Raw genomic sequence first — 121,083 nt, 5'->3', positions numbered from 1 at the left:
TTCAGACACAGAAATAGAAATAAGGATAATGCAGCTTTCAACATTTTAAACAAGAGCATTGTGTGTAATTTCAACAAATCAAGGAGTTTAGTGATCAACTTTAAACTTTAAAAAAGGAACAGTTCCATTTAACTCAGCAATACAACCAAAATCAAACCGGGAGATCACACATGCACATAATTCATATCTGACAACAAGAAACCAAATTCCAAAGTGTATCATCACTCTCACATTAAATGAGTTCACACAGCAGAAGAGCCGTGTGTCATGATGTTTTAAATATTAAACACCTCTATTAATGGACTGAATAGACAAAGATTCTGTTTCTATTTTGGATGACAGGTGATGAGTTATTTTATCACCACAGTCTGTCAGATCCAAGGTCCAGAGAACTTTCCTTTTAACTTCATGTTGGAGCTATTTCTCTATTTTTTGTTGAATCTTAGAGTTTAGATTATTTAGTTTATTTTATTGATTTCCTTATTTTCTGGTTGATTCATAGTTAGTAATTTTGTTTGGGATATGGGTGATTCATGTATAAATACGTAGGCTTTAGGGAGCTCTGGGTGGTCATGGTTTTTTTTTTTACTATTCACCATCATTCAGTCAGTGGGCGAGAAGGTGAGGTAATCAGGCTGTCAACCAATGCAGGAACCAGGGCAGGAAAAGCAGCAACAAGAGATCCTGTCAACTTCCACCATGCTGTTTGCCTGGAGTCTTGGAATAGACCAACACGGAGCCATCTAAGGACCTCTGAACATGTCACCTAAGATGTTTTACTCTCCTTACATATTTTGAGGAGCAAGGGCTGTTGTCCTAGATACAAAAATGATGGATATTATTCAAGTTTAATGTGACAAGTGCAACAACATATTTTAGAAATTAAAATCTTACTTCTCATTTGCAATGAATTCCTGTTTTAACATCAGAGGGCTCCATTCTCCTGCTCTCATGAATGAGATCATCTCAGTGTCAGTCGAAAGACACACCGTAACAGGACATCGTTCCTGAGAGAAAATATGCAACAACAAAAAAAAAACTGAAAGTACTTTGGGAGCTGATACAATGACCCTTGAATTCTTTACATCCTGTAGAAAGGAGAATCAGCACTTTTAGAACCTTGGTATGCAGGAGAAACACTGAACAATACTTTGTGAAGCAAGGAGATAAGACTCTGACATTAATATAATATAGTAATAAGATATGAGTTAGAAGCAAGATAATGTTAGTAATATTTCCATTTATTTGGATAAACTTTATGTGGTCATTATTATGAAACTGTTATTAAGACTGAGACAGATTATGCCCTGGTGAATACACTGGCCTTGTTGAATATCAGTCCCTTGTTCAATACAGTTGAGCCTTACATTCTTTTTCACAGGTTTGGACATGTAGGACTTAAGAGGAGGGGGCACTGGGATATTTAAAATAACAGTTCTTATGCCCCTGTCTACATTTAAGACATTCTCAACTTCTGTCATTGCTCATTTGACATCTGGACTAAAGGACCAGATCAAAACAGTCTTGGAACTGAACTTTTAATTGGTTGTTCACAACATAGGTGAAGCTAGTGGGCTGTTGCGATGTTTCTGCTGCCAATGGTTAATCATCTTAACCAGACTGTTCCAAAGAACAAGGAAGTAGACAGAATGGTTGATGATTAATTTACGGACACAGAAAAAAACTCAAGAGGTTGAAACTTCCTGGTGAAAACTACTCCCCAGTGCAGCCTTCAGGTACTGCTGTTACAGCCTCTCTGGAGAATTCTTAATCGCAACAATAATAATGAGTAAAGCAATTTGTCTGTTAAGATATTAAAAAAATAATATTTGAAATCTTCTGGTAAGGTTGGCCTGACAGACATAAACATATGTGATTAATTTAAAAGCTAACACACTGAGTAAACATTTTCCACCTTAGTGTTCAGAGATCACTGAGGTTCGACTTCTATTCAATGAATTTTCAAAAACTCTTGATTGTCCAAATAGAAAAAGAGCAAACTGTCGATAATTCTGGTAACAACTAAAAGCTGTAACTTCCGAGGTTAATGAACTCATCATGAGGTAGAAGTTCCTGCTCTGAGCGCGGAGGGGATTTTCCCGCAGCAGAGCAGGAAGTTTAACATCTGCGTCAGTGTTTCGGAAAAAAAGGCTGTTCTTTTCACTTTGTTTTTGATGCTCTGGCTAAAATGGCAGCAGCGAGGCTGACTCTGGGATGGCTGATAAACATGAAGTTGGTTTTAGCGCTGCTGGTCTTACTGGAAGCGATGGGCTCGTCGTCCATCAGCATTATATCTCAGCAAGCGAAGCTGAAATGCTCGCGACAGGTGAGACGCACTGAGACTTTCTTTCTTAATGATTCCAGTGTTTGTCAACACCGGAAATATTTATTTGGTCTTATTTTTCTTATTGAACTAGTGATAAAGCATTTCTTCTCTGTGTCCAAATGTTGTAAATGTAATCACTAGGTTGAATTAAAGGAATTAAAGTGCTTAACGTTTTAAACATGTCAAACAATTAGTCCTGTCAACGTTAATGCGATTAAGCTTAAAATTGTAACGTCTTAATAACACAGACTAATCGAACTACCTGTTTTGACGTGAAAGCCTTCCGAGCGTTAGTTAGTTAGTTAGTTAGTTAGTTAGTTAGTTAGTTAGTTAGTTAGTTAGTTAGTTAGTTAGTTAGTTAGTTAGTTAGTTAGTTAGTTAGTTCACAGTAGCGCGGTATGGGAGAGACACATGGGGAATGAGAGAAAACAGCAGTAAAAGTTGTATATTTTCAACTTTTTGCATTGCTACCCCGCGTGTGTACATCTACATACACGGGCTCAAAATTTCACTTGTACGAAATACGTCGGCCGCTCGGCTGGATGAGGACAAACTGTCGCCTCATCGGACAAGTTTCATAGAGCTGAAATTAAAGGAGAGGGACATTTCTAACCAGACGTTCAAAACAAAATGACTTCCTTTTAATCCTCCTGGAAAACCGAGAATCTTCAGACATGTTTGGTTTGAGACAGTAAATCCTTTTCTTAAACAGGTTTTGAAAATATGCATACAGTCATGTTTTTTGAAAAATAAAGCATTTTACTCTCTTTACTATGCTGTAAGAATTGACCAATGTCTTTTCTCACCAAAAACTTTTAAGTCAGGTGGAGGTCTTTTCTGATGTAGATCTGCAGCTGTGTTTGGATCATGGTTCTGTTAGGAACCATTTTAGCTGTCAGCTACCTCACATGTCACCTTACACGTTGGTGTACAGAGGAGCTCACAAGTTCAAATCATTACCCTCCACCACAGGGCTAAAAATGGTATTTAAGCTGTTTGGGTTTCTCTAAACATGTTTCACTTAGGATGGTTTTGTTCAAACTTTAACTCTTGGAACGATGAGAAACTTTGCCACTTGACACATTCAACATATTTTAATATTTCCTTGAATCCCTTCTCAGATTGATTGTCAGCAACAATTAATTCTCCGACTTCATTATCAATTCTATCTGTTCTTGGCATATTGCTAAGATACACAATACTAACAAATTTATAAAGGTGGTTCTACTATGATCAGGTCATCAAGTTCTGTAATTAGCAGCACCTTGTTATAATTATCACTCAATCCTATGGAAACAAAGGTATGCGCTGAGATTTTCACACAAAGCCTTTCAGCAAAATCTTTATTGTAGAATTATTGTGTTTTCTAGACTTTAGGTTTGATTTAAATTATTTTAGAGACTTGTAAAGACTAGATCATTATCAATTCAAGAAAGCCCTAGAACTGATCAGTGGGTCCCTTCTGTTTTCTGTGACTGTGTAGTTACTCAACCTTTAAATACCAAGTGTACAAAACACCAAGTTTGATAAATTCCAAGATTTCTAATGTTGTCGTCTTTGTTGTTGTAACAGGATCTGGACTGTAAAGCCAGTTACAGTGAGTATTTTGAATTTCCTGTTGCAGACATTTCCTTCTTGCTCTTTTGTTTATAGTGAGTTAGAAATCCAGAAATTACAGATCTATTAAACTTTTCAATAGCATTTTCCACACTTGTGTCTTTGATTTTCATTCCCCCCGCACCCACTCATGTCATGAAAGTTGTTACATATGTATGTATGTATGTATGTATGTATGTATGTATGTATGTATGTATGTATGTATGTATGTATGTATGTATGTATGTATGTATGTATGTATGTATGTATGTATGTATGTATGTAGGTGTGTATGTATGTATGTATGTATGTATGTATGTATGTATGTATGTATTGTAGGTTATCCTGCAATAGTCAGCCCCGCCCTCTCCTCACAACTTCACAGGGCTGTCTACTGACCAGTTCTCCGTCTAACAGGTCCGGAAAATCTCTGAGTCCTGGGTATTACCCTAAAAGTGCTCTATAAGAGATAATCTGTTTAAACTGGTGGCGAAAGTGATTCGTCTAGCTCTAACTACCTCCAATCCAGAAGTTATGACCCTTTACAGTTAAGAAACAATCAGCTGAGTAGCCCTCGCAGCTGCATAATTCCAATAACCACTTCTGTTAACGGTAGCCCACTTTCTAAATCATAACTTGCACTTGGAACCGGCTAGATTATGTTTAGTGACTTAGATGTAAGTCCCAGGGTCATTATTTACTCTCACCAAAGGAAATTATGAAGCCTCCTATTTACTTGAATCATGTACATTAGTTTTACCTTGATTAAAAGAACTGGACAAAGATTAAATGACTCTATTAATTCCAATGTCCACCAACCTCATCAGAATTTTATAGTATAAATTTATTAAGCAAGCTTAAGCAGGGATATGCGACATACAGATCAATAATCAATTGTAAATAGTTCAAAAACAGTGTAATAAAATTTACATGTACAATCATACTACTCTGTCTCCTTTCCCTAAGAGTTAAGTCGCAAGTTCTGAAATAGAATTTCAATGAGCAGATTCAACTCATACCCAGGCGATGGTGGATCTTTTGGCAACAGGAATTTCTTGCGTCCTTGGTTGAGGTCCTTGCCTGGTGTGGAAAAACCCTCCTCAGAAAGGTAGCAAAGCAGAAAGGGTCTGAATCCTTTTGCAAAACCCAGTTCTTTATCCCTGAGGGACCTTTGTCCTTCCTCCAAGTCTTGTTGCAGAGTTTGAAAAGGCTGGGTTGAGACGAGACCAGCGGTCGAATAAAGAACCAGAGATGGGGCGATGGGACCCAGTCCTTTCTTAGCGGTGTGAAGTCCGAGCTTCCCCGTGGTTCTGAAGTGTGGTCCGTAGCTTAATCTGCTCCTCTGTGAGTTGTTTCTCCTTCTGCGCCGCCGGACTGGGAACAGCTGGTTCCTCTTTTCAGCCCCTTTTTATGCCTCTCTCCACCATGTATGTGTATGGGGAGGTTTGGCCTACGTGACTTTCTTCACGGCCGCTGTCTCTCATGAAAAAGTCCCCCCCATTTCTCAACCTGCTTGCTGACCACAGTGGAATTTCCCGTACTTCTCCTTTCTTCCTGTGCTCCTTGGCCATCTGTTCAGAACTGCTTGCGACATTTCCTGTTCTCAGAGCTGTACTGCACATTCGTCTCTTCTATATTCTATACTCACTTTATCTATTAAAACTCAGCAAACACATTCAACCTCTTGTTAAATTGATTTCAGATGATTATAACTTCATATTCATTGACAATACATCACATCTTTTCCTTGTTGGTAATTATTAACATAATCATTACATATTTAAATCATTACAGATCATTAATCAGAGATGCTTTGCAGAAAGTTATTGAGTGATTACTTATATTCATGTTATTCAGACTTATTCAACTTAATTAACTTTTAATCAAACTACAGGATTACTTTATTTCTTCCAAGCCATTATGCATCTTTTTCTGCGTGTGCCTGGAAAGATCTCATACCCTTATGCCAGTTTTCTTGACACCCCCTCCATGAGATCGGACGGTGCTGCGCAGAAAACACAGAGTCCAAAGTCAAAAGAGATCAAGTCCATCACCACAAGTGGCAGTGAGGATGTCCCGCTCATAGCAGGTAACCGGAGACGATGAAGGTGTCCAGGAATCCACAACCTCATACTCCGACAGATTGGATGGCGGAGAAAGCCAGTGTTCTGCACCCAAATCGTTGTCAAGGGTAGTTTCACCTGAGACGGAAAGGGTGGAACGCTCCAGCGGAGGCTGCAGAGGCGAAGGCAAGTCCATGCCAAAGTCTGGCAGCGCGGACGGGTTGTTGCAGTAGCCTTCCAATTCTGCCAGCAGATTCTGGAAATCCATATCACTTGGTGATGGAGATGAAGGGGAAAGGATGTCCTCAGTCTGGCATGCTTGGGGAGATGAACTGAGGTTCTCAGTTTGGGTACCTCTCTCGTTAGTCGCACTGCTGGTTTGGCATCCGACGTCGATAAACAAATCTGGAGACACGGGACGTGTAGGCGGAAGGTAGTCGCCCACCGCCACAATTCGGCCGTCCAACAGATGTAAAGTTGGGAGGCATTGCCGAGTAATTTGGTGTTCCCATAATTTATGAATCACGGGCAGCCGTAGTCCCGTATACAACGGAGATGTGGTGAAGTCGTCGTCGTCTAGGCCAAACGCAGAGGTCCACACGATTTTGTGCACCCGTTCCAGGGATCTAGAGGTGGAATCCGCTATGTAGGGCAAATCCGCCAGCCCTGTGGCGCAGAGGATTGCCGTTACATTGCTAAAATTGGCGCTCACGCATTGGTGACACCAGCGGGAAGACGATGCAACCCAAATGAATCCATAAGATTCTGCAGTGATTCCACACCCCACACAGCAGGTTGATGCCTGAGGAGAAACAGTAACCCAGGTAACTTCATGATCAGTGGTTATTGATTAACTACATGTACTTACAACGACGAAAATGCAAAAGCGAAAGCTGAGAGAGTAGGCTGGTTTAAGCCCGTGTGCCGGCGTATTTTGCGAGCCAAGGTGAATTAATCACAGGAGCCGGAATGTCATGATCCGGAGCGGGTTCACCTCGATCATAGACATGAGCTGAATCATGGAATATTGCCGCGTAGGTCATCAGCCATACAACAATGGCTAGGTCCGAGGTCTCACGGAGCCAGTAGAGGACCACCAGGATCCCCCAAACCGTTGCCCAAAGAGCCAGAATTATCCATTTCTGCATCCAAATTCGCCTTCCCCGACCCTTGATAGACAAGGCCTGGCGCGCTAAATAGATGAGGATAGATACTGCGAATAGCCCTTCTAGAATAGCTGTGAGGATCTTAAATGGGGCGGCTCGGGTAGCTTGTGTGCCCCCAATGACCAATTCCAGTATCAGGGCTATGGTGTCGGTGATGAGCCATAGGCAAACCACAACGCCCCTGCGCCAATTAATGCGGGTACGGCCCATCAAGTAACAAGCAAAAAGGGATGAAGCCAACCCCCATTTGTGGAGAACGACGGGACGGAGGATCAGCTTGGCATATCCTTGTAGCGCGACGAAGATCCTCATAGGGTGTTCCTTAGGCCAAGGACCGGTGTGGCAGAAGACTACCCAGGCCAGGGTAATCCCTAAATGCTCAAGGGTACTCACTTGAATCGGTGCAAAAAGTGAGTTGGGATTTGATGAGTTGGTTGAAGAGTTGGATGAAGAATTGGTTTCCATGATGTCCGATGATGGTTGCTCTGGATCAGGTCTTCTCAGCAGCTGCGGTGAAGGTGGAATGGCTCGCAGGCACACGGCAGCTCTCTCTTATGCAGAAGTAGGCTCCTCCTTCGGGGGGAGGGGCTGGTAGTTCCTCTTTTTACAACGACACAGTGCCTTTAGCCACGCCTCCAGGACGATTTTACCGATGATCAACGCCACAGCGACGCCCAGGAGGCCCAAGAGGTATGGCCACAGCAGACTCAAAGCACTCATCAACCATTGTTCAACAATGTTGAGGCCCTCTTCCACCACATGAGCAACTTCTTCCGCAACCTCAGAAATAGCGGCCACCAATGTTGCCCCCATAGTCTCGTACCAGTAACAATCATGTTGATCAGGGCCTTCGCCACATTTTTGCCAGTTCTCTGTAGTGGTTGAGCAGGTGAGATTGGAATACAAAAGGTTAGGTCCTACCCAGTCAAATCCTGAATCTATGTGGCCATTACACAGACTTTTACGGAAAGCATGTCCTTCTGCGATGGCTATAAGGGAGTCAGGGATGAACGGAACAGGAAGACCAAGTATACTCTTGCGCTTCTGGAGATGATATCCTAGAATTGCATCGGTGCAGGTCCGTCCGCTCACTATCGCCCTTCGCCATGTTCCATTGAACTTTCGCCAAGTAACCTCAGAAGAGTGAGTGTCATACTCGTCTGCATAATGGTCGTTGCAGTAGCTTTCCCAACCTTGGAGCTCTCCGCAGGGTCGTCTGGCCAATCCTATTACACATTCAAGGATATTTCTGGTGTTGTTTTTACAAGTCATGCGCCAAGGTCTTGGGCTAACGTAACTGGCCGGTCTCCAAAAAATCCCAGGCCAAATCATGCGTTCCTTAGAGTAGACCGTAGCGATGTACTGGTACTGTACCCAATAGTTTGTTGATTCTGTAAGGCATGGTGTAACCCAGGCTTCAAACTCATGTTGTTGGAGTCCCCACCACTCGTAGTCCCATTTTCGATAGTAATCCTCGTACCAGGCTCGTAGGGCCCATTTAGCCGTAGGAGCTTTATCAGGATCAGGGCAGTTATACCTCCAGGTAGAGTGCAAAGCGTTGCCGACCTGCCAGAGGTCGCACCGTGGCGATGAGAGGGTTTTCTTCCAGCAGGTGTCATTTAGGCTCTCAAAAATTCTGTTTGCAACACACTTGTCAATTTTTGCAAAGTCCGCTTTAGGAGCGGTGAGAAGGTCATCGGGAGTCGGAAGGCGCTGCGTACGCAAGTTGGCAATGTATAGATCCGTTAATCCAGTGTGAGAACGAACTGTCCCCTCTGGGAAGTCTCCCATAAAGAACGTTTGGTCTTTGGCTATGTATGTCCACGGGAACGTGCTGTTCAGCCAGGGTTCAATTTCTGTACGGTGTGGACGTGTAGAGTGCCAAAAATCAGCCCAGTATTCTTCTATGGCTGATACTATATAGTTCTGTCCTACACATTTCACAAACTTGTTCCAGAGGCAAGGATTTAACCAAAGAAAGTGGTGTTTGTAACAGTGCTGTTGCTCGGCCTGATACATAAACTGTCTAGGTCCTTGTCTGATCAGGAAAGCCGTCATGTTAGTCAAATTGGCCGATGTAGGCGAAATCGTTGCATTAACTGGAAGATTACCTCGGGAGGCATTTCTGTAGGTCCAGTTCCCCGTTGGTGCTGTTGGGATGGTGTCATCCACCCTGCAGTTCAGGTGATAATCTCCCCAAAACTCCTCTCGGGGAAGCCAGGCTCGACAGCCGGAGGACCTGTGTGGGGCTGGGTATACTACTTCGGTATCCCAGTACCCCTGGTTTGGTAACAGTAGCAGTGATCGACAAGCCATGTTGCAATGCCATTCTGGCGTACCTCGATCCGGGTGAATCCAGTTGCATCTGACGGTCCGTCGCTCTTTGTTTTGCAGAACCCGTATCCAGCATAGCACTCCAGTCTCGAGGAGGTCGTAGTTGTAGATCTCCCAGGTACGATTCAGAAGGTCGTCCAGTGTGGAGTCGTTCAATTTGAAAGCTCGGCTTTCCACGTACTTTTTACCGTTGTCTTTGGCGAACAGTCCGGTTCGATTCTGGACAGAAGTTTCGTTGTCCCATGGTACAAAAATAGCCGTGGTGTTTGTGTTCCAACAATTGAAGTTGGCGTACTTGGAATGTCCGTAGGTGACTCTTGTATGCGTAAGATACCACGGTCCAACTCCGATGAAGTAGAAGATAGTAGCAAGAACAGCAGCAGCAAACAGCAGGGCAAGAAGCGTTAGCAGCCCTTTCAGGCATAGGGATTTTCCGGTTATCGTAGTCGTTTTCCGTAGCAAAGGTTCGTTAGAGGTTTCCGAGTCGTCGTCAGTGTCAGTAGAGCTGTCTGATTCCGATGTAACATCCAGCAACTCCGGGTGTGTAGGCTGGCGCTTCATGCCGATAGCATCCATCCTGGCCAGATTAGTGCTTCTCTGGGATCCGATGTGTCAGGCTTTGCACAGACTTTCCTCAAAGCCTTGAGGTGGCCCTGGTTGGCAGGGTTCTTTCCAACCCGTCTGGTGGCCCTTCTCTGCTGCAGGGCTGTAAATATGGGAGAGGGGTAGGGTAAATCAGGCTCCAACCCCCTCCACACCCACTTCCAGTGGAACACCCTCCAGTAGTCCGGCCGAGGAAACGGGCCTTGGGCGGTGCCAGTTTTCAGCGCCTGGTCGTACCAGGATTCGTGTTTGTACCCTATTGGGGCAGGCACTGAAATGTAGGTGTACAATGATTGTCCATGCAGAGTTAGTCTGGTGCGGTACCCCCAGGATGACGGAGTATAAATCCTCTGGTGTGGTGGATTGGGGTAGACCCTGTCAATTTCCAATTTCAATGGAAGCTTGGTGTTATTAAATATATAACAGTCTGGATTCGTTTCCCTCTTTATTATGGTTTTCGCCATGCTTGGTGATGTGGTCCAAATGATCATGTCATTAACTGTAATTTCACAATACAGTCCTTGCAGTGGTTCAAGATAATGGGGACCCCACCTAACCCGCAGCTCGATCCCCCGTACCCTGAAATACACTGTATTAAAAGTCCATGGTAGAGATCTTGGACACATAGGGGAGATTGATGCAAAATTAACCGTGTTTTCAGATCCTCTTCCTTGCCAAGCAGGCGGTGCGGTAGGGATAAATATATGTGGCTTCGTGGGAGGGGGCGTCGTGTATTCTTCACTTTCCTCCACCTGTTTTGTGTTTTGGAAATTGGTGGGTCCGAGATATATGAGATATTTGAGAAAATAGGCCTCGGTAAGCGGATTGGAAACAGTGAAATCTTCTCTTGGCATATCGAGTAGAATGGAGGTGGTAGGGAGTCTTAAAAACGGGCCTCTGTCTGATAGTCCCGATGAGACTCCAACCCCCACTTTGAACAATCTAGTCACAAAACACTGTCTCCCCTTTCGCTTTTTGTTTTTTTGCTGACCTTTAGACTTGACGACTCGTTTTTCTCCTTCCGGTGCGTCCATCAGTTTTGGTTTGTCTTTCTCCATGGAAATGCTAAGGCGAGCTTCTGCCAGGCGTGAGTTTTGGGTTTCTTCTTGGGGGGCTCCGGCTCCGTACTGGACACGGTGGCGTAAGTCTGCTCGTCTGGTACCACTTTGATGGCTGCTCCGACTGAGTAGATCCCTTTATAGGGGACGGTGATCATGCGCACTGACAGCTGGACGTGACAGGAGGTACTAGGATCAGAGGGCGTGCCCGCCCTGTGAGCCACGCCTCCCGGGTGTTGCAAAACTCCATCCCGAAACTGGGATTCCGCTGTCACCCAGTAGAGGCAAGACTTCTCCTTTGGTCTTACCGCATTGCTGCCCCATCCGTCCACTTCAGTGGTGTAGTAATACATATCTGAGCTGCGCACCCCATCTTCCCTTGGTACATCCGGCAGATCTACTATTGGTATTGTGCAGTCATTGATGACCTCCAAAATCAGATGTGCCCAGGTGGTCAGTTCCCAGGGGCCTGTCCACCCACCATTAACGGCTTGCTCTCGGGCGTCATCTGGGAGTGCACTTAGCTCCTCAGCTGATGGTTGGTATGCATGAGGCCGATGTACCCGGAAGACCACAGGAGAGTGGTTGGCATTCAGTGGTGGAAAGGACAGGGAAGCTCTAGCAGCGTCATACGGCCAGGCGGCTTGAACAGAATCCCACAGGACATCATGAGGTCCTTCTTCCCTCCTCCACACCCATGGGTCCAGTTCTTCTGGAGTGTTCGGAGGAGCGGAAGGTCCTGGTAATATTATCGGTATGGGGCTCCCATAGTTCGATTGCACTCGCCCGTAGGTTCTGTAATACCGCAGCGAGCTGTAGAACCTTGCCACTTGCCACCCTTCAGCTTCGCCTGTCAGTGTTACCTCTCCGCTCCTTAGCTGTTCCTCGCACACAGGACAGTGGTGTAGCTCATTTCCATCCCACGTGCAATAACAAGTTCTTGGTTCTTCCTTGAGCCACCCCCATTGGGTTTCCAACTTAAGCCGGGGCAGGTAACCCACTCGGCAGTTCCCACAGATTGTATTGTTCAACACCGTGACCGGGGAGACGCGAAGATGTTGTAGCATCTCTGCGGTAGCCCCCTGGTGCCTTGGCTTCTCACGGCCCGGTCCTTCCCAGATAATGGGGAGATGGTGGTCCGTTAAACAAACCGGACAGCCGCTTTTAGCTTTCCCCCAAACCAGCATCTCTCTCTCCTCCGACAGGACTCCATTTTTAGCCCAATCCAATTTCTTCAGGGCTCGTCCTGCCCAAATCCCTGAAGGTGTTCTTCTAATTACAACCACCCCTTTCACGGTGGCCAGTCCGAGATAGGGTGGAATGGTACATGATTCACTGGCCATTTCACCGGCTTCTGTTTCACTTTAGTCAGGAACCGGCTTGAGCTGCTCAACTCCTTGGATCCCTTTTCTTTCCAGCAATACTGTGTTCCTATCCAGTACTTTCTTGACGATGTCAGTTGTCTCAAACTTGGGTTTTACTGCTGCATGTACAGGTTGCTCTCTTGCTTTGACCCACACGCGCTGTCCCTCTCGGAATGGCACTCTGGGCGTCAGCTTCTCCTTTTTGTCGCTGGAGCCCCGCCCCACTTCCTTCGTGGTGAACGGTCGTTGGTTGAGTTCCATCGCAGGGGCGGGCCTCTCGGCTCTGCTTCTGTCATTCAGGGCCTGCCCTATTTCCACCGCTTGGGTGCTCCAACTGTTGGTGTTAGCATTTTTAGCTATCCAGCTTTTTACTAACCCAATGGCTCGTTCCACCACTCCGTTAGCTTGTGGGGTGTAGGGTGGCGAGTAAACTCGCATTACTCCATACTTCTGACACCACTGGTCAACCTGTGAATTACGGAAATGAGTCCCATTGTCCGTGCGCAGCTCTTTCGGGATTCCCAGGGCACTGCATACTTGTTCCAGCATGCCGACAACACTATTGCCGTTTGCTTTCCTGGCTGCTTTTGTAGTTACAAACCCCGACATAGAATCCACCAGCACTAAGAGGTACTTCTCACCTCTCCTTCCTGTTATTCCCATGGGACCTGCAACATCCATGCAGACTGAGCCCCAGGGGACCGTGCTTTTGATGGACAACCCATCCATCCGCTGCCCTCGGCGACCTGCGTTGTATTGACCACACACTTCACAGTCCCTTAGCACGCGTTGGACTTGTTTCACTGGGATCCAAAGGTCTTGCTCCTCCAGCTCCTTACGTGTAGGTCGCACGCCTGCATGTCCAAGGGCCTCATGCACGCTCCGCACGACCTCGACCACGTATTCTTCTGGGACCTCCCGTCCTCTGGGAGTACTGTCCCACTTCTCGGTACCGACAAAGACGATCTTTCTTTGTTGGACATAACAGTCCACTTCATCATTCCCACGCCAATGAGCTCCCTCATGCGTGTGTGCTCTTTGATGCTCAACATCTATTTCCAACTGTAGTTTTAGCTCAGCAATCTTTTTCCACAAGTCTTTGTGTGCCACTGGCTTGCCCTTTGCTGTCTCGAAACCATTTTCTTCCCAAATGGCCAAGTCCTCTCTAAGGGCCTGAGCACAGTAGTAACTGTCGGTTACTAACCTGGCACTTTTGATTTTCCTTTTCACCAGCTCCAGCAATCCTTCCAGTACTGCCGTCACTTCTCCGGCTTGAGCACTACCGGGGGCCTTTCCTTTCTGACGGCATTTCTCTTTGCCATCCTGCTTCAGAATAAATCCCCAGTATGCCGACTGGTCGGACCCCTTTCTGGATCCATCGGTGTAGATTGTCCATTCCGGTTGTCCTGGCTTCTCAGGTGTTTCTTGTGGTTTTTTCTTACTGGTGGGTTGTGCTGGCCCAATTTCAAGCTCCGGGTCCAGCAGGATGTCCTCCCATCTTCCCCACCGAGTATTGGTTGCTTTAGTACTTTCCACAGTCCCTTTTCTTAGGTACTTGTGAACTTGACTTTGTGTGATGACTTTAACTGGTTGTCCTTGTGCTAAATCTTTCAGCACGCCCCAATATCGAGCTAACACCGCTAGCTCCTTCTCCTCCTGCGGGTATTTCTTTTCAACAGAAGTTAGGGTGTAACTCCACAGGGTAACCAAGCCTCCATTTTCGTTACTCACTTTGATCATGGCATCGTCATTCTCGCAGCTGATTTCTGCCACTAGTCTTTCTGACAAACTCCTTGGTTCCAATCTCACAGCTGCTTGAATGGCCCTTCTCAGTTCCTCTAAGTTCTGTTGATTGGCTGCTGTCCAAACCCAGGGTCTTTTTCCCTCTTTCTCATCGTCCTCACTTTTCCTCAGGCAGTGGTACAAGGGTTTGGCATATTTCTGATAGTTGGGTACATGGTCCCTGACATAGTTGCACAGTCCCAATATTTTCTGCAAGTCATTTTCTGACTGAGGTGGTTGAATGTTCGTCAGCTTTTCTCTGTACCCATCCGAGAGTCCCAAGTCCGACGTGACTTGGAAACCCAGATAGTTCACCTGGAACTGTCCAAATTGACATTTCTTGAGGTTTAGTTTCAAACCTGCCTTAGTGAGGTTTTCAACTACTTTTTGTAGCCTTTCTAGGTGTTCTTCTTCTGTGTCATCAGCAATAAAAACATCATCAATGTACACAGTAGCACCTACGTCCCCCAGTACTTCCATCACTGCTGACTGGAACACATTTGGGGAGTTCTTGTAGCCCTGGGGTAACCTTTGCCACACGTAGCTTTTGCCTTTGTGGGTGAATGCAGTTTTACCTTGCGATTGTCTGGCTAGGCGTAGGGAGAAAAATCCATTAGCTAGGTCGATGCAAGACTTGAACTTCTTGACTCGAAGAGTTTTCAGCGCTCCTTGTGGATTGATTAGACTGGCTCGGTTTGCTATTGTTCTCCGATTCAGGGCCTTGAAGTTGATGACTGGCCTCCAACCCCCTCCAGCCGATTCAGGTTTCTTCACCGCCTGGATGGGGCTGTTGGTGATCGGGTTGAGTTCCTCTCTGATGATCTCTAGGGCACCCAGTTCCTTCACGATCTTGTCCATCTCCTCGACTGCTCCTGGGTTCAACGGGTACTGCCGAACAGGTGGATGAACCCCACCTTCGATGTGATGAACAAACTTTGGGCCCAAATCTCCACAATCGTTCTTGAACCGTGCCACCTGTGCCGTAACGATGATCTCACGCAGCTTCTCTTTCCCAGCCAGGGAGAAGTCACTCTCTTCAAGTTTCTGTTCTGTCACCGTTGGTATGTCGACCGGTTTGTACCAGTCTTGCTTTTCTGATCCTGTTTGGGTCGGGCCGACTTTCACTAATCTTGCTTTCAAGCTTGTCAGCCTTCGCTCCAGTCGGCGATGTGTGCCCTTCTTTTTACTGAGTTCGTCTAAGTCTTTTACTGTGAGGAGATTGTAGGGACCTTTCACCCACACTACTCCTTTCCAGGTCCCATACGGCATTTCTTCTATTTTTCCATTAGCAAACTGAACCTTCAGGTGTCCTGCTGTTTTTAGGTCTTTGCGGGTCATAGACACCTCCGCTCCTGTGTCCACCAGGTAGGGTACTCCCTCCACTTTAGCGTAGATTTCGTCCCCCTCCCAGTAGGCATTTTCTAGAATGACCCGCGACCTGGACGCCATTACTTTGGTGACCCTCCGGCCCCGGCTTTACGGGACTCACGGAGGGCCGTCCTCTCTTCTGGGCTCAATTTCCTATACTCCTCATCTGTCAGGAACTGACCTTTTCCTGGCTGGTTTGATGAAGCCGGAGGGTTGGTCGGTTTCCCTTGTGGTCCTGGTGGTTTCTGCTGGAACGGCCGGTTCCGGAAGTTGGATGGCGGTGCTCCTTGTTGAAACGGTCTGCTCTGGAAGTTGGATGGCGGTGCTCCTTGCTGGAACGGTCTGCTCTGGAAGTTGGATGGCGGTGCTCCTTGCTGGAACGGTCTGCTCTGGAAGTTGGGTGGTTGTCTGATATTAACCCTTCCAGGTGGCTTTGCCGGTTGGCTAGCCTCCTTCTTCCTTTTGTCCTCGTAGTACTGCTGTTCCAGGTCGAACCCTTGCACTGCTACATCCATCTGAGCGACTGTCGTGCTTCTCACTGGCAACTTCACGAACACGATCTCTCCCCTGCGTCCCTTTGTCACTTCACGCAGCACTTTCACATATCTCGCAGGAGAAACGGTCTGCTTAAGTGTGTGCCAAAGCGGTTCCAACCGGCTTCCCCTGTCCAGCCGTCCTCTGGCCCTCTTCACCTGGGACTCTTCATCATCCATGTCCTCCAACACCAGCCTTTCATAGTTGCTCTGTGCTGAATCTGTTCCAACCATCGGGTCCGAGGTCACGCTGGTCAGCCACAACTTTTTGGCTCCCTCGTGGTTGGTGGTGGACAGCACAGTTGGCCAAACATCTTTCAGATATTCCTCATTGTTTTCGTCTGCGTTTTTACTCCTGATCACCAGCCTTAGATTCTTCAGCTCGGCGTAAGCGTCCTGTCCCGTATTAGTGGCAGGTAGCTGAGCTGACACCTCTGGTTGTCTCGCCGGGATCTGCGGTCCTGGCTCCGAAGACGTCGCCTGAGGTTCCTCTTCATCAGCCGACACTTCGTCCAGCTGCTGTTGAGTTTCCCTGGAGTACTTGTAGGCGGCTTTCTTCAGTCGTCGCAGCATCACATCATACATAATTCCAATGTATGCGTTCCTGAAGTTGGTAGTCAGGGAATAGTGTGCTGTCAGGGTGGAGCAGGATGGTGTCATCAGGATGTTAGCCCATTCTCCGATTGTCGCTTCCACCTCGAGCTGCACCCGGTCTCCCAACCTGCTGGCCCATCCCGCTGGGATCTGGTACTCGGTTTGACCGACCTCGGGTACATACGTACGCCGTCCGTCCTTAGCCTGCACTGGACCCCAGGTCACGTCTCTTGCCAGTCTTTCAGACGATTTCTCGATGTCAAAGGTTTCCATTTCTTTCTTCTTACCCCGGTGCTGTCCTGTTCGGAGTGTCTTGTGTTCTGCCGGTGGTTGCTTTGGGTCGGAGAAGACACTGCCGTGATCACTTTCCTCTTCTTCTTCTCCAGGATGTTCGATCTCCGGTTGCTCCTCTTCGTCCTCCGAGTCGCTGATGTCCTCATACTGTTGTTGTCGAAGAGGTTCTCTCCCAGGGGAGTTCAGCGGTCGAATCTTAGCTGGTTCCATCGGTCCTTCTTCTTTCGGGACCGTCGGCTGCTCATTCTTGACTCTTCCCACATTGGGTTTTTTTGGTTCACTGCGGCTCTCTTCAAACGAGAACTCCTTAACGTACTTTGCTGCGGAGAACCCTGGTTCAACAGATGCCTCCTTTATCTTTATCCTGGGTGGCTGCACGGCCTTAGCTTTACCTTTCTGGGTGGTGTTTGAAACCTCACTCTGGGGAATTTTTAAGGGATATTTCTTGATTTCTTGTGATGGATGGCTAATGCGGCATTGCTCCTCCATCTCAGCTGCCAATTTCACCCCTTGTTCAGTGCGGAGTCGATGCAGACGGGGGTCAACCACCACCACCACTTCTTTGAGCACAAAGAAATGACTGTTGGTTCTGGCTATATTCACCACTCCGTTCTCCGCAATTGATCTGGCGGTGTCCCTCGGCAGATCCGGTGATCTTAGTCCCTGCACACTCACTATTACTCTTCTCATGCATTCGTTGCTGGCTGCCGTCAGGCCCCGCTCGAGTCCGTGCCACATCTTCTTCCGATATTCCTCCAGACTCTCTCCTTCTTGGTAAACGTCAATCGGGACTAGGATTACAGCACCATAAGGGAGATTATGGCCTTTCATTATTATTATGTCTCCTCGAGTTGCTGCACTACAGGAAGCTTCCAGCAATTTTGAGTCTGTTTTGTAACACTTTCCTGCCTGGCTCTTAAGGTTGCGTCGGAAGTTTTTATTGTGGATCTTGTATCTGTCGTTGGTAAACACAATTAGTCCATCACCCTCAAGATCCCATATCCCTCCAATAAACTGATAAATCATGAGCCCGGATTGCAGCCTTATGCTACCGGTCCCTGGTGGTATTTCGGCCAGTTCTCGGGCCATCCTCCAGGTGTCCGATTTCTGAGTCTTCTTCTTGGGGCGGCCGGGGCCCCACTGCTCCTCGTCCGATTCCTCTTCGTCCTCGTCGGAACTGCTGGCCGCTGAAGTTTTCGTAGGTGGCTGTGGAGGCCTTCTCTCCGTGCTGTGGACTCGGGGATGAAACCCGAGCTCCGGGTCCCGTTGAGGGGACCATTCCTTGGCTGCATCCTCCCACTGCTCCTCTGTGAGTCTGCCGACGAGCGCTCCCTCGGGGTCGTCCTCATTGGCCGGTGCAGGTGGGATGTCCTCGTTCCGCGATGGACCCGGTGGAGCTGAGGGACCCTCGTCGTTGTTGTTGCTGCCGCTGTCGCTGCTGTCACCGCCGTCGTTGTCGTCGCTGCCGCCCGTCAGGTCTATCAGAACCCTCGAAGGTTGCTCCCGCTGGTGAGTCGGTGTCGTGGCTCTGCTGGGCAATCGGGACGGAGCCTCGGCCACCTCCGACCCTGCCTCTTCGAGGGCCTGCTCCTTTTTCTTAATCTCCTTGTATAACTTAAGTCTCTGCAGGGCTTCGTTATATTCTTGAAACTTGCGCACCCCCTTGGCAAGATGGTCCACTAGAATCCCGTCAATGCCCGCTGCCAATGTAGCGGTTTTTACTACGCTGTCATACTTCTCGGAGGGACTGTAGACAGTCCGCAGCTCACCAGCTTCCCACTCTTCAAGGAGCTTGGCGAACCATTCCAGCCATTCTTTAACCTCCGTCTTCCTAGCAACCTTCACCGGGCATTTGACGACCCCCAGACGGTGACCGTGTTGAAGCTGGGTGCAAAAGTATATCCGAGTTTGCACTAAGTGCTTCATCATTCTCTGGGCCACCTCCTTGTCGAGGGTGTAGTGGGATCCATAGAAAGCTTTCTTGTTTATTTCAGTCCAGGAATCCAATCCATCACCGAGCAATATCAGCTTCGTAGGAATTTGTGATATCGTGGATTGGGAAAGACTAGGTCGATGACTCCCCTCGTCTCGGCTGATGTTGCTCGCCTCTTGTTCCATTGCTGGCTTCTGTAGGGGATTCAGTTCCCCTCTTTCTTCTTCCTCACTCATAGTTGTCTTTGTCTTCGAGTCGCCTATCCCCCAAAGCCTCTCTTTGCGCTTTCGAGTAGGGATGGGTCCAGGCTGTGTTGGCTACTGGCTTCACTGTCTGGATCTGGTCATTCTATCCTCAGTAGAAGCTTTCCCTCACCTGCATGCTATACAGTTACTGCGAGGGTTGTGACTGATGGCCTTATCAGTCACCACTAACTCTCTTCCCTAAGAGTCAGCAACCCAAGTGGGCTATTCAGAGTCTCACATCTGTTTTTACCGACTTGGTGTCTTTGGGGCCCGCCTACTCAGTTGTGCGCCGCCCCACGTTGGGCGCCATGTAGGTTATCCTGCAATAGTCAGCCCCGCCCTCTCCTCACAACTTCACAGGGCTGTCTACTGACCAGTTCTCCGTCTAACAGGTCCGGAAAATCTCTGAGTCCTGGGTATTACCCTAAAAGTGCTCTATAAGAGATAATCTGTTTAAACTGGTGGCGAAAGTGATTCGTCTAGCTCTAACTACCTCCAATCCAGAAGTTATGACCCTTTACAGTTAAGAAACAATCAGCTGAGTAGCCCTCGCAGCTGCATAATTCCAATAACCACTTCTGTTAACGGTAGCCCACTTTCTAAATCATAACTTGCACTTGGAACCGGCTAGATTATGTTTAGTGACTTAGATGTAAGTCCCAGGGTCATTATTTACTCTCACCAAAGGAAATTATGAAGCCTCCTATTTACTTGAATCATGTACATTAGTTTTACCTTGATTAAAAGAACTGGACAAAGATTAAATGACTCTATTAATTCCAATGTCCACCAACCTCATCAGAATTTTATAGTATAAATTTATTAAGCAAGCTTAAGCAGGGATATGCGACATACAGATCAATAATCAATTGTAAATAGTTCAAAAACAGTGTAATAAAATTTACATGTACAATCATACTACTCTGTCTCCTTTCCCTAAGAGTTAAGTCGCAAGTTCTGAAATAGAATTTCAATGAGCAGATTCAACTCATACCCAGGCGATGGTGGATCTTTTGGCAACAGGAATTTCTTGCGTCCTTGGTTGAGGTCCTTGCCTGGTGTGGAAAAACCCTCCTCAGAAAGGTAGCAAAGCAGAAAGGGTCTGAATCCTTTTGCAAAACCCAGTTCTTTATCCCTGAGGGACCTTTGTCCTTCCTCCAAGTCTTGTTGCAGAGTTTGAAAAGGCTGGGTTGAGACGAGACCAGCGGTCGAATAAAGAACCAGAGATGGGGCGATGGGACCCAGTCCTTTCTTAGCGGTGTGAAGTCCGAGCTTCCCCGTGGTTCTGAAGTGTGGTCCGTAGCTTAATCTGCTCCTCTGTGAGTTGTTTCTCCTTCTGCGCCGCCGGACTGGGAACAGCTGGTTCCTCTTTTCAGCCCCTTTTTATGCCTCTCTCCACCATGTATGTGTATGGGGAGGTTTGGCCTACGTGACTTTCTTCACGGCCGCTGTCTCTCATGAAAAAGTCCCCCCCATTTCTCAACCTGCTTGCTGACCACAGTGGAATTTCCCGTACTTCTCCTTTCTTCCTGTGCTCCTTGGCCATCTGTTCAGAACTGCTTGCGACATTTCCTGTTCTCAGAGCTGTACTGCACATTCGTCTCTTCTATATTCTATACTCACTTTATCTATTAAAACTCAGCAAACACATTCAACCTCTTGTTAAATTGATTTCAGATGATTATAACTTCATATTCATTGACAATACATCACATCTTTTCCTTGTTGGTAATTATTAACATAATCATTACATATTTAAATCATTACAGATCATTAATCAGAGATGCTTTGCAGAAAGTTATTGAGTGATTACTTATATTCATGTTATTCAGACTTATTCAACTTAATTAACTTTTAATCAAACTACAGGATTACTTTATTTCTTCCAAGCCATTATGCATCTTTTTCTGCGTGTGCCTGGAAAGATCTCATACCCTTATGCCAGTTTTCTTGACAGTATGTATGTATGTATGTATGTATGTATGTATGTATGTATGTATGTATGTATGTATGTATGTATGTAGGTGTGTATGTATGTATGTATGTATGTATGTATGTATGTATGTATGTATGTATGTATGTATGTATGTATGTATGTATGTATGTATGTATGTATGTATGTATGTATACATATGTATGCGTATTTATGTATTAGAAAAACTGCCATTTTTTTATTGTATATATTTAAATTAGGACCACATATAATATATAAAATACTAAGTATTTTTAGGATAAATAAAAAAATAGCATAGTGAATGGATACTGACAGGCCTGTCACAATAAGCAATAAATGAATTAATCACATGATAAATTAAAAGAATAGTTTTTGAATAATTTTCATTTGCTTGATTTATCTTTTTCCCCCCTTTTTTTCTCTCTCTCTCTTTTATTTTTAACCAAAAACTGACTGATAGAAGTCTTCGGTCTGGTGATTTGCTCCTCAATTATCTTTTTTTTTTTAACATAATTTTATTTATAGAGGCATCCTAATCTATTTAATTGGTTGTCTTTGTTGTTTTCTATATTTATTTTGGATATTCAAAATATCTTCCAGTTCCAGTGTTTAAATGTTCATTAGAATTGAAAGTTTATTGATCTTTGAGAATGTGTTCTTGCATTTTTATGCCATTATTGCTATTATATTACTTGAAAATGTTCTCAAAACAACAATGTTATCGTTTTTCTAAATAAGTTCTGAGACAATTTATCGTCCCAGAACTTATTGTTATCATGGCAGCCCTAGATACTGAGGCATTTCAGTGTGAGTTTGTCTCTTTATGCAGATAACTGTATGGACTCTGGGTGGCTGATCAGTCACCAGTACACCCCCAGCGGTCCAGACGACCTGCAAGTTGCTATAGAAACCAGGATAGACAAAACAGGGAAACTGCAGCCTGTCCTTCAGGCTAACTGGACTTTAAAGGATGATGGTGAGTCAGCGTTAGTGTTGCAACACTAACACTGTATATTGTTTGATTATATTAAAAGTATTGTTAAAATTCAGTGTTTATATGGATTGCAAATATGTCTAACATTGTCAGTGTCTCTCTGCAAAGTTTAGGATTTAAGTTTAATATTCTCCAGTCAGCTGATTCTCACTGGAGTTTGTTCTTTTTATTTTTTCATTTTCTAACATAGACAAAGACAACATTAACATCAGCTGTGTTAATCAACAGGTAGCATACATTTCCTGAATGCCACTGAGCTTCATGTTCTTCGGATGTCCACTAATGAGCAGCGGTGTATTCGATATTCCTTCAAAAAACGTCTCGACATGAGAAGCCCATCAGAAGAGAAAGTGAGTGACTCATGTTTCATATTTTAGATCAGTTCTTGCCAAGTTTGGAAACAAAAATGAAACCATATGTTTCTTCTATTTTTTTGTCATTTTAATATAGTTGTCATACATGGCAAATCACAGTTGTCTTTGTAATATTTATGTGTGATCTAGTACAATAACAAAGTATTGCATGGATGCTATACATATTTGGTAGGTTGCATGATATTTCAGGTATATTTTGTACAAAATATTTTTGTACATAGATTTCCTTTGCAAACCATGTATAATCCTGAAGCAAACAGAATGAATCTATTTATTAGGCTAATTATCTACTAATATTCATACTTAACCAAGATGATGAAGCTGGTCAGGTTTGCATTGCTCTCACTGATTTCTTATTCAGTCTAAGTGTTCCAAACAGAAGCAGGAAACCAGAAGCATTTTACTTGTTGAGTCCAGAATTCTTTCTTTGGACTGACTTATTTGTGTGTTTTCAGTGGCTGTTCTCCTCTGATGTTCTGGTGCTGAATCCTGGTGAGAAGTATTATGTGTCTGTCTATAACATCCCCAGACCAGAGCAAGGCCACAGCAACTTTGACATCAGCAGACAAATTCAGGTCCCAGGTGAGTAAAACCAGGATGCAGTTGTTTTTGGTTTGTGATTCACAAACCTGTCAGGAAATCTTCCATTTGATTTTCTCTTGAGTTAATATGTCCTCTTAATCTGTGTTTTTTTTAAGGATGTGACCACGCCAACATGAAGAAGACCCAGGTTTGCATAGAGAGAGGTGAGTCATACTCCTGTTTCCCCAGGTCAATGTCCTTAAAACTGCTAACAGGCTGTGTAATCTCTGTAGGAAGTCTGTGGAAACCTAACATCAGCCTGGTTCATGAGCCAGTCAATGGCTCCCTGGCTGTCAGCTTCATCCCCAGCACTCTGTGTAAGGAATACCTTGTTCTAATGAGATGTGGCTCCATCACAGACAGCACCCCTGTGCTCATGGTGAGGCTCAGCCTCATGGCTGTTACATACCTTAGTCGACTTTGACAGTAATCTGTTTCCAGGGTTGTACATGAACTCATTAGAATGAGTATGTTTATGTGGTGTTTACTTTTTGGAGAACACTAAACATGTAGAAAAACACTAAAGCCTCATAAATGGTGGAACATTAGCTGAAGCTGTTGACGCATAGTAGTTTCTGCATTGTAAGTTTTATCAGACTCAGTATTCTCAAATATATCAAACATCATTCTAAAAGGTAGTTATTTTAACCAGAGAGCCCCAATTTCATACTTCATGTAAATGAATGAGACATTTTTCAAAAAATAGATCAAAGTCATAATATAACATTTCCATTGAAATGGTTTGATTATCTCAGAACTTGTAGGACTAATATATATTTAGTAACCTTAGTAATATACTGTATTTAATGATTATTTAGGTAAATAAAATGGACTGAAGAAATCTACTAATCTACATTAAATATGTTAATCTATCACTGTCTCTCTGAAATGTAAACTAGGTTTTTGTGCACATTATGGAGTTCTAAATGTCGCACTCAAAACAAAAAGAAAGCTTTCAAATAGAGGAAAGATTCAGATGGAGGAAGTCCTGAGCCAAGCTTTTGGGCCAGAAAACCACTTGCTGTTTACTTTCTTTGAGCCATTTTTTGTTTCAGTTGATAGTACTTACATTGCAGACTTTACTGCAGTTTGTCATATTGAGCATGCACATAGCAACAGCGAAGAGGAAAAATCTCCAGCAGAACCAGAACCTTTCTCAGTGTGAACAACCAGTGGGGGTTTGAGAGGATAAACCAGACACACAGAAAAGAAACAAAAGCGCTGATTCAGGAATACTTTCAATGTTAAAGAAATAAATGTAAAGTGTGATTCCTTAAGTGGTTTAGGACAACTAAGCAGATAATTTTAACTATGTAAATTTGGATAAGCAAGCCTTTAATTCTAAATATGAAAGACAGAACATTCAGTTAATTACAGCAAAACCTCAGTCAATAAATTTGTTTAGGAAAGATAAAGAGTTAAAAAACTCTTTGGCTGTTGCTGTGGGTTTATGTGCTAGTGTGCATGCCTCTCAGGGTACAGCACACAATAATTTGTCTCCACTATTGATCATGCATACCGTTCCCTGTTATTTAACAGGGAACGGTATGCATAAGTTGCTGCTTAATGAATGCAGTTTTTCTCTCACCATCCACAACAACATTATGATACAGCTGGAACAAAGCAAGCAAAGAAAATCACATAGACAGATCAATATGCTCATTGATGCTTGATGTTGTGATCTATGCATTCTAAAATACTTGACTTCATTAAAATGTTGATATGTGAACTAGCCTTTCAAAACAAAAAAGGCTAGTTCATGTCTGGAGCTGTGAATGTACGTAGTTCAGATGCTAAAATATATTCATGCAATGAGTTTTAGTGTTGCAAAGTGATCCTCCAACATGAGGGTGAACAGATGCAACTCCGATGTTATCTTGAGGAAGATACAGGCATTTTCCGTTTTGTGTAGGTTGACACTGATCAAAACATTCTGCAGTCTGAAGCCACTTTACTTATCTGTGACCATATTTTTTTTCCGTACACAAAAATGTTAGTCGCACTATCTTTGTGGGGACTTTACATTGACTTTCATTCATTTCTACAGCCTAACCCTAACCGTACCAAAGCTCAATTCACATCTTAGGTCTAAGATATGAATCTTAGACCTAACCAAAAAACAGCATTTCCCATGGAGCAGTGGGTCCCCACAAAGTAATATGTGTCAGGAAAATAGTTCCCACAATGCATCAAATACATGGCACATATAAGTATACATGTGGGAGAGTTTGTGTGTGTGCGTGCGTGCAGGCGTGGGCGGGTGTGTGTGTGTGTGTGTATTTGTGTGGATGTATATGTTTCCCCTGCAATACTAACTTCTCCGTAAACCTCTCCCCAGGAGAATCAGGAGACAGTGAATGTACAGTTCAGTCTTCACAAATGGCCAAGATTCTGCTGCCAGTTTGATGCTGAGGTATATGTTTTCATTTTTTCTGCTGACTTCCATTACGTCAGCCATGCTTGTGTTTATTAGCAATACATCTGCATCATCTAAGCTAAATATGAACATTCATTTGATTCTTCTTTTCCTGCAGATTAAACCTTTTTTCCCACAATGTGGCAACGACTGTACACGTCAAAGAAAAACTCATAACATTTGTTCAGGTACAGAATCTTGTTTTATGGCAAAGATGGATGGCAGCTAAAATCTTTAGCCATTAAAACTTTACCTTCCATTATATTCCAACTGGGACAAGTGATTTCTGTCTACTTTGTCTCATTAAAGAAAGGTATTTTACAAGGACTGGATGGAAACAGATGATCAGCTACTAAAATAACTCTAGCGATACAATTCAGCATTAGAATTTTAACAAGTAGATAAAAGCGTTCTTTTGCAAAAGTTATTAATTTTTTTCAAGTTCTGCACACACACGCACTCTAGCAAAACATCAGTGGACGTAATATATTCAGAGCACTCGATTATTGCAAATAAGCATATAGGCTTCATCTAAAGGGTATCTGAGGGAAACCTGCCTCAACGGCATCTACACAAACGTTAGTGCCAGGTCAGAGTGGTCAGACCTTTACTTGGTCATAGTTAGTAAATGTAATAATGATCCCATCATGTGTCATATTTGCAGCATTACTATTCAACACTAATAAGTTAGAGATATTTGGATTTCATGTGAACTTTCAGGATGAGTCTAAAATGCACTCTAACCTTTACAAGTGAACTTAATTGTTGAATTGTTTGAATTCACAAATTGTTCAATATTTCAGAACTCTTTGTGCAACTTTCTGCTCTATTAAGTCAGCTCAAAACAAAAGTCATCCTGGGATACTTTTAAAGAAACTGCTTATACTCATATCTGACTGCAGTCACTAGTATTCAGAGACATTTTGACATTCTGAAAGTGCAAGGTTGGATTTTATCAGACTACATTTTGGAAGGAAAACTTTCTCTGGGAATGTGGCCCACTCATTCAGATACTGTGGTCAGTTTTTTTTTGTTGTTTTAATCCAGAATTACAGAAGCTTTATTTGGTATTAGTTTGCTCTACATTTTACTTAATAAAGCCCAGGATGTCTGTCCTGACTTATTTCAGAGCAAGTCTTCTTGAAAGGCTTCTCAGCATATTGTGTCTAAAACATTTGTAGGTTTCAGATGTTGGGAATAAAGCAAAAAAAAAAAAAAAGCCTGGCTGCTAAATGAGAAGGACAAGGAGACAAGAATCCTCTAAAACTTTCCAATCGCTTGTCTTTTCTTTCTTACAGAGAAAACACCTCAGACAGATCCGCTTCCCCCTGGGTACTTGTTTGTTCCCATTGCAGTGGTTTCCATCTGTATCATAGTGGCAGCAGTGATGTGTGTCATTTGCAGAAAGCGCGGTATGGAATACTTTTTTCAAATTCTTACTTTTGAACTTAATGAATGTAGGAAGTGTAGTTTCGTACCACTCATAGATCGCTTCATCCACCTTTAGGTAAACATTACGTTGCTACTCCACCAAAGGACGGTGAAACACAGCAGACGCCACTTAAACCACAACCCAAAGTGCTGGTCATCTACTCCCAGGACCACCACCTTTACAGGGAAGTAGTGCTTAAGCTGTGTGCCTTTCTTCAGGCCAAATGTGGCACCAGGGTGCTGGTAGACCTGCTGGACTCCTCCTCAGTGAGCATGGTTGGCCGTCTCCGCTGGCTGGAGTGGCAACGGCAGCAATTAAACAACCCATCCGACAAGATCCTGGTACTGTGCTCACCTGGAGTTCAGGCAAAGTGGAGAGCGATGTGTGGTCAAGGCCAGGTGAAACTGAAGGAAGATGTACTTTGCCCCACAGATGACATCCTCATTCCGTTTCTAAATCTCTTCCTGCCTGACATGCATCAGGCAGGCATGTTGGGCAAGTATATGGTGGCTTACTTTGGGGACATCAGCAGTGAGAGGGATGTGCCTTCAGTTTTTGACATTGGAATCAAATACAACCTGATGAAGCACTTTGAGGAACTCTACTTCCGTATCTTAGACATTGAGAAATATCAGCCAGGTCAGGTCAGCCACATCGAGGGAATCGGTGTGGATGAATATTCCAGCTGTGCTTCTGGTAAAGCCCTTAGAGATGCTATTGAAACCTTCCAAGCCTATCAGACAGAAAATCCGGACTGGTTTGAAAAGGAGTGTGTTCTCAGTGAAGAGGAAGTCATTTGTGAAGCCAACCAGCTCATTGAGCCACTGCAGACCCTTCCTGTCTTTGAGTACATCCCTCCTATCAGAGATGGCCTTCCAGTCTACATTCACAATGTTGACATTGATGAAAGCTGCAGCACTGTTCACATCCTTACACCTGAGTTAAACCCAGGGCAGCAGATGTCTTCAGTGACAGAGCTTTTACCAGCGATGAATTCTGACTGCAGACGTCTGTATGCACCAAGCCAGGTGGAAGTGTTGACAGAAGTCCCACTGTACCACCACAGCCCCGGGCCAGAGTCTGCGTATGTAGCTGAACCTGTTTTCAGGAGCCAGTCTTCTGTCCAACAGAACTGGGTGTCCCTCAGGGAACCATCATCTGTTCCAAAGTCTGCTGAGGATGATGAAGCTTCTTTGCAGCATATGAACAAAAGGCTGTATGTCTATTCAGACCAAGTACGTTTGGCTCAACAGAACTTTTCTGACACAAGTTCTCTTGGATGCCCCAGTTCTGTTGTGCAGAGTGAGAATATTCCCTTACCTGAACTGAGCCTGGCTGAGCCTGTGGAGATGGAGGAGGATATTGAGCCAGGTGCAAAACGTTCCAGCAGTGGATCTGACCAGGGCTACAGCTCCAAAGGATCATCCCAACATGAAACCCCTTTAGAAGAGGATCCAATGAAGGCTTTAGCCAGACTGCAGGAGGAGCTGTTTCAGATTTCTGACAGCTGATCACAGTGCCGGCCCTTCATCTCCTGCTCTAACAGACTGTGGTGACTGTCTAGGTGAAGCTTTTTTACCCAATGCCAAGTTCTTCAGACCCTCAGAGACATTACACTTAATGCTCAAATGTGACTTTTCAGAACAAGCTGACATACCTGGACCTGTAAAGCAAAACAGACATTTAATTGCATTTCTTCATAGACAGAGTAAAGAGAGTGTTACATCTTTCACTTTAGGTTTCATTCTCATTAACTCTGCCCTGTGCCAAAGTCCCAGTTCCTGCTCGTGACACTGTTTGCTTGTGGTATTCTGATCCTGTGTATGCATACTGATGAGACAATCTGAATGATTAAAATGTCTTAATGTGATATAAGAAAGAAGAAACCTATTTTAGGTTCTGAGAAACTCAGAACAAGAAATTCAACAAACAGCTGAGCTGAGAGCAACATGGTTCTGTTCTGTTAATGTATGTAGTATGTTTGGACTGCATACGGTTGAAAACAGACGTTTACATCCACTGAACAAAAAGATACAAACACAGACAACTGGTAGGTTTTCTTTTTATTTCAGTCTTCAACAACATAAAACTCCATCTTAAGCTACATTGATTAGATCAATACAGATACAGTATACAGCACATCTGGGTTGGAGATGGTATTGTTATAGTAGCTGTACTATAACAATACTATACTATGTATATATTACATAATTGATTTAGAACAATTCTAAAAATCAATACTGTACTTAGTACTGATTTTTATTATTGTTTACTGTTTTTATGTTGTTTGTGATGTATGTAACATATTTCTCTTGTAAATGAGACCATGAGTCTTAAGAGATTTTTTTTTCCTGTATAAAGAAAGGATGGTGTAAGAAAAGGAAATGAACGCTCTGACTCCAGGACTCGTGTGGATCTGTTCTCTCTGTGACAGGCTCCTTCAAACATCCAGAAATGGTTTTGATCCCGTCAGAACTTTTTGCTACATGCAGGTCACAGCTTCACTGCACTCTGGCTGGATGCTTTTGGTATTAGTCTGGGGTAAAGGTTTTGTGCTGCTGGATTAAGGGAATTCAAACTGAATTTGCTTTTACATGCAACATAAAATCTAAGTAATACATTGCATACAAACGTGACAGATGGGCAGATGACAGAATCATTTCTCCACAGGAATTTTGTCCAACTTTCCTCCAGTTTGAAATGTTTCACTGAAGGTGAAGACATACAGTATGTGCAAATATTGAGTTGAAACATTAAAAAATTCTTTCAGCCCTGCCAGACCATTAATATTCCTGTATTAATAATTAATAATACATTCAAAGAACTTCTAGAGCAAAAGTTTTACCATAAATCAACAGAAATCTGAAGATAGTGATTTTTATGGTTCTTTGATGAAGGAATCTGAACTGGAACATAACATCATGTAGATACTGAAACGGAAACCAACCAGTGTTCGCTCTGGAGTGGCTTCCTGATGGCTGAACTATGACCTTATGTCTTCATTCAATTCATTTGAGTTTATTTATTTCAGGTCAATTGACAACAATTAAGAAGACAGCAGAGGTCAGACTGCACAGCAGAATGATGTTATTTATATTAATATGGTCAGTAAATGAATTAAATGATTTGCTCTGTGGGATAACAAGGGCCAGCTGGAGGAGCACCACTCTGCAGTCATATTCAATAAATGAGAATATGGTTTCTGATGAGGCTCATTTGTCAGATTAAATGTATCTTGAAAATAACCTTAATACAAGATAAGTATTAAATGTACTTCTCATTAATCCCACATTTTTGTATTATAAAATGTTTTTTTTACTGGTATGATGTAATATTCTAATTTTAAATGTCATGTTTTGATTAACTGTAAATGGGAAATTATCATTATTATCATAAATAAGAGGTGGAAAACACCAGCCTGTGTGTAATTAATATAGACATGTACTGTATATGTATATGTGATAACGCTCCTGAAATAAACCAAGTTGTAATAATATCCTAACTTTCTGAAGGGATCTGTGCTTCCTGCTCCATGAGTGCAGGGTGTGTTGAACTCAAGCAGCATGTTCCAGTTACTTCAGAGCAGAGCGAAGTTCAGGTTTGAGTCTAAGCTGAACGCTGTTCTGCGGAAAACATCATAAAGTGCCTTTAATGCAGCAATGATTCAGAAATAATTATTGTTGTCACCAGCATATAAAGCCATTCATCTCAATTATCATGAAATGTGTGCTTCAGGCTTTGACCTTGACAGATCTGTCATTTAATGACCTCAGTTAATGGATGGATAAATGGATTCCAGAAGTGGCTTTAACTGGACTCCACATGTGTTCACACAGTGTGTGTAAATGGATGACGATGGTTTCAGCTGGACAGCAGAACAAGGCCAGCAGAGTTTCACGCGGATGAGTAAATAAAACTAGATTTGGGAAATTCATAAAATTGCTTGTCATGACGATAAACCAGCATCTCAAACCCAGAAAATAAACCCAGAATGTTTCATCTGCTTCTACTGATCTAGAAGGAGGAAGAACTAAAAAATCAAAATAAAAAGGTAGACATGAACGGTACACACTCAGGTTACTCTACTGTGACACTTTAAGGTGCAGCGAGCCACTCAGGCAGGACAAAGATCTGATTTCTGTAACAGAACAGAACTAAAGTTAAAGCTGTGGGTCCTTATGGAGGAATGTTTCTCCTCACTGGTCCTTCATGGATCCACACAAGGCACCAACTATCCACAAGTTCATTTTCAGCAAAAGGCATTAAATGTATTTTTATTTGTGAAATATTGCACAAACTGCCACATCAAGCAGGATAAGGCATGACATTCCAACTTAAAATAAGACACTAAGCAACATCTCACATGTAGAGCACACATTATCAACAGTATATGTTCTATTTAGGTCATTGCAGTGATAAGTGCCTGAACAGAAGGCAGGTGGATGTCTGCTTCACTCCTGAAGACAGCGAATGTCTTTTTGTACTGATGGAGAATCTCAGGTATTTAATCCCTTTTGTGGGCATCAGAGACCAACAATATTATTTGTTTCTTTTGACAAATTATCATTCAAAATCACATTATTTTCTAAAGCTGGTGTCAAAGCCCACCTGTGCAGATTAACTGCCTTCTATTTAAGCTCTTTATATCACTATTCCACCCTGATCTTTCACTAAATGACAGAGCAAATGTACAAGAGTGGGATGTAGTGTTGGGGTAAGACAACTTGTTGATTATGGCTGAATCAGAAACCTGCTCTCTCAATTAGGTTATGGAGCAAAACCCAAGACTCCACTGTGCAAATAAAAGCTCTATGATTGGGCATCCTGATATCCATCCACTGTCTGTGGGTCACCCTGGGGCAGCTCCAGCAGTCACTAGGCGAGACAGCAGTCTGTCATCAACCCAGAGATACACACACTAGGGCTGTTGTAAAAGAATATTCTAGTAATCGAGTACTCTATCCATTATTGTTATGATTAATCGAGTAATCAGAAAAAAACTGCGATCTCCCTTTCACCCCTTCTTTCTCCCTTTTTCTCTCTCGATAAAACCCAGAAAACTGGACGTTATGCTGCCAGCACTGAGCAATAACTCACAGGCGGAAATAAGAGCGCTGCCCGGAACTCGGCATGCTAAATAATAAAGCATAATTTATCGAAGCTTCAAGGCCAATACATTTTTCTCGAGGAATTTTAATAATCGAGGTACTCGAATCATTTGAGGGATTGTTACAGCCCTAACACACACACGCACACACACTTGTGCCAAATGGCAGTAGAGAGACCAATTAACAGTCAAGTGTTTGAACTGAAGATGGAGTAAAAGGAGAGAACACACACATGCGTAAGCAGAACATTCAAACTTCCATGCAGAAAGACCCCAACTGGGGATTTGAACCCAAAACCTTCTTACCAGAAGACGACCAACTGCCCGCTTGTGCTGCCCTGCATTCTGACTCTGCCAAATAAGTGTTTATTTTAATAAAATCACTTTCATTTAAAAACTTCTGTTGATTGAATATAACATATTCACTATGACGGTGAATACATGTATTTATTGTGCAAATATGTCTATTTGATCTTCTTTAATTTTTCCCACCATCTAAGCTTCTCCTTCAGGGAAAAGTTAAACCCTGACCATGTACAGCAACAGGTGGGGGAGGAGCACAGCACAGCTCTCTGCTCCACATGGCTGGAGAAACATTTGGTCCAAATCTGGACTTTTAAAGCCATAATTTTTTACAACCTTAACACTGGGAACAGCCTCTTGTGTTTTAAGTCAAAGTGATAAGATATGAAGTTGGTGTTTTATTGAAATATTGAGGCTTTCAAGGCACAACCACCAGAAGTTCCATTTGTGCCATTAAGTGAACCTCCTGCAGTAACCCAGGTTACCGGCTTCATGCTCTGACAGGCACTTTACATTCCATCACCTTCATCTGAGAGCAGAGCTGAAATCTGAACGGCTCAGTGGGGACGGAGCAGGCGGCCTATCAGAACCATCACATCAGATCGAACTCATTGCCCTAACACTGTGGCATCAGCCATGACAGTGTGACACCAGCAGACAGAGGTCCACTCCTCTGAGTCACTAAACTACAGACACACATTCTACTCTGGTTCTGACAAATGGAGCACAAAGCCACAGGAACAGGAACTGCTGCTGTCCATGACATCTGGAGTCAGAACACACGTTTTGCTTCTATGTCCAAAACTCAACAGGATCATATTCTTATTATTATTATTATTCTTATTATTCTTATTATTGTTTGCACCAGTTTAATCTGAATGTGACCTGTGTGAACTGGTTCTAAATAAGAGCTTGGAAATATGAGACAAAAGCCTAAAACAGCCAAACATGTCCTGTAGAAAATGATTTAAAGTTCTACAGAAAGTTCCTCAGATCCAAGGTGTTGGTGTAGGGCAAGTAGTAATGTGATATAATCCCCAAAAAGCAACAAAGATCAGAAGAAGACTCCGTGGAGGTCTGTTATCTAGAAAGAAAGGAAAAGTTTGCTGACTTCGCAAAAAAGAGATAAAAAAGAGAATCTGTTTGAACATCCAGTTTCCAGCCTCTAGAAATGAAAGAGATCCGCGGTGCTGCTGTCATTGCGCTGGTTTATCTTTATCTTCTGCCAGTGGAAATCCTGCAACCTGGATGTTTTTATCCGACAAACTGACAAGCAACCCTGTGGTGTTGCCCTCCCCACCCCCACCCACCCCCGGTCCACAGCAGCAGTCTGCCCGCTGAGGCTCGGCTTGGCTCCCCGCTGTGTCTGCTTCATTCCCACGCCAGCCTCCAGCACATGCAGGCTGATTAAGACTGCGTGACGGCCAGAGTGTTGACATATCCGTGGGGACACATGTCGTTCTCGGACACGCAGTGGGAGAACTGGGCTGGGTTGTTGGTGCCAGTCCGCCTCCGCAGGCCCTGCACCGCGGCGCACTGCTCCAGCAGCTCCAGCAGGCGGCACGCCAGCAAGAAGATGTTCTTGAACATGAACACCGACACCGGCATCTTGTAGACATACACCTGGAAGCAACGCACGACGAGCAGCGGAGCGTTGACCAGCAGTCCGGTGGAGAAGCGGGCCCACAGCCACCGGCACCGCAGCTCCGCCGCCGTCAGCTCGTAGAGCCAGACCACCGGGACCGCCAGGGCCACGAAGTACACCGTGATCACCGTGTACTTCAGGTACACGGAGGGGAGCTCGCCTCTGAGAAGCATCTCCATCAGCGTGAACGAGTCCAGCAGGTCCAGGCAGGTGCTGGTGAAGCAGCTCTGGGAGTGGTGGCGGGTCGGGCCGTTTAAATCCACCACGATGGAGTTGATGAGGCAGAAGAGCAGCGGCGCGGACAGCAGAACCGTGATCTTAAAACCGGTCACGCCGCACGGCACCTTCAGCGCAATCAGCTCCAGGATGGAGGTCTCCAGGATGAGCACGACTTTCGGGGTGCAGGCGATGACATAGATGAGCCAGGCCAGGTAGGCATAGGTGAACTCTCCGAGGTTGCAGCCGAAAATGGAGCTCTTCTGGTGAAAGCCGCAGGCCCGTTCTCTCTGGCTTCGAGCGTTCTTCAGGAAGAAAACCCCCCAGCCCGAGATGACCACCAGGTCCGTGGCTATCCACGAGCACCAGTACAGGTCGGTGAAGAGGATGAGGTAGAAGTCCAGGACGCCGCCCTGGAAGAAGAGGAGAAGGAAGCAGAGCGACTTGTAGAGCAGGCTCCTCCTGGATTTGTGCACCAGCAGAGGAGCGCTCGGCAGGAACTCCCCAGATGTCATGATGCAGGCGGAGAACAGAGGCTGGAAGCTGCTGCTGGTGCTCCGGGTGTCCCGGCTGCTGCTCAGCTGGCAGGCTGCAGAGCGGAGGGAGGAGGATAAGGGGCTGGGAGGATGATCGCTGTTCTGATGAATGCCGCCAGATTCAGAGATCATTGTATTTGTGCTGCCGCCTCCCTTCATCCACTTTCTGCCCTTCTGCTGGTTTTCTTTGGGAGCCGCGGCAAAGAAGGCATGGACTCTCAGGGAATGGACTCTGCTTGCATTAGGTCCAGTCATTTAAAATGCAACCCGGACAGCAGACTGAAAACATCATTTCCATCAGCTTCAGTTTGACAGTCAGCAGTGAAAGTGAGATGTGGAAATCGAGTGTCCCTTCGATCAATCAACCAAGTTTATCTGTAAAACACATTTCAGCAGCAAGCCTGTTCACAGGGCTTTACATCATAAAAACACAAAAATAAAGTCATAAAACGGAATCGACAATGGAAAAACCAATAAACATGTTTTGATGAGTGTCATCATTAAAATCATAAATACACCTCGAATATGTTGGTCAATGTTTCACAGAAGCTGAAAGCTGCTTCTCCATGGTTGGTTCTGGTTCTGGATGCAGAGCAGAACCAGAACCAGAAGACCTGAGGGGTCTGGAAGGTTGATACAACAACAACAGAACTTTAATGTGTTGTGGTGCTGAGCCGATCAGTGATTTATAAACTAACAGAATTTTAAAGTCTCTTCTCTCAGTGGTTCATCGTCATGACACACTTTTCTTAATCCGGTCTAGATTGTATGAACGCTGAACTCTGCTGTCCTTTGACCCAGAGCAGATGAAGAGCTGCTTCAGTGACAGATGGCTGCATCCAGCAGTTATCACGGATCCTTCCTCCCCTCTGCTCCCCACTAACTAAAGTGTTGACTTTCTTGCAACATCTCTGTTGTTCACACACTTTTTCATTTATTGTAAATAAGACTTTTAATGCACAACAGAACATGTGCTTTTTTTTAAAAAAAGAAAAAAAGATCATATTCAGTTGCACAGTCTAATTGCTATTTCTAATTACAGCACAGTATTTTATATTGTATTTTAGCCCCTAGTGTACAGTATGTTTTTATTAATTCTGTTTTTATATTTGTGTGAATCTACGTTTCGATTGCTGGTACAATTGCCATACAATATACAAAGGCACATCAGATGATACATGAGCAGGCTATGTTGTTTCAAAAATGTAAACAAAGTGCTGCCCCTTATGAGAAAGAGAGTAATGATGTTTAAAAAATTACATGTTTAAAAAATGACAAGCTCTTTCACTATTCAGAAAGACATTTCCTCTGGGAGGGATGGCCGCAGTGTAACAAGGAATTCTATTAGTGAAAGAAACACAGCTACAGACGACCTGTCAGTGTTTCATGAAATATACTGTAGGCTAATAAAATACATGTTAAAGTCTGACTGAATCAAATGTTTCTTATAATTATTTCATATATTGAGCATTTCAACACTTTTGGCTTCAGTTTCCTCAGTCAATATTAGTGAAGTAATAAATGCATGGATTATGTTTCCAGTATCATACAGGAGTGGTAATATTCTGGAATTGTTTAAGACGGGATTTAAATGACATTCTGGACAAAAATAACACCAAGATCATTTATTTTATCATCAGAAGCTGATCCACTGCCATCCAGGTCAAGTGATTGATGAAGCAGGTTCTTTTTCATTAGTTCTGGTCCAAATACAAATTCTTTGTCGTCAGAATCTAAAAAGAGAAAGCTTAGAGTCGTCCGGGTGTTTACATCAGAAATGTCTGTAATCTGCCTGAATTAAGGTTTATGGATAGATATAACTGCGTGTCATCAACATAACAGTAGAACTTTATCCCATGCTGCCTGACGATTTTAACAATTTTGTTTATTTGGAAAGCACATTGCCTTTCTTTCGCTGACTTCTCATATTTATTTATTTTTTCAATTAGTCCATCATAATTAGATTTTAACCATAAAAAAATCCCAACAAAGGCCAGGAAGTGATTATGGTAAATTTATTAAACATCAGCAGCTTTATAAACAGACAGAAAAGAAGTCCCGGCCTTCAACAACCATATGTAAAGTCTTACAACATGCCCATCTCAGTTACAGTAAACGGTGCTGAGTAAGTTCAAGTGCAGAGTCTCAGAAGTATGTACAAATACCTGGATAGATGATAAACAAGTCAAACCCACAAACAAACTGGACGATGTCTTAGCAATTTCTTAATGGTTACTTTAGTTAGATTTTATATTGACTTCTTTTTCTCATTTTATATTTTAATAAACCACGCAAGAAAGACTCACAAGGATAGAGGTCTATAAAATGTTTAGCACGAGCGCACGGAGGTGGAGTTTTCTTTTTTTTTAGTTTTTATAAGTTCATTTATTATTCATGGCCTGCTTAAAGGCACTGCCACAATACAGAGGGGAAGCTACTGTCCATCACTCACACAAGACAGTCCATTCTAATGTCTAGAGTATATGGGTGGTGGGGTTAGGAGGGAGGTGCTATAGGTAAATCTCATAGAAATCGTCGAGCTCCTCGTGAAACAAGTCCCATTCGTCCTCTGAATCCGTCACTTCGTCGTCGGTTCCTGCAGCAAGCAGCATGAGAAGCATCTCACTCAGCTCGAACGTCACCATCTCCTCGTCGTCGTTGTCGAACGAGTCGGTGCTTTCTCTCTCGTCAAAGATGTCCCACAGTGGCGTCCGCCTCGAGCTCTGAGAATTGGAATGGGTCTTATAAAGTGTCTGCTAGTTCTCACACACAGAGAAACTAACTGCTTTTCACTTTCTTTAATCTGCTCTTCCTATACTCAACTAGTTTTTTGCTTTCCAGCTCCACTACAAAGTGGGAGTTTTATCTAGCAGTCGTCACTTAACAGAACTGCTCACTGTAAAGCTTTGTGAATGCATGTTAGCGGTTTTGGGAAATGTGTTTACCCGGTTCCTGTTATTGGATCCAGTCTGTCTTCTCTGCGGCTGAGCTTCCTCTAGACGTCCATCAGGGAAGGCGTGTTTGTAGAAGCAGTTTGAGCCAAAAGGACAAGTTCCACGACCTTCATCGAAGTACCGACATGGTTTACTCCTACAGACAACAGAAACAGAGGTCAGGCTTTCTCAGTGAAAGCAGCAACAAAAGAAAAGTAAATTAGTTTGAATAAAAACCTAAATAAATCTAAATATTTGATCAACTTGATTTGATGTCAGCCACTAAGCAGAGCAGCAGAGCTCATGTAGGAAGCAGGCGACGTACCCCATGCCATCCTTGTATTTCTGGATTAGCTTCTGCTTGTCCTCTTTGTCCTCCACCCAGTACTCACTCGGGATGACAAAGTTAGATGTGATTCGACACTCTGGACAGGACCTAACGAAAGAAAGAAGAGATTACCAGACCTCTAGTTGACAGGGATCATCCTTCAGATCAAAAAGGCCGGCTAGTTTAAGTTTTGAAGTGAATAATAGGTTGTGTACTCTAAGCAATTTAAAACTGATGTATCTAGTGTGAACAGTCACATAACTTCTTGCCTGTACTACTGAAGGTGTTTTTGGCTCTAGTGGTTTTTATCTGAAAGTGCTGGACAAGAAAGTAGGTAAAGAGAGAGAGAGAAGACATGGGGCAAAGATCACCAGGCCGGGAATCAAACCTGTGACGGCCACATTGAGGACTAAGGCCTCTTTATGTGGGTTGCACTTTTATGGTTAGAAGTTTTGACTAGGTCAGTGGTGCCCAAAGTGCATCCTGGTTAGGGTCAGGGCATCCTGCATGTTCTAGTTCTCTCTGGTTTAATGCACCTGGATCAAATGATGGCTCAATAGAAAAGCATTGACATGGTGGGAAGGTTGTTTCTACCGCCAGGGAGAGGAAACATGCAGGATGTCGGCCCCCCAGGAGCCACTTTGGGCGCCTCTAGTTTAGGCTGTAAATTCAGAAAGATCAATACCTGGTAAAAAGTGGAAAATATTCCATAATAACATTCCTATTTAGACAGGTTGAAAATTTACTGTATAAAAAACTGTTAATTTTTATACAGTGAATAAAAAATTTATTATATAATTTTTTATTACATGGCAAATTTGTTATTGTCCTGTCTGAATTAGGACAAAGATTCATAACTTTGTCAAACATTCTTACACACTGTTTGTTCCTTAGACTGTGTTGGAAGATGCAGGATGAAGTAACTGCTCTCCAAGCTTAAGTCTGCTTACTTGATAATTTTGCTCTCGAACTGCTTGGCACTCCTCCACTTGCGAATGCATTTCAGACAGTAACAGTGGCTGCAGTTGGAGAGGATCCCAAAACGACGTTCGCTTGGGTTGGACTTCTCGAACACAACCTCCATACACACGCCACACATCATGTCCTTACTGCGCTGGATGGCAAAAGAAATCTCCATGTCTTTCTCATGAGCTTCAATGCACGCCTGGAGGGAGGACAGTTAACCAACACTTCAGTGCTGCAGGGTTTGGAATAAACATGCTCTCTCTGACGCCTGCCTGATTCCTTCACCTTGGTGTGCTCTGAGCGCTGGGAACTGTCACTGGGGTGGAGAACCTGCAGGCCGCACATGTCACACACGTCACCATGGAGATAAGCACAGTTGACTCCGTAGCGACACTCTCCAACAGCAGCATATGGACAGAGCTGCTTCCTCAGGTCTTTGTTGTCTGGGCCTGCGTCGCTGTCAAACTCCTCAATGAGAGGGGCCGAGCTCTCCACTTTCACTGGCTCAGCTGTGAACACACACACACACCCATGCGCGCGCACACACAATTTACTAAATGCTTCATTGTTGCGCTGCAGAGTGGATAAGTCCTGCTCTCTGTCTGATGAACATTTACCCCAGCAGATTAAATGTGATCGTTTACTATCTGCAACATTTCTTCAGGCTGGAGGTGATAATGTCTTGGACTGCTGTAATACCAAACTTTAATAGAGAACTTGCCACTTTTTGCTAAAATGTAAATTTTGACTAAAACTACAGCCATGAAACTATCTGCTCTAGTGGAATTAGTGAGATATGGTCTGAGCAGCTGAATGGAAACATGCTGAGGATCCGAGTCAGAAACTTTACTTGAATTTACAGCATTAAAAGTTTTAGAGTGCCCTGTGTAATTCCTCACAGAATGTGTGTATGCTGTCAAGTGAATGCTGTCAACAGGAACCAACACACCTTGTTTCTGGAATCCCAGCTGCATGAGCTGAAAGCACATAAAGCCTGTGATCCTGGAATGATTGACCTTTATGACGGTTAAAAGTCAAAGTGGTCGCTAATGTACCTCGAGAGCCACCATACAGCATTCAGGACACGGGCCACTAGAGAAAAGCGACTGCACTGTAGCCGTCCAGTGAAAGCCCAACCATGAATTAATGCACTTACTGTATAGTACATAGACATATTTGTCTCATTTAATATTCTAATTAAAAAATGATTTCAGGGTTTTTACTAGTTGTAGAACTAGTAAAAACCCTGAAATATATTTCATATCTTACATGTAGATGTAAGATATGAAATATAGTTGTAAGTGAGGAAGCTATGTACATTTTGTTAAATTTTTAGAATGATTTAAAAACTAAGATTTGATATTTCCCTTAGATGCCCCTGAAAGTTGTTCAGTACCAATGATCACATTCAAACATCTAAAATGACTTAATAATGTCACATTTTCAAACATTAAGATCACTACCAACGTCAGGTGAGTGAAGCCGTTCACTCACCTCGTCCACAGTACGGCTGTCCTGGAACAAACTCTGCAGCGTTGACCCAGTCCTGAGCCTCTGACCCAGGCGACATGCCCCTGGGTTCTGGGTCAGCCGGGTCAGTTGGGTCCGCCGGGTCGGCCTGGGAGACAGAGGCCAGCGGCAGCGTCTGGGTGTTTGGCAGCTCCTCTTTCTTTATGGGTTTACTGTGCTCAAACCTAAACAATCAGAAGAGAACCCATCGTCAGAGCAGAAACCATCTACTCACTTCCTGAAATGAAAGAAAAAAACCCCCTAAAAACTTGAATAGAGTAAAATAAATGATGAGATCATTTTTAACTCAAACCCCAGCCTATTAAAACCATTTCAGACTAAAGGTTCACACACCTGTCTACAGTCGCCCTTGATATATAACTCAAACATTGATAAACATATTTGATGCGTACTTACTTGATTTTGATGGCATTTGACAAAATATAATGGTTATTGCTTGCTTCATGGTTAGTTGCTGGTTTATATTTTATGGTAAGGTTTAACAGCAGTCATCATGGTGTAACACTAACCTAATTCTGAACATTAAGACCAGAGTCCAGGTTGTGGATTTCCACAGAAACCAGTAGAACCACTACTGTTGGCAGAGAGGTGGTGAGAGAGTTACCAACATTAAATACCACAGAGTAACTATTCTGGAGAATCCTGGCATCTCCTCAACTGAGGGAAAAGCGCATCAATCCCTGTTCTACTAGAGGACGTAGAGGAGTGGCTCATGACGGTGTCAGTGTTTTGACTTTTGGAATGGTAGTGTGATTTCTGGCTGTTCCAAAGGTGACTGAGAGGCAACAGCAGAGAAGGTCACTGGGCCAACTCTTCCAGATATCAGCACCATTTACACCTCCTGCTTTCTGTGCGTGAGCAACACCATCTGGTGCTTCACCTGTTCCCTCTGCTGCCCTCCGGTGGAAGGTACAGGCAGTAGAGCAGCTCCTCTCTTTATCCCACCCAGAGACAATCATCACATCCCACTGTGTTACAAGAGCTGTGACCTGGACTTAACACTGACACATTAATCAAGACATTACTCAAATAACTCGATTCTTTTTCTTTGTTGAGATGCTATCTGTTTGATGCAGTATCACTGTTGATGTTTATTATACTTGTGCCAACACTGAACTGATTTATTGAATATTGCTGTTTATATTGTGATCACTTCATAGTGGGTGTTTACGGGCGAATGGGTTTTGCACTGATCTAGGACTTCATTAGATCTTTGGCTATGCAGTATATAAAAGCTCTGAATAAAATTTTGTTGAGATTTTGACGACAAAGAATTTAATTACATAGATTAATGAATTCGTTACAAAAATGAAAAAACCCAAATACTACACACCACCTCTGCCACAATATTAAATAGAATACAAAAAAAAAAAAAGATCTAACATTAAAACCAAACACTACACTACTACATAACTATGAACTAACTTTCCAAAACCTCAAAACAGATATTGTACGATGTTCCACATGGCCACTGGATTTTAGGAGAAGTGTACCAAAAATCATGCGTTTGCCTAGACTGCTCTGTTTGTTTCAGGCACTCCCTGTTGACATGTGACTTAAACAATTCATTGAGTGGGACAAGATATACTAACATACATCAAGATTTATTTGGAAAAGTAACAAGGTACTCAACACAAAGCCAGCATGAATCTTCCCAATTTGAAATTGTATCACTTTGTGGCTCAGCTTGGTTATTTGTGTTGCTGGCGTGACCCTCGTTACATCGCCAGAGGGAAAGAGTTACAGACCCGTATCCAAGATCACCAAGTGCAAACGCTTCTGGAGAGGACAGCACAGCACACCAAATTGTTTTTAAAAAAAGGTCTTAATCCAGTGGTCATATCCACACTGGATACTTGGTTTAAGATAACAAGACAAGTTGAACTGAAGAAAGAACAACAAAAAAAATAACCTTTAATATGGATAGTTCTGGACAATTACTTTAAAACTGGCATGTTTGACTCAACATTTGAGAGCTGAATCTAAGACCTTTTTCCATTGTTGTAAAAAAACCCCATAAAAAATCAGCAATGAGGAGTTCCCAAAACTTGAAGAAAAAAAATTTGGACTTTGTAATCAGGACTTATTATATATCTACAACTAAGAGAATATTATAATGAAGAAAGAAAATTTGATCTGGGAAGTGAACCGAATGTAGTTCTAGAAATATTGTTGCTGCATTTAACTACAAATGATCAAAATCTATTTATATACACATTATGCTAGTATGCTGGCCTGTCGGAAATATTATAGTAATACTGTACCAAGTATGTAGGAGAAATGGGAAAAAAATAAATAAAAATTCTGTCACATTCTCAAATGAAGGATGGTTTCAAATGACTTCGAGCGGCTCATTAAGACTGGGGGAATTCAACTGGAAAAAATCTTGTTTGTCTTTTTTAATCACTTCACTTATTAAGAAAAAACAACCAGCAATGCAACAAATCTGCTGGAGGCAATGTGGTTCTGAGGACTTGAGTGACTCATGTTTTGGAGCTGCTTAAAATGTTATTTTTTGGGATTATATTTACTTTTCCTAAAGAAAATATTAAGATAGTTTATTGCATGGCATGTGCATCTTAATATTTTGGCAATATCACTATGGTAACCAAAAAAGAAGACCAGCACTTAGCTAAAATACGTCTGGCAGCAGTTATGAAATGGATAAAATGACATTCAGCCAAAGATTCAAGGAAACAATGCAAAATGAAAAATGGGTCAAATTAATTACTTATAAAATGTTATATATGGTCACTGAATAGACTTATTGAAGCTTAAATATGTCATAATATCTGCTATGTCCTCTTGTTCATATTTGTTTATTTTTGTTATATGTCCATTTCCTGAGGCTCTTGTGTTTTTTTTCATATAATTTATCTTGTTTCTTCTAAATGGTGCAATAAAAAGCAAAAATGTAAGTGAAAAAAAAGATTATACTAATAATACTAGTTTTGCAAGATTTTTAAATATCAAGCAGCCCAACTTCCAGATAACACTTCCACAACAATTCATCTCTAAAATATACCCATGTTGGCTTTAAGTAATAGTATCTGACACCAACATTTGCACATTAAGTGCAAACAGTGCGATAAAATAATTTTCCAAAACCTAATCAAGTTTATGTCAACAAGCAGAAACCCTCAGAGCTTCTGGGGGGCTGGGCGTCCATCACAAAGACAAATTAACAAGAATGTACAAAGTGAGATAGCAGTGAACGCAAACATACTGACATTCACAAACACCTCATAACAACATTTTATGTTTACATAAATGGGTTTTATGTAAAAGCATAAAACCCATTTTATGTTTTTAACCACAAATTGGTAAAAACATCACATGCTAATGGTAGTGATGAGTTCCAAAAACCTGATCAAAACGCTCATTTATTAAGCAATCACACAATTCAAAAGCCAAACATGAACCAAATCAACCTTCTTCTCTTATCAGCTCCTCTGATCCATCCAAACAGACTCACACATGAAGATGCACTAGGCCTAGTTATGAGACACAGTGTGCAAAAAGCTACCCAGAAAGCTTGTGGAGTTTGAGGAGGGGGAGGGTACTGAAGCTATGCATAAAGAGAAAAGGAGTGAGCTGCAGCAGAATGAACCTGGTGAACCCAACAGCAGCAGCCTGAGAGGAGGAGGAGAGGAGGGGGTCAGTCTGACAAAGAGAGCAGCTCAGGAAAAAAAACTGTTATGCAATTACTATTCGGTCTGCAGTGTATTCTGTCTGGCCCTAGGGGCTACAGGGGGAAGAGAGGGAGAAACACAAACACAGAGTAAGAGAAGCTTCAAATGCTAATGACAACATTCACAGCATGTTGGAGTGTTTTAAATGAACATATCTGTCTAAATCAGCATCAAAGTGTAGCTACAGTGCAAGTAGTTCAGTGTACAGTGCAGTTAAAAAAAGAATGGAACATGTCAGTGTTAAGTCTTAATGTTTACATTACACCAAAAAAAGAAAAAATATAAACACCCATTAATCTGCCCTGACATTCAAGAAAATTATTATTTTCTTCAGTACGTATGCATAAAATATTTAATATATTCAACTTGGACATACAAAATGAACTCAGATTACAATTTTTGATCAGAACTATAAAAAGAACTATGATTAAAATAAATTGGATATTATTCAGAACCTGTCAGGTCCCTGTATGACCGGTGTCAGAGTCTGGTCCGCATCGCCGGCAGTAAGTCGGGCTCATTTCCAGTGAGGGTTGGACTCCACCAGGGCTGCCCTTTATCACCGATTCTGTTCATCACTTTCATGGACAGAATTTCTAGGCGCAGCCAAGGTGTTGAGGGGATCTATTTTGGTGGCCTTAGGATCGCATCTCTGCTTTTTGAGGATGATGTGGTCCTATTGGCTTCATCAGATCGTAATCTGCAGCTCTCGCTGGAGCGGTTCACAGCCGAGTGTGAAGCGGCCAGGATGAGGATCAGTGCCTCCAAATCCGAGGCCATGGTCTTGAGCTGGAAAAAGATAAAGTGCCTTCTCCGGGTCAGGGGGATGTCCTGAACCAAGTGGAGGAGTTTAAGTATCTCGGGATCTTGTTCACGAATGGGGGTAGGAGGGAGCGGGAGATCAACAGACGGATTGGTGCGGCATCTGCAGTGAAGCAGGCGCTGTGCCGGTTTATCGTGGTGAAGAGAGAGCTGAGTCAAAAAGTGAAGCTCTCGATTTACCGGTCGATCTACGTTCCTACCCTCATATAGATGAGGTTCCTTCCATGAGTGGTCATGGGTCATGGGTCGGTCATGACCCATGAGCTTTGGGTCATGACCGAAAGAACGAGACCCCGGATACAGGCGGCCGAAATGGGTTTTCTCCGGATGGATGGATGGATATTATTCAGTTTTTCTTTTAGAATCTCAGAAATCAAGCTACAATATCTGAGATGATTAATGAATCAGTCCGGCCCAGAGTCCAGGACGCTCCTGTAGATGAGATTTTTAATCCCAAACCGTTTTAATCCCGAATAAGTAAAAGTTAAAAGAAAAAAAGTGGTGGGAAAAATAACAAATAAAACATTTTGGTTTTGTAACATTCAATTTTGAACTAAATATTTCAGTTAAATCAACAGAATGGCTGCCATGCTATGGTTCATGGTCTTTGTAAAAAAACTCATCCACCATCTACCAGCTTAGTCCTGCAAATGGTGACCTTCAACACACTCAGGCTGCTCATATGAATAAAAACTATGATGGGTAACATTATTGTTGGAATATTATATAAAAATAAGCAATACCATAATGTGTATAAATATGTAAGCAGCAACAAAAGCTGCTTTTCTGATTTAAGTGAAAGCATTTAGGGAAATGTTTCATTTTGTGCCCTAATCTAATCCACTATAAGAAGTAAGTGTGTAATTTCTTTAGGACTGCACAACACAAATTTAAAGCCATCTTAATATTGCTGTAGACAAAATGCATATCATAAAGAACTGCCTTGCCTGCAACAAAGACCGGCTGATTATTTAAGTACCATTCATTTGGACTCACTATGTCTGTAATATACTTGGTAACATATTTCTGATGTGATAAAAATCATTTCAGAAAGCAATGTGACAGTAAGGTGGGCATCAACAAGAACCAACTGTTTCAATAAAACCATCATATGTGAATTTCATTTTCTCTGGGGTTTATGTTTGTTATGAATCCAAAGCACAAATTCATTTAGGCCCTAAGCTGAAAGTACATAAAAAGAACCTGAAGGTGCTTAAACAAAAAAAAAAGGATGCATGGGAGTCAGCTGCATGAGATTTCTGGCACCAGGAACCAAAACTGCAAATGCACAACATCCATCACATTAAGCAATTCATTCTCCGGAACTGTTTCCTACTGACCTAAAGAGCATCAGAAACATAGAGCCAAAGGAGGATGTCGACAAAACTTTACAAATTCATGTTTTATAAAAGCTTCCTCTCACCATAGAGCAGCTGTTGAGCTTAACAGCAACTCCACAGTTTAGTGATAGACAACACATTGACTGAAGCAGCTGTCTCACATATCAGTCACTTGAGGAGCAAGCAGCATAGCTAAGACGCCCCTCCAGCAAGGCTGTGATTGGTTCAGAGCATGGCTACTTTTAGAAAACTAGTAACAGCAGTCTAGATCAGGATGAGTATAATTTCCCAGCCCATATTAGATTTGCATCCATATCTGATTTATTCTGGCATGCGTTTGTAAAATTCCTGGAGTAGTCAGTACCTGCAGCGATCTCCAAACACACAGTTTCCCTTCTGAAAGAACTTGCATATCATGGCTGCAGGTTTGCTGCTCGAAAGATCATGAGAGTATCGACAGCTGTCCCCTTCTTTGCAAAGACCATGCATGAAATACCTGCAAATTCAAATGTGAAAAAGACAACAAGTACAAGAATTAGAAAAAGAATAAGGTAATCATTTTAAAATTGGTAATGTGGCAGAACTGAAAGGCTGAACACTCATCTAGAAGTACAGAAGACAGTTAAGGAAAATGCATCCTATGGCTTTATTACTGAAACTACATTCCTAATCTCTGACTATAAAACTATTGGAATGACGAACCAATCAGGAATTTATCACCAGATGCTATCTTTCATTACAGTGTGTACTGGTTACCACACGGCTGCTTTAAGGTGAAAGAATATAAAGGACTTATGAAGTATTTATGGTTTTATCAAGGTGTGGCAGTATGTGTAAGTTTGACACGAACGCCAGTCGGGTAATAGTTGACAATGTACGTAACATAGCTAGCTAGCCGGCCGCTAAAGTGGCTCAGTGGCCATAGTCAACACAATAACAGAGGACTCCAGCTAGCTCAGTAACAGAGCCGAGGTTGTCGTCAGGCTATTAATCGGCCACTACCCGTCCTCTCAAACCAATATTCGTGTCAACCAATAGCTGAATACACCCTGGCACTACAATACTCGAAGATAGCGCTCTACCTGCAGGTTACGTGTTTTGTCCAACCTCCTGTTACTGAAGGAGCCACCGTAGACGCTGCTGCTGCCTCCGCCATTTCTGTTTATGTTGAGAAGCTACAGCCGGATGTTCCGGACAGCTCAGCTTAGGCTCGGCTACTTTCGGAGCGAACGATCGGGATCGATGATTACCGAAAACCTATTTTGACTCTTTATTATACAACTTAATTTTTTGTTTAAATTCCAGTATTCTTGATTGGTCACATCACGTGAAACCCATTTAATTTCATGAAAAAAAGAAGAAGAAAGAAACACTATTAACTGAAGAGCTACATTGTTTAAATAGCGGTTAAGTGAAGGTTTAGTTTAATTTCTGCTCTATAAACCACATTCTGTAAGCATGAGCTTCCTCCGGCCTCCTACAGATGGCGCTGCTCGGAAGCTGGGTTGAAACACGTAGTCTGTTGCCAGGAAATACTGGTAGAGTGTACTGTAACTCTAAGGAAAATAACAATTTCAGGGAATTTTTATGACTATTTCTAACCAAGAATAAATCTCACAGAAGCATAGCTAAAATAAAATTGAATATAATGGAAAAAGACGGCTGCATAGTGGCACAGTTGGTAGTACTGCTGCCTTGCAGCAAGAAGGTCCTGCCTGGGTTTGAATCCTAGCCTGCTGTCTTTCTGCATGGTCTCTCTAAATTCTCATTAGGTGTGTGCGCATGATTGTTTGTCCTGTCTGTCTCTGGACAGGTCGCCATGTGATAGACTGATGACCTGTCCAGGGTGACCTCGCCTGTTGATCACTGGAGTTAAGCACCAGCACCCCTAATGACCCCAATGGGATACGGGTGTAAGAAAATGGAGGGAAAAAGTTACATTCTTTGTCACTCATTTTAGAAAGGGAAACTCAAATTACATAATTTATTATTACACATAGTAAATGGTAAATAAATAAGAAAATAAAGTTTTCAAGTGACAAAGATTTTATTCTTCATTCCCTCATATATACTGCATGAAAAGACATCCGGCCCACAGCCACTGGAGGTCAGGATGTCCTAGAGGTCATGCTTCTCTGAGTTGCTCTGGATTCAACAACTTATAATAAAGCAGAATATTTCCTGCAATGATTTGGAAAGTTAAAATACTTATAGTGTACATTTATAGTGTTGGAGTTGTACTGCCATTGTCAGCAGTAGAAATGTCAGAACAGCAATAGTCCAGTCATTTTGGATGTCACCATAATGACTCCGAGGCGTACTAACCTGTGCACTCAAATCCTTATGTGCATTTTGACTGAGTACACACATCATAGAAGGGCGTAGTGCGAGTATTGGGACGGGGCCTATGTATGCGACATACATCACCAGTAATCACTCTGGTAGCACTGGCAGATATACCTAGACGCACTATGGCAGGAAAGTCTGAGGAGATAGCACAAAACATGTGAAAATGGCAGAAAAGGTCCCCAAGATACTGTTCTTATGAGAAAGCACTCTTTATCCTGTTCAGCAAAATACAACAGTCAATGAACTGCATAGTTCTTGCAATGTGAAAACACGAAACGTTTTAGATGAAAACTGTTGAACACCAAGTGGCACCATCAGGTGTTGCACCATGCACCAACTTGGTTTTGACTGTCAATATACATTACTTGCTCTCCACTGCTGTAGTAGATCAGCAGTCTTACATTACACTGGTAATTTAGAACAAGCAGGCAGGTCTTCTATATTTTGAGATGGTTTTAACCAGCCATTTATTTGGAACATTTTAAAGGTCCATTTCTCTACTGTTACTATACCCAACACTTAGGCTGGTAGTGTTATTCAGCTTTGGTGGTTCCCTCTATCACCAAAGGTTGCTTGTTGACATCCTTAGAATGTTGCCTCATTGGTATACTTCTTGTGAATAATGCCCTTTCCTTTTAGACTATGCAGGGTTGTAATGTAAAGCTTTTCTCCAGATACGCTGGCTAATTTACTGGAGATTTAAACAATCATTGTTTTGATTCCTAGTCATCGTACAAGTGAGCCTGTGCAATCGAGGGAAACAGCTGGGTGTCTACGTCTCTGCAGCATTACTATGCAGTTATGTGCCAACTTGGGAAATTAATTTGAATGACTGAAATAATTTTGATGTCAATAAGTCTCAATTTCTTTCTTTTTTTTAGTGTACAGGATGGGCCATAAGTTTCCATACATAGGAGAATGTAAAATGTATATTTTTTATTTCAGATACCCAAGAAGATGAGTTTGACAAAAGAGCAAAGAATTTAAATTACACTGATGGCTGGATCGGGAAGCAGTTGCATGGTTTCACGAAACTTTAACAGAAAACATGGAATGAGCATCACACACGACACTGTGGCAAAACTTATTTGCAAGTTTCAGAAAACTGGAAATGTTGCAGATCAACCACAAAGTGGCCCAAGATGAGCAGCAATTACAAAGACTCCCACAAAAATAAAAGCAGTTGTCCAATATAAAATGTTTATTTTTTCTATGTATAGAAATTTATGGTTCACCCTGTATATTATATCCAAATATTACTTTGATAACTTTAGGCCAAGTATTCCAGAATTTAGAAAAAATTATTCCTGGATTTTATTGTGAAAAAACAATAATGAACACCTGCAGAAAAAGAAAAATGGTTAAAATTGATGATGACACATGAACTTTTAAACCCACAGTATTTATTTGGATTCTAAAAACTAGACTGACATGATTGACATCCCGGCTCAGAAGGTCATTTCTAAACAAAAAAATGAACCATATAAATAAAGGATTCTGTCAGACTGTGGTTAGTTGAGCTGTCTGAGGAGTAAACTAGAGGCAAATTGACTTGGGACTGACTGAAGCTAATATGGCTCTACAACAGGGTAATACACAGAGTATTGGGTTCTGTTCTGCTGTCATTTTGCACCAGCTGCAACAAAGAGAAAGTGATCTCACCTGAAACTGAGTTAACACCTGCTGGACTGTTTCAGTTTGGATCAGCAGGAAGCTACAAAGCCGAACCCAATCAACGGATCCGAAACTTTACAGAGGACTTTCTACTTCTCTGATTAGAACAAACATTGTTTTAGTGCAGTGAAGTAGCTACTGATTCTGTCAGAAAATTTAATACCTGAAACAAGAGCTAGATGTTTCTCAGGTCAAAGTTGATGCCACAGGTCAGCAGAACAGAACCTAGCACTAGGAAGGACTTGATGTCTGACATTTTTTTTTACGTTCTCCATGACGACGACCCTGTGAGTGGGTGACTGAGCGAGACCGTATAATCTAACCAAACCCAGAGACTCCTATTGACACACCACTTCCACTCTTGATGAACAATTTGTATAAAGTAATAATGACTGTGTAAACAAAAAAGCAATAAAATTTACTTGCACATTAAAAAAAAGTATTAGTCACATTAATACAGAAATAAATGGCACATTGAATTCCTAATTTCAAAAGAAAGTGGTGCTTTTCTTTACTGAGGAGACATGTTAAATAAATTACTACCATAAATGTTACATACAAATCTGGAGTAGTATATACAAATGAGTTGTTAGACACAAATAAACTACAGTTTGTAATTTTATGTTCAGACAGCAGTAGAAGTGTATGATACAATGTAGGGAGTTGTGTTGAACAAATGTGGGCTGGAGCGTGTGGGTTGGTGGCTGGCTGTGGGTGGAGGAGGGGCCGTCTTTCCAAAGGAAACAGAATTGCCTGCTGTGGACTGGCTCTGGCACGGTCACGTCCAACATGATGGAAGCCTTGGGAGCAAAGGAACACTGGTTCACTTTCACTTTGTTAAAGGAAAATTATGCCATCTTTTTCCATCCCAGCTCAAACTCTTAGTTGAGTTCTGATTGTTCAGTTTTGTGTTTTAACACAGTAAGAGAAGCACAGAGAATGACTGTCGGTCTGATGGGAAGGAATGGGAAGTGTAAGTCAGACTGGGTCCGAAGTGCAAGGAAACAATACTACTGTGGTAAAAAAAAAAAATTATAAAATGACATAATTTTCCTTTTACAACTTGTTTCCAACAATTTGTGTCCATCCCTAAATCTATCTCTGACACCATAATATCACAGTATCCCTCCATGTCCCATCTCCCTGACCTCCTGTAGATTGTTCTGAAGACATAATAGAAATCCCTGCTTTTTCCTTCAACATCCCTTAAAAATCTCCATGGTAACAGTGGTTGGATAGAAGCACGGGGCCGTGAGCTGAGTGGAGCTGAGTAAAGAAACCGTTGTCTACTTTGTAAACACGTATGGATTATGAATCTCCAGATGGCTCTTCTGGTTTGGTCTTCACAACTGGATCATGGCTTTCACAAGATGTCTCCTCCTGTGGAGAACAGGTGGCCACAGGCAAAGTTTTCTCATTCTGATACAAACTTCTGATTCCTAAAAAAAAGAAAAAGAAAAAACTCCAAAAGAAAAACAAATCCTTCATGAACCGTTACAGAGCTCTCCTGCTCTACTGTCTCTATAGCAACATGCTCGCCAAAACATAGCGTCAGCAGGCTGCGTGAGGCAGTGAGAGCAGAGCTTTATGAGGACTGGGCGCTCCTCAGGGCAGGTTTGGTCCATCAACCCAGCAGTTAGTCCTTGAGATTCTAGTTTGGGCAGTCTAATGAGTTCATTGTGCAGCTTGGCTGCCTCCAGCTCCTCCGTCATTCCTCCTTAAAGTGTGAGTGGGGTTTGGACAGAAGGAGCAGGTGTTGGTTTACAGGAGGAGGGTCTGGAAGGATGGTGATGCTGGTCCAAGCTGCAGGATACCTCCCAGAGACGCCTGTTGATTTTGTGCATATAACACACAGTGTTCAGACACTTGGGGAGTTGGCTTTTCTGGGACTTTTTCTTTTTTATAATAGAAACACTGTAACATGTGACATCAGATTATTAGTTCAACACTAGTGAACAGTGGTGAAAGGCCCCTTTCCCTCTTTGTTCTGCTGAGGTTAACCAGCAGAGGCTCCTTCAGGCACAGCAGCGCCCCCCAGTGTTTCCTGGTAGCACGGGCTCCAACCCTCTAGGCGTCTGACAGGGAGCTCTGGATACTGTCCATCCACAGCTGGGCATTTGAACTCTCCTGAGCACACAAGTTATACATGCGCTTGGAAGTTTTCAGCTGAGAGTGGGAGAGAGAGGACAGTTAGAACCACTGAAATACACAGAATACTTTTTGCCTTATGAAAATATTCACATCCTCTGCACTCTTACACAGTGGAAACTGGAAAGTATTTTACTTACTTTCCTTCCAGCCTGTCCTGTCTTGTGTTGATCTATTTTGTTTCTGCACCATAATGAGCGTTTCTGTATTTGAAGGAGAGAAATGTTTGCAGACTCACATCAAAGAAGGCTTTCTCCTCAACGTTTTTCGGTGCTCCCATGGTAGGTGTTCCCACTGTGACCGATTCCACGTCCGACAGCTCGATCACACCTTTACAGTCTTTGTCCTGCCTGCTGTCGTAGTATCGCAGCTGGAAAAGGAGCCATGTTGGAGACAGGAGGAGGTCACAATCAGAACGGTATTCTTTAGTTTGGGTCGGTGGGGCTGTGTGATAAATTTCACCTCATGTTTCGTCTTATCCAGCACAAACCACCTAGGTTTCCATGGTTTCAGCAATGCTCCTCTTTTGTACAAAATGCCTTCAAAACTCCTGATGGGGAAGAAGGGTTAAAAATGAGAGCAGTTCTGCTGAGGTAAGGGATGATCAGCAGTTAAAACTGCATCATTTGATCTGTTTACAGGTGAAGCTCAATAAATTAACATAGAATTGAAACTCTAAAAAATATTTTTCATGGTGTAAACATCATATTATTTATGTCATATTTATTTCTGTTCATTTTGAGGATTGTGGTTCACAGCTAACAAAACACTGAAAAGTCAGCTTCTTAGTGCTCTTTTCTAACTTACCATAACAGCATTTTACTTTTTAAAATGAATTACTGAAATGAATGAGCTTTTTCATGACATTCAAATTTAGATGAATATAGCAGGTTTTGTTGTTTGTTTCAGGAGGACATTCTGTCTCTATGTTCACACTGCAGGCCTTAATGCTCACTTCTGACTTTTTGGCAGTCGTTCACATTTCCAAATATATGTGACTTGTGTGTGATTTTCTGTGTGAACTGCAATAATGTCACATGCAGTTTGTGCATCAGAGTTTGTGGAAGTAAACATGGATGTTAATGATGGAGCATCTGAGCTTCCCTCACAGACGGCCGCCCTCCGGGGAACAGACCTGTTCTCGCTCTCCGTGCTCTGGAACTGGCTGTAGAGTGTGCTGGTACTCGGCCGACCCGCGACAGGTGTGGACGTGGCGCTAGCTTCACAGTCCAGACCCAGCTTGATGGAAGATCCAACTCTGCTGTCCTGCAGGCAGACACCCTGGGATCGCCGCTGGTGGCTTAAGTTGGAGGACATCAACAGAGAACTGGAGAATGACGGCTGTTAAGAGAGAGAGAAAATATTCAGAATCACATTTAAAATAAGATCTACTGGTCAAAATGTTGTGCATAGAAACTGTTACTAGGTAACATTATGAGTATGTGGGTGGGAAATGAAACTCTTATCTCACTTTGCTTTCCAGTTTGGTCTCAGTCCTCTGTGTGGTCTTGATTTTGTCCCACGTGTCCTTCCACTTCTCCGATGTCTGGCCGAGCTCAGCCTCCAGGTTCTGCAGATCTTGCAGCAGTTTGGTGATGGCGTCGGGCATCACCTTGCTTAGGTTGTCGTAACACGGCCACACGATGTGCCGCTGAGACTTTGGAGCGCCGGTGTCAGCTTTCTCTGCTGTCTCCTCTGCCAGGCTCTCCTGCCGGCTCCTCAGCTCCCAGTCGTATGGGGGTCCGTCAGACAGAGTTTCCTCCAAGTAGAAGTCCCACACCTTCAAGTTGGAAATGAAAGTGTATGGCCGCAGGACCTGCAACACATTTCCACATCAGCCTCGTCTTAATGATTTAAGAACTCTTAGTCCTGAAACGATCCTGAAATGTTCCTGAGTCACGTTCCATTAATATTCTGAGTCTAAGTTTCATTCAACCTCAGTAACAAGTGCAACTGTCACTACAAGATAGATGGAAGCTGCCCTCACCTCCTCATCCTCTGGAGAGTACATGTAGTTGTAGAAGACGGGGGCTTTCTTGTTGAGTCTGTCGATGTAGTCCCACACAGACTTGCACACCTGAGGATTTCTCCTGTCGCTTTTCTCCTCGTACAACACTCCTACATCCATACAATGATCAGCGTCACACAACCACACAGCCAGAGAAACATGAGCAGATCTACTGCAGCTGTGGCTCACCGAGCTCGATGCGGTCATAGTCCGAGTCCAGCAGGAAGGTGCGGAAGCGGTTGGACATGTAATGGTAGGCCAGGAACTTCAGGTAGTACTGGCTGAACTCAAACTCCATGGGGAACTGAAGGTGGATCTGAAGGATGCAGAAGGGTTTTTAGGATGACAACACAGTTCTTTAAACAAAGAAGCAGTTTTTATGCTGTTCAGCTCATTCAAACACACATTTTCATCTTGGTTAAACTCAATGTTTTGCTCTATAAATGTGTGACTACAGGCTTAAGAACAGGAAGCTCTTAAGCCTTCTTTTTCTGTGGTTCAACTCCACAAGCACACAGATGGCCATATGTACACCATACAGTATGTAGAGAAAGAGGAAGGGAACTTGAGGACTGCTGACATTTCTGCACAGAGGGTTTTATCTTTTTGAGTCCAGGTCAGAGGTAAGCCAAGAGTGGTCTCAGACAGGACAAATACAGTGTCAAGTCTAAAGATGTAAGACTATTTTCAGAACTTTGAGTTCATTAAGGTTTGCAAACATTTGTTTCAGCACACCAAAGCATTTCATCCTGGGTGGAGGTCTGGTCTTTATTGAACCAATGCAACACCTTGGTTTTTCTTCGACACTTGTGTAAACACAGGAGCTCACGATCAGCTCAATGACTACAAAATGCCGAGGTCCTCATCCATCAAGTTGAGGTGTTTGCTTCTTGCTAACCCTGAGTAGCCTGAGATGGAACACTGCAAAGTCTGACCTGGATAGAGATGTTGACCCACCTGGTGTACACAGTCGAGGAACTGCAGAAAGACGGGGGTGAAACCACTGCTCTGGCTGCCCAGCGTCTGCGCACCCCGGTGGCTGAACCTGTGGCCAAACGACAGCCACTCCTTCTCTACCAACAGTCGGAAACCATCAAAAGTTCTATAGTATGGGTCAGACAGCAGCTGCACCAGGGACACCACCTACAAAAACACAGTTTGAACTCCTTGATAAAAAAAGTAACAAATAAAAGCAGATTTTAGGTTGGGCTGCATATCTTTGTCGTGGTCCAACCTGTGTTGTAACGTCCCAGCCGTCCTCCAGGCTGACCATGACCGAGGAGCCGGTGTCCAGTAGCTCCACCACCAAAACAGACACCTGCAGCACTCTGTGCAACTGGAAACACGGGCAACTCAGGTCAGAGTCCTGTCATCTACACTTAAGGAAAGCTGTAAAACCAAAAAAATACTGACCAGAGTCATCCATTCCGAATCCTCTAGGAGGCGCAGGAAGCTCATGTTTGGCTCTGTGGTTTGGGAGCTCGGCACGCAGGCTTTCATCAGCTTCTTGAAACTGTTCTTCACCTGCCGCACATCACACACCTCGATGGGGATCACCTCCCACTGCTGGAACGAGTCCTGCTTTCCTCCCTGATGACAACATATCATTCTCTTCACTTACATTTAATGAATACCAACTTATTTTTTTTCCACCAAACATCACATATGAGTTTGACAGAGTGCCAAAACAGACCATATGATACCTTTTATCAAAAGAACAGATTTTCCCAAAGTATCTAGAGCAACAGCCTGTCATTCACATGAATGTTTTTATGACCCTGAAGTTTTATACTCAGAAAGGAAATCTTTTCCAAATGACTTTGTCACTTAATAAAGTAGCTCTCATGTGAATGAACTTATTTAGCTCATTTAGAAATTCAAAAAGCTTTTGGTTATGTAATTAGTTAACTTTAAAGAGTGGTTAACATGTTAAATCTTTAATGGGAATTGGCTTTATAAATAAAGCAATGAAATGTTTAGAATTTCATTACTTTATAATGCAGTTTATAATGCAGTTTTCTTAGCCTTATACTGCAGATCATATGTCAACCCATAATCAGAGGAGACATTCAATAACTGCTAAAAATCAGCCCTGCTGGGTGAGAGAACAGATCATCAGTGTAGTATCACCGATCATCCAAATATTTTTACAGAGGTTCAACTGTTCTGACAAGTCATCCATGTACAAGTTAAACACCACAGATTATTGACTTAACAACCACATTTTTGTCAAATCAATATCAATTAATTTAATTTGTCTAAATCAATTTTAGACAAATATTTTGTCTAAAAGAGCAGCTAACTGAAGACTAACCTGTTCTATTTTCTAGTTCTTTTGTGTAAACCTGTTATTGTGATCATACAGTACACCCAGTGACATTCTTTAGTATGTTTCTTCTCACCTTGAGTTGGGCCTTGTCCCCAATGATGTAGAGGTAGGCTTTCTGCTGGCGCAGGAACAACGGATCGTTTGGCCCTCCGTTGGGCTGTGGAGATTCCTTCCCAGCCAAGCGTGTCCCAATGTCTGGGTTGTAGGCACTTAGACGGCCACTGCCCCGGATGCTGCCCCATTTACCTGCAGGGGACACACATACACACAAAGTCAAGTCTTCCTAGACATCGTGATGTGAACCTTTAATCAACACCTCATGTTGAAGACCATTCTAAAGGATCATTCTGTTTTACTGAAAGAGCTGGAATGATCCTTGAATGTGTCAGCATCTGATTGCTGTCACATTCAGCTACTACCAGCCAAGCTCTGAAGCAAGGCAGTGATGAGTAAAAACTGCCCAGCTCACTTTGCTACATCATGATGATTAATCAGCGGAGGGGAGAATCAAACAGAAACAAACAGGACGTCAGAGTCCAGCTGCAGCAGCAGCAGCATGCACAACACACACAAGCAGTAACAACAAACCCCTTAGTCTGCAGAGACACCGCTTTTCCCAGAAGAACACCACACTGAAGCTACTGTTAGACATCTGATTGGTTAGAGAGGAGTGCAGGAAGAGTGAGGGGGCGTGGCCTACTGTACCTCTAGGAGAGTTCCTAGCTTTGCCAGAGACTTTGGGCTGAGAGAGGGAGATGACTTTCGCCTTTTGACCAAGTGCTGAGGTCAAATGACAGAGACGGCTCATTAACCAACAGCGTTACACAACGGAGGATGGTTCACTGGTTTGCACTGATTCCACACATGATGTAAAAGGAGTGTGTTCACTGACACACCATCAACTCTGATCAGTTCTCATTTCACTATGAGGACAGACTAGCAGCTCACCTCCTCTGCTGAAGGTTCCAGGGACGTCCTCCTTGTTGCCCAGAACCTGCTTCATCAGGTCTCCAATCTTCGGCTGCCTGAGCTTATCAGATGACTCTGTGGATGGCAAAAGCTGTCAACCTGCAGACAAGGGTCCTCTAACAGCAACATGTGCTTTCAGAGTGTGTGCACTGACCAGAGGTGTTCATGTGTGTGGATGTGAAGCCACTCAGGGTGTTCCTGCCGGTACTCTCACTGTAGGAGGGCATGGAGCTAATAATGGCTTGGAGGTATTTCTCCTGCTCCAGGCTGGTGGAGTCTGCTTGAGACGGCACTAGGTAAGATGAAAAACAAAAACCAAAATGTTAGGCTTGAGCTGAGCTCTACGTTTCACCAATAACTGAGGAGTTAAAAGGTGCTTGCCCCTTTATCGTTTGCTGCACTTCACCAACATTTTATTGTCAGATAAAAGATAACCTAACTAAATATGAAATAAAGTTTTGTAATGATCATTTACTTAACCTTTTTTTCCTTAGTGAAAAAAATCTGCCAAACGTGTGATCAAAATGCAGCCAGAATAAACTTGAAATGGTGTAAATATTTATTCACAGGACTGTACCTGTGCACAGTTGACAAAGTGGATGTTTTATATCTGATTAAATAAACACCTCACTAATTCAGCATGCAGCTCGGAGAATAAGTTATATGTGACTTCTTTGAAGCCCAACTGTCTCTTAGTATAAAGTCTAAACATGAATAAAATATAAACATGAACATGGTGTGCACAAAGATCACCAATAAGAGCTACACAATAAGCTGCAGTCATGACAGAGCTGCAACAGAAGGCAGCTGGACTTCTCTCTTTTTGTTGAAAACTTTCAGAAGATTTACTCAGTTCTCAGAACCTTTTGGGTTTAGAAGCAAAACGACTTCAAGATATCAAGAAAAGACGTCTACTAAGATGTATTTTAATGAAAACCAGGAATGTGTCCAGACAGTCATCCTGACATAATGTTGTACCTGCAGTCGGCGCATTGGGAGACTTGAAGAAGCTGACGACTCCCTTGGCATGAAGGCCTGCAGAGCGCAGCAGGACGGCCTTGGTTCGTGAGTGTCTCCAGCACACGACAGGGAAGCGATTCTGTCTGTAGCAGCGGCAGATCCTATGAATGGTGGAGTCCGGAATGTTCTGAGGGATGATCAGCAGGCCGGGGTAGCTGGAGCACAAGAGGTCGAGCCATTCTTATTTGTCTGTCTGTCTGCCTTTTCTACACACTTTGCAAAAGGATTCATACCCCTGAAAATTTGTCGAATTTCGTCAAGGTACAAACAATAGCTTTGATGGATTTTATTGGGATTTCATGTCATAGACCAACACGATGCATCAACGTAAAATGGACAAAAAAGGATTCAGTTTTCAAAAACTGGGGTTTGAGAAAAATGTTGAAAACTATTTGTCATTTCCTTTAAATCACATTACTTCATTACCTTGTTTTCACTTAAAATCCCCACAAAATTCACCAATATATATGCCGTGGAAATGTTCAAGGGGTATAAACACTTTTGAAAGGCCTTCTACATTTGTACACTGACTACTGCTGCTGTACCTCCTGCAGACTGTGTACATGCGATTAGCTGTAGAAATCCTGAACGGCTCATTCTTAGATCGTGTCAGGCTGTTGCTCAGCGTGCCCAGACCTAGGCGCTGGTAGTCACGGCAACAGGCGCGCTCCACAACGTTGCTCATAGTCTGTCTGTCTGAAGAGCGGATGGTAGAGGACAGAGTCAGGGCACTCTGATCCACTTCCTCTGAGACTGTGGAGAAAATTGGTTGAGTTAAACTTTAGGCCCATGATTCATTTCATTTCATTTGTTAAACGATGAAAAACAAAGCCTTAAAAAACTGATCGGCCTTTTTCCTTGTAATACCTGAGATTTCATCTTCATCCAGCTCCGACTGGAAGTTGCTCCTGTTCTCCCAGGTGGCCGGAACCTCCTTCTTCCTGCCCACATACTGACGACTAATGGTTCTCTTTGCATTCTTCACCAAGTTTTTGGAAAGTGTCCTGAAGAGGATAAGGACATACTCAAAGATTTGTATCAATGTGGATCACTCTGAGTAGCTTACAGCTGGTTCTTTTTGGGGTTTTGAAATCTGAAATTGAGAAAATCTAAAAGTAAATCTGACAAGTTGTCACATGGATACACATTCGGATTTATTAATACTTTGTTCATTTATTATGGTTCCGTTTTTTGTGCGTTTCTGATTTTTTCTTATTATTATGATTCTCCACTAAAACTCATATTGCTGCCTAAACCCAAAGACTTATTCTAACTTTTATTTGGTATCCAGGTTCAGTAGCCACACTGCCACTCAGATAGAAAAAAACTGAGGGACATGTTATATATTTTTTTATTTTCTAAATAACTCATGCTGAAATTACATTAAGAAACCATAATGGTTCAGAAACTCCCGCTGCTTTGCGAGTGACTCACAAAGCAGGGGGAGTCTTTGGATCACGATACCTTCCTTAAAATTGTTCACATTTTAAAATGAGACCTTTTTTCAGATTTTTGTAGCGGTACGTAAGATCGGTGGATAAAATTGGCTTTACATGTAAGCATCAACTGATCACCTAAAATTAAGGACATAGCAATAGCAGCCATTTTGCAACATTTATATGTTGTAATCTGGAGGTTTGGCTGGAGGCTATCTACATAAAATTTATTGCTAATCAGCAATAAATTAAATATAAATCTCCACTGAGTTGATCTTTAGAATTAACCATCTAAATCATCTTATGTTTTCAGTGCTTTATCTATGTGACACTAATGCATAAACAGAAAACCATGATTCACAGATATCCAGTTTAACCTTCCTATGTTCACAGCATCATTTTATCAAGGCACATAAATGATTCATGAGGCCAGTCAGAACACTGACACTGTCATAAACTAGCCTCAAAGTAAATCTCTCCTGTACATGGCCCAACAAACAACCAATTCTAATGGCTCGTCTGCTTTCAGAGTTCTGAGTACTTGATGAAATAATGAAATGTCAAGTTACAAAAAAACCAAAACAAACTATAACAACACTCCTCCCCAGTTAGTGAGACTTGGTGTGCTTGGGCCAATGGATAAAGTCAAGCTAAAGGAGTGAAAACTGAGCTATTTGATTTATCTGAATAAAAGTCTTTTTGCCTCTTACTTTAATGACTGGTTCTTATCCTTGGTTTTGGGCTCCAACACCAGCTTGCCAGTTTGACCAACTGTGAAAGCAAAGGTGCCCTGGACATGCTGAGGAAAGCGCAGCTTGTGTAAGTGCTTCCTGAAACTCTCAGCCAGGTCTGATGCCACCTCTTCATCAAAAGCAATTTTCATTAGCTGCAGGTAAGACAGAAAGAGAAGGACATCTGATCACCTGTGGGTTACAGGCGAAGGTCTACCAGAGGGTGGCTGATTGTGAGAGGTAAGTACCTGGAAGGTGCAGGATCGGAGCTGAAGGCCCTCCTGGACAAATTGGTCCATGGTTAGAGTGACAGAGATCCTCTTCTCCTTGGTCAGAGAGGCGATGGGGAAGGAGCGAGTCACTATCTGTTCACCCACTGAAGGAAAAGACAGAAGTTAATCTGGCTTAGAATAATGAACCAAAAATCCAGCAAGTCTCAGATGATCTTTTCTTCCTCACCTAATGCATCACTTGGTGTGCCCTTGAAGATAAGCCGGTAGGTTGTAAGAAAGATGGCGCCCTCTGCAGGAAGAAGAGGTGGCCCTCCCATCTGCCCTGTGGCCTCGTCGCGGCCGTCAGGGATGAGGTGGACCCGCATGCCATCCATCACCAGCTCCTCACCGGGCAGCAGCGTTGGCCTTAGCAACTTGGGCTGCAGATGAAAACAAAAAAAAAAGGAGCCATAAATCATTTGAAGTGGAAAAACAAGAAAGTGAAGAAAAGTAAATCAGGCTTGCATTTAGTTTTTTTTTCAGTAGATCAGTTCTTTATTTAGCACCTTTTCAGGTTTGTGAAAATAATTTAGAAAAACTAACAGAAAAGATCACTTTGTGTTTGTGCTTAAAAGTTAAACTGCTGACAAGACTGAATGTTTGAATGTGAGTAGTAACTTTAAACCGTGCCATTACTTTAGGCCTTCACACACTCCAAACATCACTCTCATGCTTTGAAATCATGCGACCTGCACTGATTACCCAGAGAGCAAAATATGAGTGAATCAACGTTGAAATATAGTTAGGGAGAGACATTGAATCCACGTTGAAGAATGACACTGAAATGATACTGAAAGTGGTCGGTGACTTTCATGTTGAATCAACATTAATATCCGACACTATATCAATGTTGTTTCAACAATCATCTACATGCACATTTTAGTTTATTTTACATTGAATCAAAGTTAAGGAATCAATATTGATTCATGTACAGTTTTTGGTCTGATAGGTCTACATCATCACATATTAAAAGTTTCTTCACTGGTGTTAAATACACAATGTTATTGACAGACAATAAGTATTATGTCATTCAAAATTGTCTTACATCAACATGTTTCCAAAAATGTGTGTACACAAGCTTAAAATTGGCAAGATGGCATTAATATTACATTTTATTTAAGAAAACAGGCATAGTTCTGTAAAAATATTTGATTGGTTTTTGAACAACAGTCTATTGTTCATTGAAGAACAGCGTTCATGAAGTTAAGCCTTGTACTGTATGAACCAGGGAAACATTATGTGTTAGGTAACCCAAGTTTGACTGGTTGGCGTCACGTTGGTTCCTTGATGCCTTTCTCCCTCTCTTGTACATAACAAAGCCACTTCTTGACAGTTTTGCTGCAGTCCTTGTCAGTCAGCTTTGGGCCAAACTTCTGAGCAGCAGCTGAAAAACACCAAAACAAGAGTGAGGAAGGTGCCGGTTTGGGCCTGTTAGAAAGATAATAAAAAAGTTTTGAAACACACTGAAATATTAAATAGTGTACTGGATCTGAGAACACACACAGAAACAGTATAATTCCACTTGTACACTCACAGCTAAATTAATAAGGACACGCCAATGAATATTCATGAAAATTTATTTTAAAGTTAGTCGACATACAGTACAGACCAAAAGTTTGGACACACCTTTCTAATTCAATGGGTTTTCTTTATTTTCATGACTATTTATAAGGCAAGAAATCCCACTTATTAACCTGACAGGGCACACCTATGAAGTGAAAACCATTTCAGGTGACTACCTCTTGAAGCTCATCAAGAAAATGCAGAGTGTGTGCAAAGCAGTAATCACAGCAAAAGGTTGCTACTTTGAAGAAACTAGAATATAAGGGGTATTTTCAGTTGTTTTACACTTTTTTGTTTAGTGCATATTTCCACATGTGTTATTCATAGTTTTGATGCCTTCAGTGTGAATCTACAATGTCAATAGTCATGAAAATAAAGGAAACTCATTGAATTAAAAGGTGTGTCCAAACGTTTGGTCTGTACTGTATATAATCACACCTTTACTTATCAAGCTGCAGCATAGGCACAAAACAATGCAGTTATTTTTCAATAAACACAGTTAAGATAAAAGTAATGTCACCAAACTTACTGCAAAAGTGCTCAGAGTAGAATTCAATTCAGAAGCAGGTTGCAAACAAGCCAGCAGCGAAGGGCCGTGTAGTCCGGCCATAACACTCATGTAAAAAGGCGAGTTGGACGGGGTGGACCGCTCCATTGATCGAGGTGACTTGTAGATGTTTTTGTCAACACATTATGCACAGTCAGTAATAATATTTACAGACAAGTAATAAAATGTACAGAAAGGAATCACAACCCACTGTCCTTAACAGTGCGTCATGTAGTGCTTAGTTTAAAACGTCATTACATTAATTTAACGTTGACCAGATATTGGCATTTGAATCATTACAATTCAACCACAAAGCAACATTGACTCAGTGACATCTCTTCAACATTGATTTCTTGGCTAGAATTGGATGATTGTTTGATGGTTGATCCACCGTCAGTCGTTGACTATAACCAAAAATCAACCTTTTTGACCATAATTCAACATTGAATTACCATTGCTTGCTATCTGGGTAATGTTAAAAGTTAAATTCTGACTGCAGAATGAACACCAACCAGATATTATCTGGAGAAATCCTTGTAAATGAGATTTAATACACAAAAACTATATAAACCAAAGACCAGCATTATGTTTGTTATATTTGACAATCGTCTGGTATTTCGTCAGCAGCTTCATTTTGACCTCAGGGCTGATTATGAGACTAGTGAGGTATTCCAAAAGCAGACAGTGAAAAGTGTGAAGCTGGCTTTGTCCTTTTAACCACTTCATCATTCATTTAACAATTCAATTTGTTTTGCAAATAAAACAGTAACACACTCAGTCATGGCAGTCCTGTTAATGTGGCTGGCACAGGGCATTTCATTCTGTAGTCAGCTTCCTGTGACCATCTTCTAGCCTTTCTTTACAGGATGCCTATGAACCAGGGGTTTATATGCTGAGCAGAGAAAAATGAGATTCTGATCAGCTTTGTCCAGATGAGGTCTTGCTTTGGAAAAGTATGAATCCTTGACATTTGAATAAAACAAATCCAATGTCTTGTTTTCTCTGACAGAGTAGCTAACAATCTGTTGAAATGTTGGAAGTGCAAAAGAGAGTGATGCATGATTAGAATCCACAGAATCAAATGAATGGGTAAATTTTGCATTTGCAAAATTTGCTGATGTACCGAGGTGGTAATTCAGTGTTTTGGTTCAGGTGTGTTGGAGCAGGAAAACGTCCAAAAGCTGCAGGACAGTGGCACTAAAGGCACAGAGTTACTAGATAAGATTAAAGCCTCTTTCTATATTAGAATGGACTCTTCAAAGTCCTGCTCTGAATCCATTAACAACGACTGGTCCTGAGCTATTTTGCAAAGAACAATGAGTACAAACTAAGCCTCTAGTTTCTAGTGAGCACACTTTTAGATTTATATTTGCAAAAGATTTTGAAAACCATGAAAAATTCCCACTGCATGCACTACTTGGTGTTTGTCTATCACTCAAAATAACTTTCTATTAAAGTCTGTGGTTGTAACATGACTCCAGTCAAACCAGTGGACCATTACCAGGTCACTTCAGAACTTGATGACTTGCTGAGGTACTTCATTCATTTCAATCAGTTTTGCTGGAGCAGACACTCATCTAAGACATTCAGGGGCGTTGTACGGCTGGAGGTGCTACTGACTGATTTACTCTGAAAACTAAGGCGAGACAATGCTCACATGATGCCATCTTCCTATAACATATCTACAGGAATGATGAAAACAGTCAGATGAAGCTTGGCGTAGCCCGAATCCGTCTCCAGCACACTGCATGCATGCACCCTTCAGCGTGAAGGCACTCAGCTCTGGAGGTCCTGGAGAAGCTACAACAGCCAGACTGAGTTTCTCCGGCCTCTACAGAGATCAAACAGCAGGGTGGGAGGGAACCATCATCCAGCAAGGACCACTGCGGCATGCTGAGAATCACGCCGTTCTGTCTGGATGGACAGACGTACCTGCCATGACACTGTGAGCCTGAGCTGAAGGGATTGGTGGAGAGGGGAGTGGGCGGGGCTGGATGGGGCTCTGCATGACCTTTTTCCAGTGGAAGGTAAAAACAGGAATTGGTTACCTTTTGGATCGGAGGCAGTCTCTTACTCTCCCTGTGGACTGCGTCCAGTGTCTCGATGTGCATCTGAACAATATCTGCAGACACATTTATACCAATGAAGCTCCATACAATGCTTGTAAACTGCTCAATCAGAGATCAGTGAGTGAAGGACCATACCTGGTATCATAGTGTGGAGCGCCTTCAGGTGTTCGTTCGTCACACCGCTCTCATTACACACTTTATCTACAAAGCGATTGATAAAGCGCACCACTGAATTGGCCACGTCCGAGCTCTCTGCGTCTTCAAAGCCGCTCTCTGTGTCGTAGCTCTCTGCCATGCTGCCTGCAATACTGCAAGATAACATGAACCCGATTTAAACTTCTGTTACATCAGGGGTGGGCAATCCTGGTCCTCGAGGGCCGGTGTCCTGCAACTCTTAGATGTCTCCCTGATCCAACACTCTTGAATCCAATAGCTGAATCACCTCCTAAGTGCAGTCAAGTTCTCCAGAGTCCTGCTAATGACCTAATTATTTGACTCAGGTATGTTGAAGTAGAGATACATCTAAAAGTTGCAGGAGACCAGCCCTTGCGGCCTGGAGTTACCCACCCCTGTGTTACATTCTAACCTACAAACCACCAAGTCTTGAAGAGTGGATCGCATCATTACTCTGACCCCTGGTGGTTGAGATGAGGATGTGCCTCCCTCTGGTTACCTGTTGGTGACATAGCTGTTGCTGACGCTCTCCACGTCTCCGAGGCCAGAACTCCTCAGCAGCCGGTTCTTGCTGGTGTCCAGTGGCAGCAGGAGGTAGCTCATCCTGTTGGCGTAATGGATGGCCTGGCTGAACACCGTGCTCTCCTCCTTCTGCACGCGCTCCGTCTGCATCTCTTTGCTGAGGGTTGGCCACAGACGGTTTTGCTCAGCCGCGAGCTCCAAGGCGCTGATTTCCCTTCTGTTGCCTGACCCGTCCTGTTGGTCCTGCTGATGGATCAACAAATATGAGAGAAACAGATGAGCTGGTAACCAGAAGCCAAATCTGACCAATGCTAAATGCTCTCAGTCATATGGAGAGTGGAACGTAGGTGCTCACTGAGTTGCTCTGCTGGTTTCCATCATCTGTCTCCATGTACAGAGCTTTGATGTGGTTCTGAACGTCACTGTAGAACATGGCCTCCCAAAACTGCATGGTAGTCCACACCATGTGTTCTTGTACACAGCTGTAGGCAAACTGAGTGATGCCTGCACCCAGTTTCTGTCCAGTAAAAAACAGATTCTTGAGAACAAGCCAAGAAACTTTAACCCAGATTAAACGATATAGAGTTCACATTCTGAGTGGCTCTCATCTAAAGTTCCTCCCACTGAGTGAAGAAAGAAAAACCTACAGTATCTCACTGTTTTCTTAGAGCTTCATGGATTTAAGACTTGAATACATATAATGAAGTGACTTTCTTAATACTAGTTTGAAACTTACTCTGCAGAAGGCAGTGACAAGAGGAAGCAGAGTGGCTGCAATACCATGTTCATCCATATGTGAACAGTCCTGCATTGAAAGATAAATAACTTTTAATTTGTTGTTTACAATGAATACAAAAGTTCACTAAGATTTTATGACAGACATTTCAAAACCTAGTTAGTTTTATATAAGCATCAGAGACAGACGCACTAAAAGACAGCGAAAATTTCATGCGACATTAACAGCAGAGCGTTAGTGCTGATGTTCTGAGGTGTGTTGCACATGTGCAGGCTCACCTGTAAAGTGCAGTTCATCATGCGAACAATGTAGTCAAACTGCTGGTCGTCCAGCACAGCTCGGTTCTGGAGAACATGTTGATTTAGCTCCTGGGTCAGACAGACCCGTGCTGTGCGACCCTTTAATGCCCGCAGCACAGCTGGCATCAGCTGGACCATGGAGAGAGACAATCACAATACACTTCACACACGCATGATCTGCTGTGACATGGCCATTTTAGGTCAAATGCTAATGTTGAATTCACATTGTTATTAACATCAACATTCTTTTATGTTATAGTTTATATTAGGTCAATACCTTTTAAATGTTACAATTTCTGTTTGCCCAGAAGATGGCACTATTTTGCCCCTTATGAAATCATGCAGCTTCTAAACCAGAGACACTCATTAGCATCTTACCTTTAGCTAAGGACAAAAAGTTCTAGACTGTGGCTCAGTGATTCAGTCCTTTTTTCAGATGAAAGTGAATTTTCCATTAAAAGGAGCCCTGACCAAGTATGGAATGCTTGTCCAAGAACATACTATTCTGTTGTCCCACATTCATGTTTTAAATATGTTTATAATTGGTCTTATGAGTACTCAAGATTTTCTGAGAGGAATTAAATTACTGAAGTGAATTCACTGTTCAATAACATACAAAAGCTTATAAATCCAAATTTCAGCCTTTGTTTTATACAAACACGAAATTTTTTCTGCTCACTGCACAACCAGAGGCAAAAACATTTTCCCTTTAGCATTATATCATTTAGAAAAAAAAAAAAGAATTTATTCCTGTTTTCGTTCCCTAAGTTTGGAGTTTAGAAACGCTGTAGTTCCATCTTGCAGACATCGTGAGTCTCACTCACCTTCTTGGCCTCCAGCATCTTGTTGTCAAAGATGTAAGTGATGCAGTTCCTGACCACCTCCAGCCTGCGAGCGCTGTTAGCCATCACATTACCGTTCCTGTCAACAATGTCTCCTGAGGGGAAATAGCAGTTATTCATCAACATCATGACTCTCTTGCTAAAATTAAAATGCTTAGACAAAGGTCTAAGTTGCATAAAGATAAATACATATCTGTATTTTTAGATTTTTAACACAAAGCTTATATTCCCATTGTGAAATACACATCTACAAATCCTCCTGGGTGACTTCAATTTGCACGGTACCATCAGGTTCCTCTTTGTGTTTTAGTCTTCAGGAATAGAGGTTGTGCTCACCCAGAGGAGGCCCAGACGGCACCATGCTCTTGAGCTCTGCTTTGACAACAGGTGGTGAACTCTTGAGCTTGGCAACAGCATGATCGATGAAGAGCTGCACTGCAACATCATCCAGAACAGGAAACGGAGTCCGACTCTGGTCCGTACTCTGGCTGGTTTCTGATGGCCTCTGGACTTTGTGCATTGCAACTGCGGGGTAGGGGTTCTCCTGAAAAGACGTCAAGTAAAAGTGAAGGCTAACTCTAACCCTAACTGAACAAAGCAGAAGATGGGAGAGTACTTGGATGATTGGAATGTGAATGCCCTGAAATATTGGAGATCATACATTTTTAAAAAGTTGCTCAGCCAGCTCTTTGACATGATTCATGACTTTGTGTGGGCAGGCTTCTTCTTGTCGTATTCGCTCCACCTGATTGGCAACAAGCTGTGGAGAAAAAAGAAGATTTAAACATCTGCATTGTATCAAAGCTATATAACTAACAGACAAATACATAGCAAAATAATAGAACCCCCTGAATAAAACGGCTAAGAATGCAGAGTAGCTGTTTTTGTTAAGGTTAAAAAGTTAAACTTTAACCTTTTTTTAAGGTTTTGTTGGCTCCAGTGGCTTTTATTAACAGCTCTCAGACAGGAAAGTGGGTTGAGAGAGAGGGAAGACCTGCAACCAAGGTCATGGGGTCAAGACTGAAACCCGTGACAGCAGCATCAAAGGCTAAAGCCTCCATACATGGCTTTAATCCTGCGCAACCGCCGCACCCTCAGCACATTTTTAATGAAATAGTTAGTCAATTAATCCATGCAACTCATATTTACATGCATGTAAGTTATTAATTCAGCAGAAAACGTATTCATTGCAGTAATTCAGCTTAAAAAACATAATATTCTAGTTATCAGAGAAACCAAAATTTGCCATGTTTATTGAAATGATTGAAATCAAAATGCTTCATAATAGCATTGTTGCTGTAATGAATCTCTTTCTTCTCTCTTTTTTTATTTAACTACCGATATAAACTTCACAACACTTAGTTTTTAAGAAATGAATGTCAGCAAGAGTCTTTATTTAGCTAGCAAGTCTTCATATTTGTGCAGAAAGACTCACATCATCGAACAGATCGGTGGCTCTGTACGGTGGGCCCCTCTCTGATACAAAGCCTGCGAATGCCATCCCGTCCAACACCTTCATCAGGAAGTCATCCTCTGTCAGGGATCTCTGACCCAGGAAGGCCGCCTGCCCCAGTAAAAGGAAGACGCACTTTTGTTTTTTTTACAACTAAAAGCAAAGGCCTCTCCCTCCCCCATTAAAACAATGCATTTCTGTACCTTATGGAAGCGGATTACAGGTTCTGGGTGAATTCGGATGATATGTAAACACCAGCGATAACCTTGGAAAAGTCGAGCGAAGAGCCAGAGGAAGACGGCTCGGATTTCCTTATCCTGAAACACATCCACAGTTCAGCTCAGTTTATTTATAGGGCGCTCATAAGCCATGTTACAAAACAATTAAACAATGTATGTTCAGAAATATATAGTAGCAGGGTAACAGTCCATTCAATCCAATCCCATACAACTAAATTTAAAGTAAGTTACACACATTCTAATTAGAATCCAGATACAAAACAAATCAATTTATTGTTCTAAATGGTTAAAAGTCCCAACCATTTGAAAGGAATCACTGACTTAGCATGAATCGACACTCTAAATGAGCATGAAGTGACAGTGCATTGTGTCGATGATTTTAAAATTAAAATAATTTTTAATTATTTAAAATTTGATTTTCAGAGGCTTTTAAAGCAGATTTAAAAGTCAGTGAAAGTGTTCTTTCGGGGTGTGTGGAGTGTGTATAAAGGTCTACATTCACATTTTTCTTACCTGGATCTTTAGTGCAGAAGGATTCATGGACTGTGGGGGAAACGCCTGATCTGAAAATTCCAACTCCGGATCCAAAACCTGCAACAATTTTACAAACCTGTCAAAAATTATGCACAATCACATCTCCCCTTCCGCTTTGCTTTCTCGTGTGCTTTCCCTATTTTAGACGGTCCTTCGAAAGAGCAAAACAACTAAAAACACTGAGCCTCCCTCCAAAGACACCCACTGTAAAATGTGATGGCGGCAGCATCTTGCTGTTTTTTGTCAGTAGGGACGGGGATAGGAAGATGGATGGAGCTGGAGAAAAACCCAAGAGAGGTGGTAATATAGTTGAGAGTGCAGCAGAAGTTCAAACAGAGTTAGTTTATACCAATTATGTTTAAGGTTGAAAAGAAAGCTTAATTTTTTTTTTTAGGTTTTTCTGAAGGCAGAGCTCCGATTTCTTGTCATTTTCGTTTTTTGACCTATGATCAGTTTTGGTATTTACTTTTAGAGGAAACCTGTTCACTATTAAGCTGAAGTGAGATGGCTCATGTGGTAACATTGTTGTTGTGCTGCCCAAATATGTGCCTGTTCAAAATCAGTGAAGATTGAATCATCTACATCAGTTGCCATTCTTAGAAAATGTAAAATGTGACCTCTCCTCTGGATATCAGCTGGATTTTCTGTGCTTAAATACAGGCAGGTGTGTTGCTGCCTTTGCAACTTATTGAAATTGTGATTTTCTTTTTATTAAAAGTGATTTCGTTAAAAAAAAAAAAGGTCTAATATATCATGACAGCATGTGGGTAGGAATGTGCATTTGTGTTATTGTAATATTCAGCATTTTATGAAACATTCATCTCAACAATCCAAAGCAAAGTCTCAGACGTGATAAAATTGAATAAACAATGCAGAATGCCAATAAACCTTTATGAATTTCTGCTTATTTCAGAAGGATTTGTTCTTTTTTGTTTGTTGTGGAAGGAAACCGGGAAATGTTTCCTCAATTAGTGACAGAGGTCAGTGTGATTACACAGAAACCCTGAAGCAGCACATTTCATTTCACTTAGGCCCAGTGACTCGGGCTGTCTCCCAGATGCCTGACATATTATGCCTTAAAATGAGTCCAAATAGAAACTCTGGGCTCCACACAACTTGTTGTTGTCCTTCTTTTTGACTTAAAACCCAGAGACTGTTGTGCTACTTTTCTGCAACAGTAAATGAGAAACCCCTGTGTCTTCAGCCAGGAGTTCATCGACCAAACAGTGATAAGAGCCAAACGTCGGTTTCAATGGTGCAAGGAGCGCAAATCTTGGGCTGTGGACAATGTGAAACATGTATTGTTCTCTGATGAGTCCACCTTTACTGTTTTCCCCACATCCGGGAGAGTTACGGTGTGGAGAAGCCCCAAAGAAGCGTACCACCCCGACTGTTGCATGCCCAGAGTGAAGCATGGGGGTGGATCAGTGATGGTTTGGGCTGCCATATCATGGCATTACCTTGGCCCCATACTTGTGCTAGATGAGCGCGTCACTGCCAAGGACTACCGAACCATTCTGGAGGACCATGTGCATCCAATGGTTCAAACATTGTATCCTGAAGGCGGTGCCGTGTATCAGGATGACAATGCACCAATACACACCGCAAGACTGGTGAAAGATTGGTTTGATGAACATGAAAGTGAAGTTGAACATCTCCCATGGCCTGCACAGTCACCAGATCTAAATATTATTGAGCCACTTTGGGGTGTTTTGGAGGAGCGAGTCAGGAAACATTTTCCTCCTCCAGCATCACGTCGTGACCTGGCCACTATCCTGCAAGAAGAATGGCTTAAAATCCCTCTGACCACTGTGCAGGACTTGTATATGTCATTCCCAAGACGAATTGACGCTGTATTGGCCGCAAAAGGAGGCCCTACACCATACTAATAAGTTATTGTGGTCTAAAACCAGGTGTTTCAGTTTCATTGTCCAACCCCTGTACATAGCTAAATAACTTCTATTTTACTGTCATTCCTGCACTTTATATTTTATATTTATATTTGTATTTATATTTTATATTGCATTTTATTTTATTCTGGAGTAACCTCATAACATTGGAACCTCAAAACATTGTTCTGAGCCGTATGCAACGAAATTTCGTTCTGTATACACCCTGTGCATGCAAAATGATAATAAAGTCAGTCTAAGTCTAAGTCTAAGTCTAACATACGGCGCCATGGCTCTGCAGAAGGTTGAGGACCGCTCTTCCTCTCTCTCACCCTTCATAGAAAAGATTGTCTCTGAAAACCTTCATAGACAAATTGGACATTCTGACATAATTTCACCTGGTTATTGAGAGAGCTCACCGTTCACTGGGACCAGAAGCTCCACCTGATGCCCCCCACCACGTTTAATAACAGTCAAATTTGCCACATTTGAAGTCAAGGATGCAGTATTAAAACGAGCTTGGCAAAATAAAAGCTTCCTGCTGGCAGTGATTGGAGTAATAGACCATGATTATGCCCCAGATGTGTTAAAATGGTGATGTGAATACGCTGAAGCAGTTCCTCAGAGAAAAGGAGATAAATTCCAGACCCCATTCCCGGCCAAGTTGAGGGTATTTTATGAGAACACCACGTGTCTACAACTCTGCAGCTATAGCAACAAAAACATGGTGAGTTGAGGCTTCAAAGCCACCATCATCCAACCATCTACATTGTGAGATAACAAGATCAAGAGTGCTATGTGGACCAAGTCAGTAAAGATGGAAAAGAGCATTCAAAGGACGAAACATGGGATGGATGTAAGAAGAGGCTGGACGCTTTTAGAAGCCTTGTGCCAGAAGCCCATCAAAATGCTGTCTACATCGTTTTAAACTGTGTGATTGTGAGTGTGAGTGGGAATAAAAATAGCAATAGGTATTTTGTTCCATATAACACAGTAGGAGTGTAACAGGTAAACCTTTTATTAATGCAAACTCGACTAAAAACCCACCTGTTTGGAATTGTATTTGAAACGTAATCAATTACAAATTTATTAATGGAACCTGACATAATGTCGTGTTTTGATTGTTGATTCTATGTTGCATTGCGTTTCTGTGTTTGATATGATGTAAAGCACTTTGAAATGCCTTGCTGCTGAAATGTGCTATACAAATAAAATTTGATTTGATCTGATTTAGAAGGGAACAAGTAAAACCATAAAGAAAAAACACTACCTGGTAAATGGAACGTCACAACCAGGTAATGCCACCAGAGGGCCCTTCACAACCACAGAGCCGTGATGCTTCACCCTCAGAGTCACTCATTAACTATTACACCATTAAGGTCGTTGATAAGACCAAAGGAAAGGAAGTCTTCTTTAACTGGACTTGTGTTAGTTTCATTTACAAAGTGAAAATGTTCAGACTATTAATTGTTGCTATATGTTTGAGTATCCAAAAGGTTTTCCTTTTATTTGTTCTGGATATATGGTAATCTCTAACTCCTGATTTTATCAGTACCAATAAAAATCACAAGCTAAAATGTAAAAGGAGTTCTTAATCCAACAAAAAGGGCTAAAATACTAGGTGAAATGAAAAATAAAAGACAGGAGTAAAATTCCTTCATGAAACTCACCTCTCTGAGACAGAGCATAGTAAACTTAAAAGAATCGAGGTATTCAGTGCATCACATGAATCAGGGTAACATTTGAAAAGATCCTTGAATGACTACAAGGCCAAAGAATGCAGGTACAATGTAGTGATTGGCAGACTAGAGGGGCAGGAAATGATCTTTAACAACGTGTATGTAATTTTGATAAATTATTTGGTTACCCACGTTAAATAATACCAAGTTTGTGTTTTTGGATAAACACTTTGAACAGATTCAGTACAGAAGTGGAAGTCAATCAATAAATTGGAGAAAATTAAATTTGTCCTTTTTCCCCACTTCTCCAGCAAAAGACAAAGCGAGACAGAGAACCCCCCCCCCCCCACACACACACACTGATGTTATGTACGGAGGATCTGAATGCATCTTGGTGTGCATGGCCCATCCACTCCACCAGTACTAACGACAGTTGTGAAACGTCCTGTTAAAAGCCTGATCATACTGACAGGAGCTGTTGCTGCCAGTGAATGGTAGTTTCAATGTGAGAAATGGAATATGTTTTCAATACTGATATAGTTAATACTTGTACAGAGCACTGTGCTTCATTTATTAACAACATTTCAAAATATCCAGATCCAGTTGTTCCTCTTTGATGATTTCATTCTAAGACTTTTTGTCGTTAACTGTTAACTGATTATTATAACAGGAAAAAATATATACTGAGAGAAAACATATGGAATCATATTTTAACAAAGAAGCAAAATTATTTTGGGAGCTCAACTTCTTTGACTGTGCCACTTTCTTTGAAAATGGGAGCTGAATTCCTCCTGCCCCTCAAAAAACACCTTAAATGTCTCTCAGTTATGGCTGAGATAATGCCATAACGGTTAATGTTTTACCGCAACAGAATCAGCAAACTGCCAGCAGGTTCTGTTATTCAAGAAAAAAAACCTGTAAAATATAGGAAGTAAATATTTTTATTATGGGGGTATAATTAAAGTCTGTGCAGATGTACAGCACGTGAGCTGGCTGACTAATATGCAATAAAACTAGTGCTCACACATGGAATTATATGAATAACAAAGATGATACATTCCTTCAATTATTCCTGGTAATCCTTTGGTCAACACAAAACCAAGATCATAAAAATCATTTCCAGCATCACGCTGGAGGGACTTCCTGCATTATATAGCCTCAGAGTGTAAATGCAATGACTAACAACAAATTCAGTATTTGTTATCAAAAACACACAATCATTTCTAAGAAGAGGAAGAAATAATGTAATGTGTAAATATCAATAAGGAAGATGGGAAATCATCTGTGTACAGACTGTAAGAGCTTTTCTCAGAATGGGCTGTCACTGGGATACTGGAAACAACCCAACAGCTTTATATGAGCTGGGTGGTCAAACCGCCTCCAATGAAGAGAACAGGGCAGCACAGACATAATAAAAGTTTAATAAAATATTATACTGTAATATAGAAAACAGAGTGTCAGCAGAGGTGGCAATATCAAAGCTCTAACATGAACAGTAGTTATAAAAGATAAATAAACAAAAACAAATCAAAATAATGATGCAGATGGAGTTTAACATTGTAGGCTTAAAAAATGAAGCAAAAAATATTTTATTACCTGGATGAGTAATTGGAAATAACTTCTAAAAACATAAGCAATTTCTATCATTTTTTTTAACAATAGATGCATTACGGCATTCTAGATTTTTGCAAAATCAGTTTAATAATAAGACATGTAGAATGAGCAGTTCTACAGACAACTGAGTGTTGTTTCAAATTCCGATCAATTCAAAAATTATTTATTGATCCTAAAGGGAAACTACATGTTGTAACTCAAATTATTCAAGATTCTTTAAGGTGTTAATGTAGATGGTGATGGCTGAAGGATCTCCTGTAACAGTCTGTATTAAGCCTCTGACTGAAGACACTTTGTTTTTCTTTGACAGTCTCATGAAAAGGATGCTCAGAGTTCTATACCTGCATATGTTAGTAATTTCTAATATTTCTCACCACTTTTAGCACTTGAATGTTATTAATTAAGTAATTAATTAATTATTGTAACAATTACTAGTTTGGTCCCACACTAATGTAGAATGATATTCCATTCCTCAACCAGCAAGTGTTGGAAATCAGTCCATGTGGTTGTGTTAATCATTTCAAATGTGATACTATTTTAGGGGAAAAAATGTTTTTTTGACAGTATAAGTTATTAGAAGAAGTGTGCGGTTTCTTTCACTGTTGCAACAATGAAAATAAAGGATTTAAATGGCTTTAAAAGATGTCACAGAAGGAAGAACTCAGTGAGGACTTTACAGCAGTGCTGTGTAGCTGATAACTTAGTGAAGACGTCCCACAACCCAATCCTGAGATTTCCCTACATTTACCGGTGTGTTGTGTAATGGTGTGGTTGTGAGGCTGGTTGTGTTTGCAGCTCTTACCATGGAGAGGGCAGTCTGGGTCTGCTGCAGCAGAGGTTCAGGCAGCAGAGAGATGTGGACGCATTCAGGGATAGTAACGGTGCCTCCATCCAGGTCAGCGATGATTACGTCCAACTGAAGGCACACAAGTACGTATCATATATCACCGATAAACAGTGCAGCATCAGATGATAAACTGGACTAATAGACATTAAGTTGTTTCTGTCGGCTGCTGTCCATTACGACATCAGACATCAAATAACAACAACTCCACATTGAGACAGAACGGTTGCAGAGCTGATAACCTCTGTTCTACACCGACAAGCGATCAGAGAGCAATCTGTGGGCTGAGATAAGGACTCAACTCGCACTTTTAACATAACTGATCATTCCATTTTCAACAAGTCACAATCAGACAAAAGATTATTATTTTTAGTACTCTGAAGATTAACTTATGAAGGTTGAAAACACACAATTTTATTACATTTATACAGTAAATCTTAAAGGCAGCAATCAGTCAGGCAGCAAGACGAAACTCTAGACTGGAATTATAATATTAACTGTTCTGAGATCATAGATCTCTGTAGCCGTTTGTCAACACAAACATTTCCTTAACACCAGTGAGTTGCTTTAGTTATATAGTTTTATGTTTTGCAGTGATAAAAACTCACCAGTTCCTGTGTCTCAGAGCGAAAGAAGGAATTGACACCAATGATGAAGGGGGTGGGAGTGCTCAGGACCTCCAGCAGCTTCCCGGGTAAAATGGGAACATAAGTAAAACTAAGAAAACCAGAAAAAAAAAAAAGTTTAATGTGAACATCATCACAAACAAGCTGAGCATGACTACAGCAGCAGAGCAAAGTTAACAGCTGTTAAACATTGTGGATCAACTGTTTTGTACAAAAACGCCATTTGAGTTAGAGCGTTCTCCATCTCAAACTTAGAGACTGATGTGAACAGGGTCAGCAAGTTTAAATAAGCCTAACCTAACATATAAATATACATTTTACTTATGACTTCTAGCTTCTCACATAATTTCCAATAATCTCTGGATTTCCAGACCCTAAATATACTCCCTAAATTGACTTTTTAAAATTACACATCTCCACGTTGGAAGGTGTTTTAAGGATCTCAGTTGTTCTCATCAATAAAAAAAAAAAAAAAAACTAGTTTGAATGTGGAGCGGAAGTACAAGCAGCAGAAAATATTTGTCCCTCTATATACACATGTTGGTGTGAACAGGGTTTTTGCTTCCAAAGCATCAGAGTGGAAGGTCACCTGTATTTGAGGGGGAACATGATGGCCAGCAGGCCTCGGCAGGCGTCGGTCAGTCTCTGGTAGCTGCTGGACAGAAACAGGATCTTGTGCTCCGTCAGAGCAGCACAGAACAGGTACAACACGTTGACTATACCTGAGAGGAAAAACACACTAACCATTATGACAGGCCATTTGGGGAGAAAGACTAAGTTTCACACACTCACGAAAAAGATATACAGTTGTCAAGCCATCTAACCAATTAACAGACACTAATGTAGAAAACAACAGTGTTCTAAAAAGCGCTGAAATCAACCAAGCTAACTCCACACAGGAACACTGGCATGGTGCAGTTCAACCCAACAGGCACCAAAATCGTAAAGCTAAAATTGTAATCTGTTAATATCTTATAAAACAAATTTTAAAGTGAATGAATTCATTGTTTATTTCTACAAGCTATAAAAACATGGGATCAGAGTCCATACCAAGCTGCCTAAAGAGCTGGGCCACGCTGCTGCCGCTGACAGGAAGAGCATCATTGATGGGAGTCTGGATAACTTGCCGGTCGCCAGCGCCTAATGTTATTGTCCTCTACAGGTAAGGAGAGATAAAAAAAAAAAATTAGAATAAATTAAAGAAAAAAAAAAATAAAACAAATGCGACTCAAGAAAATCATGATTCAGTGCGGAGGTTTGATCAGAGTTGTGTGCATCCAGAAAACAGCGTGAGTCTGAGAGAGAGATGGAGAATCACCGAAGCTCAGCAGGAACATGACAAATTAAACCCAAGCCATTCCAGCTGATCAGGTGCATGAGGCTGCAAAAGACTCCATGCCAGCAACCTTACAGGAAAACACCAGCAGCACCATAACAAAAGGTTTCCACGGACAATGGAGGTAAAAAAGCCACTGCAGCCCTCATGCTCTATGAACTGTCTACTGCAGTCTAACGGGTATCAGGGAATGATCAGTCAGGCCAACAACATTCTGCAAAAACTATTTTTAACTTTTTAATAAATAGCAGATACTGTATTTCTGTGCTTTACGTAGAAGGTTTCAGTTCTATATGCCAGTTACCAGATCATTAATAAACAACATCAAGCAAGAGGTGAACAGTAAAAGGCTTAAGATGAGATTACCTAACGGAGTTTATCTCAGCGATGTGGTTTAGGACAATATTCATATATTGAGCAGAGAAGAAGTTCCAAAAGGCCCTGGATGGTTTGGCTCAGGAGGCCAAACAGAGAAAAGTGCAGCCACATCCCATGCTCTCTACAGCAGCAGTGATCATGTCAGTTGACTCAGATTAGCCATTCAGTCCTGTGGGCCAACATCTGATCATCAGGTGTACAAAATGTTTTTTTGGACAAATAGAAGCACCTAATGTGCTGCTTCTTCTTCATCTGTATTAATACACCTACATGTCATAGTTGTAAACTAATAGTGAATTGAAATTCCATCCTTGATAAATCAGAGCATCTCAAAAAGGTAATCTAGTTCAGTAATTCATGAAAAAATGAAACTGGTCTGATGGATTTATTACAGAAAGTGACTTATTTCAATAATTTATTCCTGTGAATCTTTGTGATTATGGCTTACAGCTAATGAAAACCCAGATTGTAGCTTTTAAGAAAAAAAAATTAAAAATAACAAAGACCAACATTAGGACTATAGTTTGTGTGAGCTTGATTAGTCAACAGCCCTACAGAGGAAACGGTTGTCAAGAGGGACAAACAACCAGGGACCTGAGGGCCAACACAGAGCCACAGCATGATGGCGTCCATGGCACGCCGCACCAATGCAGTAACATCTGCTAACGGCACCCTGACCATCTGCTGGGTGAATATACTGTACATACTGAAGAGTGGACAGTATATACACAATTATTAGAATAATATCAGCTAATTTCTGAGAAAATGAATTAAAGTTTAACTGTAAGCCAAAGTCATCAAACAGAACAGAAAAGAAAGCTTGAACTATACCACTGTGTGTAAGGAATCTATTCTATTCAACTAAATAAATTCACATTTCACTTCAAATTAGCTGATCTATAACTAAGTACTAACCTGGAGCCTGTGCTTGACTTTACTGAGGAAAATGGAATTGGTTTCATGTTCTTGGTCAAATTGTTGCTGAGTGATACTTCAGCTTCCACTGTCTTTATGATTTACATCAAAATCACATAACAATTTTGAAACATCTCCAGAATCTAGGATCAGCTTTTGTTATAGATGAGATCAGGTGTTGTTCACAGACAGAAAGCATCTCAATTAGTCCACCTAAAGCAACAGGTGTGCATCGATAGACTGAAGGAAGTGGGCAGGGAAATAAAAAGAAGATGATTGGTAGAGAGAGGATGAGGATATGAAGTCAGGCTGGCGTACCAAACTGTCCTCTCTCTCCTCTGGACCCGGCTGCACACGCATTCAACACACACATGCACGCACACACACACAGCAGGATAAGACATGTTAGAGGTGACTGCACAAGGTAGTCATGTATCTGCATGGCAAAACATATAGGCTGAACAAACATCATCATACCTCTGTAAAATGGGTGAAAATAGAACTTTGGGCGACACACATGCAAAACAAATATTTGGCATTTTGGCAGCACAAAAACAACAATAAAAATAATAAATGCTTCCATTAAAAATCAAAATATACATAAGAATAATAGGGCAAATACTTTTCACACAGGGTCAAGTTGTTTTGAAAAGCTTTTCCCCTTAAACATAATCTCAACACATTTACTATAGTTAAATTACTCTGATGTTACAATTAATCTGATAGTCTCAAACATAAGTGTGATTAAAAGCAAAACCAAAAGCTAATGTTATTTTAAAATGCTGTTACAATAACAACTGGCTCAGAGGGAAGTGAATTCTGAGAAATCAGCTCCAAAACTGAAACAGTGGTACCAACCATAAGCGGTACTAAAAGTGAAGCTGCATCCAGCAGACAAAAATGTTCCCAAACAAAGAAGGCCCCGACATTAATATCAGCAAGCTCATGTGAATCAAGCAAAGTGCCAATGACCTCCGGCACAGTGACTGATTCTTTCATTTCAGTCAGAGCAGATGGCAGAGTGACAGAGGGCAAAGAATGGACCTGGAGTTCCCAGTTTCAGGAGGAGTACCAGAGATAATGTGTATGTGCTCCTTTAATGGCTTGGGTTCTAATAAACACTTGACCTCGTTCCAAAGTAAACAAGTCTTTGAAAATCAGGGAAGTTTGGACATTTGAAAATTGTGGACACTGCCGTGGCCAGAGTTACCCTCAGTTGTTTGCTTCCATTTCCCCAGGGGAAACTCCATGGACTCTTTGCCATCCCCAGCCCTTCAGCTAAACATTGCCTCCTCCTAACTGACTAGTTTTGCTAAACTTAAACCTATATCTTAAGGACAAACATAGCACAAATGTTCCACAAAAATTTGACACCATTTTTGTCTGCTTTGAAGAAGGTGGGATGACCAACTTCACTCAGGTATCTTAAAGTCAACAACAATTTGTTTAATTAATCACAGACAGTTCTGTAAGACATTACTGTTGTGTGTCAAAGTAAAGCCAAAGTTAACACTGACCCTTAAATTTGACTCATTTTTCAATGTTTAGGCAAATATGAAAATATGGCTTTATGTAATCGAGAATAGCAAAAGCAACAAACGTGGGATGAAAAGATGGATGGACAGCCTGAAAGTGTGATCTTATTGTCATGTTTTCCCACAGAAGACGTTACATCTGGAGGAAAAGGGAGCCTGAAAACACAAACCCAGCTGTACAGCATCAAGTTGTATGGATGTTTTACTGCACAAGGGACTGGTGCACTTCACAAATTACATCACTTCATGAGGAAAGATGATTTTGTTAAAATATTGAAGAACCACCTCAAGATATTCACCAAGAGGTTGTAGTTTGGGCACTAGTGGACCCTAAGCATACCACCAAGTCTTTTACAGAATGGCTCAGAGACAGCTAATTTTAAATGGTGCTTTTCTAATGAAATCACGTTATGGAAGCGTCACATTCATCCAGCCGCAGTCAAAAATATGCAGACATTTATACACAGCTCAGAAGAAATCTTGGAGTCAAGTGTCTTGCCCTCAGGCACATCGACATGTGGCAGGGTAGAAATCTGGAACTGAGCCGAATGGGCGTGTGAGTAACAGGTTCTACAGAACTGACTCAGCTCCACTAGGTCTATCAGGAGGAGTAGGAGAAAATTTCAGCAAACTATAGTCAAAAATTTAAGAAAGGATAAACAAAAAACCCAAGTTTTAAAGGCAATTCTACAAAATACTAATGTATGTCTTCTTCTGCCATTGGACAAATAGAAACAATTACTGTTTTACAACCTAACTGATTTAGTCTAATTTAATAGTGGGAAAAGTAGCAGAATTGTCAAAATATGTTTTTTGACAGATATTAAGTGCCTTTCTGAAGCGTGTAGTGGGTTGCTGCAGCCTGGAAATGTCTAATGCTGATTAGATGTGATTGTCTCATTCAGATGCTGCGCTGCCAGCAGGAAGCCATCTGCCAGGCCATATGGCCACCAAGCAAGCAAACTATGACCTGCTAAGCAACCACTTTAATGTGTGTGTTTGTGTGTTTGTTGCTGGGAGGGTGTGATTCTTAATACCTGAAGAAAATCAAAATGATTAAATAAGAAAACAGCAACAAACTCAAATCTGGAGAAATGATATGATTCTGCATTCTGAATACAAAACACACATAAGCAGGTCAGAAACAGTTGGAATCACTCAGTTATTCATGATTTGAAATGAATTAATGAAAAAAAGGACACTGATTTGATTGATTGACAGAATCAATAACATGGAGCTTGTTGCTGATTGGTGAATCTTGCAGAACAGGAAAGTTACCTGGAGACAGGCCAGCAGCCAGTCACAGGCCGGGGACTGGGGAACTTTGTCTAAACTACAAACTGGGGACTCATCTATCTGTAACACAAAGGAGCCAGTGTACAGAAGGGTGCACATACAATAGGATAGCACATCTGGAACTCTAGTAGAAAGCTTCAGCTCACAAAGAATCACAGAAAATATGAAACTGACACCATCTGTGAACCCCTAATAACATCAAGTAACTGAGTTTTGGGATAGCTTGCATTTAAAATAAAAAGGCAATGGCTGAATGTGGAAGACAAACTTTTCCAAAATTTCAAAAGTACGATTCATCAGGAGCAAGAAAACACATTTAATGAGAATGATGCCATTTAAAAACTGAAAAAATGTGCTTTAAGGTAAAACACAAGATGGCATGCTGACATCCCACAACATAAGTCTTCAAGATTTAAACAATATTAATTTGAACATACATACTGCTGAACATCCCATCAGAGGTTTGCTGTAAACACATCATTAGGAAGTGGAAACGAACCGTGACAACATGCCACACTAATGACATCCTATGTGAAAGAAAGCAGGTTGTTTGGTTTGAAGGCCTATATCCACCTGTAGGACTGAGTGTGGATGGAACATCTTAAAACAGCCAAAGTTTCAGTTTACAGCTTTGTTTCAGAAGCTAATTCATGCAGCAAGCTGTAAATTTGAAGTAAATGTTGAGCCACTTAGATAAAAATCTTTTTGTGCGTTTTGAAGAACCAAGCAGTAACAGATGAGCCCAGTCATTTCAGCTTGTTAATGTGAGGAGGCTGAGAAAGGAGCAGGTCCTCAGAGGAGACCTGAGACCTGGAGGAATCTTCTCCAGACAGAATGATTCCAAAGCCAAGAAATATTTGCTTTGTTTTTTAGAGGAACGGTAGCATCATGGAACCCGAGGTTCTGTTGGTGGATATAACATCTCATCTAAATGAGTTGGACCTCAAGCTCCAGTGCCATGGCAACACTGTGTGATCTGATGGCAGCAGTCAGCACCTTATTTGTTTTTCAAGTTTGATTAAGAATGTATTTTCTAATTGCAGTTCTCATTACATTTTATATTAAAAAATAGAGCAGATTAAGTTCACAAACAGAATTGATGATCCTTTGAACTCATAGTACATATGATATTTTGTCCAGTTTTCATCCTAAGAAAAACAGGTAGCAGTCATAACTTGCTCTAGTGTGGATCACAGCTCAGTTTACTGTGGTTCCAGTTCATTGTAAAAACCTAGAGAAAAATCTGCTTCCCTGCTCTACACATTACTTTCTGTGCTTTCTCCAACAGACAGCTGTTCGCTGTTTGTCAGTGATCAGCAGCTGAGTCATTGTAAAGCATGACACAGATTATTAGACAAAACCCAGATTCCTTGGGTGAACTAAATAATGTGGACAGCCTATATAACAAGCTACACACAAAAATAGGCCATGGTTTGAAAAGTTAGCAGCATGAAACACAGCTGGATAAGACTACGCTGTAACAGTTATGTTTCCATCAGAATTACCCGCCTACATTTAATATTTGTCAAATTCAAAGCTACATGAACATCCTTCTGTGTGTGTTACTCCTGTTGACCCCGGACTGGGCCCATGTGCGCCTGGAGAGCCATGAGGTTGACCCCGACCTTCAGTAAAATCTAACCAACCTATTTACAGGGTTACCACAGCTGCAAGTCCTTATTCTCCATCCATCTCTTCCTGTGTGACGCGCAAGTTGATAATGATGGCTTAGAGGAATTAGGTGGATTCAGCAGAACTGATGTGATGAACTGGTGTGAACCAGTAATTAAGGCTACACAGGTTTCTCATTAAACTCAGGAATATTAAACTAAACAGTCCCACTCACACATTAATGACCACCTGTACACCTGTGATCCAGCCATTATAACAGCTGATCTTGGCTCTGACCAGAGCAGAACTAACATGTCTCATGCAGGTGTTGGTCGGTTATCGTACCTGGGAGCCTCCGGCAACAGGGATGACACAGGTCAGCAGGTTTCCGATCACAGTTTCTAAAGGCGTTGACAGGCCGTCTACATGGACGGTGTAGATCAGACCTAGGCAGTTCTGTGGAATCAAGGCACAGACACAGAGGTTAGAGGTCAGCAGGGCAATGTAACAACCACACTAATGATGCACTAAAAACTATAAATCTGTCACTTTTTTCTTTTTAACACCTAGAAATATACTGGGAAAGCTGATGACGTCCTACCCTGAACGCCTCGGTGTAATCAAGTCGAGAAACCACCACCAGGCTCTTCGGTGCAAACAGTTTAGAGTGCTGAACTACAGCTGGCTCCTCGTCTGCCTCATCAGCATCGCCAGCATCAACCTTCTTCAGCTGAACACAGAGGAGAAACAGATGCTGTCACAACATCAAGCTGAAATGAAGTTATTGGTGTTCAGCTTCCTATGTGATCAGCTCAGAGAGACTGTGTCTAGCTGGCGTTCCTCTCACCTGTGGACTATCCAAGCCCTCCCAGAAAGTAAAGCAGGCACAGTAGTGACGCTCCGAGTTTATGTCAGTCAACACGGCAACGAAGAAGGAGGCCGCCTGCCGCTCTGGAACCAGCTGCCAACCGCTGGGCTGGCAAAACTAGAGTGGCGGAGGGAGAGGAGGTGATGACAGCAGGAAGGTTAGATAATAAAAGGTTTTACCGTAAACAACGAAGATAAAAAAAAATTTCAAATTGATGTGTCATAGTTTCCTATTTGATTTCCCTGATACTCTCTAGTTGAATATTGAAGGTACTTATTTAAATGAAGGCTATATACAAATCAGCAACTTGGTCTCTCATAAACAAAACACTGATTTAAAAATAAATTACAAAACATTAAAAATAAATGAAGTAGCATCTTAATACAATAAGAAAAATACTAATTCAAGTCTGATCCATAAAAAAGACAATAATTATTCAGAATTTTAAATCATGCTTTAACTTGAGCACATTTTTTGCAAAGATATAAATATGTGTGAAATTATCATGTACAATGTGCCACCAATGTTAGGAATTTCTATGTTCAATTTACATTTTGCATAAAAGACCATGTCCAAAATTATTCTTACGATGAGAATTTCAAGGTTCTAGAAAATTTTAAATAGTCTGATGTTCTAAAGCATCCAAATTAACTTTCAACAGATGCTTCCAGCTAACCCAACAGGTGGAAAACAGCAGGTAGAGGCTCAAACAACAGAGCGCAATGAGGAGTTGCAGCTGTGTGATGTGGCCCTATCTGAACGTGCTCAAGTCCCAGTGGCAACAAAACACACTATTATTAAAACACACACACAAGGCCGTAGAAAATGTCAGAGGGAATGGTAGAAATTCAAAAGTAACACCTGAATTAACTAAACTGATGGTAAAAAAAGGGCATGAAAATTAGAATGTCCTGCAGAATGTGGGCTATGGAGGTGGCATCGTCTCCAGGCAGACAGTCCACCACACACTCAACAAGGAGGAAGTGAGGATTCAGAAGGCCCTCTTGCCCTTCAGAAAATCTAATCTGGACGGGTTTTCTGTTGTGTGGTGAGATGAAATGCACATCGTACCATCCCAGAGCCTCTATGAATTTCATCCCATCATCTTATTTTGGTAAAGCCACAAAAAAACATTTCATCCGCATGTGAATGCTGTTAGCTCTATCTGAACCACAGACAGTTGTTGTTATTGTGTCGTGAGGAGAGTGAAAGCCCTAACCCTGACAGGGCTAAATCCATACACAGGAACATGACAGTCAGCACAGACTCACCAGTTCAATGCCTTGTGGGAACGGACTGTCCTCCCAGTCTTTCTCAGGAAACCGCTGGAGAATGCGACCCTGACCCTCACCCTCCACTGTAGGAGACACACAGAGGAGCAGAGGAAGAGGTCAGTCTGGGTCATCTGTAGTGTTTGTTGCAAAGTCTGTTTCTACAAATAAGCTTCTGTTACAAATCATTTATAGATCATTCCAAAACATTCGGCTCTCATAAAAGTGTGTGCTTATTTACATGATCTAGCCAAGACGACATGCATGTGTTTCCTGGACTACCGACTGCAACTACAAAGACTGCTCCCAATCATAGCTTACTATGTAGAGTTTTAGGAATCAGAAGAATTTATATTAAATACATTATATACATCTGCAATACATATAGATATGTATATGCAGGGTTTCCTCCAAGTAAAGCCTGGTGGGAGGCCGCCAGGCTATACTTGTGTACCCTCCAGGCTTAGCCTTGCTTATTTATTTATTTTTAATGTTTGCATCTTTTTAAGACTTTATAGTTGGTGTTCAGATTTTAATCTGAACACCAACTATATGTTGTAATAACATATAATAATCAACTGATATTTTCAAATTTCCTGTCAACTTTAAACATTTTTCAGCTCAAAAACACGGCAGGCCGCTGGATGAATGACCACTGAGCGCACCGACCACCAGGCAGTGCTAAATTCAAGTATATAGCGGAGAGTTCAGAATGATCAAAGTGTGCTTAAAAATCTATATAAAAGTTTTTTAAATGGACTTTTGACTTTAGATTTCCATTTCCAGGAAGCAAATAATTACTCAGCACATTTTGACCATAACATGTTTTCAAGATGTTGCTTCTCAGACCAACAGATAGTGTAAAAATGGGATGGATTATATGTGTATTTGGTGAGTCATTGGATATTAATTTGACTGGTTTGTCATGCAGATAGCCTTGAGAAGAAATGTGGTTAGAATTGTTACTACACAACTAAACTGAATTAAATATTTGATGAATAACTTGGTCTCTAAACAAAGCCTTCACTTTGCTTTTTGTATAAGGACAACTGCCACATGACATCAGGAAAATAATGTTTTACACTGATGATATTATGATGAATAATTTTAAACTCTTTTCTTTCTCTATAGTTACACCAGGTCTTTACCACTGTGTGAGCTTCAGTGTCTTTTGCTGAAAACAGACACCAGGGAACTACAGACTGCTGGAATACATTTAATACATAATTACACTTATAATATACAGTATCCTAACAAATATGACCCATGTTCACAGATATTGCCATGACGATTGCATTTCAGTACTACATATTGAAACTCTAATGGGGACTGAGCCAGTCCATGCCTTGTGACTCTCCCCCACCATTTTGAATAAGCAGCAATAATGATTCTTTCACACATTTTCCTTCCACTCAACTCTCCATTAACATGCGTTGACACAGCATCGACTTACTAATGACCTTTTATGGCTTACTCTCCTTGTGGAGTGTGTCAATGAGTGGAAAGCCAGCAGTCTTCCCCCATGATTTTGATGGCCATAAGCTTTCTGTATTAAAAATATTTTTTTATTTATTTTTTGGAAAAAGGCCGATATTATCAGATACATCCACGTATAGCAGTTTCATCGGGGAGATGGGCTAAACTGTTGCTTCCTGCTGATTAATGGAGACTTTTCTACTGTTGGTGTGAGCTTGGCTCATCACAGAGGCACAATAATACAACAAAGAGAAACTTTTGTAACCAACACAAGCCAGTCTTTCAGCTGGGTTCCGACTGTAGCCCTGCTGGTCGCTTAAAGGAACCATTCATCTGCACAGAGAATACACTCTACTTCCAAATACAAAGGAAACGCAGACAGAAACAAAGGAGCACAAAACCAAGTGCTAATCCATGCTAAAAGAAGATTAACACCAGTTTTTACACACCATAAAAAAAAAATCAACCAAATAATGCCTAAAAGAAACACTGTGCAATATAGTAGGCCGGTGGCTGAAAAAGCTAAGGAAATAAAAAGATGAGCTTTTTATTTGCTGGAGTGTTTCTCTATGGTGGCTTGACCGATATTTTCTTTCTTTTTATTATTATTTTAGCTTCTCAGACAATAAAAGTATACATATAGTGTGCATCAAGGGCAACTAGAAACCATCTGACTGGTCCAATATATGACTGACATTCAGAAACTGAAAGAATGACGCCTGAAATATAATATCCAACCACATATTGTATCCAAGCAATGCTTTGTGATTGCAAAATTGCAAACAATGTGTGGCTGTTGCATATTTGACCGTTACAGAACAACATAGATCATTTTCTGTGCCAGAGATAAAACAGATCAGGGGCCTCATGCATAAAGCATGCGTGCGCACAAAAAATGTCCAGCGCCATATTTTTCGGCATATATAAAAAATGTATTTTGCGTCAAAGTTTGCGTAAATATACAGACACTTTTTCGCTGGCATGAAAATGTGCGGCAGCCACTTTTTCTGTGGACAATATCAAACTACAAAGCGTCAAAACTCACCTAAATACACTGAAATCTGACTACATTCGGTGTTATATAGACCAAGAAGCATCGAACTCTATGTTTTTGAGTTTTTTTTCATGATTTTAATATTTTATTGTTTAAAGTAAACAATGAAACTGAACCGCATTTATCCTCAGACAATAACCTAACACACACACACAAAATAAAGAAAGCAAAAATAAAAGGATGCGAAAATCTCACTAGAATGTAAAAAATGCATTTCCTTAGTTTTTGTCTCATAAAGATGTAACGCATTGGTCTGTGCGCTGAAGTGAATGAAATGCATCTATGGGGTAATTTCATTCTCACAAAAAAAATAAAAATAAAACATGGTTGGATCAACAGATTAACTCCAAACAGGTTTGATTATTTTTAAGGTGATTGAGGTGCGTAGACAATCACACATATTTAAGTAGCTGCATAAAGGTGAGCCTCTAACTGTGGAGTACATCACCAACGGAAGGATTCAGGGGGAGCAATTGATCATATTGAGTTGCTGGGAAATGTTGATGATGGTTTATTAGTGCTTAGATTAATCCAGACTGATTATCCTGGAGTTCTGAGCAGAACTTATAGAAGAAGCCGTGCGGTACCGGTACTGGTCCAGCTGCAGTCATCCTTCAGTGGAGCCGCCAGCTTTGTGAATGCGCCTTTCTGGACAGAAAGCGACTCTACTCTTTAAATGTACAACTTATGCACATGATTCCACTACTTATAAGAACCGTCTATTTTACCCACTCAAAGGACTCTCTGACTTTCTGTCTGTCTTTGAATCCCGGCTGAACGCTCTGCTGTTCAAACAGGCATTTGCACAATCTCTTTATTTTTTTTAAATTATTATTTGGATTTTCTTCTTTCTTTAAAATGTATTATTTTTGTGAGGTTACCTTATGTTCCCTGAAAGCACCTTTTAAATAATATATATAATAATAATAATTATTATAAATACTTATACTGCTACAAACAAAGGACATTGCCATGGTTATTGCTTCACGTGGTGGCAGACTTCTGGGTATTTATACTAATTTACATATGTATTTATGGAGGCGACATGGCGGACCAGCAGCTGCGCTCTATTTCCCGCAAATTTGGATCTATAAAAGAAAGGTGTGCGGCCACGTGCGTGCGCATGACTTTATACATCCAAATTTTTTTGTGCGCCGCACTTTTCTAAATTTTTCCGTACACCAAGGTTTAGTGTGAAAACTGCGCACTCTTTTATGCATGAGGCCCCAGGACATTTTACAATGGACCAATCAATTAAGTCCATTGATTTAATTCCTAATTAAACATCCCAATCCTTTCCAAAGGTGTATTGGTGTCCAGTTTAATTAAGTATTACTTTACAGCAAAAAGGCCGTTCATAGTGCTTTACATGACAGAAATATAAACAAAAAACATTACAGAAGACATAAAAAGTTGCAATCCAGACTAGAATTAATCAATGTTCCAGCTCTTATAAAGCCACTCTGAACAGGTTGGTTTTAGCCTTGATTTAAAGGAACTCTGTGTTTCGCCTGTTTTGCAGTTTTCTGGAAGTTTGTTCCAGAAAACTGCAGATGCTGCTTCTCCATGTTCACAAGAAGACCTGAGAAGTCTGGAAGGTTGATACAACAACAGCAGATCTTTAGTGTATTTTGGTGCAATCATGCACATTAGCGCAAATCACATTATTGTGTACTCTAATAATGTACAATATTACACTAATAATATGATGACACTATTTTACAAAGTATCTTGTAAAATACTTTGTATAACCCTTAGAAGTCAATGTATTCTTAGCCAGTTGTTTCAGTCTGTTATTAACACAATCTCTCTCGCACACACAGGAGCTAAGGCAGCTGGGCAAACAGAGAAACACCAGCAGTCATCTTCACAATAGTAGCATTTGTTCCTAAAATATAAGCCGTGAATTTTTATTTGTGTGTAGAAGTACCATCCATCCACCCATTTTCTGTACACCCTTGTCCCTAGTGGGGTCGGCAGGGGTGCTGGTGTCTATCTCCAGCGAACGTTTTGGGCGAGAGGCGGGGTCACCCTGGACAGGTCGCCAGTCTGTCGCAGGGCATGTAGAATTACCAGCTTATGCATATTTGATTTCAGTTAATAAAAATGGGACAAATGAAATCACATACTCTTTAAGGCTTCAAAAAACAGCTTTTAATATAAGGTAGAGCCCAGTCATGCCCTTATTAATTCAGTGACATACTTAGAGACTTGTCATTTTGCACTCTCTGTGTACTCTTGGACCAGCATAAAATGCCACTGTGCTTAAGAATGTGTGAACCATCTTACCTCAGAAGGGATTTAATTATGCGTTTTCTATTTTGCTTTTGTCTCTCTTTTCATATCACTCAGCCTTTGTTGTATTCATTGTTATGTTTGTCAGTATTATCTCCTTTTGTCAACTTATAATGCAAAAAATATATATCAGTGAGACACAGAAGAATGTAACTGTGGACAAGTGTCACTGTTGTTAAAAAAAAAAAAAAACTAAGTTAAAAAAAAAGGGACAAAACGAGACATGTTGGGGTCTGGTTTAGGACCTCAGTCCATCAGTTGAAGCAGGACATCCTGCAGTGGAGGGAGAAATGAGTAGAAAATGAATGTGGCTCACCAAGCCACATTCACAGAAACAAGTGAAGCCATAGTGTTTCTCTCTGTGTCCGAGTCCAGCTCCCTCCACATTCTGGGCTGGCTTATGGGAAATAAAATCCGACCAAAGAAGTCCCTTTTCCACAAAGAAGCCTGATTACCATTCTGCTTCCAGATGCAAAATACATGAATAAAGACAGTGTGTGACATTTTGAATGCAACTGTTTCTGAGTCTGTATGGGTGGGTGAACCATTACAGACACAACATAGCAGTTTCTTCTACTGGGGCAGGAATTACTGCATAACTTTATAATTCAAATTATGTCTATTAATTGATTCATTCACAAACCAAAATTTATTAGAACTGGAAAAACGTTAGTTGAATTCAATCTAATGTAATAATATTTTATTCTGAAGAGAAATGAAATATCATAACTCATATTATCCATGTACTTTCAAAGAGTTGCTGTGGATGGTGATGCTGTGGGCAGGAAGGATCTGCTAGAAGTCAGTTAGCTGTTAGCTGAGGCTAACAGCTCAGAATCCAGGCAGCAGAGGTGATACTCCACAGTAACATATCCTGGATGATTTCATCAGTACTTGGCAAGAACTGCTAATCCACCTCATTTGCTTTTGCTGCTCCTCTTTAAATCTGTCTGTTTAGTAAGAAAGCAGCGCAGAGACATGTCGCTGTGATCGATGGAACGGATGGTTTCAATTAGGGGTGCACCGATTGGAGCTTTCTGGCCGATTGGCGATCTTTAAAAAAGCCTGACCTTCCGATTTTGATTCTGGCCAACACTGATTTTGTCTCAATGTTGCTAAACATAGCAAGAAAGTCAGTGAATTGGTAACAGAGGGGTGACTATTGTTAACACAGAACATGCAGACGTGACCTGGGGCGGGTCTGTCCACCAAACCTCACCACAGCACAGCGAAGGAGACCTTTTTTTAGATTTTTAGACCTTTGCTGAGGTGGATAAAGATCGGCTTCATGTGTAAGTATCGGCCGATCACTAATCTCCCAAACTGATGGAAATCTGCGCTGATTTGCGAGTGCAACCCCAGTTTTAATTCAATTCAAAAATACTTTATTGACCACAAAGAGAAATTACATGCTGTTGTAACTCATGTTGTTCAAGGTTCTTCAAAGAGAGTTTGAACATACTCCTCCTCTCTCTTCTCTGTGGTTCTGCTCTGCAGCTTCTGGGATTAGTTCAGGTAACATTTGAGGTTTTGAGATGCTAATCATCTGCTCCCAGTTGAAAAACAATACCTTGTTGCAATAGTTAGACAACATTCTAATTGTCCAAAAGTAAAAAAGCGCAAAAATTCTTTCATCAATTATTCCCTCAGCATCCAAAGCTGAGGGAACAAATGTCTAACCATGCAGTGAATCAACCAATAAAAATATAAACAGACATCTAGAGAAAGAACCAATCAGAACTGACGTAGCAGAGCTGCTCCAACATGCTGCCACCATGAGTGACACATTAATAGAATTAAATAGAATTCTCCATGCGTCAAATATAAAATGAATAATCACTCAACTCATTCCTATGTCGGTGGGTAGGTAGAGGTTTTTATCTCTCATCAAAAAGTATGATTATTAATGAATTTTTTTCCAAAATTATTTAATCTATAAGTTCACAAGGAAATATGTTTGCTGCTAAAAGCTAAAGTACATTTCCATCGTTTGCTATACATTGATGGTTAAACATTTCAGTGGTTTGTGTGCTGTTGCTGTGGAAACTGGTGCAGCCCTCAGGTCCAGTTCTCTAAAGAGGCCATGTAGACAGCTAGCTCCAATAAAAAGGTTATTATCGTATGAAACAACTCCTGGAGCTCTTTGCACATTACTGATTCAGAAACAGATCCAACTGGTCCGACAAGAATTTCTCTCATCGCATCAGCCCATAAAATCTTTTAAAAAAAGAAAAAAAGATCAGTGATGGTTGGGTTTCTGAGCCCTGAACATTAACATCCTGAAACAGTATGATTTCAAGAGTGCGACATCTCTCTAAAAGCCTTTTAAAAGTGTTTGATATTTCACAATCAGTTAAATATTTCTTTATCTATTTTGCCAGAGGAAATGAAGCTACCAAGTAAATATGCACACCATGAAATCAGGCCTTGGTCTCCTTAGACCCCTCCTCACTACGCAAATAAGCAATAAATGACAGGCTCAAATCCTGCCAGAATTAGTATCAATCTGGAAAATGTGCGTAAAGATATTATCTGATCTGACTGGTACTGATCAATTATTCAGGCTTTAAAGCCTGGTACTTTTCTGCATTTAGGACTTCTAGAGCTACCTCACTCAATCTATAATGTATGCATTAGCTGGAACAAAGCCGCATTTAAAACAAACACATGAGACAGCAGTCCTGCACACACCAGGGTTCAAAGAGAGGCTAATATATTCATACACAAACTAACAAAGTTAGGATAGGTTTCATGTTTGTGTTCTCTTAACAGTGATTTTATTCATACGTTTACCAAAACCAGCTTGTGTAGCTCATATCCCTCTGATTAGTCAGTGACCCAAACTCAAAACCTGATCTGGAAGATCTGGAGATGATGGTGAAAAGAAGGAATCTTCAGAAAATCTAGAAAATTCTGAACAACCCTGAGCATCCTCTTCATGACAACGATAGCCTCTACAGTCAGAGGCTTCTTCAGATTCGCTGAAACACAGACCTCTGCAGGAGATATTTCCTGCCCATAGTCATGAACAGTCACGAACACTAAAAATGAAGATTGGGTTTTATTACCGAAATGGATCTTGTTTCTCTCTCAAAGCTATAAGTAAATTGGTAACAGCAACATTCCTGCCACTCCTGGATTATGGAGATGTTTTATATATGAATTATTCGACCAAATGCCTTCAATCATTGAATACTGTGTATCATTGTGCTTTAAGGTTTGTAACCGGTAGCAGAAGTCTTGCACATCATTGTGAGTTGTATGCAAAAGCTGAATGGCCTCCTTTAAGCGTACGGAGAAACAATCACCTGATGATCCTGATTTATAAATCTCTACTCGGCTTGGCTCCCGCATACTTAAACTCTCTCTTACATAGATCTGTTATTTCCCATTCTTTACGCTCTAATAACATTTTTCTTTTGCATGTTCCACGTGTTTGAACTGAAAAGGGGAAGCAAGCATTCAGTGTGACGGCTCCTACAGCCTGGAATCAGCTCCAGTCTGAACTCAAGATGTCAGAATTGATTTCATTGGATTTATTTCGAGCGGTTCTTAAAAACAGGCAACGAGATTCTATTAAGCAGTGTCACTGCTTTTAAATTGTTTTCTATTGTTTTACACTTGTGCATATGTATTAATTAGTTTTATTTTGTAACCAGGTTGCTGTGTATTGCAGACTTCTGCCCAGGTCCCTCTTGAAAATGAGATCTAGATCTCAACAGGGTTTACCTGGTTAAATAAAGGAAATAATTTTTTTTAAAATCTACAATTCTTTGAAGAACTTTGAATAATATTAGTTACACAGTCTTTAATTCTCTTTGGGACCAATAAAGTATTTTTGAATGTGACTTTGTGAATGTTAATGCTGCTGATGGGTAAATCTGGCCCCAGCCTGTTTGGTGAGGGGCATGTTGAAACAAGGAGCAGAACAACAACTGACAAGGACGTAAAGACAGAGAAAGATACAAGTTAAGACATTTTTCACCTTCTGATTTATTATCAGCTCCACAGGTATCCCACAGAGATAGCTGCAGGTTTCAAAACAGAACCGGACTGTGTGTAGAGCTGCTCATGATGAGAAATTAGAGTTTCAGAGTCAGCACTCACTGACAGTTTGTGTAATGTGAGAGGAATGTGAAAAGAGTCGAGTGTCCTTGCTTGGATATAACATGCAGTTATGAGGCAGAGGAGTTGCATAACAGCAGCAAACATTATGACTGCATTCCCACAAGTTTCAATATTCAGCCTGAAATCTACAACAAATATCTTGCATCTTGTACAGATCTGACCAAAGTTTCTTGTTAAAAGTCCTTGAACCCTAAACCGAGTTGATTTTTACCACTTTCTCTAAATTCTTTGTTAGATGTACTCCTGACTTAGTTGAGCTACTAGGATAGATGCCCTGGGTCTGCCAGGCAGACCCTGGTGGATCGGAGGCGCCACCAGGCCCTCCGATCAGCACCAGCAGGCAGGGTGGGTCAAGAGTGTTACCTCGACGATGGAGACAGACAAGGGCTCGAATAGACAACCCAACGATAATATATCCACCATTGCTAGTATATAATCGATACTAGAAAAATGATTTATTCAAAACACTAATTAATGTCAAAATTGTTATAAACGGACGTATTCACATTTGCTGGAATTGCCACATTTCTTCCAGCAGCAACAAAGACACTCAGCTCCTCCCCTCCTTCCAAGAAGTTTTGACGTTTAACCTGTCCAGTACATCGAGGAGGAAACATATGCGACCGCGACTCTCTTTAGCCGACGGGAAAAACACAGCAGTACTGTTCAGAGAGCAGACTGCCTGTGAGGCAAACAGACAGGAGAAAAGGAAATGCCTGCACTAATGCTACAAGCTAAAGTTATGACACTAATTTTTAAGAACAACTATAAAAAGGTCAGAGTAGCTCTTGTATTAACAGCCTCCTAGACGACATAAGAATAACGCTATCTGTCTGTCTGGACTGTCCAACGGTGGTGTTCTGTCTGTTTGTGTGCCATCGAAATCCGCTTCCTAGCTCAATCAAGCAGAACTCCACTCTAACCTTGCAACGCTCTGATATGTTTTGGTATGAATAAATAATGACAAAAAGGCTTAAGTTGTGGTGTTTGGGCCTAGCAATATTTCAAAACCTCATGTTGACCTGTCCTTCAGCCTTAGCTCAGTTGTCAAATCCAGCTTTTTTTAAAAATCTGAAACAATTAGCCAGAGTAAAACCTTTTCTTTCTTTGCATCACTTTGAAATGATCATCAGTCGGCTACTAGTGAAGCTGTTAGGTACCCTAGTGCTGCTGTTAATCATTAAAGAAAATATTCAACAAAATTATGTGAAAGAGAAATTATACATCCTTGTTTGCAGTGCAAATCCTTGTTTGCACTGCAAAAATCCAGATTAATTTATCAAATCATTTATTGTGATAAATTTATCACAAGAATTTTGATTAATCGTTGTCACGATAAATTTCAATGAACAACGTTTAACCCCCACACCTGTCTGTCTTGTTGGGATTGTTAAGTTTACTATTTTATACACTGTTTATTCAATGAGGGCTTTAATAAATATCAATACATTTTAAAAATATGATTAGAAGCAGTTACTGAATGCACTTATTGACACAAATGTGACTGGTGTGATAAATAAGTATTACAAATTGCTTTTTAAGAAGTATTTGTGTTTGTGTTGCTGTGACTGCAGTCGCAGCTGTACCACTACCCAAAAAGTAGTAAAAAATAGTTCTTGCATGATCACAGTAGTACAAAAAAAATCATAATAAAACGTAAAGTCTATATCACTTACTTCACATCCATGTCAATTTTGAAACAAAAGTAGCATAGAATAAAATGATCCCGTTTGATTTTTTGTACTAAAAACTTATTTGCATCAAAAGTAAATTGACAAACAAATGGAAGCACAGTAAAGAAAAGCATTTATAAATAATCAAATAATATAACTACAGGGCTGAACTAAAGATTCACTACCATAAAGTATATGAACATTTTACTAAGTGTTATCTTATTTTGAAAAATCAAATTAAAAGAAGCTATTACAGATTGTTGGAGCAAAATAACTAGTGTGTCTTCCCAAGGGCCAAATAAAGGCCTGAGGTAAACCTGCTCTGATAGTGACACTGGATATCATGTGACCACTGTGAATAAAGGTGAAGGAAGCATGCACCACAGACACTTTATCTCTGTGTATCATGCTCTTTTGCGGAACCAGACCGCAGCTTCTTGTTCATAAGCTTTCAAACCACAATGACACGACATCATGGCGTTTCCACAGCAACCATAGCAGTTGGGACAAAATAGCTCAGTTTAGACAGTGGGAAATGTCAAAAGTTTGACACTGGAGAAAACTACAAATGAAGTATTAAGGATGAACTGAGGCAAAGTTAATTCAGCAAAAAGGAAGAGGGGTGACATAATACCTTCATTACAGAATTATTAATACCAATAATGGAGCATTACAAGTTTAATCAGACTGATTGACTGATTAGTCAATCAGTCAAACTGATTGACCAATCAGTTTGCTGGAAACTGATCAGTCAAAGCTCTGAGTTCAGTTCAGAGCTCAGAATTAAAAATAAATAGTGTTTATTTTTAATTCATTAAAAATAAACACTATTTTTAATGAATTAGTTCATGTTCAAACCCAACTGTTCAAGCTAATCTACCATTTAGGAATCAGCTCCGTCTGGCTAGCTCCATAGCCTTGGACACAATGGTGAAAGGAGGGTGGGTGTTGGAGGGGCGGGGGCATTTTCTTTCAGCAAAAGTTCTTCAGCAAACTCACATCCTTTCTCCAAAGCTGCTGCTGCTGCCTCCTCCCCCTTAATACTCCACCATGCAGAGCCAGAAACAAAATGAAAAGAGAGAAAATGGCCAGCATTGCCTGGCTGGACACAATTTAGCTTTTCAAACTTCTTTAAAGTAGGAAAGGCCTTAAAGTTTCACAGTAAGATGTCGTCTGATGAAAGGCAGACCTATGAAAGTCCACACAATACATTCTATCTGCTTTTTATTCTAAATAACAGGTCACTCACATTCGCCAATGACTATTTACATACACTGTATGTATTAATAACAAATAGACTTGATTTAGAAAAGGGCAAAACATAAATGTCACCATCCACATTATAGCATAATCTAATTCGCATCTGCAGTCCCTTGGCAACACGTAACCATTTCCTCCCTCACTTCCTCTTAATAAACCTGACAAGATTTCTCACTTTTTAGATCAGCTAGAATCAGCTAAATTATTTCTATTTGTCACAAGCTTCTCACAACAATTTGCTGGAAGTCTGGCCTATTCCTTCTGACCGGACCTTCAGCTCTGCCACAACATTTATATGAAACTGAGCTCAGAGCGTTGTGATGGTTACACCCAAACATTGACTCTGGTATCCTAAAGCTGCTCTGTAACTAATGTGATGGTAGACTTAGAGATGAAAGCGCTCAAACAGCCCCAAACATGACACTTTCACCACCATTCTTAACTACAGGAAAGCAACATGTGCCTTTGTACTCTTCACCTAGTTGCCGCCACCCACTGTTGACACCATCTGGAACAAACAAATTTGTCTTGGTCTCATCAGACCACAGGAATGATTCTATTGATAGATGACCTTAATCTGCTTGTCATCTTCCTTCTGGGACTCCTCTGCCCATCCGTCTATCAACATATCAACATTTGTGAACTAGCTCAAAATACTGCAGTGGGAACCATAAACCCTGCATAAAGCATTCAGTGGCATCTTTGACCCTACTGGGCCCATCCAGCTAATCTCTGAACCAAACATTTCCAAACCTGAAAGCTAAAAATGACCCCTGACCTTTAAAAGTTAAAATAAACTAATTAGAAACATACATACACAGAAAATGTATTCTTGTTACCCGAGTAACCAGCAACAAACCACATTGTCTCATATATTGACAGAAATGGGGGAAGGGAGACGAGCAGGAAACATGACATAAAGCAGTGCATATGCACCTGCACAAGAAAGCAGCCACAGCCTACACATCAGGTTAAAGGAGGCACACTCTCTACTTCTCTAAAACACAAACTTTTACTCGCAAAATCAAAGTCACACGGACTTTCAGTACTTTGATAATCTTATTTCTTATGCAAATATCCATTTCTTTTTCATTTTTTAGTTTATTTGACAGGGACAATGCACACAAACATATAACAAAACAAGCAACAGTACACAGCTAATTCACAACTCCAGTCCTGGTAGGACATTTATGTACATTAAATTACATACAATTTAAAAATCAAGATACTATAGAAATACATACTTCTTCCCGCATACATATTCGTGAACAACCTTGCAACCTCCATATTTATATAAATATGTTTGAACAGTCTCAGTACCTCTGCCTCCTCTCACATTCAGCTAACGTACTAAAAAACTGTAAATATACAAAACTACTATGGGTTCCACATAAAAGGCTGAATGGGATATGACTGAACAAACAAAAAGAAATACTCAGGATATCTGCAGGTTTCAGCAAGTCAAATTTAAGACTTTAGACATTTTTAATGACATCCTGCTGCATTACAATCAAGCACAGCAAAACGTCCAACATTTCTGGGTTGTGTTTGTGGCTCTTGGCAGCAGCGTTGTGTTTCTCATACTACAGTTCCCTACAGTCTTAACCCTCATAGTGCTGAACTTAAGTTTTTTTTGCACAGAATATGCCTGGCCTCCAGTGGGTTGGCAACAGAAGGGGGTCAGTGGCGAAAATGAATGTGCTGCCAACCAGCCATAGATTTGCACTTACCCATAACAGATGGAAAAAAAAGTAACTAACTATTAAGTATGTATTAGCAGCTAGTCAGTGATAGCCTCAACTGCCTCGTGTTACAGAAAGCAATGAAGATGTCTCTGCATTACTAAAGCTTATATCCATCCATCCATCCATCCATCCATCTTCTTCCGCTTATCTGAGGTCGGGTCGAGGGGGTAGCAGCTTCAGAAGGGAGGCCCAGACTTCCCTCTCCCCAGCCACTTCTTCTAGCTCTTCCGGGGGAATCCCGAGGCGTTCCCAGGCCAGCCGAGAGACATAGTCCCTCCAGCGTGTCCTGGGTCTTCCCCGGAGCCTCCTCCCGGTGGGACGTGCCCGGAACACCTCACCAGGGAGGCGTCCAGGAGGCATCCTGACCAGATGCCCGAGCCACCTCAACTGGCTCCTCAATGTGAAGGAGCAGCGGCTCTACTCTGAGTCCCTCCCGGATGACTGAGCTTCTCACCCTATCGCTAAGGGAGAGCCCAGCCACCCTACGGAGAAAACCCATTTCGGCCGCTTGTATCCGCGATCTCGTTCTTTCGGTCATGACCCAAAGCTCATGACCATAGATGAGGGTGGGAACGTAGATCGACCGGTAAATCGAGAGCTTCACTTTCTGGTTCAGCTCTCTCTTCACCACGACGGACCGGTACAGCGCCCGCTTGACGGCAGACGCTGCGCCAATCCGCCTGTCGATCTCCTGCTCCCCTCTTCCCCCATTCGTGAACAAGATCCCGAGATACTTGAACTCCTCCACTTCGGGCAGGACACCCCCCTGACCCGGAGAAGGCACTTTACCTTTTTCCAGCTCAAGACCATGGCCTCAAATTTGGAGGCACTGATCCCCATCCCGGCCGCTTCACACTCGGCTACGAACCGCTCCAGCGAGAGCTGCAGATCACGACCCGATGAAGCCAAAAGGACCACATCGTCTGCAAAAAGCAGAGATGAGATCCTAAGGCCACCAAATCGGATCCCCTCAACACCTTGGCTGCGCCTAGAAATTCTGTCCATGAAAGTGATGAACAGAATCGGTGACAAAGGGCAGCCCTGGCGGAGTCCAACTCTCACCAGAAACAAGCCTGACTTACTGCCGGCGATGCGGACCAGACTCTGACACCGGTCATACAGGGACCTGACAGCCCGTATCAAAGGGCCCGGTACCCCATACTCCCGGAGAACCCCCCACAGGGCTCCCCGAGGGACACGGTCGAACGCCTTCTCCAAGTCCACAAAACACATGTATACTGGTTGGGCGAACTCCCATGCACCCTCCAGGACCCTGCCGAGGGTGTAGAGCTGGTCCAGTGTTCCACGACCAGGACGAAAACCACACTGCTCTTCCTGAATCCGAGGTTCGACTATCCGACGGACCCTCCTCTCCAGGACCCCTGAATAGACCTTGTCAGGGAGGCTTAAGAGTGTGACCCCTCTGTAATTAGAGCACACCCTCCGGTCCCCCTTTTTGAACAGGGGGACCACCACCCCAGTCTGCCAATCCAGGGGAACTGCCCCCGATGTCCATGCAATATTGCAGAGTCGCGTCAGCCAACACAACCCTACAACATCCAGAGCCTTAAGGAACTCCGGGCGGATCTCATCCACCCCCGGAGCCTTGCCACCAAGGAGCTTCTTAACCACCTCGGCGACCTCGTCCCCAGAGATTGGAGAGCCCAACCCAGAGTCCCCAGGCTCAGCTTCTTCAATGGAAGGCATGTTGGTGGGACTTCATAAAGCGTATACCTAACAGAAAATCCAGCAGGGGGAAAAAAAAAACTACATATGACAAAAAATAATTCTGCCACGACAAAATGTAATTCAAGGCTAACTTGCATCTATTTTCTAAATTTAAGATATACCATGGCTTTAATTTCAGATAGATGAACTTAGGACTCTAAGGATTAGCAGCCATACCAAAAGGATTGTTGCAATATTTATCTACCATTAAATGTGCATCTATTTTTCACTTAACAGATTTAAGCATCAGCCAATGAATCCCTCCTCCTAACAGATGAACACATGAAAAGTTGTCCTTAGGCGCTGGAATCACCCTCTGGATCTGAATGATTGCTTCCTTTGAGCTCCACCACGCTGAGTGTGAGCCCCACTGATAAGCCTTTGTCCTGGGAGGGGAGCAGCTAAATTCCCTGAATTCCACCATCACTATCAAACCACAGTAAGATCGTCTTCTCGCTGCTGCCATATTTAATTCCTTCTTAATCTTTAAAAATCTAACCTTCAAATAAATGCTTGGCTTTGGTAGAGTTTATACCATGATGAAGGTGTTAATGTTGGAAAGTTGAAGTGTGATGTTCTGATTCAGGCTTATCTTCTAAAGTGGTTCATTATCTACAAATACATAAATTTAAGTGTTTTTAAAATATTCTCTCAAGCTCATCAAAATGGAATTTTACTTTTATTCTGAAGCGTTCTGTTTATTTTACAGCATAGCATAAATTTGCACATAAGTGTTTTGTAAAAGTATTCACATTCACACTTTTGAACCATCTCATTTTTTCTTAGCCAACAACCACAAACACCAGAACAAGCAGCAGCACAAGGAAGATTTTGTAATTACAAAGTAGAAAAAAGCACACATGGACTTCAACTGTCTTTACAAATAAAACTGAAATGTGTGGAGTGCTTATGCATTTCATAAACCTGTTGCAATAAGCAATAAATCGCATGATGAATTAAAATGAGCTCAATAATCACAAAAGTCCTAAATGCCAGTTTTGCCTTTCTTACCTGTCTGAGCCTAATGAAGGGCAATTTTGTTAACAAAGACTTCATAATCCAGTTTGTTTTTATTTAAAGTGTTTGATTTGTTTTGTTGTTTTTTTTATTTTGCATATTTAAAATGTCTTCCAGTTCTGGTGTTAATTGTTCTTTAGAAATGAAAGTTTATTGATCTTTGAGAGTACGTACTTGCATATAAATCATCAATAATATGATAATTGTTAATGAGGCATGTCCCTCTGGAGTCACATGAGGTTCCATGAAAATGATCTCAAAACAATAATGTCATACTTACAGTACATCATACAATTATTTCTGGGACAATTTATCATCCAGCAAAGTTCATAACAGTGACAGGCCTGGCATTGAAGCCCCTTTTATTCCTGAAAAAGAGCCAGGGAAATGAACTGATTCAGTGAACAGGCTGCCTGATCTTGGTATAAATGCAGATGTTGTGTGAAGGACTCGGAGTGTGTATCCATCCTGCAGCCAACAGACGCCCTCTCCTCTGCCTGTGTGTGAAGGAATGAGGTTGTGAGGGTGGCGCTGTGAGCTTCATCTCCCTCGTTAACAACACACACTACAGCACACAGCTGGTCAACACACACCCTAAGATTAAAGCTGCATCATTAAAAATGACACTTATTTTAATTCCCTTTTTTGCTTTTATAGAAATAGCTTTTCTACTAATCTCAAAAATCAAATGGGAACAAGTTTTCCTTTTAGAGGAAATGGAAACGAAAAAGGGCTGCATTTCCTAGTCTGTATGTGTGAGGTAAATAAAGGTTACCAAGGTAAAGCAGTAAATACTCAAGAGTGTGTGTCAAGCTGCCAGCAATGACCAAGCAGGCAGCCCATCTGAGCAGAGCTCCTGCCAGCCGACATCTGTGCAGCACAACCATGGCTGTGGCCCAGCACCACTCTGTCCCCATCAAAGCTTCACTGTGAGAATTATTTCTGGAGGGCCTGAATAGCTGCAGCCCTGCTCTGAAGAGGAGGAGGAAGTAGCTGGCCACTTTCAGCACACACACACACACATGCACACACACCATTAACCCAGTGGCCATGGCTTCAGGCAAAGAGCTTTCTATTTCCTCTATTAGTCTGGAGGGTATTTATAATCCGTAACTGTACCTGTAACTTCCTATGATTTCATCTTTTAGAACCAAAGTACAAAATAAAGCAACAAGAGCAAAACCTGTGGCAGCATTCTGGATTCAATGTTCATCATGTAGGAAGCTCTGTAAATGCTGCAGGCCTGGCAGAGCAATCAGTTAGTCGGACAGCCTGAGAAATAACTGCAGGGATGATTGGTGTCCAGATTCATTTTTTCAAAGTCTACTTTCAGAGTCATCATATCAGACTAATCTATATCTACATCTATACAGAGAAATTATTTTTCTTACATACAAAGCCTTTAAAAAAGTTTCTGTGTGTTTCTTTTGTGTCTCTGCTCCATCCTCTCAGACTGCAGCCAGCTAGCTGCTAACACTGAGTCGGGTTCAGCTGGAGGGTCATTGCTTTCTACCATCACCACATGCATGCTGGGTATGAAAGACTGATGCAAAGTCAATGACTCAATGCAATTGGCTGAATTGGCTCACATAGAAAACTACTTGAACACACTGATGGAAGAAACTAAGCTTGATTGTACTGTTTTAAGCTAAGAATCTGCATGTTGGATTGAACTGACTCCATTTGAGTATAAATCAATTTGTCTGTTTTCGCTACATAAAGCGAACTGAACTTATTATCCATTTAATCACATGTTCCCATCTTCTGGGATTTTTGTTCAACTTAAAGAAGGCAGTCAGAGCATATATTGTTGGTTATGCAGGGTTTCCTCCAGTTTACCATAAGCCTGGCGGGCCTTAGTGGTGCCAGATAAATTAAAACTACGTTTGTCTCTCAATGTAACTCTAGCTCATAAAGCAAGGCCGGTTCAATGTTGGATGAAGCCTTGAACAGAATTTGATTTAGGGGCCCCTCTTCCTGCTAGGAGCATCAGGAATGGGGCTGAAACGATTCCTCGAGTGATTCAAGTACCTCGATTATTAAAATTCCTTGAGGAAAATTTATCTGCCTCGAAGCTTCGTTAAATTATATTTTATTATTTAGCGCACCATGTTCCAGCCAAGTTATTACTTGCGTTGCGCGGAGCTCTGACATCCGCCTGAGTTGCTGACGAGAGCTAAGTGTTAGCAGCATAGCGACCAGTTTTCAAGTTCGGCCTGGGAGGATTTTATTGATTGATGATAATGTCTGGGTCTTTTGTAGTTTTTCGGGGGACCAATAAGCATCCTTAAAATAACTGGTGCAATGCTTGGAATACGGCAGCTTTTCTCCTCCCAGAGATGCTGCCTGGTGGCCGGTGTCCAGAGCGAACGGCGGGGAAGAGCGCTGCAGCTGTATCTATACAGGTGAGCGGATAGTATAGACTGTAAACTGCGAATTAGATAATTAACATAAGTGTATTTTTATGGACGAACCAGAAAATTTATTTCATATCATCCTGGTCTCAACAAATGAGTGGCGATGCGCGTCGTGGCGGCACGTAGATGGTAGATGTTTCTGTGTGTGACGAACGAAGGTGTCAAATCCCGATGCTAACATAAACACAAAAGCTATAAATGTCTGGGGAAGGTGAGAGTTCATCTATTAAGCTCACTGAAGATGACTACCGAAACGCAAAGAGTATAGACATTTTTTATAAGCGTATTTCTGAGCCTGCCTCTTTATTATTGAATTGAAGATAATTTCAAATTTTTGTATAACTTTTCTTCAGGTTAACTTGGAGCTATTATTGTTACGAGTTAATTTTCTAAACTACAGAAAAGTTATTATTAGGGAAGCTCAAATGTGAAAAATTGGACTGATGTTCATATGCAATAGTAACACTGCTGTTATGTTAGATTCACCAATGTTTTACTGTTTCTTTTATTCGATTACTCGATTAATAGTAAGAATAATAGATTACTCAATTACTAAAATATTCGTTTACAACAGCCCTAATCAGGATCACTAGCAGCATTTCAGTATAGACTTAAATGGATCTGGAAGAGGGAGTCTAGTTGTTTTCTAGAGCTTAAATGCAATCACTGATCATTGTAATTTGTTGAGATGTATTTGTGAACAGACCGAGTTCAAACACAAAGGATTAAACTCATAGCTATGGTAACAAAACAATCTTACTATTAACATTATTTGCATTTTTACAAAGTAAACTTGCCAGTTCCTTAAAATCTTAAATTGAAATAGTAAACACATCAAAGCCTTTTAATTTATCTATGCTGAAACCATTCAATCAAATTGAACAACATTGATATTCTCAATAAACAAATGTTACATTTCTATATCTGTGGTTTGTGTTCAAATGTAACCATTTATGGAGCCTCTGAAATCCTGGGGGCCTTAAGCAGCTGCTTGGTTCAATTATGCCTTGGGCTCTAAATGTGATCAGCATTATAAAGTGTTTTAAGATCCACTGACTGATGACTTAATTGGGAAGTGCAAATAACTTAAATTATTTATTTTATTTTTTGTTGTTTTTAAGCCTCTAGTTGTGTGTTTAAGCATTGTCTGTCTCTGTGTGTGTGTGTAGCTCAGTGCTGCTGCAGACAGCGCCTCACACACAAGTACACAAACCAAACACTCAGTTTTCCTGCTTTCCACGCAAGCACAGAGGGACAATCTGGATTCTCGCTTTAAACACAAGTCTCCCTGGAGTCCTCTCCCCAGCTTCCTGTTTCGGCCTCAGACCATAAATCCAATTGGCTACTGGGTGCTCAACAAAGGACGAATCGCTGTCAAAACACACAGGCATGCTGTAGAGTTTCTCAAGAGACTCTTGCAGGAGGACAACACCCTGGCAACTTTGGACTCTCCTCCACCCACAGGCAGCAACGACGGCTCCAAAATCCACTGCTGAGATATTTGTACCTTGGCTGAGCACAATGTAAGCAGCAACATGATGCTTCAGTGGCACGAAACAAATGCAGAGAGGCTCTGACCCCCAGGCGACAGCGCAGCATCTCATAGCAGGCATGAACAGGTTACTGGTTTGAGGTTTACCAAGGTTTCAAACAGGTATAAACCACTAAAATGTTCCCAATTACCACTCCCTTATCTTAAAGTCTTTATCAAGCATTGAGACAGCAGAGTTTCCTACACCTGACAGTAACACAGTACTGCCCCTCCCACACCTGCTGCTGCACGTTGGTCATCTGGCTGAGGTAAGAATACTACTGCAAACTGGGAAATGCTCTGTCAGTTAAAAAAAAAAACATCAAACAGGTATTTTGTCTTTTTTTTGTTGTTTCTTAATTTTGTTTCAATATTAAAATAATGAATAAATGTAAACAATTTGTTTGTATTTGATGAATGAAACAAAAGCAGAAACTTCCATAATTTTTTTAGTCGACCATTTTTAGCAGGTTGTAATGTGATGCACTTTCTCTGGGTTTAATCAAAATTAGTTTATGGTATAGGGCTGGTACTATTGTGATAGAAATAAAAGTGACAAGAAAAATATTTATGACTTCTTATCACATAAACGTGATTTGCATCACTAAATGACTATATATTGAACAAATAGTGGAGAAAATACTAAAACTAACAATCCCAACAATACGCACAGTTTAGGTTTTTTTTCAAACTTTATTATTTGGAATTCTTGTGACAACAATAACTCAAAATTCTTATGAGAAATTTATCATAATAAATGATAAACGATTTGATAAATGCCCGCCCCTTGTTTAGGAACATATGCTACGACTTATTAATGACCAAAAGACAAAATTGTTATCCAAACCTACTATTTCTATTAAAAAACCCTCAATATAAATTTTTCAATTGTAGTCAATACAGTTTTCAATTCAGCTCCTGCTCACAACAAAAAATGTCTCAAATCACTTTTCAAAGAGAAGAATTTCAAAAAAGTAAATACAATTGAATCATACAATAACATTAAAAGTCAACTAAGCTCATTCCAAGTTAATGCTAGTTATCAAACCAGGTCTCTGACTTGTAGAATTCACTCCATCTGGCCAGGTATCAGGTGCACTGTGTATGTCGTCAAATTTGCAGCAATCCCTCATGCAAACAGCGGCAGTAGAAAGAAAAACTCCCCTGACAGGTTTAATAAGCAATACTTAATAGCAATCAATATGTTTAATTATTTTAGAAACAGTAGGAATAAAATGATTGCTTCTTTCTTTTAAGTTAAGAAATAAGAAATGTTTTTACATTTTTGTCTTTTGGAACTGTGGAACAGGCTACAGGAAAATGTCATACAGTCTCATGCCTAGCTGTTAGCTATGCCAATTATCATTATCAGACAGGAACATTAGTCTAATGAAATGAAAGAATGAGCAGAGGAAGTTGTGTTCCTGTTAGTAGCTGTGCCATAGTACAGCAGCGGAGCGGCGATGACGTCAGCTGTGAAGCTGTCAGCGCCTACACATGTAAAACATTCCACTGGATGACAATCAGCAACCACAGTCACACACAATGACTGGGACAGGATGGCTGAAATATTGAGGGACAAGCGGAAACTCAACTGAACGGAGAAAATTCCTCGTATTCTTAGAATCAAGGTCAGCTTCCTCTTGAAGCTGCTTTCTGCCAGGTTTTATCTCACCACTATGAACCACTTTCACTAGTTTGTGCATTTTTCTTAAGAATAAGATTTGAAGAAAGTGAACGTATATCTGACAGGGAAAAGGAAGCGGCAGAAAAATGGCTTCAGGTCTCTGAAGAGCGTGGGCTGTACACACAGACAAGAGCTTTCTACAAAAACTGGAGCCTAGAGGAGAACTAGAGCCAGGATACCAGCAGGAGCTATTTCTGAGGCAACAGGAGTCATGAGGAGGGTGCTGATGATGCTGTCTGGACAGATGAAGTTACCCTGGATACCTGGTAATCCAGAGAGGGACGTTGTGTTGGTTGTAGTTCTGGTTATTATACCAGAAAGCGTTTTGCTGTAAACTTCATGTTCCCTGGGTTCTGAGTTCACTATTACTTCTTTGTTGTTTCATTCACTTTAGACTGAAAGAATCAAAAGTAAATCTGTTCATTTTTCCTTCTACTGCAGCTCAGTGTCACTCCCATCGTTGTTCATTTTCAGGGTAACATGACTGATTATTTAGGCCTGCATACATGCTTTCCTGCATGATTATCAGCTGTGTAACATGGTTTTTTGAGTTTTCTCTGAGCTAAAAACAGAGTCAGCAGTGGATTGGTGGGGTGATGCATGCAGATGTGACAGCTACGGATTGGTTCCTGAAAATTTACTATGTTTGTTAATGTTCCTACATATAAAACTGGGCAAAACAAGGTTCTATCACATTTACAACTAAACAATTATTTATTTTTAACAAATGAGAATTTAAAAAATGGCATCAACAATTCTAAACAGCTCACTGTGTCAGGAATGCAGGTATTACTTTTCATTTACATTATCAATGAGTGTTTTCATCATTCAACTCAAAATATGATCAGGAACAGTGTTCTAATCTTTGTCCAGACTCATGAGAACTTATCGGTATATTATAAGCCTGGAGTGTCCCTGTTATAAACAGGGAGTGAAGCAGAGAGTGTGGGGTCACCAATAAAACCGCTGGCATCTCCATGTGGTGGCCGCCTCGCACACCGTCATGGCTGCACCCCTGAAGTTACTAAACAGTGATCTGTGTTAAAATTGTAGCTTTTATGTCTAAGCAGCTGCTCAGTTCATTTATGCCTTGGGCAGGATAGATTGGGATTTAGCAGAAGTGCAAGGTTTCCCCCAGAAAACTTGCTAAGCCCGATGGTTGGGCGCTTGGCAGTCATTCAGCCCTTGGCCCACTGTGTTTTTGAGCTAAAAAATATCTAAAGTTGACAGAAATTTTGAAAATATCACTTCATAAGTATGTGCTATTGGAAGATTAATATCTGAACACCAACAAACAAGTCTTAAACAAATGCAAACATTTTTTTAAAACTTAAATAAATAAGCAATGCTTAGCCTGGCAGAGCACAAGGAAAGCCTGGTGGCCCACCAGGCTTATAATACACTGAGGGAAACCCTTGCAGTAAAAAACACTGATATATATTGTAATTGTATTTTTTTTTTTTTGGTTTGTTGTTTTTAAGATTCTATAGTTGTGTGCTTAACTATTGCAAGCAATGTCTTTCAGTGACATGTAAATTACCTGGTAATATTTTTACATTTCCTGCCAACTAAACATTTTATAATAGAAAAACATGGCGGCCCGACCACTAGCAAGTCTTCTGGAGGAAACAAACTCCTCGGTATGTGTTCATCTTATTTCTACCTGTTCAATTAGAAGTGACCTGTAGTGAAAACAATGGCTGAAAAAAAAACCTTCTGGAGATTTTAGGAAGAACACATCTAAGAAAATCAAAATATTACAAAAACAAACAAAGATATTGTCTGTATAAAATCATGTCTGTTTTTTCTCTTTTCCTTTCCTCCTCTGCTAAAACACAGCAGAGGTACTCTTCAGTAGCTCTAAACATTTCAGAGAAAGCATCAACCTTACACTGCAATCTATGAGTCAAAGTATAAAATGACAGAATTTAAGAACACCTGTGTTCTACTCAAACAACAAATCTTGGCAAACTACCAATTGGTAATTTTAGCTTCAGGCACTTTGTTCATTTTAAAGCAGCGTTAACAGGAGATTTCTCCCTGCCACAGCACTGAATGCAGCGATTATTGGCTGTTAGAGGATTTTTTTTGCGCCACCATTTATTAACTATGCACTTAAACCAAAAGCATATGCTTTTATGAATTTAAGAAGAAATTAGCATATTTATTCCCCTTTAAGTAGAATATTCTTTAGTTGAAAACAAATCTAAGTCGGTGACAACATGAATCAACATGTCAGAGCTCAAAGAAAACCAGAAATCCATGTTGAGGTCAAATCTGTCACTAAGACTACAGAATATATTTCTAATTCAGTCTCATTGCAATATTATATTAGTTGATTTTATTTGTACTACATGTTCATGTTCTATATGCCAATAAAATATATATTATATATATATTTATAACTTAAATAAATAAACAATAAAGTAATTTATTTTTCTATGTGGTGGATTTCTTGATCTGGGACCCGAGTCCAAATTTCGGACCATGAGCTAGCTAGGTGGTATGACAATAGAAAATCCTTGAATCTTTGAATATTTAGTGGTGCTAATCTTTAGAATGTTACAAAAATATTTTGAAAGTCATTAAGAAACTGAATCTGCATGCAACACAGGAAGGTGATTTATTGCCTAAGCAGCAGCTGTGAATGACGTTGGAATGAACACAATGTTTCTTTATCTTTACAGTATCTGCATAGGCTGCTAACATTCTAACAGAACAATATTAGAAAGTCATGTGAAAGCACTGTTATTGTTGAATATTGGGATGGTGACATCTTTGTTTCTCCTCGTTTCAATGTTTCCATGTTTCTCTGTGACCTCACACCATGGCTGCTGTCATCTGTATCAGGAAGTCAGACTAACAGAATCAATACATGATCAACTATAATATCAATGGGAATATAATAGTCAACAAATCTTGCATACAGTCTTACTATGTTCACTTTGCACACAAATCAAGTCATGACAACATATTTACAGTATGTTGCACATTCTCAATTGAGACATTCAATAAAGTTGCTGAATATTGAATGTTTTCCCAAAATAGTACAGCCCTGTGTGTGTCAGTATTTCAAGTAAAAAAAAAAAAGGCAGACGGGCGGCTGGTGGCTAAACAACCGAGACAGCTCCCATAAACATGGGCTGTAGTTCTCTATGGAAAGGTCCAGGGTAGAGATCCAGACCTTCAGAACTTTGCTGAATGCCTTCCCTCTTTTCTCTCCAACCATTTCCTGTCTACACCTTCAAAGTGAAAAGCGCCACAATAACAAGAGATAAATGCAAAAACATAAGGTAAGTTTTTTTATCCACCAGCCTCAAAAAGCAGCTGACAGGTCAATGGCACACTGCAGCGTAAGGAAAAACACCTGATGGAAGACCACCAGTCAGTGGCTTACTGGAAACTTAACTTTAATAACCAGAAGAGGCAGAACATGTCTAAAAAAGAGCAACAGATTGGCAGACTCATGTTACTTGCTGGAAATCCTTCATTAAGCTAAGAAACAAGGTTTTCAGTCTGTCTACTGCCTTGAACAATACATGTCATATTTTCAAAGCAAAATACCAAAAGCCACCTTTTGGTATTTTGCTTTGAAAATATGACATGTATTGTAAAACCTTGTGTGTGAAGTCCTTTTTTAAAATCCTGGTTAATATTTTGGGAGCATGCTTTCACAATTAAAATACCAGCATGTTCCATCTGTTCCATCATGAACAAACATAATATAGATATGCCCCGATTTACCTTTGCATAAATGTACATATAAGTATCAACAGGTCCAAACATATTCTGATCATCTGATCAGGCCTTTTCCCACTGCTTTTTGTCCTGGTGTTGTTGAGGCAACACTGAATAAATCACAGCCAACGTCAGCTCTACAGATACAATCTGCCCTCACAGCTTCAATTGTATTTATATTTGCAATGAGAATTACATGGTAGGCCTCAGAATGACTCTCTATATATTCACATCCTTGTCAGCTTCAGAGATGCTAAACATGAATCCAGGCTATGAGTAATGATCATTTAACACTGGAACTGGAAGATATTGTAAATATCCAAACTAAATACTCAAAACATCAGAAATAAATCAAAAGAACGACGAAAACAAAATGGTCCTTCAAACGAAGAATTACTTGAGAATAACACACTGGACTGAAGATGTTTGGCATCCAGTTTTTTGTAAAATGAGAGAGGGAAAAAGAAAAATAATAAATTAGGCAAATGGAAATTATTGAGCTTGTTTTAATTTATCCTGTGATTAACTGATGTATCTCATATTGTGTCAGACCTACTACCAGCTACACTTGCAGCCCTGCATTTACACAAGTGTCACCAAATATCTCACTAACACAAGGGGCCTGAATTCATGGTACTTAAATAATCAACTAATACTTAGAAAGCTGTTCTTTTTAAATATTGATATTTCTTACTGCGATCTTGTAAAAAAATAAATTTGAATATATTGTGCAGCTGTATTTTACTTGTTGACATATTTTCCATAAATCTACGTTGTGTTCTCTTATTAAGCTCCAGTGTTCTGCTACAGTCATACAAAACGCAAAACACAATTTGAAATTTGATTAACAACAGACGAAAATGGAGAGAGAAAAAATCGGCATAATACAAAAACGCTATACTGTGATGTCACTAGAAGGGCTTGTATTTTTCTTATCTTGATTAGATAATCTTTTAAAACAAAACAGCAAAACAAATGCTGTTTGTTTCGCTGCATTCTACATCACATTCTACAGTGATGTAGAATGTCACTGTACAAGTGACATTCTACATCTAAATAAAGTGAGTTTGACTGATTTCATGATCAGTAGCTGTAAACTTCCAAAGCAAAATCAGCCACATTATGCCATGCAGCCTCACAGGACCAAGGCTGGAGTCGGTGGCTGGGCTGGGGGTCTGTAACTCATGTCTGATCTAAGCACCATTTCTCCACATTGCGTCTGACACTGACAGCAGATCAGTTCAGTCTGATCTCCACATCACACAAAACTCCCTGCAGCTACAGGTGAACCACAACATAACGCTGCGATCTAGAAACCTAACAGCGAGTGCAGCAAGTCGAAACACTGAGGCAGCAGCAGCACAATGCTAACAATCATCATCAACCATAAGTGTTGTGTTTTACAGGCTCTGAAAGCTGTTCTCCATTAAGGCCACTGGGGCTTTTAAAGCATGCTTCCCAGATGCCTTTAACAGGCTTGCTCTATGCCGCACTGCATTCAAGCTGAGTAGAACAGGAAGGAAAGTTTCTGCAGCGCTTGCAGTGTCCACCTTAGAACATCCTGTGTTCAGCCCCTTCCGTAACAACTACAGCATAAGAGGCAATACGTCACTTCATGCAACCAAGAAAGTGATGCTCGCTGCTGTTGCATCACAGTGATAAAAGCCAGTCCCTCTGCCTGGTTTTAGCCACAGGGGGACTTGTCATGTTACAATCTGCCACTTAATAAATCATAAGAAAAACTCCACTCCAATGGAAACTTCTAGCCATGTTACAAGTTTGCATTCTTCCATGGGATGGGCGAGTTGAATATTTCATGATTAAACGGTCCATTATACTGCTAAGATCTAGGCCAAGGCTAAGACTGAATGAAGGGAGGGGGGCTCAGATAACGGTCCAAGCCCCGTCCCAACAACGCAAGGGAGCAGAGCTGCGGCGCGGGAGGGCGGTCAGGGAGGGGCCAAGCCATCTAGGTTAATCCACACAAACACATACAAAGAAAACAATAATCAACTCCGACAAGAAGAAGCATCGATTTCTATAAGTTTTTGTGCTGGGGGTGACTGCAGTAGCGGGTTGCTGTCTGCAGCAGCACTTAAAGCTCCCAACAGTTTGATTCGAGCGTTTCTTTCTGAAAGTGCCCTGCTGTTTGTGAAGTGCCCAAAGTGATGCTTGTAAAGACAAACAGCAGGGAAATTGTGAATAAATGCGAACCAAGTTATATTCAGCTCTACAGCTAGGTAATTGTTAGCTCTTAGCAAATGAAGATACATCAAGTTTACAGAAAAATAATGGCTGTTTTAGCAATGATAAAGGCTGTTTCAAGGCAAAGTCTTCCAGCAGAGCTGTGATTTCAGTGGCTTCTCCCGTCAGAAATGCGTGTCAACACTTGACAGCGTCGCACTGAAGTACGCTAATCCCCCTGAGGCCTCCTAGTCCCCGGCCTCAATTTGACAGCTTAGGCTGCTGACAGCGCCTAATATTGGTCAGCTGTAAATGGCGTACAGGCCGGTCCCCGCCTCCTATTTACTCACAGCTAATAACACGGCGTTAAAGCTAACAGGGCTGGCTAACTGGAGCACCAACCTCGGTTGTCGAGATCGTAACCGACCACAACAAAGTAGTTCGCGAGCCTGGCCATGTTCAGAGCTCAGGGCGACAGGCCGTTCTCACTGAATCCTCTGGTTTCTGGGCCGTCAATAGTCCATTTACGTGCTGCCGGCGATAGAAACATCCTGGGAGACAGTAGCATCCTTCCAGCTGCACTCCGCCGCCATACTGTCAATTTGCCTTGCCCAGACAGCCGAGAGCCGTGCGCCTGCGCACTGAGGGCCTACTAGGGAGGGGCTGTTCTGCAAGAATGTCCCATGTGGGGAGCCGAACCAATTAAGAGACCAAAAGTCTGACCAAAGCCTATGATTAAACCGGTTCAGCTTCAACTAGGCCAGCGATGCAGAGGTGAGGGGTAATGTCGGTTTTCAGAGCCTCTAAAGAAAGAGAACCCGTAAACGATAAGACAACCCAAGTTTATTTGTATAGCTTTATTCACAATTCTCTAAAGGGAAAAAAGTTAATGACAATTACAATAACAACAATTTAGAGTAACTCATTTATTTGGCACATATAAGGAAATAAAATGCTAAATGCAGATTTGTAACAAATAAATTGATAAGAAATTAGAAAGACGGTTTGAAGATTTAATTTCTGACCTTGTGGGTAAATCTGCAATAATCTAATGTTTTCAGTCCTGAATAATCAGCTTCTGCCATCCTTAGGTTTTTTCTGTTTTGATTCCAGCGCAGAGGAGTGTTGAAACTAAAGAACTGAAACTCCGTCTAACGTAGTTTATAAAGAGGTCCACAACTGCTTTGTGAAGTACTTTTTTCAATGTGGAAAAACCCAAACTTAGTCATACCTCAAAATAAAAGCTTCATAGCCAGGCTACAGAGAGTCACCATCTCTTCCTCTAAAATCCTGGTTAAGATAACATCATAAACATAGGGACACTTTATTCTAAAAGTTAAATGAAAAGGAAAAAACCCAAATTATTTAAATGGATAAATACATAATAGGGACTTTAAATGTTTCACATTCATGTCAATAAAATCCTTTAAAAAATAAATCATGCCAACAAAAATCCAATACAATTCATAACAAATAAGAGGCCAATTAAACATTTACACATTTTAAGAAATCCATTGGAAATATGAAGAAATGGAAATATCTTATTTTAAAGCTAATTCCAAGACAGTTTTTACTCTGTGAACATTCATTAGTATTTTTTATTAAAATTCTAATGAATATTATTTGAAAGTTAATGTATTTCAGTAAATCAGTTCACTGAAATACAATGAACTGTATCTCAGTGTTGCTAAGTGACCTCTAGCAGCATTTTTTGAAAAATAACTAACCATTTGCTTGGCTTTTTGCTCAGGAGCAACTGAAGTTATGTAAAGTTCTTAAAAACTGGAGTTACACTTATGGATGTGTAGATAACATTAGAGTGGGGTGAGAGGAAGGCCTCATGGCTCATATCCATGTGGCCTGTCCTTGGCTGTCAGCTTTGTTATAAATTCTGGAGATGTCCAGCACTTCCTGCATCTGACCTTTGATCCAGAACACTTGCACACTTACACTCTGGTTACAAACAATCCCCAGGTTTGGATATAAAGCTTTTCATAAATGCCCCCCCCCCCCCCCCCCCCCCCCACTGATCACTAAAAACTCAACACTGTCTGTTTTTGTCACATTTATCTGTAATTGAGGGCTCAGTGGTTAAAAAAAATAGACCATTAAAATAGACCTGCTAGTGCAATGCTGCACTAGCAGGAGATAACATCCACTGTAACTGGTTTTTATATTATAGTGACGAGTCTTGGTGAAGTAATTGGAGCTTCTCACCCTCAGCCTGCACCAAATGTAGCAAGCTGTTGTTAGTAGAATAAACACCAACAAACCCTAATTCATCATGTATTTTGACTAATAACACAGAGATAAAGGCAATACAGTAAAATGTGTGTGCTGGCTGCTTTTTTAAATGATAATTGTACATAGTTGTGTTTAAAAATGCATATCCTGTTCTAAGTCTTTCATTCTGTGACAATGCTTTAATTTCTCATATTTTTAAAAGGGGTGAAAAATTAAATCCAGTAAGATATACAGACAATTTTTTGTGCACAACTCTGTTCAAGTCCCAAACTCACATTTAGTTGGGTTTGTGACTGGACTGGGCAATTTCAGATTGCTCATGTAATTTTAGATGGCCTTACTTTTGACTCTTGAATAGAGCTACCTGGTCTTTGCCTTCCTGTTCAATTCCGCTCAAAAAAATTCTCACTTACAGCACAATGTGGGCTCGCTCCCCTTCACTTGAATTCTCTCTGGTAGGTTAAATCAGTAAACACCAGGAGAAGTTGTGAACAATAAAGTAGATTTTCTGCTCTGTTTTAGAATCATAGTCTGAATGTAGTTTTAGCGATGGCAGCGGAGGAAGTGAGGGAAGCCATTCAGTCCGTGTTGATCACACTTCCAAATATTAAACTAACATAAACAGCCGCCTGGTTTGGATCAACACTTCTCTCCATGAAGTGCAGGATGGCTGCTAACAGCGCAGGCAACTTCTGGTTAGCTTTCATAGTAATGAACTGGTACTTTACATACGTCACTAACAAACGTTAGCGATTGGGTAAAATTTAAAACTTCGACACAGTCCGAGCCTCCAGGACGTAATCGTTTATCAACAACCAAGAGCCCAGACCCTCTGGACGAACCAAGTACCGTAGAACAAGAAACTGGTTTTTACCAGGCTACTTTAAAGCTACGATATGTAACTTTTACAAAAATATGTTTATTACATTAAAATTGTCCCCATGTCGTGACAGTTTATTATGAGAGAGATTATCTGTGAAAAGATCTCCCCCAGGTGCTGCCATTGCTCTCTGAAGAAGCCGCTCGCTGTCATAAACAACCAATTAGAGCTAGAAGGCGTGTCTTGATGCAGTCAAACAATCTCCTGTACGTGCTGCTAAATGTGCTAATGTTGGAGAAATAACTTGTTTAATAAGATATTTATCTGCCGTCATCAATGGCCATGATAACTAGCCTGAGCATCCACTGCAGCCTCTGTTGTGATGAACCAGAGCAGAAAGAAAGGGGAGGGTATGAGCAGCACATACACAAGAATGATTGACAGCGTTGAGACCATCCTCCCAGCTCTGATTGGTTGTTTCTGTCAGAGCAGTATATTTATTCTGGACCACAGGGAGAAGGCAGAGGAGCTCCAGTTTTTCACAGATCATTTGTTTCATATAGAGTATTTTCACGACATGGTGATAGTTTTTAAAAATATGCAAAAAATTTATTATTTATAAAAGTTATACAGTGCTGCTTTAATAGGCAATTTTTAAATGATAATATTAAGTGAAATGATTGGCACAACTCCAAACTTGGTGTCCAAAATAATTGTCAGCATAGATTTTAATTGAAGGACTAGAAATTCTAATAAATATTCAACCATCTTCCTAAAAGTAAGCAGCTACAGTCGCTCTGGTCATCTACTATTTATATATCATCTTTTTCTGACTGATTTCATTTCCAGGAATCAAAGAAAAGAAAGCTTCTCTATTCTGCCCATCGTTGATTCTTCAGGCTTTATAGTCATAAAGCATGCAATCAGAGCATGAACTCACTGTCAGCAGGATGCAGCAGTCATGTGACTTCCTGTAGACTAACCAACAGACAGGAAGTGGTTTGAAGGCCTAATGCACATCATATCTCTAAATAGGCTAGTTCCAGCAGCCATCTTATTCTCTGCTCAGGTGAAACATATCTCCTGAAAATGGATTCATGTTCCAGAAAGTGGTGTATTTTTCCTCAACTATGACTAAGAGAGACTTCACAGTTATAGTTTAATTTCCTTGTTGCACCTTTTGTCTGCACAGATACAGTTAGATGATATGTTGTGTTACATAACGTGTCATGTAAAAACAGTGATATATCCAGGTTGCAAAGAAGAATGCACAAGTGAGAACACATTCTCACTCCCCTCTCGTCATATAATGACGCTTTGGGAAGGTTCCCTCAGGGTCACATGTTGACTCGTCAGGTATCCCCTTTGCGTCAATAATTGACGAGAAGGGTTCTCTCATTGAATGCTGTAAAGGCTCCCTAAGCATCCAAAAACGACGATCTAGGAACAAATAAGAGGTTAGGGTTAGGGTTACGGTTAGGGCTACCCAAAAGGGGGTACCCGATGCGTCAACATGTGACGCTAAGGGAACCTGCCAAAGAGTGAATATATGACAAGTCGGGAGTGAGAATGGGTTGATATATCTTAGTGTGGTGACTGAAGCTTTTCAGCATCAGCCCACACAAGCAATGTGGCAACCTGCTGTTATTACAAACAGCATGAAAGAAAAAATTCCATGAATGTGTTGATCGCCCCATGTAAGGATTAGAGAGAAATATATGGGAAGTGTTGGTTGTTTCTTTGGCATTATCAAATTATAGTTAAGCTTAAAATCATAGGCCCTGTTCTTTGGATTTTTAAAGTACCTTTTCAATGCGATATTTGCGGACACTTGTTTTGGTCAAACATCCAAAGCTGAGGTCTGAACTTTGACTAAGCTATCGTAACACTTTGATTTCCCCTCCCCTTTTTACAGTCTTTACGTTGTGAATTTGCTGTAGTGTTTGGATGAACATGTTTGGGCCAAGTATCAGGTCTTATGATCCCTTGTTGTTTGGACATTTAACCTTAATAATTTTCTGTTTTGATCAATTCTTTCTTGTTTGTTTTCTTACATCTTGCCTTTTTAGTTCATGCTTTGTTTCGATTCAGCTCTTCTCATTATTTATGTTCTGGATTTGTTTCATTGGAGCAGTACTTATTTCTGTTGCTGCTCAGGTTTCATTTCTCCTTTATTTTCTTTGTTTTTCATCTGGTCTCAGCTTCCATTCTGCTCCCCATCCCAGCTGTTATTAATTTCTTCATTAATAACAGGTTTTCCACATAAAGCACCACTCCACAGCGGCCCTACTGGTCACACAAACTATAAAATTATTAAAAAATTCCCTTGAACCACCAAATGGGAGAGTAACTACTTTACCTTATGGCAGTGGAGTACATTGTTTCAGAAAACTCACACAAAAATTAAATCCTGAGGCTGCCCACCTCAGGATTTAAAGCACTCAGCTTGGGAGAGCTCAGACGGTTCATCATTAGCTACCAGATGGCAGCTTTCCTTCTATAAGAAAAACACGTTTCAACTTTTAGTTCTACTTTTAGGTAGAACTACCTAGTACTTAGGTAGTTCTACCTAAGTACTAGGTAGTACCTAAGTACTAGGTAGTACCTAAGTACTAGGTAGTACCTAAGTACTACCTGGTAGTAGAACTTAGGTAGTAGAACCTAAGTTCTACCAGGTAGAACTTAGGTAGTCTAAGTTCTACCTGCAGATGTTATTGGAAAGGGGCAAATGACTGCAAGGAGGCTCCAAAACCAGCCCACATCATCAGACCTCCACCTCTGTGCTTGGCCACAGTGGTGGGAGATTTGTGCTGACTTGTATTGTATTGATGGATTATTATTAAAATACTTCTGATGTATTTTAGCTTGCTTTAATGTAACTATGCAGACCAAACCCATTACACCATGTTCATTTGGAGAAAAGAGGCCTTCTGCTGGAAGAATCTCAAAACAGGACATACTGTTTGTAACTGTACTGCATGAACCAAAACACTGGCTGCTGTACTTACCTTCTTAAATCTTGTAGAAACAAGGTCGTTTAAGTTATTTATTTATATATTTTTTTAACAGTTTATTTTTATGTTGTTTTATTTTTGCTGCAATATTTAGTATTTTATTGTATTTTTGCATGAGAACAAATGATTACTGAGTGGAAAACCTGCAAATAACAACCATAATTTTGTTTGGCATGGCAAGATATAGATCAGTCATGTTTTTTTCCTGACTGGCATGTGGGAAAAAAAAACTAATTCTCTAATTAGCTTTAAAAAATGAGATGAAAAAGTAAAAAGAATAAAAAATAGTGAGACCTTAAGGTGTGAGCTGTTGTGGGATATTTTCATTTGTGACAGATGTTTGATATAATATTCTGAGGACTGATCTTTTGTGTCCACTAGCATTTAACTAAGTAACTAAATAAAACATTTTGTCTTCAGCTCTGAGGTTCTGTTCTACTGGATGTTTCTTATTGTTCATAGAGAGTTCTTACTTTCCACTGTCACCATGTGCTTGTTATGTGCTGTACTGTACATATCTGCATTTTTTTTTATCTTTGCAAGGACTGCTCTTAAGTTGCTTTTTATATTAACAGCATTTCATATTTTTACAATTTATAGCATTTTATATTTTATTTTTTATTTTTATTTTATCTACAACTACTACTCAGTGGTAGTTGTTATTGTGTCTTGTCTCTATGCTGTAACTGCAAAGTAATTTCCCTGCTGGGATGAATAAAGTACTTCTATTCTATTCTATTCTATTCTATTCTATTCTATTCTATTCTATTCTATTCTATTATGGAGAATGCATTGCTGCAAATGTAATTACTGAGATTTTTTGGGTGGAGTTTTTTGAATGGGTATTTATTTTTTTACCAATGGGCA

General features: G+C 41.2%; 4 protein-coding genes across 12 annotated transcripts; 1 reads left to right on the top strand and 3 right to left on the bottom strand.

Moving 5' to 3' along the window:
• Positions 1–2,077: 2,077 nt before the first annotated feature.
• Positions 2,078–30,513, top strand: il17ra1a (interleukin 17 receptor A1a). Its single transcript, XM_032589356.1, has 11 exons — positions 2,078–2,326; positions 3,899–3,923; positions 22,043–22,189; positions 22,436–22,557; positions 23,037–23,163; positions 23,280–23,327; positions 23,397–23,542; positions 25,502–25,576; positions 25,698–25,767; positions 26,878–26,991; positions 27,087–30,513. The coding sequence occupies exons 1-11, from the start codon at positions 2,189–2,191 to the stop codon at positions 28,520–28,522; spliced, it is 2,448 nt and encodes an 815-aa protein (XP_032445247.1). The 5' UTR covers positions 2,078–2,188; the 3' UTR covers positions 28,523–30,513.
• Positions 30,514–31,253: 740 nt separating this feature from the next.
• On the bottom strand, positions 31,254–35,317 carry tmem121b (transmembrane protein 121B). Its single transcript, XM_032589358.1, has one exon. It carries the CDS (start codon positions 35,071–35,073, stop codon positions 33,829–33,831), a length of 1,245 nt encoding a protein of 414 aa, XP_032445249.1. The 5' UTR covers positions 35,074–35,317; the 3' UTR covers positions 31,254–33,828.
• A 1,500-nt stretch (positions 35,318–36,817) lies between these two features.
• mkrn1 (makorin, ring finger protein, 1) lies at positions 36,818–47,639 on the bottom strand. The gene is made up of 8 exons (XM_032589357.1): positions 47,512–47,639; positions 46,794–46,925; positions 40,540–40,739; positions 39,331–39,554; positions 39,030–39,244; positions 38,077–38,187; positions 37,764–37,908; positions 36,818–37,541 (listed from the first exon to the last, which is right to left on the bottom strand). The coding sequence occupies exons 1-8, from the start codon at positions 47,583–47,585 to the stop codon at positions 37,329–37,331; spliced, it is 1,314 nt and encodes a 437-aa protein (XP_032445248.1). The 5' UTR covers positions 47,586–47,639; the 3' UTR covers positions 36,818–37,328.
• Positions 47,640–50,161: 2,522 nt separating this feature from the next.
• Positions 50,162–114,763, bottom strand: sbf1 (SET binding factor 1). Of its 9 annotated transcripts, none has more exons than XM_032589346.1 (43): positions 114,541–114,763; positions 86,206–86,291; positions 84,914–85,051; positions 84,668–84,796; positions 84,412–84,522; positions 82,438–82,515; positions 79,943–79,972; positions 78,046–78,151; positions 77,585–77,717; positions 76,978–77,086; positions 76,328–76,441; positions 70,323–70,400; positions 69,774–69,887; positions 69,553–69,681; positions 68,779–68,877; positions 68,454–68,661; positions 68,100–68,212; positions 67,255–67,404; positions 66,977–67,045; positions 66,596–66,757; positions 66,218–66,486; positions 65,680–65,852; positions 65,524–65,597; positions 61,553–61,745; positions 61,342–61,469; positions 61,073–61,248; positions 59,794–59,930; positions 59,472–59,679; positions 58,885–59,081; positions 58,061–58,198; positions 57,886–57,981; positions 57,643–57,717; positions 57,011–57,183; positions 56,022–56,198; positions 55,843–55,944; positions 55,566–55,751; positions 54,798–54,924; positions 54,588–54,718; positions 54,072–54,416; positions 53,736–53,941; positions 53,063–53,150; positions 52,839–52,970; positions 50,162–52,618 (listed from the first exon to the last, which is right to left on the bottom strand). In XM_032589346.1, exons 1-43 carry the CDS (start codon positions 114,593–114,595, stop codon positions 52,520–52,522), a joined length of 5,841 nt encoding a protein of 1,946 aa, XP_032445237.1. In that variant the 5' UTR covers positions 114,596–114,763; the 3' UTR covers positions 50,162–52,519. The 9 variants fall into 9 exon arrangements, with proteins under 9 accessions (XP_032445237.1, XP_032445238.1, XP_032445239.1 ...); XM_032589347.1 differs by having other exon boundaries at positions 66,218–66,483; XM_032589348.1 differs by having other exon boundaries at positions 66,218–66,489; positions 66,611–66,757.
• Positions 114,764–121,083: the final 6,320 nt, after the last annotated feature.

Source organism: Xiphophorus hellerii, chromosome 17 (genome assembly GCF_003331165.1).
Source record: "Xiphophorus hellerii strain 12219 chromosome 17, Xiphophorus_hellerii-4.1, whole genome shotgun sequence".
NCBI lineage: Eukaryota > Metazoa > Chordata > Actinopteri > Cyprinodontiformes > Poeciliidae > Xiphophorus > Xiphophorus hellerii.
Note: the sequence above shows the minus strand (reverse complement) of the source record. Positions and strands in the feature narration are given on the sequence as shown.

Excerpts from the sequence above, each read along its gene's own strand:
- sbf1 (XM_032589346.1), bottom strand. The coding sequence starts at position 114,595 with ATGGCCAGGCTCGCGAACTACTTTGTTGTGGTCGGTTACGATCTCGAC. Across the intron at positions 82,516-84,411 it reads CTGTTGCCGGAGGCTCCCAG|ATAGATGAGTCCCCAGTTTG; the intron begins GTACGATAACCG and ends TTTGTGTTACAG. Across the intron at positions 52,971-53,062 it reads TGGATAAGACGAAACATGAG|CTGCGATACTACGACAGCAG; the intron begins GTGAAATTTATC and ends CTCCTTTTCCAG.
- tmem121b (XM_032589358.1), bottom strand. The coding sequence starts at position 35,073 with ATGACTGGACCTAATGCAAGCAGAGTCCATTCCCTGAGAGTCCATGCC.
- il17ra1a (XM_032589356.1), top strand. The coding sequence starts at position 2,189 with ATGGCAGCAGCGAGGCTGACTCTGGGATGGCTGATAAACATGAAGTTG. Across the intron at positions 23,328-23,396 it reads CCAGGTTTGCATAGAGAGAG|GAAGTCTGTGGAAACCTAAC; the intron begins GTGAGTCATACT and ends TAATCTCTGTAG. Across the intron at positions 23,543-25,501 it reads ACAGCACCCCTGTGCTCATG|GAGAATCAGGAGACAGTGAA; the intron begins GTGAGGCTCAGC and ends ACCTCTCCCCAG.
- mkrn1 (XM_032589357.1), bottom strand. The coding sequence starts at position 47,585 with ATGGCGGAGGCAGCAGCAGCGTCTACGGTGGCTCCTTCAGTAACAGGA. Across the intron at positions 37,909-38,076 it reads AAATACAAGGATGGCATGGG|GAGTAAACCATGTCGGTACT; the intron begins GTACGTCGCCTG and ends TGTTGTCTGTAG. Across the intron at positions 37,542-37,763 it reads GATCCAATAACAGGAACCGG|AGCTCGAGGCGGACGCCACT; the intron begins GTAAACACATTT and ends TCCAATTCTCAG.